This window comes from Magnolia sinica, chromosome 5 (genome assembly GCF_029962835.1).
Source record: "Magnolia sinica isolate HGM2019 chromosome 5, MsV1, whole genome shotgun sequence".
Taxonomy (NCBI): domain Eukaryota; kingdom Viridiplantae; phylum Streptophyta; class Magnoliopsida; order Magnoliales; family Magnoliaceae; genus Magnolia; species Magnolia sinica.
This window is the reverse complement of record NC_080577.1, coordinates 22,455,514-22,586,489: the sequence shown is the minus strand read 5'-3', so window position 1 is coordinate 22,586,489 and position 130,976 is coordinate 22,455,514. Positions and strand designations below refer to the sequence as shown.

General features: G+C 39.8%; 1 protein-coding gene across 1 annotated transcript; it reads left to right on the top strand.

Moving 5' to 3' along the window:
- The first annotated feature begins 35,001 nt into the window (after positions 1-35,001).
- On the top strand, positions 35,002-95,735 carry LOC131245742 (uncharacterized). The gene is made up of 27 exons (XM_058245408.1): positions 35,002-35,478; positions 38,381-38,466; positions 38,570-39,029; positions 42,168-42,501; positions 52,370-52,479; positions 55,185-55,352; positions 55,428-55,469; positions 55,571-55,630; positions 57,047-57,234; positions 62,597-62,675; positions 63,768-63,897; positions 76,385-76,434; positions 76,702-76,812; positions 76,905-76,955; positions 77,049-77,186; positions 78,406-78,504; positions 78,688-78,829; positions 79,664-79,836; positions 87,551-87,769; positions 89,214-89,360; positions 90,144-90,313; positions 91,477-91,529; positions 92,159-92,235; positions 93,174-93,248; positions 93,338-93,454; positions 93,989-94,023; positions 94,889-95,735. The coding sequence occupies exons 1-27, from the start codon at positions 35,128-35,130 to the stop codon at positions 95,037-95,039; spliced, it is 3,816 nt and encodes a 1,271-aa protein (XP_058101391.1). The 5' UTR covers positions 35,002-35,127; the 3' UTR covers positions 95,040-95,735.
- The last annotated feature ends 35,241 nt before the right edge of the window (positions 95,736-130,976 follow it).

Below are 130,976 nucleotides of genomic sequence, written 5' to 3'. Positions count from 1 at the left end.
ATTTCACGTATTACCATGCAAAAATTGTCCAAACCATCATTTATAAAACCTTATTTCAGGTAGCCATCCATTTTCAAAGTAATGGATGAGATGACTATGATTGCCTAACAAAAGTAGCGCTTTAGAATCATATGTAATCCATGATGCTAGCTAACAAATGGATGGATCAGATTGTTAATTTGACCTTACTTTCTGTGTAAAGGATCATGCCGTCCATATAAAGGAGAGTTGAGCAAATCTTAATATTTTCACATTCAATGTTTGGTTCGTAGCCTATAAAATGTAGATCAGTGATGAACAGTCCAGATCAATGGACTGGACTCTCAAGTGTCCGATACAACTAGGGAGTACTGTGAGAGCACTGCAGCATTTATCTTAACATTTTATTTTTGAAATTTTCAATGGCAGTGATTACGACTTCGCAGACAACGGCATTTATTTATTTAGTAATTTGGCATTTAATTCCACCGTTGGATACGTTTTGGAAACGGATTGGCTACTTCCCTCGCCACCAGCGAATGGCTGATGGTCGGTGCTCCGTGTGCCCTAGCATGATGTATGTGTTTCATCCTTGCCATCTATCTATTTTTCTAGATTATTTTAGGATATGAGACCAAAAATGAGGTATATACCAATCTCAAGTGGACCACATTACAAAAAACAGTATTGAATGAACGTCGACCATTAAAAAAAACTTGGGGGCCCTAAAAGTTTTGGATCAAGATGATCTTTGTTGTTTTCCCTTCATCTAGGTCTTAATGATCTAATCAACAGATTGGATGTCAAATAAACAGTACATTGGGCCTTAGAAGGATTTTAATTGTGGAATCCAATCACTATTGTTTTCCTGTGGTGTGATCCACCTGAGATTTATATCCCTCTCATTTTTGGGGTCAAGCCATAAAATGATCTGTAAAAATGGATGAAATACATACATCATGGAGGGGCCCACAGAGCACGGACCATCAGCTCAATCCGTTTACATTAGAAGTAGGTAGCTACTGGACGGTGCTACGTGGCCCATCATGATGTATGTGTTTTATCGATGCAATATATGCATTTTTTCAGATCATTTTAGGGGATGAGCCAAAAAATGATAGATCCAAATCTCATGTGGACCAAAAATTAGGAAACAGTAGTGATTGAACGCCCAGTATTAAAAACTTATTGGGGCCACAAATGTGTGTGGATGAAGATGGTAATTGTATTTTCCCTTCATCCCGGTCTGTGTGACCTTATCAACGGACTGGATGGAAAATAAACATTACAGTGATCTCTACGAAGTTTTTTCTACGAAGTTTTTTAATGGTGGGCGTTCAATCACCACTGTTTTTGTTGTGGTGTGGTGTGGTCCACTCGAAATTTCGATCTATTCCAATTTTTTGATCATGATGCACTAAAATGATCTGAAAAAATAAGTGGACGGTGTGGATAAAACACATGCACCATGCCGGACAAAAAGGCACGGCCTCCATTCATCTCGTGTTAAGGTCCACCTGCCGTACATGCGGATGACAGCGGATTAGGTGAGACCCCGGATCCACCAAGGTGGGTGGGACCGTTGACTGTAGGGCCACTGTGATGTATGTGACTACATCCACGCCGTCCATCTATATTGAAAGCTCATTTTTTGAAGCAGATCCAGTGGACCATTATACTGGAAACAGTGCCAATCGACCGTTAAAAACTTCTCATGGGCCACAAAAGTTCTGGATTAAACTGATATTTGTGTGGTCTCTCCATTCAGATCTTTATGACCTTATCAACTGGTTGGATAGCAAATAAACATTCCGGTGGCCTTCGGAAAGTTTTTAGTGGTGAGGATTCAATCACTACTGCTTACTGCGGTATGGACCACATAAGATTTGTATCTGCTTAATTTTATGGATTATGCCCTAAAATGAGCTTTAAAAGAGGTTGGACGGTGTGGATTTAAGGTATACATACATCACTGGTGCCCCACAGTCAAGGGTCCCAACTACCAAGGTGGATCTGGGTCTCACGTAATCCGTTCCTGTACATAAAGTTAGTTAGGTAGACCACACCAAAAGAAAGTAGTAGGACGATGGGGCGCACCATCGAAACCTTATTAAAGCCTATCTGGATGTTTATTTGACATCCAACCTGTTCGTAAAGTCACATGTAGAGGTGTACATGAGTGGAACCGAGTCAAGCTTGGCACAACTAGACTCGGCTCAGCCACTAGCTGACCCCAGATCGAACTCGGCTCGGTACGGTCCTCAAGCGTAACTGGCTAGCTCAACTCGGTTCCGTCAGCCACTCAGGCTAGTTTGAGCCAAGTTTGAGTTAAGATTGAGTATGTGCGGCATTTTCACAAACACATGTAGTGCACTTTTAATTTCTTACTGTATGTAAAACTGCAGCAGATATTCACAGGTATTTCATCAAACACCTTGTAGGCAAACATCATGATCAAGAAAAAATGGTATTTGTTTCATATACATACCTTCTTTGCCAACACCCGACACTTTGTTGAGTCATTTCATCAAACACTTAGTGAGCAATGTCAATATCAAAATAACCGAGTCACCGAACTGGTTCGATTCGAGTTAGGGTTCGATCCGAGTCAAGTCGAACTTAGGCAAGCTCAAACTCGGTTCGAAATTTTTTCGAGCTTAAAAAATCAGCTCAATTCGCTCAAACTCAGTTTCAAACCGAGTCGAATCGAGCTTTTTCAACTCGAGTCAAGCAAGCTAATCGAGCTAATAAGGTACATGTAAAGCCCAAGTCACATGGACCCATTATTGTGTTTTTTAAAATAAAAATAAAAGTTATTTTTAGAAAGTAAATAAATATATTAATTATTTAAACTTTTCATAAATAGTGTGTATAACCAATCGGTAAGAGAAGAAGTTTTTGCTTATGCAACCAGGGTTCAAATCTCTTCGAGGATGGTGTGAAGCACCGTTTGCGCGCGCGGTGTGGGCCGTAGGGCTGCTTGGGCACTTTTTGGTGCTTTATTAAGCGCACTTAGCGCGCATCCTCGTAAGAAGCAAAAAGAGCATTAGTCTTTTTGACACACGGTTCAAACTTTTTGGGCCATAATACCCTAATGTTTCATTACCTTTTTTTGTTCATTGGAGTAATTGTGACATGATTGTACATGTGGCACCTATGCCATGTGTCACTTATGTGGATACAGTTTTACTTGTTGAATAACTTCTTCTATCTGAATGGGTACAGAAATAACTATCATAGGACAAAAGAGTCATGTCCTTTCATGGAAGGCTATTTTTTGCTGTGAATAAGTATGGAGTTCTAAAGTATCTCTTCAGGAAGAAATCCATATCCTTTCAATTAATATAAATCCCGTATACTATAATCCAGAAGAAGACACTCTCTTCCGCTCAAGATTATATCATCTTCTGTACAATTACTTTCAATCTGATCTCTTGCTAAGTTTTTTCTGAACTTCTTGAGGCATATCAGTGTTAAAACTAGAGATCCGTTCATGTAACACCCTGAAAATCGGGGGTCGTGCATACACTCGACTCCCGTGTCACGGCCCAAACTCAGAAACCGGGCTCACAAAATTTCCGATCGTTGAATCCGGTGCCGACAACCTCCATAGAACCCCATTCTCGACTCCCAGCGCCCATTCGCCAAGTTCCAATCCTGGGATGCTACGAGGAGGATTTTCAACATCAGTTTGATTTGTAATAAGCATAACCAGAAGCATAACCCACAAACAACAACCAAAAACTCCATCACATTTTCACTATGATCAAAAACTTTAAAAGTACAATGAGCATAAAGGGAAATACAATGATAATAAACAAAAAGCTCCAAGATGATCTACAAAGTGCTCCTGCCTCAGCGCTGCTGTACTCCAACGTCACCTGCACGCAACGGTCGTGCATAAGCTTATGGAAAGCTTAGAGGGCGGTGAAAGTGTGTGCACAAGGTAGTAATACAACTATGCAGTATCAGAGTAATGCGGAACATGCTGATGAACCCATGAATACCATTAGCCGTACCAAGGCTATGCAATGTAAGACATGAATGATGTCGGTCATACTAAGGCCATGCGATGTGAAATGCAACTCAAGCATATAAATCCTCATCTGAGTCCATACATCAATACAGTTCAACTTTGGAATATCACCGAGGTCTAGTACACTTCAACCAGATTGCCGCCCCATCGCGTGCAATAAGGGGAGTGGAAGAGACCTCGCTATCCGCCTGCCAATATCGGGCTCGGCTCGTCAATAGCGGCCTCATTCCTTGAGCTGGTCAGATTCAGCCTAGCTTTGCCCCCTCCTCTCGGGTGGGTAAGACCGCACCCCCTTCTAACCGACCACGATACAGTGGAAAGCGCAACCGTCTGGTAATTGACAATCGGTGCTCATACACCCACTCGGTCTAGACGTTGGAGCAACCTCTTGGTACCATAAGGGTTTAGGGACTTTCATCCAGGGATATCTATAGCACCCCATGTAGAACAAGACTTTTGGTATCCAATCTTGCCAACCACGATACGCCTGTGGAGGCTACGGCCCTGATGTCGCTAGGGCGTACAGTACTATATCACACAATGCGAATGCATGAATCACACTATCCAGTCATGCAGCGGTCCTGCGCGTATCGTGTGCTCATGTAGGGCAGCACCGCCTATCCGGGAGCCCATAAACAATCTACCCGAAGGCATATGCTATGATCAGTCACTTCTCATATCAAGCATACATATGATGTGTATGATCGTGAATCATGGAACTATACTAAGCATGTTATATGGTAATGGATTCTGTTTGCAACGAAGATGGGCCTAAACGGCCTACACATTATATGTACGACCCTATCAATGGGTCCTAGGGAGAGTCATAATGCGGACATTTAACCAACACTATACTTGCAATGTGGACGTCAAACCATCATTGCTCCCAAGGCATAGCCCGTCGTAAACCTCATTACATGAACCATGTAGAGATCACACATTGCAATAGACCTTAGGTACATCCCATTGGGCCTTAAATACATCAAATGGGCCATATCATATGGGCCTTATATTCATCAAGTGGGCTACATCAATGGGCCGCACCAATGGGCCTTATATATATATATATATATATATATATATATATATGTAATGCCCTGAAAATCGGGGGTCGTGCATATACTCGACTCCCGAGTTCCCGAGGTCACTTATAGCTAATTTTCATTAATATGCAATCCAGTCTAAATGCGCAGCCTGGAATCTCCTGGAACATGAAGTACATCCACACAAGTCCACTGAATTGAAAGAGATTGAATACAAATATATATATATATATATATATACATGTCCAAAAGAATACATGAGTAGCATAAGATGCTACCCAACAAAATCGCAAAAGAATAACAACACCAAAAGAATAGGACTGAGCCCCCTACTCAGTGATCCAATCCCGCCTCTCAAGCTGGCGGAGAACCCTCCATCAACTGGAAGCAGGACAGCTCGTCCTCCTCGTCGAAGTTCGCCTCACCAGGCTCCTCTACCCCTGAACCACCTGCATCTATAAACGGGTCTGGTTGGTGTTTTAAAACACCATCCCAGAGTGGGAGTGAGTGATCAACTCAGTGAGTGCTATTAGTCTTAAGTTATCACAGGCATCAATTTTGATATGATCTTAATGAAAAGCAAACAATCACATACGTCTAAGTAATCTTATTAATGCGCATGTATGCAGCATGACATGATGCATGCCCTCACCACAACGCTCCCTCGTACGACAACATCTAACTATTGCCAATGCCAACACTCCCTCAGTGTGACCTCGACTGCCGAGTCGCCATTCTAACTAGTGCGATGCAATGATCGTGTTAGTCGTGTGATTAGTTAGGTCCATTCATCCAGCAGATTTGAGAATCTGGTACACCCCACGTATCAATGCCCTAAACGGGTTGCGAGGCCAAGACCCCCCAATGCGTGAGGCCGAGACCCCGCGGTCCGTGATCCCGTCGGGTTCCTCATCTCCGACTTCAAGTACATGAGGAGTGCCATAAGAAAGGGATCGCTCGCGGTCACTACGGGGAGGCGCGATACCCCAGCATAGGCCGACAGCTCGGACACAGTGTCCCATTCCACCATGCCCGGCTCACGAGGCTGTGGACTAAATTTCAAGTGGGTTATTGATGAGCTATAACGGTTGTAGGGTGTTCCAGGTTCCATGCAAGTGTGAACAATCAGGGTTAACAAACAAGGTTGGTCAGACAGTAGGCTAAACCACCCGAGTCAGGCGAGCATGAGGCGAGTGACATCGGGCACAAAGGACCCATGTAGTCGAAATACAGCCACCCGCACACACCCGCCCAACGCATGGGTCTGGCCATAGCATAGTCCAACCGATGGGACTACCATCACTTCTCAAATTCCTGACCAACCCAAGGATAGGAATAGGGACTCATAGCATGCCAACTACCAAAGTAACATCAAGCATATTCAACACCATATTTTCATGTTGCTCAACATACAATTCAAATTTCTCTAACAAGCAAATTATTAATATCATGAATAAAGTATGTGTGTGGTGTGGTTTGGTGAGGAAGTTAACACTTCCTCTAACTTAAGAAATCACATGCACAAGGGTAATGAATCATACATCCTATGAAGCAACAACACATAGGAAAATCAAACATGGCATGAACATATAATAATCCATCCACAAAATCATGTGAGAGATAAGAACAATCATCATAAGAGTCAAACCTACAATTTCATACTATTGCAACAAACACACAATTCCTAGGGTTCCTCTGGTTATCTTAATATGGCATCCAAGCAATCAAAATCATTAATCTCATACTAGAATTGGTGCTAGGCCACCTAAGATCAATAGTTCGCACCTTCGAATTCGTTGGAGGCTTGGGAACGACCTAGGAGCCGGAATTTTTAAGGTTGAACGGCCGGAATCCCTAAAGCAAGCATTTGTATGTTAGAATCCATGCTAATCTCTCCTCAATACATGGATTTCAAGAAAAAGCGGTGATGAATTTTACATAGACGATCAACGGAGCGAATGTATGGTTGTGGTGGAGGGATTTCCTTGGAGAAAGGGTAGAGAGTTGCAAGGTTGAGCTTCCTTGGGCCCCACCATCAACAACACCCTCCTTCACTCTCTTCTTCCTCTCTTTCTCCTCCTTTCTCCTCTTTCTCTTCTCCTCTTTCTCTCTTCTCTCTTTCCTTCTCTAGGGCAAAATCGTATGGGGAGAGAGAGCCCAAATGAGGCCCTTTTATAATGCCAGATTTGATGGAAATGGCCCAAGTGTTGGGTTTTTACTATACTAGACCTATGGGATGGTCTTTTCAAGATCTAGGGCCCACTATAGGGTATACATATTGATGTACACCGTAGGATAATTAGCCCTAATGATGATCTACGTATGAACATGATCGGCCCGCCATTTGGATGCGTCGATCGACAGAAATGATTAGAAATCTCTTCAACGGTCATCGATGGTCGATCGGGGCCACGACTATACGGATATGAGCAGAGAAATATCCTTACTCCAGGTGTGAAGTTTGGTCGCAAACCGACGGTCCGAAATCCTCAACTTTGCATAAGAGTGGACGACTCAATTCACTTAAGTTCCAATTCCTTTCTTTAGGGTATTTGCACTTCTCATGCACTCGTCCTTCGGCTCAAGTTGAGCGGTTCTGGACACTACCCAGGTCCGACTCTTGCGATGGACGTCGAGCCCAGTAAGACGAACATTACTCTATAATTTTGTAACTAGTGGCCCACCAATGAGCGGTCTAGAGCTTGTTCGGGAAATCGGGGTATTTTTGGAATGAATTAGGTATTGTGATTTCTCATGGGCGATGATTAGGGTTTAGATTAACTATGTTCATAGTGTGGCCTATTCATAACTAGTGAAAGTGGAGATTCAGTCATGATTACTCTAAGCCATCGGTTTTAGGCTAAAAGAGTAATAGGGTTGATTTGGTCTATTATTCAAGATCCGGGCCTTATCTGACTCTGCCCCGGTTAGATCTTTAATTTAGTCATGCTTGCCTTGATTAGTTAGCGAAGGGTCGGTTAGATTTGGGCCCTCTGGCCTTAAGTTTCAATGAATTCCCACAATGGCCCTCTAGGATTCCTCATTGGCTTTGGGGCCGACCTAACACCCCCTTGGGCACCAAATTTGGTGTGTAGGTGCCTTATGGCCCAATGAGGGGCCATATAAAATTTAAGAACAAACAGATGAACTGTTATGGGGTTTAAGTAAACGGTTCCGATCTTCAAATGGCCCTGTGGGGTCCATTTTGGTGATTAGAGTGGTTCTGGTGGCCCTCTGGTTATGAAATTTATAGGATAGTTGTTCCATGGCCCGATGAAGGGCCACGTAAAATTTGGAGACGATCGGACCTGGGGTTTGGTCGTACGGGTCCGATTTGTGATCGACGGTCACCATTCCACGATCGGGTCCCAGGGTTGGTGAACGGGCGTAGAAAAATTCATTAGACCTCCACCGTGAATGTGAAAGAGATCCAATGGTTGGATAGCCTGGTATCTCGATTTCATTTGCAAGCGCTAGATTTCGGTCTTGGTATAGGTGGGGTGCATTCAGTCAGTGCCAGATCCCACTTCTGGGTGTCCGCTGGGTACATGGTCCGCGATGGTCCACAAGCCCAGTGAGCTCTATGGTTTCCTAAATTTTTAGATTTTTCTGACCTTCCCGCGTCACGGTACAGCCCGCACGGGCTGTCGCTAGGTGTAAACGGCCATCTGGCTTGGAGGCCCGCACCAGGTTCTATCAGGACCCGTCTGGCCTAATCAATTAGGCAAATCTTGGTCTAATTTATTTGTGATACCTCGCTACGAGTAGCTTAAACGAACGGTCTTGTGGTAAATCCTACGCGGAACGCCCCAGGACACTGTTCTGGTTGGGTGGGACGTTACACTACACTTGATGTTCAAGTGATCGGGCGGATTCATTGGCTTCCTACGGCTGATTAATCGGACTGGTGCGGTTCTTTACTGGTACCACCCCTGTATACACTAACATTGAGTGTTAATGGTTAATAAGTAACATTATAAGTTAATTTTTTTTAAAAAAATTAACGAAATTTTGGAAATTCAAAACAGTGAAATTCAGGATGTTACAATATATATATATATATATATATATATATATATATATATATATCGAAGTGGGCCTCAACCACGGGCCACAAATACATTAAGATGGCCTCAACTAATGGCCTTATACAAATCTCAAAAATGGTTGGACGGTTTGGATGAAACTCATGCATCATGGTAGGTCCCATAGGGATGGAAGGCATATATTAATCACATACTCCATGGTGGAGGTTCATACTGATGAAAGGTGTGGACACAATACATACATAAGTGGGTCCTAAGTAGGACCCACCAAAATGTTTGTTTTCCACCCGACCTAGGCCTAACATAATGTTTATTTTCCATCCAAACTGTTCATAGGGTCACATGGGCCTTGGGCCCACTGTAATATTTATTTGCAATCCAATCTATTCATAAGGTCACGTGGACCTTGGGGGCCCACTGTAATATTTATTTGCCACCCAACCTATTTATAAGGTCACACGGTCAGGGTGGGGGACCCACCGTAATATTTATTTACCATTCAACCTGTTTATAAGGTCACGTGGACCTGGAGGTGGGCCTGGGGCCCACTGTAATGTTTATTTCCCATCCAAACTGTTCATGAGGTCACGTGGACCTGAGTGAAAGGAAAAACACAAATTTCATCTTGATCCAAACTTCTGTGGCCCATACAAGGGGGGTTTCAATGGCAGAGGTTCAATCCCTCTGTTTCCTGCAGTGTGGGCCACCTGATCTGTGGATGGAGCTGAAATTTGGATGGGGCCCACTGCAAGGAGTAGCCCACCTCGTGAACGGTGTGGATGCAAAATATACATCATGGTGGGGCCCACGGCAGGGGCCATGGGTTGCTGCCGTCTGCCCGTCCGCTGGTGCGCAGGCAATGCCTGCTGCCTTCTGACAGCAGCAGCGCAGCTGCTGCGTCTAATTTTTTTTATTTTTTTTGTTTTCCCACGGTTTTTCACATGTGGGGCCCACGTCTGAGAATCCACTACTTCCAATGGCCCTCCATGGCTCAAGCCAAGCAAAACAAGCTCAATATTGGGCATATTTCGGTGTATAGAAACATTGGAGGATGTTTCAACGATAAATACGCTGTTTACTATGTTATGGCCCGCCTGAAAGTCAGATTGGCCCCATTTTTCGGCTCAACGCCTAAAATAATCTGAAGAATGGAATGGACGGCTTGGATTAGAACTATTCATCAAGGTGGGGCCTATAAGAGTGGGCCACCCCATAAGCTTGGAAATAAGCTGATATTTGTGTCTTCCCTTTTGTCCAACGTCCAGAGACGCTGGACGGGTTGGCTTTGCACGGGCAGTGAGGTGGGCCTTGCTCAGGTGGGCCACCAATGCACAGTTGGTGTGGATACAACACATATAAGTGGGCCCCCACCTATGGATCACTTGGATCAAACACATGCCTTATGGCGGGGTCCATCCGGGTGGGCCACACGGCCACATCATCTCATGAAAAGGAATGAAAAAGAAAGGAAGAGAGAGAGAAAGAGAGAGGGGGACACGCGTGATGGAGGGACCCCGACACTATGGGCCCTCCCTTGCAACCAATCATACATCAAGTGGGTCCCATTACACATGGGCCCATTAAATCAAAATCCAACGGTGGAGATCCCTTCTCCACTAAAATAGACGGTCTAGATGACCTTAGGTATACAAGAAAAATAAACATCATAATGGGGTCCATGGAGAATGGCCCCATCATGGAATGATCATGATGATCAAAGTGGGCCATCGGCCACATCTTAGGGTCCCAAGTGAGATCCATACCATCGATCGGTATGCCTCACTTGGCCCATCATGAAAACAAGAGAAACTAGCCTATAGAAGCACCCACCGCTTGATCTTATTGCTCCCTTGGCTTCCTTAGCTCCTTAGCTTCAATTCCAACGGAGGAGATGAGGTTTGGATGGTTGAGATGGGAGATGAGAGGGTGGGAAGGTGGGCCACACCTGTTGCTTTGGAATGCTTGGAAAGGCTTAGACGTATGGTGTTTTCTCTCTTGCTTGGGAATGAGTTTGAAAATGAGAGAGAGACTTGTAAAGGGAGAGAGAGTGATGGGTGATGGAGTGATGGGTGTGTAAGAGATTTTTGACTTTTGGAGTTTTTGGTATAAGAAAGGTATGGGCTTGTAAGAACTTTTTAACTTTTGTGGTTGCTTGGGAATGGGTGAAAGGTGATGTGTACTTGATATGTACTTGACATGTTGAGATTGATGGATTGATTGATTGATGTGACATCTCGTAGAGGTTCTCTCGGAATTCGCACGTGCAGCGTTTTCCTCGCACCAAACGCTGGCCCACATCTCCTAGCCAAAGTATTACATCGGCGCGCGAGTTGTGGCATCGGAACCGCGGCGACGACGCAGTCGCTAAGGTATCAGTCTCAGGTTGAGTCGACTCGGATTGACAGCGTGTGAATCAGGGTCGCGCGCAAATACCGGTTAAGGGTCGAAGGTTGCCGAAATTCGACCAGGAAGACTGCGGAAGTTGACGGAACAGTACGGTCTAGGATACGGGGCTTACACCCGAGTTCCCGGGTATTACTTATAACCAATTTCTTATTAAAGTGTGATTAATCAGGTTTAAATACACAGCCTGGAATTTTCTGGAACATAAAGCACAACCACATATGTCTACTGAAATGAAAGAGATTAAGTATATATATATATACAGGTCTAAAAATATACATGTGTCGCACTAGGCGTTGCCCAACAAAATCACAAAAGAATAGTATGTCCAAAAGAATAAAGCCGAGTCTACTACTCAGTGATCCAACGTCCCATCTACTGAACCGATGAAGACCCGCTCATCAACTGGAAGTAGGAGAACTTGTCATCCTCCTTGAGGCTCACGTCGACGGGCTCCTCATACTCTATATCACTTTCATCTACGGGCGAGTCTGGTTAGTGTTTTAAAACACCGTCCCAGAGTGGGAATGAGTGATCAACTCAGTGGGTGCTATCAATCTTAAGTTGTAACAGGTATCAATTACATTATGAACTTAATGAAAAGCAATCATTTATAAATACTTAACTAATCTTATTGATGTATATGCATGATAGATGATATGATACATGTCATCGTCACAACACTCCTTCAAGCGACTCCATCTAACGATCACGTATGACCAACACTCTCTCAGAGCGACCTTGACTGCCGAATCGCCAACCTAGCTAGTGCGATGCGATGATAATGTTAGTCAAGTTCTTAGTTAAGTCCATTCATCCAGCAGGTTGGGGAAACTAATACACCCCACGTATCAATACCCTGAATTGGTTGCGAGGCTAAGACCCCCCAATGTGTGAGGCCAAGACCCTGCGATCCTTGATCCCGTCGGGTTCCACATCCCCGACTTCAAGCACATGGGGAGTGCTGAAAAGAAGGGATCGCTTGCGGTCACTACGGGGAGGCGCTTCATCCCAATATAGGCCGACAGCTCGGACACAGTGTCCTGTTCCACCATGCCCGGCTCACAAGGCGGTGGATCGGTTTCAATTTGATTGTCGATGGGCTATAACGGTTGTAGGGTGTTTCAGGTTTCATACATATGTGAGCAAACAGGGTTAACAAAATAAGGTTAGTCAGCCAGTAGTCTAGACCGCATGAATTCAGGCGAGTACGTGGCGGAACGACATCGGGTACAAGCGACCCATATAGCCTAACTACTGTCGCCCACACGCACTCGCCTAAATCCATGGGTTTAGCCTCAAGACGGCCCTACCAACGGGGCCACCTTCGCTCTCCTCATGTTCCTAACCAACCCACGGGTTTGGGTGGTGATTCATAACATGTCAACTAACAGGGTTATCAACTAGTATAAACAACATCATGTTCTCATACTCCTCAACATACCATTCAGAATATCCTAGCAAGAGAGGATAACAATATCATGAATAAAGGTGCATGTGTGTTGTGTGGGTTGGTGAGGAAGTTAAACACTTCCTACATCTCGTAGAGCCAATTTGCATAAGGATTAATAAGATATACATGCTATAGGGCAACATCATGTGAAGAAAACCAAACCAAACATAAACATGAGATCATTAATTTGTATCAAATCATGTGAGAGGCAAGAACAACATCATATAAAGAAATCAACATGACATACAATTCCAAACAACCCAACAATTCCTAGGTTTTTCCCCAGATTCTCCAAATGTATCATCTAAATAAACAAAATCATTAGACTCATACTACAATTAGTGCTAGGCCACCTAAGGATAATAGTCCGCACCTATGGATCATTGAACACTTTAGGAAACGATTTAGGGTTGCCAAACTCGCAGGTCGATTCGTAGAGATCCTGAGCCAAATGACTTGCATGTTAGGATTACATGCATATCCTAGTTCAACACAAAAAATTATAAAAAAATGGGTGCTTACCTCCCCAATCGGTTGGAAATGGAGCTTGGAGTTGTGAATGTGGGAGAAAGGAAGGAGATTTGCTAAGGTTCCAAGTTTCCTTGGCTTCTCCACCAACAACACCCTCTTTCACTCTCTTCTTCCTCTCTTCCTTCTCCTTTTTCTCTCCTCTCTCCCTTTGTTCCACCTAGGGCGAATTCGTATGGGGAGAGGGGATGCCCAAATAGGGCCTTATATAGTGTCAGGTTTGGTGCAAATAACCCTAAGGGATGGGTTTTTACTATACTAACCCTATGGGAGGATTTTTCTAGCCTCTATGGCCTACTATGGGGTGTACAAGTTGATATACATCATAGGATGTTAGCCCTAATGATGATTTACGTATGGATATGATCGGCCCGCCATTTGGATGTGTCAATCAACGGATATGATTAGAAGTTTGTTCAATGGTCACCGATGGTCGATCGGGACCGCGGCTATATGGATATGAGTAGGGAAACATCCTTACTTCACATGTGAAGTTTGGTCGTAAACCGACGGTTCGAAATCCTCAACTTTGCATAAGAGTGGACGACCCAATTTACTTAAGTTCAAGTTCCTTTCTTTAGGGTATTTGTACTTCTCATGCACTCGTCCTTCGGCTCAAGTTGAGCGGTTCTGGACACTACCCAGGTTCGACTCCCGCGATGAACGTCGAGCCCAGTAAAACGGACATTACTCTATAATTTTGGAACTAGTGGCCCACCAACGAGCGGTCTAGAGCTTGTTCGAAAAATCGGGGCGTTTCTGAAATGAATTAGGTATTGAGATTTTTCGTGGGCAGTGATTAGGGTTTGAGTTAACTATGTTCATAGTGTGGCCTATTTATAACTAGTGAAAGTGAAGATTTGGTCATGATTACTCTAAGCCGTCGGTTTTAGGCTAAAAGAGTAATGGGGTTGATTTGGTCTATTATTTAAGATCCGGGCCTTATCTGACTCAGCACCAATTAGATCTTTAATTTAGTCATGATTATCTTGATTAGTTAGTGATGGGTCGATTAGAGTTGGGTCCTATGTGAGTAAATCATGAGGCTACACCTGATGTTCAAGTGATCGGGTGGATTCGTTGGCTTCCTATGGTTGATTAATCGGACATGTGCGGTTCTTTACTAGTTCTACCCGTGTATAAACTAATATTGAGTGCTAATGGTCATTAAGTGATATTATAAGTTAATTAATAAAAAAAATTTCAAGGATTTTTGGAAATCCAAAACAGTGAAAATTCAGGATATTACAGTTCAACACTTAAATGTGTAAATTTTTGTGTTGAAAATCGAATTGAGAGTTCATTTTATCCTGAAGACAATTTGCAGATTTCCTTCATTTGCACTTGCTGGAACTTTCAGAAAAATGGCAGCAAATCTGTCTTGAGAAATTAACTATTCAAGTCGAGCCTTGAACCCAATAGCTCTGATCGTTTCGTTATCGTTTTCTTCTATACTCCGTTGTGTCTCACATTTCTAACACCCATATGAAGGAAAACACAAATATCGACATCATCCATTACTTTTGTGGACTGTAAGAAGTTTTCAATGATAAGTGTTCAATCCCCACTCCTTATGTGGTGTGGTCCATTTTTGCTTCAAACTTAATTAATTTATTTTTGTCTCATTTTATAAAACAACCTCCAATGAGAGATGGATGGTGTGAATATAACAAATACATTATTCATCATGGTGGTTGTTGAGGTCGAAATCTGGATCACCCTCCGCTCCGTGTGACGAACCTTCGACGAACCCTGACCCTGCACAAAGGGTGAGCAAAGGAGACCCTGGCTAAGCCGGGGGACCCTCCGATGCCTAAGTTAGGTCAAGGGAATCTGGGTCTAAGTTGAGAGGTAGAGGGAGGGTGCAAAATATTGCGTACTTGTAGCAATGGGGTCCCCCGATATTTATACCTGTGGATTGGGCGAATCGTGTCCGTCAATCTCGACATGATTTACTCAATCAGCGGCATACTAAAATCGTGGAGATATGACCCATAATCCGGAGATCATGTGACACATCGAGAGTATCTGCGGGCGAGACAGTCGATTATATTCTCTTAAGGTAATTTCCTAGTTTACTTTGGCGCATGCTGCACCCACATTCCACCCTAGCCTCGATTTGGGACATCCTTCTTTTGATGGAGATGAGGATGAGGACGAGAAGAGTCTCCGCTCGGATGTCCTTCTTCTGATGAGGATGTGGACGAGGATGAGCCTTGACTCGAATATCCCTCTTCTAATGAGGAGGAGGAGGACAAGCCTCGGCTCGGATATTCCTCTTCTGATGAAGATGAGGACGAGGACGAGCCTCGGCTCAGGTGTCCCTCTTCTGACGAGGATGAGGACGGAGCCCTGGTTTAGGTCGTCGCTTCATCGGTTGAAGCTTATCATGTCTGACCCAGGGTTCAGCTCGAACGCCGTTCTCTTTCGTTATTTAGGGCATTCTTGTGTCTGATCGGACTAAGAAGATGCTGGTCCTCAGAAATATAAGGGGCTCGGATCTTCCCATAACAGTGGTCACAAAAGTTTTGAATTAAGCTTATATTTACTTTTAACTTTTGCACCGGATGATGTGACTTTATTAATAAGTTGGATGGCAAATAAACATTGCCCAAACATTACGGTATGCACTAGGAAGTTTTTAATGATAGCATGTTCAACCACCATTGTTTTCTATAGTATGGTCCACCAGAGATATGGATCTTCTTCATTTTTTAGTTCAACCCTATAATGATATCCAAAATTCCATAACCCCCGCACCGTCTTAGTACAGGCTGGTTTCACACCCAATCCGCTCTGTGATAGAAAAGCTCCATGACCGTATTATGATGCATGTGTTTTATCAATGCCATTCATTCATTTCCCCACCTCATCTTAGGGCATGAGACGAGGCAGGTCCAAACCTCAGGTGGACCACACCACAGGTAGTGGTGATTGAGTGACCACCATTAGAAACTTTTTGGGTGCTACAAAATTTTTGGATCAAGCTGATCTTTCTTCTTCTTCTTTTTTGCCCTTCGTACATAATTTGTGTGACTTAATATAGGTTGGATGACAAATAAACTTTGGGCGATGGAAAGTTCCTAACAGCAGACGATCAATCACCACTCTTTTCTATGGTGTAGTCCACCTTAAATTTAAATCCACATCAGTTCATGCCCTAAAATGATCTTGTAAAATGGATGGACAGAGTGGATAAAATACACACATCATGCTGGGCCCACAACACCATGGAGGTATCCAATCCGTCCTGATTGATTCCCCCGGAATCTTATATACACGCTATGCATATACTCGGATGAAAAACCTTCCAAACTTTTCTAATTTTTTGAATTATTTATAAAACATCACCTAATATAAGAAATTTACGTTTCCAAACCTCTTTTTTTATGTTGTGGACGTCATTAAACTACCTCATTAACGTAAGGCCCTGTTTGGGTACGTGAAATATGGTGGCTCAATCGGTATTATTGAGGGATGGGATACGTTAATTCCTGATGTGACTGCTCCGTAACTGTTTGGGTGGTGGACATCTCTCCGCGTCTTAAGAGGGACCGACGCGGGCAGTAAAGTCGGTGGGACAGCACCGTGAAATCCACTTCAATCCAATGGATAATCCAAGCAAACCGACATAGATAACCCATGGATGATTGCAATCCCATGGAACCCAAACAGGTAACGTGATGCAGATGGGATAAATATGTACAGGCAGTACAGCTGACCATCTACTGCAACTCGTAAATGCAGAGGCAGCCAATTCCATCCCTTTTATTTTTTTCAAATTATTAAAGTCGAATACTTTCATAAATGCTGAAACTGTCCTTCTCTCCCGTAAAAGAAACCAGATGGCCACGATTGATTGGCATTTAGTAAGCATTGCCGTTATTGGCTATCCAACCATATCTTGCAACTGAATATCTGGATGGGCTGCGTAGATAAAACACGTGCATCAATATAGATTTTAAAATCGACTAAAATATTGTAGTACCAATTATATAATGCATGGGTTAATCCAATCTTTTTGTTGCGTTCAAGTGCCGGATATAATTGGATCCTTACTCTTACTTGGGAGGTAGACTCACGGGAGTTTCAACACCGGGTCAAGGGTTTGAGTACTCATATGTGATGAAATTCCACTACGGTGGGTGTGTGCGTGTGTAAAAAAAAAAAGTGCCGGATGTGATTTATATAGGACCAAATGCAATACTATCTAATTCAATCAAACAGGTCCTAAGATTGACCAAATAATGTGACTCTTTTTATAGTTTTTTTCTTTTTTCTGTATTTGTATTTGTATTTGTTTTTTTGTATATATATATATATATATATATATATATATATATATATATATATATATATATATATATATATATATATATATATATATATTTTGTTTTTTACGTCGTTGGATCCAAAGAGATTTTTGTTGCTTAGAGCTCCCCATCTGTAAGAAATAGGTGTGTCAATTGTTGGATAGATACTTGGGAGCAAACCACCTAAGGAAAGATCCAGTACAAACGTCTCCACATTAATCTATGAACTGACGTCTGGGGTCCACCGTGATGTTTTATTTATGAACTGACGTCTGTGGCCTACCGTGATATTTTATTTATGAACTGACGTGTGGGGCTCACCATGATGTTTTTTTTTAATTATTATTTTGAAAGCCGGTTTGTTACACATTAGCCTCGGTGGCGTGTTGACATGACAAAGTTACAGCATTCCCACCATGACGTATGTGTTAAATTCATACTGTTCATCTATTTTATAAGATCATTTTAGGACATGAACCCAAAAATAAGATAAATCTAAGCCTCAAGTGGACCATACCATAGAAAAAATGGGAATTAAACACCTAAAATTAAAATTTTCTTAAGACCATAGTTTTGGATTAAGTTGATATTATGCTTTCCCTTTATCAAGGTTTGTGTGACCGGAAAGATGTTAAACTTCATGGTGGACCCTAAGAAGGTTTCAGCGGTGGATGTCATTGTCATTACTGCTTGCTGTGATGTGGTCCACTTCATGTTTAGATCAGCCTCATTTTTTGGGCTCATGTCCTAAAACAATCTTGCAAAATGGAAGGACCGTAGATATAACACATATATCATGGTAGAGCCCACAAAGCCTTCCAACACACCACCGAGGTCATGGTGTGTGGCACACCATGCAATCCATTTGCTTTTCATGACAACAATCCGTCTATCAGGTATGCCCTCTCCTATTCTCCTTGGACTCCAAAAAATAGGTCATTTCAAAACTTAGGTGGAATCATGCATAAAACCTTTAAATACATATTTCATGGCTCCACCTGAGGTTTAGAAATCATGAATTTTTGGGTGTCCATCATCCTCATAGGGTTCATCTTCTGAATGGATAAGATTTCTCATACAAAACATGAATAGTCCCACACACTATCTGGAAGGTTTTTGACGGTAGGCATCTCCATCAGGAGTGGTCTCTTTGATGTGGCCCACCTGTTATTTTGCTCGACGTGACTTTTGAACACCGAGAAGAACATTACGGTATGTAAATGATGGATGGATTGGATGTTATGGAAACATGATGATGGTTCCACAAATTAATTTGTACTTTAGGCCTACGGTAAAACTGTTTGTAGTGGATTCTGCCTCGAAAGGTTACGGGAGAAATGAGCTGAGAGCGGTGCACGTTGTTGGCGCCTTCATAAGATCCAACCTATTCGTCCAGGACGTTGTCCCTCGCTTGCAGCTCTAAAACTGTCGCCCAGATATTGGATGCTCCTTATCTCTCACAAGTGTGCAACATTGGCACATGCACGTCGCAATTGACCTATTCCACCTCCCCTCTTTATATATCTAAGGGGGCCTTTGGTGCAGGGTATTAGATGTGAGTAGGTAGGATATAATTGCATTAGAACCATGATCCAGCATTTGGAAAGGATGGAAAAGGTTAGGATTAGGTGGGATGGAATGCATTTAGTCTTATGGAATTTCATTTGGTTCCATGCAGGATTTCGATGGATTTTGAAATTCAGTACACGTGGCCCCACATTGATGCACGCATTTATCCATGCCGTCCATCTAGGGCTGAAAGTCGGGCGGGTTGGGTCAAGTTGGTGCTCAAACCTAGCCCAACCCAAGGTTCCTATACCTCAATCCTAACCCAACCCAACCCAACCTCGGGTTGGGAATTCTCAACCCGAGCCCAACTCGAGCGGGCTCGCTCGGGTTGGTCGGTTGGATACATGATAATATTTTCATTATTATATTAGTCTATTGTATTTCAATACACGTCTTAATTTTTGTATCTATAGTTTTATTAATTATATATGTAGTTATTTATAGTAAGGAATTTCATTTTTTTCCTAAACAAACAAGCTAAAATATAGGACAACTATTTCTTTAAAAGTCATGTTGTGTAGCACGCAATCTATTTGGGAGAGAAAAATCCGGCATATCTTATTAGCTTCAGTCATCGGAAATGATGTGGACCAATGAGACCCAACTACACTAGAATTTCCTATGCCTTCAACACAAACGATCCACACTCAATTATAATTTATTTGTAACTTATATATTGAACGGGTTCGGGTCGGGTCGGGCAACCCAAGACCTCAATCCGAGCCCGACCCAAGTTTTATCGAGTTGGTGTTTTAATAGCCCAAGCCCGAGATCGGACTGAATACATCCTACCCGAGCCCAACCAAATGTCGGGTCAGTCATGGGTCGGTCGGGTTGAACCCGCCCAACTTTTAGCCCTACGTCCATCTATATACACCATTTACACGTGATATTCTGGTTATATATGTGTACAAGTGAACAACATTACTTGTGATTTTAATCAGTTGATTACAATTCCATGGTCCTCCAAACAAGATTTTGCTAAATCTAAGATATTTGTGTAGCAAAATTTTTATCCAAACATGAGATTGGATGACTACAATACCATGGTATTTCCATACATGCAATCATTGTACAATAATGATGTTAATCTCATCTAGTACAATTCAATACCATTCAATTCCACATACCAAACATGCCCTAAAGTCACGAAGAGCCAAAACTACTCAGGTACGCAACATCGTATAAAATTGTTGACATGGAACACCCACCGTTAGTTTTGCATGGGGCTGACTGTAATGTAATGTGTATATTTCATCCAATCCATTTAAGTTTCTTCATTAAGATGAAATCATTTTCCAAAAATCACACTATTCCAATCATTCGTGTGTCTTAGGTATGATTCCAAAAATCACACTATTCCAAAAATCACACATGAATTTAGAGGTTTTAGGTATGATTCCAAGTGGTTGATACAACGTTGGCCAAGTAGAAGGGCATGTTGAAAATTTAGTTTTAAAAAAATATCAAAATATTTGAAATTTTTATTTTTCTGTTAAAACGATGTTAAAATTTTCAAATAAAAAAGTGCGTTTTTTTCTTTAGTCTCATATCTAAGAGCATGAAAGAGATTTTGTGGTTTATACATGGAGGTGTGTGTAGTATTCTTACTTAGAGATTTGGAAGTTGAGATGTTCGGGTTGTGTGTTCCATTGCAATGCATGCACACATGCGCGCTTGAGTACCGGCGCGGGCATGGGCAATGTGGTTGTAGTGGGGCTAGATAGATGACGCACTTTGCACTCAACTACAAAGAACGGTCATCTGTTTTGAGAACGACTATCCCCAAGGGCCCTCTACTTAGAGTTGATCCTTGAGCCCGTCTGGTTAGCTTGCCTCGATTCGGTTAGCAACTTAGGCCAATTCAAGCATGTACGATATTTTCTCAAACACAAGATGCATTTTCAATTTCTCACATAATGCAAAATAGTAACAACGCTTTATAGGTATTTCATCCAACACTCAGCAAGCAACATCAAAATCAATATATGAAGGCAGTTTTATAATGTAGAGTTTTTTTGTAGTGATTTGTTTCGTATCCATTCCTTCCTCGCCACCATTTGATCCCACGTAAAATGTACGCATCCGAAACAACAGTTCGCTGAGTCATTTTATCAAACACTCGGCAAGCAACTTCAATATCAAAATAATCGAGTCATTGAGCTGATTTGATCTGATTTGATTCGAGTTAAGGTTCAATCCAAGTTGAGTCGAGCTCGGCTCAAAAAAATTTTGAGCTCTAAAAACCATCTTGACTCTGTCCAGATCCAATTTCGATCCGAGGCGAGTCAAGCTTTTTCAAGTCAAGTTGAGTGAACTGACCGAGCTAACTTGACTCGTGTACAGCTCTACCTCGACTTATGGGCCCCCACCGGCAAAGACCCTGAAGGATACATTGCAAGCGTTTATGAAAGAGTAACTGCAAATTAATTAAAGCATATCGCAGTCCATATAAGAACTAACAAAGTCAGTTGAGAAAATTAAGTCATACTTCATTGGGGAGGAATGGACTTTTCTTGCTCAACCTCAGCCTGACTCAGAAACACAAAGTAAGGTGGGCGATCTCAATTCTCCGAACACCCCTGTTGAGCATATGAAATCTAAGGGTGATGATGAGGTTAGTAATGTTCAACTCAATGATGAGCCTAAGAGTAGGATTGTACACAAACAGAGCTAGCTCGGTTAGCTCGCTCGACTCGACTCAAAAAAGCTCAATTTGACTCAGTTCGAAGCTGAGTTCGAGCCGAGTCGAGCTGATTTTTTGAGCTCGAAAATGAGTTCGAGCCGAGTTTAATATGGCCTCGACTCGACTCAGATCGAACCCAGCTCGAATCAAACTCAGATCGAACCAGTCCAGTGACTCGGTTACTTTGCTATTGATGTTGCTCACCAAGTGTTTGATGAAATGACTCATGGAAGAGTGGTTGGTGGCAGGGAAGGTATGTATATGAAACCAACACCCTTTTTTTCTTGATTTTTATGTTGCTTAGAAGGTGTTTGATAAAATGCATGTAAAACCATTGTTGCTATATCAAATACAGTGAGATTTGGAAGGTGCAGTCCAGGTGTTTGTGAAAATGCCTCAATGGTGAACTTGGCTCGATCTTGGCTCGAACTCAACCTGAGTTGGCCCGAGCTGCTGATCGAACCAAGCCGATCTAGCCAGTCAGGCTCGAGGACCGAGTCAAGCCGAGTTCGAGCTGAGGTCAGCTAGTGGCCGAGCTGAGTCGAGCCGAGGCCAGCTTAACTCGGTTCGACTCGATGTACATCCCTGCCTAAGAGTGTTTATGAGCTTGTGGTTCAATATCCCCAAAGGTGGATCTCAATTAAGCCTCCATCTAATGATCAAGAGATGCAACAAAATTTCAAATATGATGATGTTGACATGATCCTCCAACTTAACATGCTTGATTCCATTGTGGAGAATGAGTCCATTTTAACTGAATGTTTTGATTTTCTAAAAGTTTTCTTGGCCTAATTTGAGGATTCATTAGATGACATTATTAAAGACACAGTGAATGCCTTGTAAAATTCTACCTCGGTAGATTAGGAGTTTATTTCTTTCTTAGGATTAGTTACAGTTTAGTTTAGTTGTTGAAACACCAACTAATATAAAGTTCACACTAACACTTATATATTTATCGCCTCTTAGGTACTTTTCATCTACTCTTTATTTTTGTTGCTCTCATATTGCTCTTATTTGGACATGTTTATACATTAAGGACAATATAGAATTTAGATTGGGGATAGGGTCATTGGAAAATTTTCATTTGTGCTGAATTTTTAAACTTTTAAGCTAAAAATTTGTAAATTTTTTCAAATTTTCCTGTGAATTTAAGTGATTTTTAAAGATAATCCATATATTATAATGATGAGATACTTAATGTCGAGGATTTTTCAAGCATAGATTCTAGTTATTTATTAGATTTCAAAGTTGAGTTCGAAAATATTAATTATGAATTAGAAAGTTTAAACATTGATCGAGACATGTAATTCACGTGTCACATCTAGCTTACACATTAGAGTTTATTTGGATACTGAATTGTTAACTTGATAATTATTTAATGATAAGAACTAAACTTGGAAAAATTGTTATCATGTTCAATGACAATAAGTGAAAAAAAAAAATTAATAATATTAATATCCAACAAAATAAAAATAAAAATAGTTGTCATTGAAAAGAGCTACATATTGAAGTATCCATGAAAAGAAAAACGAGAAAAAGAATATTTGAATGGACAAGAAAATAAGAAAAAGCTTGATGTGGTGTGAAAGTCATCGATGGAAAAATAAAAGATTGGAAGAGTAGATTGTTGAATTGTAAGGTAAGTTTTGGTTTATGCTTTGGTTATCCTAAATATTCTTTTGATTATTAATGTTAACATGAATGTAGATAACTGAACCTTTAGTTGTGTTAAGTATAGATTTCACTACAGACACATGAAACTCAATGTTTAGCATTTTATAATTATAAAATTAATGCTTTGAACTTGATTAGGATATTTATTAAGTGTTGTAGTTTAGGTGAAAGTAGTGCTCTTCATTAATATACTTTTGATTTTTATAATATGTATTGTTTTTAAATTTGCTTGAATTTATAAGAATTTATTTATTTGGTTTCGAAATATCTTTTGCATGTTTTGCTTAGGACTAGCAAAATATTGGTTGGGAGTGTGATAACACGTAAATATTATATATTTATCCTCTCAGTTGCGTAAGCTTTTCTTATATTTAATGATTAATTTATCTAATAAGATATGTTTTTTACATACAATGTGATTTTATATTTAAAGATGAAATAGGAGAGCAGATTAATTAGGTGAGACCGAAGCCTCACCCAAGACGGTGGGGCCCATCTAGATGTATGTATTATTTATAGACGTCGTACAACCATTTTTATTGATTATTTTAGGGAACTACCCTAAAAATGAAGCAGATCCAATTATCATATGGATCATACCACAGGATATAGTGGTGATTGAACACCATACCATTAAAAATTCTTAGGGTGCATCTTAGTGTTTCTATCATGTTTAATTTCCATCCATTCCATTGATAAGGTCACATAAGCCTGGATGAAGGGAGAAAACAAATATCAACTTGATCCAAAACTTTTGTGGCCCATTACTCATCAAGCACCACTCTTTCCTATGGTATGGTCCACCTGATAATTGGATCTACTTCAATTTTGTGATAATACCCTAAACTCATCTGGAAAAACGGATGGACAACATGGATGCAGAATACATATGTCAAGGTGGGCCCCATAGTAAAGGCCTCACTATCTTGGGTTAGTCTGGGGTCTCACCTAATCCGCTCCTTTGAAAAGAGCGGTGCAGTTAATGGATGGATGGAATGGCTCATCCACGTGAAGTTGTACCGTCCACATCAGCAAAAAGTCACACCCAACCGCAGTTTGCCTACAAAAGTCATGCAAACGAGCATCTGAATGTTATAAAATAATATGTTGGATACACCGAAAATAAAAAATAAAACAAAATATGAATTTCATTTCACTAGACTGAATCACGTGAAACGATATGCTGTTATTAAAGCGTGATTCGCTCCCTTATCAATTGCTGATGGGCTACAAGCGAATTGCTTATAGGATAAAACAAGCCTGTCTGGATCCGGCGTGCAACAATTATGATGGGTCCACTTAGGAACAATTTAACGCAGTAGATTTCTTCTGGTAGAATCAGACGGTGGAAATGTTCACAATATTCTTAAAAAGGAGATCTAGAGTATCTGACGAGAGAGATGGTGTTGAGATGATTGATTTTGGACTGGAATGGTCCAGTTTATATTGGCACCAGGCTAGGTAGCTATCAATGGTTCAGAACGTTTGGTAAACGTTTTTGACCGTTGACCATTAATTCCAGCCGTTTCTGGTCGTCGGATCACTAGATCTGACTGTTGGATCATCATGGCCCGTCCGTTTTCAAACCGTTGTGGCTTTCAATGCAGCTAGCCGTTTTCAAAAACGGCTAAACGTTTCAGATTTATGATCCAACCGTTCTCAGTAACTTATAAAAGCCTTGGCTCATTTCAGACTCATCGCACCTAGGCTCCCACTAGACCTCTCGCACCACGATCACACCCGAAGTGCAAAGTGCACTAACTAGTGCCACTATAGCCACACTACCCACGCCCACGCCTGTGCCCAAACATGTGCGTGCGTGCGTGTGCATGGGAATACGCAACCCGAGCATCTCCATCTCCAAAACATCAAAATAAAAATACTACACACATATCTACATATAAACCCCAAAAACTTTTCTACCGTTTCCAATGTGGGACTAAAGGCATACACCACACTTTTTAATTAAAATTTTCAAAAACTGTTTTGGGAGCAAATTCCCAAAATTTTGAAAATTTGAATACATTTCAAGAACCACAAATTTCAACACTTAACACCCCATATGCTACACTTGTACAAACAGATACGGTGCAATCTTCCAGCTCCGGAGTTGTATTATTCTTCGTAAAAGACAGGGAGTTATTTAACACTCGGGCAGCGTAAGACGCTTCATACACTGGCACTTAAAAATGGTACCCGTACCTTACCCCACCGTAGTTCAAACTAAACCAAATAAATAGTGGAACACACAGTTACTAAGTTACAGTTTAAAAATTGGATTAGCTGAATAATCCTATCCATTCATCCATGGACACTTCTTTTTCGAAATAAGGCACCTGGATGTTTTTATTTTTAAATGTCCAAAATCTAACACGTGTTATCACAGCTTGCAGACAACTCAAGTTTCGAAGCTATTACATTTATAATATATTATCTCGTTACATTTACCGAGGTAGTGGCACGTGCGTTTGCACGCACACGAAATAAAGCCTCTCCGGGACCCACATATGATGAGCATTAGCCTAACTTAAACCATCTAATTATTGGGACCGGGCGGTAAGGCAGCATACACAGATCAGATTGATGAAACAATCATAGCCGCTGATTTATAACTGAAATAAGATGGTTGAATATTTTCACCTCAACCGTCCAATGAATGTCTACCAATCTGAAATTTAGATTATCAAATGAGTGTGATTTTTGGATCAGGGTACATCCAAACCGGTTTCCATAATCTAGACGGTACAATCTTAATCTCTACATGTTTGGGCCAGTTTGGCATTTGACTTCTAAATGCACGTGCATCGTTCATCATACTGCGGTGAAGTATCATGATTTTGTGAAGAGTGGGGCATAGATTATTTATTTATTTTTATTTTTATTTTTATTTTTCCTTTTCTTTTTATGTACCATTCCAGGGAAACGGATTGGCTACTTCCCCTGCCACTAGCTGGTGGCTGATTGTCGGTGCTCTGTGTGCCCCATCATGATGTATGTGTTTCATCCATTCCGTTCATCCATTTTTACATATTATTTTAGTGCTTGATCCCAAAAATGAGAGGGATATAAATCTCGGGTAGCCCACACCACAGGAAAACAATAGTGATTGGATATCCATCATTAAAATCCTCCTAGGGTCCACTGTACTGTTTATTTGACATCCAATCTATTGATTAGGTCATACAGACCCAGATGAAGGGGAAAAAAATATCAGGTTGATCCAAAACTTTTATGGCTCCCAAAAAAATTTTAATGGTCGATGTTAATTCAACACCGTTTCCTATAATGTGGTCCACTTGAGATTGGGATACACCTTATTTTTGGTCTCATATTATAAAATGATCTAGAAAAATAGATGGACGGCATGGATGAAACACGTGCACCATGGTGGGGCCCACAGAGCACCAACCACCAGCTTCAACATTAGCCCAGTCAAACCATTAATCTACCATCTGACTGCTTATATTATTCGTCTCTAACTTTAATTAAATTAGACGGTTTATTTTTATATTGGTCCTCTCCAAACTTGCATTTTAGATAGGCCATTCATCTTTAACACCAGCCTAATTGAATTGTTGACTTTTTGGTTATCCTAATTACATCATTCATCTCGAACGTCAACTCAATTAAATTATTGATCTCCTATTTTTCTCTTTGGGTTAGCTTGTTAGTATACACCCATGTCAGCACACACGCTCAATTAAAATATTAATCTTTGATTTTAATTGAAATTGACCATCGGTTTTTTATTTTAGCTTAATTAGATGTTGGGAGAAAAATCTCTTCTCAACCACATAGATAATAATAACATAATCGAAAAATAAAAATAAAAAAGATACAAACAACCATATAAAAATTTACGTGATTCTCTTTTGATACATTCATGGATTAGTATCAATTCATGGATTCATATATATATATATATATATATATATATATATATATATATATATATATATATATATATATGACAATTTTCTCTCTCATGACAAAATATATATTATGAAAAATGAACTAAAATTTACATAAAACTTCATGATAATCAGCCTTTATAGATCCTAACATTAGATCCTTCATCCTTTAAATCATTTTTACCTTACTATTCATCTCCAAGGTTAATTCAAAAAGGTTATTGTTCTCAATTTCCAACCAATTGGACCATTGATCTTCAATGTAAGCTCAATTAGGTCATTTCATCAACAATTTATGTACAATCAAATTGTGAATCTTTAATTTCATTCTAATCAAACTAGTGATCTTCAATTTGAGCTCAATCAAACCTACTAAGATTTAATATCAATTCAATTAAACTACTCATCTCCATTTTAACCATATCAGGTTAATTAATCTTTTGTATTAGTCTAAGAAAGTCATTCATCTTTATTAATACTTGTACAAGACCATTCAACTTCTATATTGGACCAATGATACCGCCAACTTTCCATCAATATTGATCTTCAATATCAATTTGAATGGTATATACACTAATTATAATAAAACTTTAGTAATTGTTTAAATTATATATGATTTAAGTCTATCGTTAATTGCCACTTTTCAGATGAAGGGACCACAGAGATAATAAGGAAAGAGGATGAAATAGGTGGTAAAGCTTGAAATATCTTTTATTAAAATAACTATTATTCAATTACGAAGCATCCAAGTTATAGTCATAATGAGCATTTCAAACCCTTTCATTGCCACTGAATATTTTGCTATAATATTCATAAAGGGTCGTCCAAAGTGGGGCCTCGGACAACAACATAAAATCATTTTTTGGTTCATATACATATAAACTAATATAAATAATTTACACCGTTTAATTTGAATTACTGTACGCCATTTTCCCGCAAGTGGATTGCGTCCTGCCGCCTGGACGGAAAACGGTCAGAGCAGGGGCTTGGATGAACGAGTTTTATCTACGTTGTCCATCTATATTTTAAGATTATTTTATCAGGTGATAGGAAAAATGAGATAGATCTAGGGCTCAAGTGGACCACAAAACGTATATTGAATGCCCACCGTTGAAAATTTCTTGGGAGCTACAGAAGTTTTGGATCAAGCTGATATTTGTGCTTTCACTTCATCCATGTTTGCGCGTGACCTTATGAACAGGTTGGATGGAAAATAAACAACAATGTGGGCCCTGTAAAGGTTTCAACGGTGGACGTCATTATCACCACTGCTTGCTTCCTGTGGTGTGGTCTACTTGAGCATTGGATCTACCTCATGTTTGGTTTCTCTTCCTAAAACGATGTGGATAAATGGATAAACGGCGTGGATAATACCCGTACATCACGGTGGGTCCCACAGAGCCCCTTCATGGACCGATTTCCGTCCAGCGGGGCAGGACGCAATCCGGTTGCCATTTTTCTAGGGTTCCAGTATTTAATTAGTGATGCACGCATATCATCCGCCAAAGTCAGCCAAAGTATTTATTATATTTAATAGAGTGGGTGACGGATGAGGTATTTAAAAACCGACACGTGGAGGAAATGCCAAACGTATCTTTTTCCTTTTCCCGCTTTTGTTTTCAGACGATGTGATTCAGTGTACGGCTCTTAAGTGAGGAGTGGCAATACGTGTCAGCGTACGAAACACGTTTCAGAGATCTGGTCCACTCATCAGGAAAGATGCACCGTGCAGATACGGTGGGCCAAAAACAATGTTGGTCTTCTAATTAGGTAAGTCAAACTTTACCACGAAAAATGAACGGTCAGAAAGAAATGCCAACAACTAAAATTCAATGCACGTGTAAATTAAATGCACATGTGTAGCGCAGTTGAAGAACATACGGGGGAGTTTTTGGGTATATAAGATGACAAAAGTGACATTTATGTGATGAATTGACCTTCTGCGTCGCACGAATGTCTAAAGTACCCATGCATGCCCGTGACTCCGGCTTCGGATTCGGGAGCGGATTAGGTGAGACCCCGGACCCACCCGAGACGGTGCGGCCCTTACCCTGGGGCCCACCTTGATGTATGTATTCTGCATCCACACCGTCCATCCGTTTTTTTTGGATCATTTTAAGCCATTATTCTAAAAATAATAATTTTTTTCACTTCATCTAGCATCGACCGATTGGATGGAAAATGAACATTAAGGTGCACCCTAGGAAGTTTTTAAAGGCAGGGTGTTCAATTACCATTGTTTCCTATGGTATGGTCCACCTGACAATTAAACCAGCTTCATTTTTAGGATATGGCTTAAAATAATTTGGAAAAACGGATGTACAAAGTGGATGTAGAATACATACATCAAGGTGGGCCCCATGGTAAGGGCTGCACCGGGTGAGGTCAGGGTCCCGCCTGAACGGATTGCGTGGTGTGCCATACACCACTGATCTCTGTGATGTGCTGACTTCACCAAGTTCTTTGAGTCTCACAATGTGTGTATATATATATATATATATATATATATATATATATATATGTTATATTTGCACCTTTCATTTATTTTGTGAGATCATTTTAAAACCTGGGCTCCAAATGAGGCGGATCCAAAGCCCGAGTAGGCCACACCACATAAAGCAGCGGAGATAATGATATCCATAATTGAAACCCTTCAAGGGCTCATCATGATATTTGTTTGCCATCCAACTCGTTTATAAGGTCACACTGACCTAGATGAAGGGAAAACAAAAATATCAACTTGATTCAAAACTTATATAGCCCTAAGAAGTTTTCAATCGTAGGTGTTCAATTTTCATTGTAGCCCTTCTATAGTGTGGTTTACTTTTGCTTTGATTTGCCTCATTTTGTTTGTCCATGACCTGAAATGATCTTTTACAATACATGAATAGTATGTATATAACACATACATTATGACGAGGCCTACCAAACTTGGCGACATCGACACACCAGAGAGGTAGAGGTGGGGGGCCACCTCACCCAACACAGTGCAACCCTGACCCAATTTATAAAGTAGATCATTGCGGGATTAAAAAACATTCAAATACATCTAACTTTGTGCATTAGATAAGCGATCATGCATTGATATTGTATAGTGTCTTGAAGTAAAGTCGATTACGAGATTATTCCTATCTAAACTTGCCCACAATTTGAACTGTTTAGATTGCTCTGCATACATACAGCTGTGTCTGGGACATGGGTGTTGCATATGGACAGTTATGACGAGGCAGTGTATGAGTCCTGTTGAACGAGGGGTGCAATTGCATTACCTTGTAGTGCACGTCTGAAAACGACCGTTTCTTTTTTTCCTATTTTTCCGTGTCAGTTCACACACAGTGTTAGCCAAGCCACCGGGGAATCGATGCCACGACCTCAGTGTTGAAACGAGGTATCTTCCCACACTGGAGGTGATGATGATGCAATCCTACTCGTTGGATGCCATGTATCGAAAACTAAAATAGCCCCGTTATCAACTATGTCATACGTATGAAAAAAACGTTTGAATGATTAACATAAATTTCATCGATGGTAGTAATTATATTTGCAAATATAGGCCATTAAATGAGAGAAGCTATCCTGATTTTTGAGATATAGTGTCCGGATGGAGGGAGTCGCTTGATTGAAGGTTTGGATCTTGCATGCTTCTCTTACACGTGTGATGGTGCATCTGTGTGTTTTCTTTCTCTACCTTCACCCGTTTTCATTACTTTTTATACTGTCAAGAAAAGACAGCATCAATGATGAAAAAAGGAGAAGAGTAAAAAGGACCCACTGGCTTGGCATAAAACGTTCATCCGTCTCTTTCATTCTCTCCCTCCAATGGGCTATTTTGTAAAAAAAGCTGTTCTGAAAAACTGTAAGAAGAAAGTGGACAATCGTCTCTCCCATTAATCTTTAGGCTTGATATATAGAGGAAAATATGTTTTATGAGACCAAGACTCGGCTCGAAAACTCTAGCTTGAACTTGGCTCTCGATCTGTTAATCAAATCAGACCAAGCTAGATAGTCAAGCTTGAAGACTAAGTTGAGTTCAGTTTTGACTTGGGGTTAGCTACTGATAGGGTTAAGTTGAGCTGTGACAAACTTAATTCATATCTACTTGTGCATAGCTTTTAAGTTGAGACACAAGAAACAATGGGGATTGAACCGTTATCTACTTTTGAAAGCTTCTTTAGGTTATAGGAGTTTTGGTTTCCTTTGGATATAAAGAAGTTAGATGGCAACTAAACTTCATGGTGGCGCTAGGAAGTTTTCAGCAGTGGTGTTATTGTTACCATTGTTGTCTATGGTGAGGTTTGCTTAAGCCTTCTATCTACCTTTTTTTGGATTCCTGCTCTAAAATAGTCCATTGAAGTGGATGGATGGAATAAAACACGTAGATCATGGTGGGCTCCACACAAGTTGACCGTCCATCTCTAGCTAGGTTCTAATGGGGATAGTACCTGTTGATGTAGTTTTATGGCAGACCCTTTGTAACGCACATTTTTGAACCTGCAGAAGTGAATGTGAGAGACAAAGGAGGCCTTATCTTGTACAGGGGACTCTCCGATGCCTAAGTTAGGCTCGAGGTCTTTAAAATGGGGTGAGATCTCTAAAAAAGATATTAATCGAGTATGAAGATTTTTTTGTGAACATACTTCCAACGGTGGGAGATGTTGATTCATTTATAAGAGAGAGAGAGGATCCCATAGTATAAAGATTCTTTCCTGATATTTTGGAGATCTGATAGGATAAAGGATCTTCTCAAAATTGCAGGTTCTCGAGATCATCGGGATTTGATTTTATCTCTCGAAGATCTTGGGAGGGATCTTCGAGACTTACGAGGATTCTCTAAATCTGTAGTTCAGCTTTAAGTCGATGGATCCCGAAGCGGGCGCGAAGTTGGGAATGAACAATATTGTCCTGATTGATAGATTAACATTCATCATTTTTTACTGTCAGTCGAGTCGGAAGGTTTGCATTCCCTTTATTAAGGTGTCAAAACCTTTTGACCTTATCAAGGGTATTGCCGATCTATGATCGCGTTATGATCGACGTATGGCCGATTTATACTTGATTTGTGATCGACTTGTGGCTGACCTATGGTCAATCTGTGACCGAGCTGTGGCCGACTTGTGATCGATCTATGGCCGGGCTATGGTCGATCTATAGTCGACACGTGACTGATTTATAAGCGATCCATAATCGTCCTTTAGTTGACCTATAAATTAGGTCGTCATTTCAGCCACTTGTGTGAGCTTGTACACTCTGTTGTCCTTACAGTTGTACCGATCTCCTTGGAGATTACTCTGTTTCTGGACGTAAAAGCCTTTCTAAGCTCGGGTTTCTATAAGCCCGTGCTAGCTCAATAGAGTTGGTCCATTTCATATGCTAGACTATAGACTTGTACATTCTGCAGTACCAAATCTTCACCTCACTTGCATCTAATTAGGCATGACCTGATGGAATGTGAATATTTACTGATGTGAATGGATGGTTTTTTATAGAGCAAATCCACCGGTCTGATCGGTGAGGTGCCTCACCTGTATTTAGATTGGATCCTTAAAAATCAGGGTGATTCAAAACTCAAGTAGCCCATAGACAGCACTGGAAACGGTTGACATAGGAAGTTCCACCATTGAAGTCATGTAAATTGTGATGTTTAGATGCAATCCAATCTACCGATCTGATGCGCCATACCAGGATGAATGGAATCCTAAGACATGCCAAGACTCATATGGGCCACACCACTTCGAATTTACAGTCTAGATTTGGGTTGGACTAATTTTATGGTGAAAATGTGGGGCACACCTGATGGAGACTAAGCCCAATAAAATGCATGGCCCTTGATATATTTCGTGACCATAGGGCATACCGTGTATTTATTTTATATCTATGTTGTCTACCTGTTATTATTATTATTATTATTTTAGGGTATGAATTATAAATGAAAAAATAAAAAATAAAAATCTCAGGGGGACCCCACCACACTAAACAGGTGATTAATGGCTCCGTGTTAAGAATTTCTCACAGGCCACAAACGTTTTGGATTAAGCTGAGATTTGTGTTTTCCCTTCATCCACGTCCATGTGATATTAGCATCAGGTTGGATGGCAAATAAACATTGCGGTGGGCTCTACAAAGTTTTTAATGACGTGCGTTAAATCACCACTGTTTCCTACGGTGGGGTCCATCTGAGATCTCGATCTACTTCATTTTTGGGATCCTTCCCTAAAATGATCGGGCAAAATGGATAGACGGCGTGGATATTTAGAAAAAAAACATACTTCAAGGTGGGCCCCACAGTCACTTATCTACCCAGCTCTCCTGGGACGCGGATTAGCTACTGACAGGTTGAGTAGCAAGATCGCTACTGAAGTGACGTCACCAAGTTACGTGGATCCCACCATGATGAATGTGTTATATCCACACGGTCCATCCATTGAGAGATCATTTTAGTACATGAGTCAAATAACGAGGCAGATAAAAATCTGTAATGAACCCCACTACAGAAAATAATGGAGAAAGTGACATCCACCGCTGAAACCTTCCTAAGGTCCACCGTGATGTTTATTTGAGATCCAACCCATCAATAAGTTAAAAAAGACATTATAAAATGGAAAAAAATATATCATCTTGATCGAAAACTTTTGTGGCCCTTGGAAGTTTTTAATGGTGAGCGTCACTCTCTATACTGCTTTCTCTGGTGGGGTCCATTGGAGCTTTGAATCTTAGTTATTCTTTGGCACATTATATAAAATGTTCTCTCCAAATGGATGGACGGTGTGAATGCAAAACATACATCATGGTGGGGCCCACGGAACTTGGTGACGTCACTTCAGTAGCGAGTCTCGCTACTCAACCTGTCAGTAGCTAATCCGCGCCCGCTCTCCTGGAGTCTTGGTAATTGTCGGTGAAGAAGTAATTGGTCAGCGGCTTGCGCCGCTCGAGTATCATATAACTCATGGATTCTCAATTCTGTCAAGCAGGCCCCATTTTCTCTAATCCAAACGTGACAATTTTTATGATGTCCCATCTTGGATGGACTGCGCCTTGAAAATCTCGTCCACCGGATGATCTAACATTTCTATTTGTCAGACGGACGGTTACGAAGAGAGCAAGGAAATGTAACAAATATACATGGATATTTTAGGAAATTCATCCTTACACTTTTCAAAGAAACAGACAAACGGTCCAGATTACCTAGAAGTGGGCCGCATTTGTCAGATCTAAGAAACGCGTGTACACAGTATAATATGCAGGTATAGAGTATTGAATAGAATTCCTCGTCTCAACACTGAGGTCACGGTATCGATTCTGAAATGGAGCATGGCTAAAAGTTTGTGTGTAATAACGTACTAACCGATAAAAATAAAAATAAAAACAAAAATAAGAATTCCTCTTGTTCTCTTCTCCGGATTATTATTTCGACCCTCCCATCAGCTTGCAGTGCAAAAGGACAGTTCCACAGTTTAAAGAAAGAAAGAAAGAAAGAAAGAAAGAAAAAATGCAGGCTGAGAGCAGTTGTTTGAGCTTCCATGTCAATGGAAAGAAGGTCTGTGTAAAGAGCCCGAATCCAAAGATGTTGTTGGGGGACTTCCTGAGGGAAGAGATGGGGCTGATGGGCCTCCAGATGCCATGCAGGCAAGGTGGGTGTGGGTCCTGCACTGTTGTCCTGTCCTCTGATGCAGTCAATGCAGGGGGCATCTGCTCTTGCCTGATGCCGCTTTGTTCTGTGGATGGAATGAATGTAACAACGATTGAAGGTGTTGGGAGCTTGAAAGCTGGACTGTCTTCTCTCCAACAAGCCATTGTTGATCACTGTGGGACCCAGTGTGGGTTCTGCACGCCTGGGATGGTGAGTTTGGAGTTTGATCTTCATCTTCAAGTGGGTGGGCCTTTTGTTTTTTTTTTTTTTTTTGGGGGGGGGGTGGGTGTGTGTTTGTGTGTGTGTGTGTTTCTGTAGAAGTTGATTCCATGGGATTTTTGTATATATATATATTTATTTATTTTTATAAAATGGTTTTGTTCTTGTTTTGGACTTATAATTCTGTTTCCTGAAATGGGTTTTGTTTATTTTTTTTGAATTGGTTTTGTTTTTGTGGAGGTAGCTGTAGATTTTGATCGATATGGGTGAATTTTTGTTCTTGATATGCATTCATGACTCCTTTTTAGATGTTTTTCTTTTTGTTTTTTCCTCTTGAATTGGTTTTGTAGAGATTTTGGTTGTGGTGTTGATGTTCATGGAAGTGTTTGATGATTGATATGGGTGAATTCTTTTCCATTTTCTTTCTTGATTAGTGATACTATCTTTCCTCTTCTTCATGTGTGTGTTTGGAATGGTTCTGTTAATGGAACAGATCATCCAGTACACCACACCATGAATGGCTGATGGTTCGAAAATCATACAGTTCGGATGATCTGATGAATCCCATTGCCCCTGCAAATGAACGGTTAAAACAGGACGGCCTTTCATGCTTTACATGAAGACATCCTTTGATTGCATGGGCAGGATCTTCGAATTGAAATCAATACTTCTTTTGCACTTTCGGCCACCATCTACAGCAGGGATCACCAGATGAACGTTTATGATCACTAAAGGTGGATGCCGTGTATAGTGGTGGAGACTGTATACCACAATTTGGATGGTTCAGATGGCCACTAAAATAGCCCTGTTTTTGTTTTAACGATGTTTACCATTTGTTTGTATTGTATTTGATATGGCTAATTACCATTTTATGGTGATAATAAGAAATGGACTGATATTTTGAGACCCATTGACCTAAGAAAAAAAACCAGATACCATTTTATTGAGTCTGTACAGTGGACGCATGTAAAACAGGCCCATCCTTGTCGTCTATAGTTCTTGGATGGCATGTGATTTTATTTTATTTTGAAAGATGATGATAATGAGATTTTGATTTTTGTTTCTTTGGTCAGATGGCCTAATCATGTCAGTGGCCCACCATCATGACACCCAACACCAACACCACCACCACCACCACTGCTTCTTTATTTTATTTATTTATTGTTAGAGGAATGAATCCATGATCACACATGCACCGAATTATCAATGTGCAGCAAAAAGACCATCATCAGATGATCTGAATGTGATCAGCGATTCGGATCCTCTGTCCATTAGAGTGGTGGTGTCTAGTACATCTTGGGCCCAGCCTTATATCATGATTTGACTGTGATCATTGTGCTGTGATCTAGTGTGTGCACTGTACATGGATCACTCAATCTTGCTCTTTTATTTTTGTTTGAAGTGAATGGTGGTTTGATCTACAATCCTTGAATTTCTAAATTTCAATACATCTCAATCTCTAATTGGAGAGTTTAGATGAATGGGGAATTGTAAAAAGGAAGTCTGTTTATTCAAATAATTGAACCCAGATAATTGCTTGATGATTGCTTTGTTGAGATTGAGAAAAGATCACCTCAATTTATTGATAGGAGGAAAACTCAAACCTTTGATCTGTATAAATTCATCAATTCCTGGTGTTTGGAGCAACTCTATGTGAATTTCTTTGTGACAAGCTTATGAGGAATCCTACTATTGCCACGTGTGACAAGCTGTCATGAGTGCTGAAGACTGTGGCTGTTAATCAGACGGGTCCTACTGCCAATGTTCATGGCCTGAAAATCAGGCTGGTTCAATCAGGTTAGGCATTTGTGAACAAAACAATGAAAAGATGGAGTGGGTTGACCACCTTCCACATTCAACGTACATCTTTGGCCCACCTGATGAACGTCCTGTACGGCTGTACCTTGTAAGCACACACCTGCCACACTTGCACATTGGCTGAGAGTAGGATTCGACATCCAACTCTGATGAGTAGCTGTAGCAGCATCTGTTTGGCAGTCTGGACCATGGATTTAAGTAGCGGTTTCAGACTGCAACTCGCGTGGGGACTGAAATCAGTACGACTTACCCCGAATTGGTCCCATTTATTGGAGTGGCGACTCATTTTGGTTCGGACCAAAACCAATATAACTTGCACAATTTTGGGCCGTATTGGACGATATTTCAAACCATGGCCTCGATCTGTTCAGTGTTCAATGTTAGCATGACTACAACTCCCGAGGGTATTTATAGAAATTTCATGTTGACTTGGTTGTTGGAGGACATCTTTAGACATCTGAACTAACTAACACCACTGCACATTTTGAGTATTTTTGTCATAGGGGAACAGAACACCATCATCATTGAATAGTTGGTATAATTTCATCTGCATGCATCAATTCTCCAGTAACTACCAAGGTAGTAGGCAACTGCATCGTCATTTACGCTTCTCCTGTCATCAGACAGTATGTCCTCCTACATTGCACATTCATGGTCTCAACATTCAGATGTTAGTCTGCTCTCTCTTTGAGATGTAGATATATTCCAATCACTTCTTAGTGTCACCTTTAGGGGATTTTGATGTATATATGTACCATTCTTCTGTTTAGAGTTGAGTGTGGTTATGGGTGTTGCTGTTGTGAATTACACATACATCTCATTAATCACACTAACCAACAGGTGAAACACAATGACATGCACGCACACTATCTTTGTGCGGTTTTGTCTCCCAAGCATGTTCCACCATATGCAAAATCCATCCACATATATTGTACATTTTCTGTGATCTGGTCTTGTTGTGGCGTTACATGAGAGCATGGCAACCAAACAAGAAATTACTTCTAAAACTATAAGCCTTTTCCCCTTTATCTGTTTTAATGCATAATCTTCCATGTTTTGTTTCCATCAACCACAGATAATGAGCTTGCACGGGTTGATATCTGACAAGTCACAGCCAACTGCCCAAGAAATAGAAGATCAGATTGATGGGAATCTTTGCAGGTGAAGCTTAGCTTCCATTTTATGGCATCTTTCTTCCTAGTCGTTTGGACTGCTCATGCAATTCTTTTTGTGTTTACTTACTTGTTTATTCTTGGATCTGCAGATGTACAGGGTATCGGCCCATCTTCGATGCTTTCCATTCCTCTTCTGGTGTGGATACTCAATTTACATGCCCTGTAAGCAGAAACAGCCATTGTAAGAACCACAACATAGATATTGAAGATATCTCCAGGAGCTTGCCAGCAAGGCTGGTTATTTCGGGGGAAGATGTGCTGTGGATTAGAGCATTAGCTTTGCAAGATTTGTATGATATTTTAAGAACAAACAGTGGCAAAAGGAAAGTCAGAATGATCAGAGGAAACACTTCAACGGGCGTTTACCCAAGAGTCGATTTTGATATATTGGTTGATATATCTCATATTCCTTCTTTGACGGGAACTTCTGTCAGTAGCAAAGGAATTTTTATAGGCGGGGCTGTCACTCTTTCTGATCTGATGCTGCTTCTAAAGAAACACAACAACTTGTCTAAAAGTTATATGCCTATCTTTAATCATCTTAAACGCGTAAGTATGCATGCAATTTAGTTAATTTATTTTGTCACGCCTTCTCTACCTTAGTTTTTACCTTTGTATTGTAATGGTGATTACACTTCCACATATTCAGAAAGTCTTTGAATATGTAATCTGAACTTGTTATTACTATTGTCTGCAAGATCCAGAAGTTGTCTTCCTTTCTTACTATTGGAGCGAATTGGATGATCAGGCAGAGGGCTGCCCCCTCTTAACTTTGGTCTCCTTTCCCTAATATTCACCGTCTGACTCGGCCTGGCCTGGTCGCCCTACGCTACTGGAGCTGAAAAAGTCCCGCGTGCCAGCAAGCAACGGCTAGCTGAAAAGCCATTGCGGATTAGGGCATGTCACATTTTTCAGCTGCTGGTTGCTTCAAAAGACGAAATGTATATGCTCTATTATACTACATGCATTTCTTGGAGAAATGTTGCTTGTTTTTTTTTTTTGGTTGGAATATTTATAACTAAAGTTACTAGTTACCCAAAAAAAGGGTACCGAGGTAATTATTATCACTTAAAGGGTATACTTGTGGTTTCTAATTTTTGTGATCTTTTACATGGGGGAGGAGATTTTGTTTTGGGTTAGGGATAGAGTGAGATTTGGAAAGATATGTGGTAGGGAAATGAAGTGATGAGTATTTCCTTCCCGAGGTTGTTTAATCCAGTGTTCAATGTATTGAATGTATAGGCTGATATTTCCAGTGCCAACCCATCGTGGGAATACAAAAATTCCCATTTATTGATGATACTGGCCAGTATATTACAACAGTTGCAATATACTGGCCAGTATAATCAGCAAAGAAAAGTAGTGATTGGAGAGGGATTTCGGGGTATGGTTTTGTTGGAACGCCATGTTTTGTTGGAACACATACATATTTTTATTGTACTGTGTTGTGATCTGTGTAATCATGTGTCTTTTTTACATCTCTTGAAGTTTCACTGAAAAATTCCATTGTTTTCCTACAGTTTCCCAAAAATTTGCCTCAAACTGCAGTACATATTTGATGGTTCCCATATGTTTTCCCACAGTATTTCTGTGTGCAATACACTTTAATATGGATACTTTGAACAGTGGTTTAGGTTAGCACTACGAAAAGGGTGACATTAAGGACTGTCATGAAGTAAGCAGAAAAATGGTCAGGTGACGTGACTTGAATAGGATGAAATTGCCCAACTATCATTTTGAATGGGCTGCCTTGACGAGATAGACACATATTGGAATGATGGATATCAGGCTATGGAAGAGGAGTATTTGGGTGGCATATCCCCTTGATTCTTCAAGGTGTTGACTAAGGAGGGAGTTCTTGTTCCCTTACTGCTATAGCATAGTTGGACACACTAGAGTTGGAGGCGCTTCTGTTGAATTTTAACCATGGATTAAAAATTTGGCTCTCGGACAAATCAGCCAAGTTGGGCAGATACCCTGAAAGTTAAAGAGTACCAATTAAAAAATCAATTTCTTGGAATTAGACCTACTTTTTAGCGAGAGAGATAGTCAGGAGAAGTGGACCTATCCATTTGCTTTCATTGTTTCTACATTTAGAGGAGAGAGAGAGTTTCCTTCTATTATTTTTACCAATCCTTGAGTGAATTTCTATAGAGAAGGTCTTAATTCCAACCGGTTGGATCACAAGTGAAGGTCCACCCAGCAGATTAACTTGCAACCTATTATGTGCATTTGACATCCAACCCGCCTAATAGGTTAGCTCCAATGTTTGAAATATCGGTATCTGGTTATGTGTCACACCCTTGGGATATGGATATGTATCGATTATCTCATGAGTCATGGGACATATAGGTTGTATCGCACAATGTATCGCTGTTGTTGGAAACGTGGGAAAACATTGGGTAATTGGTCGAATTTTTCAATGAAACTTCAGTGATTGTTAAAAAAGACGTCAATACACGCTTATAAATCAAAACATTACAAAACACAAGTGCACATAATAGGTTTTCTTTGTATTGGGTCCTAATTTATGCACTGTCTAACTGAATTGATGCAAGTATATTCAAAGTCTATTCATATAATTTATAAATGTAAGAAGACATATGGAAACACAAGCAATACATTCAAAAGCAAAATAAGAATCACTAAATGAGGTTACATACATGTTTGATTTTATGTTTGGACATAGATTGCAACCGATTTGTGAGAAATTGGATTTTTTTTTTTTTTTTTCATTTTTCCGCAACTTGGCCCATGTCCTCCAAATCTCGAAATGGAAGCTCCCAATCCATGATTTAAAACATGAAAAATCATGGACGTGTAACAATTTGACATTGATTTAACATGATTTACAAAAGAAAAAAAAAAGATCGAAAATTGAAAATGCTCACCAACATAAACATGTGGAATATATCCCACTACTAGTGCGTTTCGTATCACACAAGTGGGATACAAGATATATCGTGGGATATATCGGCCAATATCGTCGATACTTGAAACACTGGCCAATATCGTTGATACTTGAAACACTGGTTAGCCCCACTATGAGTATTACCTTGTGCAAAAAATCATCCATAGACCCATCGTGTGTCACCCACTTGCATTTTTCTATTTATCAATGGCTAGATATTGTTTTGTAAGGTGTAGCCCACCTGATGATTAGATACGGCTGAATTTTTCACCAGGCGATCTTCATGGTGGGGCCAACCTTTTGGAAGGGTTGGATGTCACATGAACTTGACAGGTTGCAAGTTATCTGCTGGGTGGACCTTGTGGTCCAATTGGTTGGACTTGTGACCTTTTCTTTTCTATAACCACAAACATTGCCACCGATGTGGTTTTATTGTGTGAGAATGAGATCTCTTTGTAGTTAGCAATTTTATGTAATATTATCAACAAATCAGACCTTATCATCTCGTTCCTATTTCTTCTTCTTCTTCTTCTTCGTCTTTTTTTTTTTTTTTTGGATATTTAGTGTTCATGAATCAGTCTTTGATCTCCTTGAACATTTGTATTTCTACTTCTTAAATTCACGGGTTTCCATGTGCCAGGATTTGATGTGTTGCAAATGCTTAATTTTGTAGTCTATGTATGATCGTGGTAGGTAGTCTTGATCAGTCATCCAATGCTTCCAGTTTACTTCAAAGCATTGACTTCCAAGTGCTGATTCTTTTCTACAATTTGTAGGTGGCAACGCCCCAAGTACGTGCTGTTGGTTCTGTTGCTGGTAACTTGATGATGGCACACCAACATGCAGATTTCGTTACGGATGTTGGGACTATTCTGATGGCTGCAGAGTCGAGACTCACCATTTGTTCGGCATGCTCAAATGAATCGGAAGAAACTGTTGACTTGGAACGGTTTTTTAAAATGGAAATGGAAGACAAAGTAATTGTACAGATATTCATCCCTGCTTTGCCTGCGAATTCTCATTTTGCAACTAGGAAAGTAGCATTACGAAAAGTAAATTCTCATCCTATCGTCAATGCAGCATTTAAAATTCAAGTGGATGTTGAGACAGGTAAGGTTTTATATGGCTTTCAAAATATTACGAAAGAAATTGAATATGCCTTCTCTTATATATATATATATATATATATATATATATATGGAAATTGTACTATGAGGTCGAGCTGTGTGGGCCCCGCTGTGATGTGTGTCAAACATTTACCCCACCAGTCAAATGCACCATTCCATGGTGGGTCACGGGGTTAAAAATCAAGTCAATCCATGGCTTGGGTGGGCCACACCACATACAACAGTTGAGAGGGGTTACCCTCCCATTAAAACATTCATAATCATTTATCGCGCCCACCGAGATGTGGTTCACAAATCCAGCCCCATCCATTGTGTGTGTCCTACTTGGATGAGGGGTCAGACCAAGTTTCAACCGCATCCAAAACTTAGCTGAGCCCCACCACTGTATACGGCTGATTTTTGGCATATCCAATAACCTGAGGGGGACCCATCAAATGCATGATGTTGATGTTCGACACACATCACAATGGAGCCCACACAGCTCGACCTCATAGTACCGTTTCCCTATATATATTCACTTTATTTTTGCTAGACTATTTATCTTCAACAGAAGTTCAACCCTTGTAGTCTTTGTAAACAAAGCAAAAACAATGAAGGCTTTCAGGAAAATGATTCTCCTTTTCTTTTCTGTATTTGAGACAACCTTGAAGGGTTGAATTTATAGAGTTCTACAATGACTATACAAGGTAAAATGATAAATACAAAATCTTCTATTTATCCGTTGTCTATCTATAGAATCGGCTATACAAGGCAAGGCATGTGGCCTGTCTAACGTTCTCCCTCAAACTAATGCAGGTCATCGACAAGTAATAGTTTGCTAACTAAAAATGAGTGTCGTGCAGAAGTGAGGGACTTCGTGAGAATGTCGGCAATCTAATCATGGGAAGCGACATGTGATAGCGAAATAAGCCGAGACTGAAACTTCTCGCAGATGAAGTGACAGTCAACTTCAATATGCTTTGTCCGTTTATGGAAAACTGGATTAGAGGCAATCTGTATGGCACTTGGATTATCTACATGGAGTGGAGTAGGATCTTTTAGATGAACGCCTAAGTCAGAAAGAAGTCCACGTAACCAGATAATCTCACTACAAGCTGTTGACATGATATACCTTATTTGGAAACAAGTTGACAGCTTCTTACACTTCCAAGAGATGAGAGAAGTGCAAGAAAAACACATGCCACAGTGGTAGATCTGCGGGTGAGAGTACAACCGGCCCAGTTAGCATCTGAATAAGCACGAATATCCAAAGAAACCGTGGAGGAGAAAAACAAAGATCGATCTAGAGTTCCATGTAGGTACCGTAAGATGCACAATATTGCAATCATATGAAGAGTGCGAGGAGCAGAAACAAATTAGCTGACAACTTGGACCGCGTAGGCAATATTAGGACGAGTCATTGTTAAGTAAATCGGACTCCCAACCAAACGGCGGTATAATGTGAGATCTGCAAGGAGTTTACCATCGTCACAACCATATTGAATGTTAAGTTCCAAAGGAATCTGAACTGTCTTCTGATCCGTTAAGGAAGTCAATGCGAGAAGATACTTAGTATATTTATGCTGGCTGACCAGGATTCCACGTATAAAACGCGAAAATTCAAGTCCAAGAAGGTATGTTAGATGACTCAGGTCCATCTTGAAGGATGACTTCAGAACGTCCTTTAATGCCGAGATGCCAGTATCATCGCTACCAGTCAGAAGTAGGTTATCAACATAAACGAGAACAATGACGATTCCATGCTCAGAGGTGCGTAAGAATAAGGATGGATCATGACCACTTTTAGTAAAGCCAGCTCTTATAACATCATGAAAACCTTAGAATCATGCCCGAGGGGCCTGTTTGAGACCGTATAGAGTTTTCTTCAGGCGACAGACTTTATCGGCAGGGATTAAAGAACCAGGAAGAGGTTTCAAATATACTGTTTCTTGGAGGTCTCCATGAAGAAAATCATTTTTCACGTCCATCTAAGTGAGTGGCCAAGAATGAACTGATGATACTGCCAGAAGAGTGCGAATAGTTTTCATCTTGGCCATAAGAGCGAATGTCTCATCATAATCAATTCCGTGTTCCTATTTGTATCCCTAAGCGACAAGCCGAGCTTTGTATTGATCCAATAATCCGTCAGACTTGAGCTTCACGGAATAAATCCATTTACTGTCAATCAATTGGTGGTTAGGAGGTCGAGTAACAATGTCTCACGTATGGTTATCATTCAATGCTGCAAGTTTTTCTGCCATAGCCTTCTTCCAACAATCATGAGTGTTCCTGTTTGTATCCCTGAGCGACAAGCCGAACTTTGTATCGATCCAATGATCCGTCAGACTTGAGCTTCACAGAAAAAATCCATTTACTGCCAATTAATTGGTGGTAAGGAGGTCGAGTAACAATGTCTCACGTATGGTTATCATTCAATGCTGCAAGTTTTTCTGCCATAGCCTTCTTCCAACAATCATGACTGGCTGCCTGATGGTATGAAGTAGGAATGGATACAGAATCCAGGGTAGTATGCATGGCAGACATAGAGTATATCAAGCGATCAGGCTGTCGATGTTCACGAGTGGAACGATGTACCAAGATAGGATCTGGATCGGTTATAGGTACAGTAGGGAGAGTAGTAGGTGATGGATCTGTATGTGGTCGTCGAGAATAAACCTACAATGGACAAGGAGGTGTACTCGACACAACCGGAATGTCAGGAAAAATAGTAAGACCATGAGAGACTGGTGTGGGCGACAGAGGAACAGATGAATGGAAGTCAATATGCTCAAGAAAAACAACATGTCGTGATACCCGTACACGACGAGAGACCGGGTCATAGTAACGAAAACCCTTTTGAGTTTCTCCAAATCCTAAGTACATACATTTTACTGATTTTGAAAAAAGTTTGTTACGTTCACGTGATGCCAGATAAACATAACATATACAACCAAAAACACGAAATGTGGAATATGTAGGAAGAGAACCGATGAGAACAAAGTAGGGAGATTTACTATTCAGGACTGTGGTTGGCAACCGATTAATCAAGTAGACTGAATGCATCATAGTTTCCGCCTAGAAGGAACGAGGAACACTCATAGCGGTCATTAAGGTATTGACAGTTTCAACAATATGGTGATTTTTTTGTTCAGCCATCCTATTCTGTTGTGGAGTATCCGAACAGGTTGTCTGATGAGTAATCCCATGACCCTGAAGATATGTACGAAAATTTGTGGAGAGATATTCTCCCCTTGAGTCAGAGCGGAGAGTTTGAATTTTTACTCGAAATTGAGTGTCCACCATAGAATGAAATATTTTGAATTTTTCAAACACCTGTGACTTAGAGTGTAAAAAATAAATCCAGGTGCAACGGGTGAAATCATCAATGAATATAACATAATATCGTAGTCCAGAGAGAGACATTATTGGGGAAGGACCCCAGACATCTGTATGCACTAGTTTAAATATAGATGATGATTTTGTAGTACTTAGAGGAAAAGGAATACACTTTTTGAAAGGCAACAAGAAGAACAAGAATAATCTAAATCGCTTTTATTAAGATAAATATTCCCTAACATGCCAGAAGAAAAGAGCTGAATCAAACGATTAGAATGTGGATGACTCAGGTGAAAGTGCCAAAGTTTCCACATTTTATTTGCCGAACAAATATCCGAGGAAGAATGAGAGAAGAAACAACGAGCTGGAGTAACGGATGTGTGAAAGTCCAGCACGTACAAATATATCCATGCCGCCTACCCTTCCTAAGTACCTTCCCCGTTGCCAGATCTTGCACAAAACAACAATTTGGAAGAAAGATGACCAAACAGTTATTCGATGTAAGTTGACCAACAAAAATTAAATTTGAGGAGAGTTTAAGGACATGAAACACATCACGAAGGGTAAACTGACGATGGTCAGAAGGAGAAAAAGTTAAGGAACCAACGGACTGTATGGGTAGTTTAGTGCCATCTGCAGTAGAAATAGCCTGATTGTCAGTGTAGGGACGAGTATTGCGGAGATGTGATATATCACCAGTCATATGATTTGAAGCACCGAAATCGAAGAATCATGGAGAAGATGAGGTGATACCTGACATACCGGCCGCAAAAAGGGGCTGCGCGATCTGTTGGAGCATCGCAGGAGTCAAAGGTGAGGAAAGACCTTCACAGAACCAGTGGATGCAGTATCACTAACAGAAGGTTCGGAAGAAGTAGTCGCAGAAGTAGCAGAAAGAGCGCGACCACAGCCATGACCTCGACCACTACGTCCACAGCTGAATAAGGATGCGTACACATGTGAACGACAGTCCTGAATACCATGACCAGTCCTTCGACAATACGCGCACCAATCTTTGCATTGAGCGACGACATGTCCTACTTTGTTACAGCCGTGACAAGTTAAAGTAGTGGAACAACGGTTTGGTGCAGAGGTGGATACAGTAAGTGCCAGGTTAGATGGTCCCTAAGATGTCCCCTGAGAGAGGACCTACAGTCATTGTTCTTCGGCTAATAAATCATTAATAACCGAATTCATTGAAGGAGTTAGGCTACGGTTCAGAAGAGCAGCCCTGTAATGCTCAAATTCTAGACGCAGTTTCATAAGAAACTGTCTAACTTGCGCTCTCTCGCACATTGTGTGGAATATCTTAATTTGGGAATTTTGGATCCATCATAGCCATCTCTGTCCAAATTGTAACCATTGTCGACTAGAAAGTTTGAATACTTTTGTCACCCTGAGTAAGGTGAACCAGATCTTGTTCCAAACGGTATAACTGAGCCGCATTACTCTGTTGATATATTGTCTGGAGATGATCCCACATAGCCTTAGCAGTGCGATGTGGCGTGAGGCCAATAGCTATTAATCAATCGATCGAATCAAGAATCCAGGTAATAATCCGTCCATTTTTCATTACCCAATTAGCCATTTTGTCGGCATCGGTGGAAGCGGGGATAGTAACAGATCCATCAATTAGTCCCCACAAACCTCGACCCTTGAGAAAACTTTGAAAGTGGATGACCCATAGATTGTAGTTGGTGCCATTGAAACTACATCGTGGGGCCTCTGTACGGGAGTCTTTGTCCATAGTTAGGGAATGATATAAACCACGCCAAAGAAGAAGGTACCTTGCAGCAGGAGGTAACAGGGGCGTGCAGCAGACAGTAGGGTCGGACAGACAACAGGAGCGTGCATAGACAGCAGGGGCGTAGGGACGAGCGATATGCACAGGGGACGATCGGACAGAGCTTGGGACGATCGGACGAGCTTCGTGAGGGCCAGATCTAACAGAGGAGCCAGATCTGACAGGGGAGTGCCAGATCTGACAGACGGTGGTGCCAATGATGAAGAAGATGCCGATTTAGGATTGGTATTGCTCTGATACCATGTAAACAAAGCAAAAACAATGAAGGCTTTGAGGAAAATGATTCTCCTTTTCTTTTCTGTATTTGAGACAACCCTGAAGGGTTGAATTTATAGAGTTCTACAACGACTATACAAGGTAAAATGATAAATACAAAATCTTCTATTTCTACATTGTCTATCTATAGAATCGGCTATACAAGGCAAGGCATGTGGCCTGTCTAACAGTCTTGTCTTTGGCTAGCCTCCTTGCTATGAGCTGCATCATCTGTCCAAAACTCAGTGAGGCCTGCCAATCATTCTCTAGCATCTTATGATGGCTCTCTTATCTCTGGTCATTGTGGATATTACCACTATCCCTGTTTTGTTACCATCAGCTGGCATTGGCTGGGATTCTGGCTACTCTTTATGACTCTCTCATTGACTCTCGCAATTGTGCCAATTTATATCCACTCTTGGTTGGTTGTTATGGAGCTCTTATTTACTGTAACGCTATACGCATAATCAGCAGATATTGCATTATAGATTCATATTCTTGGTAAATGATGCCCATCTTGCTGGTTCATGTTACTATTGAACCCAATATGTGGACATCAAATTATAGTTGTTATTAATGTTATACTTTATCACTTCTCAGTAACAATACAAAAATTGATGTCGGTGAAAAAAGTTGCAAATAGTGATATGGACTCCCATTCCTTGAAGGGGGAAAATGACGTCATTGAATGCATGGTTCAAAACCAGATTTTAACATTTCCTCCTAAAAAAGGAAAATTATAAAAGCTCAAGAGAATGGAAAAGCAAGGAAGAGGATGGTATTGTTCAATGGATAGGTATTGTTTGAGGGGTATAGAGTCACTCATGGGGAAGATCGAGGCTACAAAATCAGAGTGCTCGGAGAAATATCCAAGTTCAGGAGAAGGTTTTCATTGCGTCAGTAGAGGGTGATGGACTGGTGGAGGGGAGGTTTGGAGATGGTCTGTAGAAGGGGAAGAAGTCTTAAGGGAAGAGGGGAGGGCGATTGGATTGAGGTGTCAAGAAGGAAGAGAATCTCTAACCTCACACAGCGACAAGCACTGGTGGAATTCCCGACCATCTTCATGAAGGGCTTTAGGCCCGTGTCCGTCCGCATTTGTATGAAGCTACAACGCTCCTCAAAAGGTAGTGGCTTTTGCAATGCTGGTGAGTAGGAAGTAGGAACTGGGTGCTCACCATTGACAATATCCAAAGGAGGGTAAAATACATCCCCAACATGTGCTCCTTGCGCCTTAGTAATGCGGAATCGGTAAACCACCTGTTTATTCATTGCCCGCTTGCAAGGTCCATTAGTGAGGACTTCTTGGGTTTTTCTTTTGGGTGATGTTGAGGACCATCGATGATTTATTTCTTGCTTGTCACAGTGGCGGGTTTGGAAGAGAAGGGAAGAAGCTTTGGAGGCTTTCCTCAATGGCCATTCTGGGGTCCGTTTGGTGAGAAAGAACTAATTGATGTTTTCAGGACGAGTGGATCGTTTTCCTTTTTATTAGGGAGGGCTAATCCAATGTAAAAAGTGGGCTGCTAATATGAATATCCCCGCAAATTGATTCTTTTAGGTGTTTTGGGGATCCTATTGTATTGGCGTTCACTTGTGGTGCCTTTTTAATAAATTATCTTCGAAAGAAAACATATTTATCCTAAGGATCCTATCTAGATATGATCAAGCCTCTATGATGAAAAACAAAGAATTCTACGACTAGAAATTACCTCATTTGATTAATGTCACTAAACAAAATGAAGAATCGATGTCAATCCTTCAAAGTAGAAGGTCTCTCCCCATTCTATCCTAGATGGAGGAGAAGGATGAGAGCGAGCATGCAAATCCCTAGAGCAGGGCTAGGACAGTGCATGAGAGTTGTCGAATGGTGGACCCCCATAGGTGTGGATGTGGGTGTATAGGATGATAGAGTGGATTCTCCTCCTTTTCCTCTCTAGGAGTGACAACCAAGGGAGCTATGGATGTCCAAGGTTGTCTTTCCTTTTTTACTCTCGCAAAGGATCTATTTATAAGGAGTTAGGTTTCAGGAAAATAGATGATTGTGGTGCTCCACCTCCTTACAGTCATTGGTTTGCCCTACTACATCCAAAGCCAACAATCCTACCTATCCACATATCTAAATTGACCCAATCCCTCCATTGACCATGGTCATCCACCTTGTATCCAATACCATGAGATCTTAATTGTGGAAATTACCATCAAGTACAATTAAAACCTTTTAAAAATAAAAATAAAAGATCAATGGTTAAAAACATTTATAAAACCATATAAAATATTTTTAAGGGTTGGGGCCTAGTGAAAATCCAATTGATGGATGGTCTTACCAAATCTAAGCCATGAGAATGTTCCTAGGCAACCAATGGATCCTTCGTTGGATCATATGGACATTAACTGGATCTGAATATAAGAACCTAGTGACGCCGACATGAGTCACTGCAAATTACCCCATTATGCAAGCCAAAGCATATTACATCAGGAACTTGAACTCCCCATTTGTCCTCAATTCTAAGGATTAGTTAAAGTTAGTACATACACAAGTCAATTTGGACCAAGCATGATGGCCTCTTTATACCAAAGACTTGAATTAATCCTCCAATGTAAGTATTCAACAGGTCTAATAACAAGATCCCATATCCATGATTGCTTACACTCCTTATGTAAGTTAGGGCAAAGTTACTAACTTGTTGTCGAGCCCGATGGTGGAGACCTTCCATCCTGACTCGCCATGGTTCCCTCATATAGGATGACCACATGAGAACAACCACTTGTTTGTCCTAAGACTTGCTAAGTGGTCATGGACCAACGGGGTAATGAGAGAAGATAATTCTCCCTTGGTCAACAACCATTGTGCCCAAGCTCAAGTCCCGAAGGGCAACAAAGGAAATCCTCTCCTTTGACTTACATATAAATTTTGGCATTAATAACATGTCCACATAGGACCCATGGTCATCGTGTTGTTTGAACAAGATCATCAATTCAACAGTCACACTAGCTTTTGAGGGCACACGCACTAACACTAAGTGCGTTGCTGGACAAATTTAAATACACAACACCAGGCCTTTTCTGATGATCTTACATAGCAACCTCATATGGGGACGACCAAATCACCTGATTACGAATTCATACTATTCATTAATATCTTAAATTACTCGCAGTTGTACTTTGCGGCTGTAGATTGATGGCTCCATAGGCAGCACCGCTCAGATGGTCAATCCAATGGTTAATAGTACATCAAGAACAACACCACCTTTGACAAACGCCAGACACAGTTTTGAGCATCGGAAGTGTCCCTGAGAACCATATCTCCAGTAGGCTAACAAAATTGCCTCCAAGGTGCAAAATCAGCCCCCAGGTCCATCTTCCACAGTGCCCAAAATCAATCTAGTGGTTTAAAAGTACAGTAACGATGTCCACACATTAAGTGCAAAAGTGAAAGAAGGAAAAAGAATTTAAAAAAATCCCAGCATCTCAACACTTGTGGGGACATAGCCAGGGCTTGCAACATGGGACTTGTTGTGACATGGTGTGTCATCAGTGACCACCAGCCCAAGACACATCCCCGACAAGCATTCCACAACAGGCAGTTACAACCGTTGCCTAAAATGGGGACATGCAAACGTGATCCTTATCACCTCCAATGGCCTTCTCAAGCTTGTAAAGAAAAAGGGTGAAAATAATCATAGAGAGGCAACAACCATCGGGAGTTGCCACTTTTCTGTGTAAACCTCAACAACACTCGCATCCACGTCATCTGTGATACAAGCCTGCTTTAGTCTGCGGCAGAGTAGTGCTGAAAAGTTCAAGTCCTCTTGTTTCTTAACATTGTAATTCAATTTATAGGGTAGGAGAGTCCAAGATATCGACCCATCATCAACCCAGTGATCAGTTGAGGTGAGTTTTGTTTGTATTCAAGCGTTCAAAAACCCACCATTAAAAGGGTTGCATTCATTGTAAACTTCTTTCCTAGTTCAATGAAATATTACAGCGCTTTGAATTTCCAACCTGAAATGTTGTTTTCACAAATCAGAATATATTTTGTATAGTTACTTCATTTTTATATTATAATATATACACAGAGGTACATGAAATTATTATTATCCTACTTCACTTGTCTTGGGAGACTAATAATTCTCATGCTTGTTTTCAAACTTGCATTTTCTTGAATGCATCCCCAGGGAATGATTAAAGTGGGTATTTAAGATACTAGTATGGATTATCTTTCAACCAAAAAAAGAAGAAGGAAAGAATAGAAAAGAAGAGAAAAGAAGAGAAAAGAAAAGGATACTAATGTGTGCTACTTGCATCAAGTTCACACTCGTATAAAAATTGGCACCAGTTAATATCTCTAAGCTCTTCTTTCATGTAGAAAGTTAGTAACGTTAACTCAGTGCTCTTGCTTTTAATGTGCTTGGCATTTACATTATATTATTTGTGGATACTAATGTTTTCAATATGTAATGAGGTTGGTTTTGATTTTCAGGTCTAGTATTGACTGGACCAATAATCGTTTATGGGGGTATCCAGCCATACCCCCAACGTGCTCAGAAGACTGAAAAGGAACTTGTTGGGAAGTCTTTTAAGGATCCAGAGGTGAACCCCATCTCCTTGGTTACTTGTACAAAGCATGATGGGGCATTCAATCATTCATAGCTTCATTGTTAGATATATTTGACTTTCTCTGTATTTGATTTTTTTATTTCTTCTTTGTTAATACAAATTTGTTTGTAAGATAAAGATTAGAAAAAGAAAAAGAAAAAGGAAGAAGATGAACATAAAATGCAATCTTACTGTAAGATTGGGATAGATTTTTCAACACTTAAAGGTTGTCTTAAAAACTCCATCTTTAACCTGGGAGTCTTCTGTCATGTTATTTGCTTCTTGTAAGATGTAATTGGAAGAATGCGTAACTGACATCAGTAAAAAATTCCGATCCATAAGTCAGTTAACCTCAATGGTCACCAATCTGATGACAGTGAATGCTCCTCTTTCCATGATTGCAGGGCTAGAGGAAGACTAACTTTAATTGAGCAAGTGACACAAGACAACTAACCACTTGCTCTAAAAGCTTGAACTAATAGAGCTTGGCGAATCAATCCATTTATCTCATATCCCAAGTCAGGCCCTCGGCCGAACCCCTTTCGTGGGCCCTACTTCACATGAGTCTTGCCTCACATGAGCCACCTACCTCACACGGGCCGCCCACCCCGAGTGTGCCCTCGCTTCACATAGGCCAACCCACTCGAGCCCGGTGTGAAAATGCCCCTGCATTAGCAAGGACCTCTGTTTGTTATGGTCTTTAGTGCCAAGGGACCTCATGAAAGTTGCCTCTCCATTGCCTTCTCTAATCAACTGCTCCAACTCTAGGACCCAGATTACTAATGAATCTGCAGTCTATGTTCAACACTTAACCTTTTTTATTTTTTATTTTTTATTTTTATATTTACACACGCACACACCCCCCCACACACTCACACCGTAGTGGGATTTCACCACCTATAGATACTCGAACCCTTGACCGGGTGTTGAAACTCCTGAGGGTCTACCGCCGGAGCAAGAGTAAGGATCTGTTCAACTCTTAACTAGTTGAGTAGGTCTTGTCATGAATAGCAATAACAAATCATCTGATCTCAGACCATGTCACCTAGCTTTAGTTTCCAAATTTACTCCTGCAGACCTCCACAAAATTACTATGAATTTGGATCTTGCGCCATTTCAATCGGGGCCTTCAATCCTTTGAAGATCATGTTATTTATTCATTCCAACTATGACTTCCAAAAATTAGCCAAAGGCTCCAAATAGTCTTATCTTTTCTTTCTTTCTTTCTTTCTTCTTCTTCTTCTTCTCTCTCTCTCTCTCTCTCTCTCTCTCTCTCTCTCTTTAAAAACATGTGGAGCCCAATCCAAAACAAGACCCTTGACTTTATTAATTATCTCTTTCACTGAGGAGCGCTCATTCTGAAAGCACCAGCCATTCCGCACCCTCCATTTGGACCAAGGCAAAGTCATAATGATGAGCCTCCTGTCAAACAACCATTTACTCCAAAAGCTTAAGCTTTCAGAGTGTGGTGTATCAATGTATATCAAAGGACTTTATCACGAACATACTGAGAAGGGTGGAGGGACACTCACACCATAAATAGGCCGGGCTTGATTTCCCGGTCCCTGGGCTGGACCTGATTTTTTCTGACCCCCCGTGGGAGAATAAAATATTAGCGAGGCATATTTGCTGCTCTTGAGATTCGAACATAGGACCTTTCGCTCTGATACCATGTCAAACAACCATTTACTCCAAAAGCTTAAGCTTTCAGAGTGTGGTGTATCAATGTATATCAAGGGACTTTATCACTTCAACACCTCCACACGGCTTTCCCGAGCTTCCCAACTCCACACAGCCAAGCCGCCCACAACAGGTCTTCAACTGTCTCCAGCATCACCCAGTCAGTATGTCGAACAATGAGAAAAAACTCCCAAACTTTGTGAGCAAAACGGCAGCGAATGAAAAGATGATCAATCGTGTCCACATTCTTCATATATAGATGTCAGACAAATATTTGGGAGGACTAAGGATCTCCCTTGAAGATTATCCAATGTAAGAACTCTCTTTATGCCAAGTAGCTAGACAGACCACAACTCCGGGGGGCTTTGTAAAACCAACGATGAAATGGATGAAGTGGACTAAGGATCTCCTTTTTCCAAGGTCGGTTCATTTCAGTAGCCCGATGTTACTCTATCTACGTCAGTTCTGTCTTTGGAATCCTCCTTGCCATTAGAATATGGCTGATGAAGAGATTGCAAAGTTTGTTGGTTTACTGGATTGCTTAAAGTGTATAGTTCCTTCACCTCATCATGAGGACTTGATGATCTAGACTGTTCATAGTTTGGATAGATTTTCTGTGTGATCTTTGTGTAGTTTGATTAATGTGGTGCCTCGTAACCCCGGTCCTCCAAATAGTCTTATCAAACCCGGGGGGGGGGGGGCATTGTTCCAAATATTCTGCTTTGCATCTGAAAGAGAACAATAATGGCACTGACATAACCCCTAGAACATTCCAAGGAGACCCAACAAATTCCAAAAAAGACCCATGAAAAATTCTGGGATCATAGAAGAGAAATCTCGATTATGATTGACAGGAATGACCAGACTAGACCTTATTTTATTTTATTTTCTCGTCTAGCTTCAGGGGATATTGGAAATTCTGGGTTTTTTTTTTTTTGGGTTTAATTGAATAGCTGCCTGCTATCAATTCATAGTTTAAAGAAACATATTCATAAAACTGATATATATTTTGCTTGCAGGTATTCAAGAAATGTCTCTCAGAATTGCAGAAGGAGCTTGTTGTTGATAGTTCATTTGGGCAATCCAAGTATCGTGCTTTTTTAATGAATTACTTCTTCTACTATTTCTTACTTTCCACCTATCCCAAGGACACAATCCCTCATAACCTTTTGTCAGCAGTTACTCAAGTATGTCTTATTTGAATTCTTTTCTTCCTATCTTTGTGTGTAAATTTTTTTAGTGACTAAGTAAAGTGATTACAGATTGAGCGGCCCATCTCATCTGGGACTATAAGTTATGGCGTGGTAGGAACATGCTGACTATGACTCATTGTCACTTCTATATCTTCCTGATTCCCCATGACTATCTTCATCACTTATTACTTAACTGCTGGGAATGAAAACAGGGAGATCCTTCAGAGTACCCGGTTTCATTGCCGATTCCCAAACTGTCCTCAGCGGCCCAGGTAAGTTTCGTCACATCTGATGAATACATCCATTGTTAGCCTACTCCATATATGGATGATATAGTTAGGTCGAGCTTTGTTAAACGCACACGCGTGTGCAGTAAAGCTCATGTACATGTCCCAGCATGAAACATAGGCGGTATATCCAGTCCATCCATCAGGTTGGTCTGAGCTTCCACATGTTTTCCCAGAAATAAATCAGGTCCACCAAGCATGTGGCCCAATATTGGAAACAGGTGGATGGGTTAGAAACTTGAATCATGAATGTCTCTGACTCTAATCAGTGAGATGCTGATGTTAACTGTGTCAAACATTCAGACACATCATCATGTTTAAGAGATGATTTGAAATATTTATTTCAATGGAATATACGAGTCCTTTTTCTTCTTTTTGAAACATAACTTGAAATTTTAGTGAAGATGGAAAGATCTACAATGGGAGGAACAAAAGAAACTTTAGAGGTACTGATGATAAGGGGTCGTTGATCACAATATGACATTGATTCAGCTCTCCAAATGCTATCAAAATGTGAAGGACATCTGGCAAAGACACTTAGCGACTTATCACATTCAACCACCTCTTTGTAGATTTAAGGAATGTTGCCTCCTATGCAAACCTAATAAACGTTCTGTTACTGTGTTCAGCCCATACCAAATAGACTATAGAGGCCCACGAGGGAAAGTTTCCACAATACCTTTCGTTTTTTTGGCTTCAGCAACCCTCATGTCATGTTGGGAAGAAAGATCCTATTGACTGATGAGGCATCTTTGAATATATCTTGAAGAGATCAAGAAACCTCCACCAGATGGCCCACATGGAGTTACAGTGCACAATTAAATGGCCACTGGCTGAAGCATTCCGAGGACATGTGATAGGGACATCAGGAACGATCATCTGTCTGCTCCTTTAGCCATCAACTGTGAGCACCCTATCCTTCCCAACCAGACTGCCAAAAGCAATCACCATTGGCAGACCAATACCACACCATACCAGTGCTGTCAAAGCCATCTGTTTGCCTGGAATCATCTGAGAGGGAAGGAGTAGAAAGAAAATGGAACGTACAAGTTTTTGTAACAATTCTAACAAAATCAAAAGGATGCTGACCAAAAAAGGAACCAGATGCCTACCAAATGGTGCCATAAAGCAGGGTCCACCCTGCAATAAACCAAAATAGCGGACTTCATGTGGGTGGGCCCCACTGTACAACACTCGTTAAGGAACATCTGTTTCGTTTTGTCTGTCAGATTTACCCAACCATACCACTACTTTAAAACAACTTACCTTCATCCTCATTGCATTTTCGTAACCAGAAGCTTAATGTTAAGAAATTTGTCCAATGCACGAGAGTCCCATTGCACATATTAAATTTATTCAAAAGGTTAGGGTGTGACTCTGAACTTTCTTACTGTTCCACAGGCAACTGGGGAAGTCGAATACTTAGATGACTTGAAATTCAGTAGTCTGCATGCAGCATACGTGCTCTCATCTGTATCCAATGCTGTCATCGAGGCAATCGATCCATCAAAGGCTTTTGCAGTTAGAGGTGTCATGGCTTTTCTTTCAGCAGAGACCATCGCTGCAGATGGATACTCCAACCAAGTGAGGTATGCCATTTAATATGGAATAATTATAGATTTGTTTGATGGTTCATTGCTAAACAATCTCTGTACCATTAGCAATCCATTGATTTTCATCAAATTCTTCATTTAAATAGGAAAAAAGAGCTTCATTGAAAATCCTATATTTAGATTCTTTGAGTGAAGAGAACTTCTATAGGGGGCACACCCTGCTGATATTTGTAATGAGATGATCCTTGTATGTTTTTTCTTGCATGATAGGTGTATTCAGTGTTCGAAATATCGGTATCGCACAATGTATCGCACCCTTGGGATACAGATACGTATCGGTTATCGCACGGGATATATCGTTTGTATCGCATAGTTTATCGCACTTTTTGGGAAACATGGGGAAACATTGGGAAAATGGTTGAATTTTTTAATGAAACTTTGAGGATTGTTAAAAAGGCCCTTAATACACACTTTTAAATCATAATATCTCAAAAAAAAAAAATGCACATAATAAATTTCCTTTGTATAAGTTCCTAAGTTATGCGATGTTTAACTGAACTAACGCAACTATTTTTAAATTGAACGGTGTAGATATTGCTCTAATATGATCTAATATGATCTCTAAAAATAGATAAACGGTGTAGATATAATAAATACATCACTTTGGGCCCATGTAACTTTGATCTCCTTTGAACCGTTCGTGCAACTGGAGCTCGAGGAGCATCAGTGCTCGTCTTTGCACGTCACTGACGCGGATTGCGTCCTACCCTTGCCCGTCTCTAGCCCTGAACCGAACGGGCAGTTGTGTGGGATGGGCCCACCTTGAATGTATGTGATCTATCCACACCATCCATTCGTTTTTCCGTCTAATTTAAGGGGTTGAGCCAAAAATTCAATCATATCCAAAGATCAAGTGGACCATACCAGAGGAAACAGCAGGGATAATGATATCCACTGTTGAAACCTTGTTAGGCCCAACAATGATGTTTATTTGTCATCCAACTTATTCATAAGATCGTACATACATGGATGAAGGGAAAAAATAAATATAAATTTGATCCAAAATTTATGTGGCCCCAAGAAATTTTCAACGGTAGACGTTCAATTCAACTGTTTCCTATGGTGTGGTCCACTTGAACATTGTATATGTTTCATTTTTGGGTTGAAGCCTAGAATTATCTATTAAAATAGATGGACCGAGCAGATAAAATACATAAATCATGGTGGCCCATACAGCGTTTGCTCAGCCCACTAAGCGTAGTGAGTTACTCCGTACGGTAATTGGATTGCGTACTGAGTTACTCAGTATGTTTTTATCGTACCGAGTAAACTCAGTTGGGCCTACTATGAATTTATGTGGTTTATCCACACCGTCCATCCATTTTTACAGATAATTTTAGGGGTTGATCCCAAAATTGAAGTAAATACAAAGCTCAAGTGGACCATTACATAGGAAAGCAGTGTGGAATAATGATTTCCACCGTTGAAACCTTCATAGTGTCTAAAGTAATTTTTATTTGTCATCCAACCTGTTCGTAAGATCACAAAGACATGGATGAAGAGAAACCACAAACTTCAGCTTGATCCAAAACTTCTTTGGCCTCCAAAATTTTTTTAATGGTAGAGGTTCAATCAAAATGTTTCTTGTGGTGTGGTCCACTTGAGATTTTAATTTGCTTCGTTTTTAGGTCAAGCCCTAAAATTATCTTTTAACATAGATTAACGGAGTGGATAAAATAAATAAATAAGTAGCCAATCCGTTTCCGCTATAGATCCTGGCGCGGATTACTGAAGTCACGTCACCAAGTTACATGGGTCCCACCATGATGTATTTTTTCTATCCACACCGTCCATCAATTTGAACAGATCATTTTAGGGGTGAGCCAAAAAATGAGTCAGATTCAGAGCTCGAGTGGACCCCACCACAGAAAACGGTGGAGAGAGTGACGTTCACCATTAAAAATTTCTTGAGGGCCACAAGAGATGGATGATTAAGATGATATTTGTGTTTTCCATTATTCCATATCTTTCTGGACTTATGAACAGATTAGATCACAAATAAACATTATGATGGGACCTCAAGAATGCTACGAGTTTCAATGGTGGGCGTCACTCTCTCCGCTTTTTTCTGTGGCGGGGTCCACTAAAGATTTATATCTACACCATTGTTTGTGTCATGCCCTAAAAAATTATTTCCAAATTAATGAACGGTTTAGATATGACACACACATTACCGTAGGACCCACAGAACATGGACACCACTTTATATGATTGTACATTGAGTTTACACAGTACGCTTAGCGTACTGTGTAAACTCATGTGAGGTCCACCACGATTTATGTATTTTATCTGCTCCGTCCATATATTTTAATAGATAATTTCAGGGCTTTAGCCCAAAAATAAACCATATACAATGTTTAAATGGGCCACACCTTACAAAACAGTTGAATTGAACATGCACCGTTGAAATATCATTTTTGGCCACAAAAGTATTAAATTTAGATGACTAATAAACATCACTGCAGGGCCCATATGATCTTATTAAATTCGTATTTTACTGTAATCCACGTCCATATGATCTTATTAACGGTTTCGATGACTGATAAACATCACTGTAGGGGCCAAAAAGGTTTCAACGGTGGAAATCAGTGTCACCACTGTTTCCTGTGGTATGATCCACTTCCCGTTCTAATTTTTGGGATCAACCCATTAATTTATATGGGAAAATAGATGGACGGTTTGGATAAACCACATACATTAAAAGTGGGCCCCAACTGAGTTTACTGAGTACGATAGGAGCGTGCTCAGTAAATCACACCCGCGCCGATCCCCATTTTCACCCCTCCCGCCCCATCTTCTTCATTTTCCCTCTCTGTCACGAGCGCTCTCCCTCTCCTTCATGCAGCGAGGTACTCTCTCTCTCTCTCTCTCTCTCTCTCTCTCTCTCTCTCCTTCACGCAACGAGGTACTCTTTCTCTCTCTCTCTCTCTTTCTCTCTCTCTTTTCTAATTCAAAATTTTTTGATTTTCCACAACCCACGGCATCGGGGTGGGTTGTATTGGTGATATCGGCGATATCGACGATGTATCGCATGATGTCGACGATATATCGCACGATATCGACGATAATATTGTACGATATCTGAAGTTTTGGATTTTTGGTATCTTCCGGGTGTTATCGGCGGAGTTTCGTCTCGCACTGGTGCGATACCGATAATATCGGCGGATATATCGGCTGATAGTATCGATATTTCGAACACTGGGTGTATTGCATCTGATGATGGCTTCCTGATAGGCATAAGGCATCTCATTTCTATATGCTATCTGAAGCAAGTGGCATATGAAATGTTATTCATTGGACATATTTTTGGTCAATTGGTGGTAAACTAAGGGAAGGTAAGGGAAAGAAAATTTGTGACATAAGCAGATGGTAAACTAACATCAACATTAGGGATGGAAACCCCTTACATTTTTCAGTGTTTGGATTACAATTTTCAAAAGGAAACCTCTGTTTCCTCCAATTTGGCCGTTTAAAACGTCACATCAAGAGGGAAACCTCTTTGTTACTAATCGACTTTTTGAGAAAAAGCTTTTACTCCCTTGCTGAGGGAAGGAATTTCCTTCTCCTTTTATGTTTCTCAAGCAGAGAAAATGTCACGTAAAAGGAAAACTGTCTGCTTTCCTTAGTTTACCCTCATCCAAACACGCCCTTGAGTGTGAAAGGTTGAGTTTTCAGGCATGCCAGCTTTGCTTAATAATTGATGCTGTTGGACACTGGCATGACATCCATTTATGAAGTTGTCTGTGTTGAATAAGTTGAACTATGTATGGCTAATTGCCACACATCCATGCGAGGTTTATAGAGATGAAGAAAACATGTGACTTTATTGGACGCCTGGTTTAGGAACTGCTAAAAGTGATGGTTTCCAGCCATTTTGGGGATGAGGCCTATTTTGGTAGGTGAGTAGAGGTTTTACTTTCAAAACACCTGTTTGTTGGTAATTCTGTTGAGGGAGAAGGTGATCAAGCAGGGAATCAGGATCTTGGTTGGCAATATTCCTTTGTGAAGTCATGAGGCAAATGGCAGTGACTAGAGTGCTCTGTATAGGGCATGTTCCACCCTGACAAAGTAGAGTTACAACTGATTATCTGTGTATAAGGCATGCTTCACTCAAAGGAAGTAGAGTTACAAAAGATTATCCACATTTCTGTGTGATGGAAAATTGAGATTTCTTTGGTAAAATTTTCAGTTCCGAATACTATAAACAAGGTAATTTATAACTTTGCCTGGTGACAATGTGCCAGCCGGTCCTGAGCCCAGGTAAAGGAGGGTGGATGTCAGGTCGGCAGTTGGTGGCCGAACTTCCGCCAAGCAATCATGAAAACTGACCTTAAATAATTTTGATAATGATGACAACGACGTCCATATGCAATTTATGTTACGGTTTTCTGTTTACTCGAGGGGTCGTCACTTTTTGTGAAAGTTTATATGAATGCCCTCTACATGCCTTGTTGCTTGAATCATAGGATACCACAATTACTACAGCGGTACAACCTGACATTCTTTCTTTGAATTTTGAGCTTTCATGCATTTCTTCAGCAAATCTGAACTTCTTTCTGCAAGAATGATGTCATTCTTTTTGGTAAACAAACTTGAGACCTTAATGTTGAAGCAAAGAGTGCCTATGATTGAGCTATGGACTCAAACCTAACGAATATATCGTTTGGTTTGCATGTGAATGAGTGTAGTCAGCACAATGTCTTCTAGTTTCTTTTATAATGGCCAATTATTTTATAATTGTAGAAGCATTACTTCTTTCTAGAGGCTTATTTGTTATGTCTCTACTATATATAATGCAAGTGGGGTTTCACCAATTTTACCCTGCAATTAGTGAGATTAGAGGAAGAAGTGTGTAACCTTTGATTTTAAAGGAAGAGGGCACGTGTCTGGCCCTTCAACTGAGGGCATCTTTGTCATTTCAATCTATTCACCTGCTCTCATGTTCCTCTTTGCATCTAGCCCACACAAACACCATCTTATTAGAGGGCCAGTGCAACAAAGGCTCTGTGGGGCCCACTGCGACGCCTTTGTGACATCCACTCCATAATTCTATTGTCTCCGCTCATGATAGGACATAAGACCAAAAACGAGGCAAATCTAAACCTCGAGTGGCCACACCCTTTCCCTCCATCTCCATCCCCTGCTCTCTTTGTGTGTTACAGGTGCTGCATCCCCTTGGTTTAACTTCTACCGTATCAAGAGGGATGGTTGTTTATCGTCAGCAACTCTGTATGAAATTTAAAGTTTATGCAACTAGATAGACTTTAACTACAGGAGTGCTTAATTTTGTTAATTGTAAACACTATTAATGTTTACTGGTTATTTATGCATGATGCAGTGAATATGAAACTGTTTTTGCTTCTAACAAGGTGCAGTATCATGGCCAAGCTGTAGGCTTAGTTGTGGCAGCAACCAAGGTATTGCATTGAAGTTTCTTTCTATTACCCCATTAGAGTTTCATGGTTTTCAACGAAGGGATTTGAGAATTATTTTCTAAATTTTTTTCCTTTTCCCATTCACTCTGATGGGTTACATTCTCCATAATTCCTAGATGAGTTATTCGATACTATGGCAGAGTATGGTGGATCATGGAAGAACTTGCATCTGTGCACTTGGCATTTATGCAACTCAAATTAACCCCTTCAAATAGTGGAATCCACCATAGAAAGGTTGTTAATGTAAATCAATGTTATTTGAATTGGTATAAGCTCTGATTTTTGAAAGTTCGTTTTTTAAATTTGAACTGTTGATTATTTTTCGTGTTAATCATCCATTATATATCAACTAATCAATCAGATAAGGTATCGTTTCAGTATAATTATTGTTTCATCAATTAAATTTTTTTTTATGAACCATCTAAAGTGGGGCCCACTATCTGTTTAGTTTGAGGTGCACAAATGCGCCTGTGCATTAGCCATCACACTCTGTGAGAATATCAAAGTTTCTCTTCTTAGATGTTAAGAATCAGATGTATTCTGGAATGAGGAATGCTGTTGTGCAGCTCGTGTCATTGACATTCCATCCCATTTTCCCATGCTACACATTGCAAACAATGTGCAGCTGGTAGGCCCCACATGGTATGCTGTATCCCAGAGCGATGGGGGTTGGACTGTGGTGGCCATCTGATCAGTCACCTGCAAAAGGATTGGTAAGCTCATAAAATAGCAAAGGTCCACATTTAACTATCAACACTCACAACTGGATTCAGAGTTGCCAATCAATCAAAATTTGGACAACAGTCCACCTGATCAGAAATCCTAACCATAGCACATGTTTTCCAAATTCTATATGTACCATGAGGGAGCAGCAAAAAGCTTCTAGACATGAGCTGCGTAATCATGTTCTGCCTTCTTGAATTTTTCCTGTTTTTTTTTTGGGCTACCATTCTGAATGTGGGGAATTTCATTATTGTTTTTTGTTTATGTCTGTGTACTCTTATGTCATTATGTGCAGCTAGATGGGATAAATTGTAACATTTAAATAATTAATATGATGATGTTTCCTTCTAGGATATTGCGATTGCTGCTGCTGAGATGGTTGTAATTAAATATAGCGATGTGAAGGAGCCTATCATTACCATTGAAGATGCTATCAGGGCCAACTCATTCTTTGATTCGAGGGATATTGATTTCGCTAAAGGTTGTTTTTAAGCACCATCGGTGAATGTGTTTTTCCTTCCCTTGGACATGATTATGCTTTGAATCGTAATGGTACATCTTTCAGATTTCAGAATTTGATTTCATGCAGAAGTATATGATCCAAAAAAATTAAAAATTCTATAATTTATTAGTTGAAACATCAGAATCATGGAACCCAAGGTGGATGATTTTGTTCCGGTTCCAACTCTTTACAGATGTGGCTAGATGATTTTCATGCAGTCCACACTTTAGACATCTTATGATTGGCTCTTAGCAATCTTTCATGAGTCATGACAACAGTCTGCATTATTATTAAGCATTCTCATCTCGTTCCAAGATTGAGCCTGCTTGTGGCATTTGAAGCTTGAGGCCTTTTCAAACTCAAATTTCAGCCGTTGTGGAAATGCATGGTAATCCACTTTGGGCTATCATCGTTTTCTTGGATTTTCACTCATTTCTTGGAAGACCAAGAATGTGTAAGTAGTTTCTAAATTCACAACTGAAAGTATTCGGCACTTTTATTTTTGTGGGGCGAAAATTGTGTTGTATTAGGATAATCTCAGTGATATTATTTATAAAAAAAAAAGTGATATTATTTATGATTGGATTTCAAATCTCCTTACAGGATTAATCATATGGAGTCTGAAGATATTTTAATTCATGTGAAACTATGATGCAAGACATGAAAATTAAATATGATATGCAAGATCTCAGGCTTTAGATCATACTAATTCAGAAACAATCACATAAAAATTCCATATCTCATACAAAAGTTTAAACATTCAAGCAAGGGGAATGTATGCGGGTCCGGGCCTACACATGTTAGGGTTGGATCTCAAAAAAATTATGGACCAAACAATGCTCAAAGGGAGGTATATTCATCCACACATACACAGAAACATGTCCCCAATCCAAAGGATTCACAAGTTTCAATTCTAGGGAATCCTAGGGTTAGGAAAAAGGGTAAATAAATTGAGATTAATGCAAGTTAGGGTTAGGGTTACGGAAAATAAGGAAGAGAGGAATGAGAGAGGGAGAAAACGGAACCTGGCGACAGTCCACGTGCCCGGACAGCGGGCCAGACTTGACGCACGTGCGTGTGGGCCCCGAACCCGGAAACCGACTTCTAGGGTCTGGTCGGCCAGGGGTGGGCTCCAAAACCTCTAATTTTCAGGCCGATCCAATGTATGGTCTGTGCGTGGTGCTCCGCCGAAGTTTCAACTCTCCTGCAGGGACAGATTTTGGAATTCTATTGTAGAGAGAAAAACTGCTGCAATAGATGAGGGATTTTGAGCGTAGATGATTGTAGGAGGAGATTTATGGATGGTAGAAGGTGGGGGCGAATCGGAATAGATGTAGCTTTGCACCATGGTAGTAAGCCCTTCGAGGAAGGAAGGGTTTCACACCCAATTGGATTTCCACAACTCAGAAGCTCAGAGGACTAGAAAAATGCAGGAATTTTTAAAAATCTTCAATGAATTAAAAAGACTACAAGGGGTGCCTATTTATAATAAAACCCTATACCTCAAAACTCTCGCCATGTGTGCAATCTATTACTTGGCGATGAAGTAATAAAAAATAATAACTAATCAAAGTAATCTAAACCGTCCATGACACTTGTAATAACAATAATAAGCAAAAACCTAAAATACGAGATTAATTAGAATAGTGAGCCACGTTCATGAGAACCCATGGTGGGTTTTACATGACTATCGGGTCCTCTCCAACGAACCAAAACGCAGTCCTCTAACTAGGAGGCCCTCCCTGGACGTCGTCATCGATCCAGATCGATGGTGGGGCCCTCCTCCTTGTGTGCATGATGTCCCCATCAACTCTCCCCAATTGCGAAGATTTCGCCACTGGTGAAACAAAACTCCTGAACCGCTCTAAGATGTCAGGATCAAATCTTTACAGCTCTTCCTCAGTGAGCTACGTACCGTTTGAAGTTGGACGTGACTTCCACTTAACCAGGTACTTCTAAAACCCGCTGTTCGATGTTGATACTATCTAATGGTCCAAAATATCGTCTATTTTCTCTTTGGGTGTGAGAAGGTTAGGTATCAGAGGTAGAGGCTGGGAAGAAAGGTCGGGAAGAGGCCATGGATCAAGGGACAAATCTGCGGAATCAGGATGGGTGGGCGAAGGGCCGGAGAAAGTATCAGTGGTCTCCTGAAAGGAACTAGATCCTCTACATTGAATGTGGAACTAATTCCCATGGAAGGTGGAAGATCTACCATATACGCATTGAGACCGTTTTGTTTTATAATTTTAAAGGGTCCAACGCTATACGTGTCTAATTTACGAACAGCCCCCTGAGGATACCGCTTGGGCCTAATGCGGACCATTACATAGTCCCCTACATTGAATTCTTTGAAACATTTATGCTGATCTGCAGAAAATTTGTAATGTTCATTACTAGTAGTGATCTTTCGCTTGATTTCTTGATAAATGAATGTGATGTGCAAAGGATTCTGCCGACTCTGATGGCCTATGAGACTGATATAGGGACAAGATCAATAGGCTTCCTAGGCTTATAACTAGAGGTGTACACAAACCGTGCTAGCCCGGTTAACTCGCTCGACCCGGCCCGAAAAAACTCGACTCGGCCCGACCCGGAACTCAGTTCAGGTCAGGACGGGCTAGTTTCTGCAGCCCGAAACTGAGTTCGGGCTGAGTTCGGATATGTCCAAGTTCGGCCCGACTCGGCCCGAAACCCGACTCGCCCCGTCCCGACTCGGCCCGACCCGTCCCGACTCGGCATACGTATATATATATACCCCTCTAAAAAAAATCTAGGTCGTTTTCCCTTTCCCTTTCCCTTTTGAGAAAACGCCCGACCCCAGCCGTCCCCACCAAACCCTATCCCCTGCTCGCTCTCTCACTGCCCGACCCCACCAAATCTCTCTCTCTCTCTCTCTCTCTCTCTCTCTCAGCTCTCTCTCTCTCTCTCGTCCGACCAGTAGAGGCCGTCCGCCTCTCTCTGCTCGTCCAGGCCAGCGAGGCCGTCGCATCTCTCTGCTCGTCCAGGACCACCGGAAGTCGTCGCCTCTCTCGATCGTCAGGCCCAGCGAGAGCCGTCCCACATCTCTCTGCTCGTCCGACCACTAGAAGTCGTCGCCTCTTTTTGCGAGGTCGTCCGCCTCTCTCTGCTCGTTCGACCTGCAGAGAGGCCGTTCGCCTCTCTCTGCTCGTCCACCACCGAGGCCGTCGCCTCTCTCGGTCTCTACTCGTCCAGGCCACCGGAGGCCGTCGCCTCTCTCTGCTCATCCGTCCGTCCAACCACCAGAGGACCTCCGCCTCTCTCTCTCGCTCTCTCCGTCAAACCGTCAGAGAACCTCCGCCTCTCTACTCTTCTCGCCATCCGTCCAGAGCTCGCTCATCTTTCCGTCTAACGCAACGAGTATGATTTCTCTCTCTCTCTCTCTCAATGTGAATTCCAAATCTCTCTCTTTTTTGTGTTTATTTCATAATAATAGGAGATTCTGAATCCAAGATTCATGGCATGATCAAATCTTGCTTCTTTTGATATATAGAATAGACATTTCAAGATGATGATTGGAACTATTTCGTTTCTTTACTTGCTAGTTGCTAGTGACTCCATTTTTTCATGACGCTAGGACTATTGTATAGCATGATTTTTACAATCTAACATTTGTCCCAGATGAAAGAATGAATAAACGGTTGAAATTGATGAGTGATGACTGATCATGACACATGTCACATAAAATAAAGAAATTACATCCTCACCTGAACGGCTTATTGCGGTTAAAATGAAACATAACCAATGGTCCTTATTCACTGAACAAATGGTCCATTAATCAGAGTTTAGAACTCTTTGATCAATCTAATTTTGAAATTATGACCAATCTACAGTTGGTAATATTTAACTTGGTATGTAGATTTGGACAGTTTAACTTGAGTTATGCACATGGCAATATTTAAGTTCTTAGTCCATGTATATGAATCATTATACTCTCCAGCAACCAAGAGAGTATCCTGCATAACTCCTTGGCAGTTTTACCTTAAAATCCTATAGTAATTCTTATTTTAACAAAGTAGTAAAATCGAGAATTGTGGGCTATATGATATATGTATGACATCTAATCCGTCCAACAAATACAATCCACCAAGACAATCAGATGAACTGAAAATATGTGTGATTTAATCATAAGGCGGGTCCACAAAAATATGCACCACCCTATCTATTCAAAATTCACATGTAACTCATATGATGAACGGGTTGAAAGTCATATACATAATACATGCCACATGGGCCCTACAAATTTTAATTTTTCCCTATTTAAAATAATAATAATAATAATAATGAAGGCATTTTGGCCGTTTCTCTCCCAAAAAATACTACCCTGATAGCATTATAGAATGAAATGACAACTCCTAAAAAATTTCGTGGTAAAAAATCATTTTTCCTTTAAATTTTCCTCATGGTAAAGGAGAAATTCTACTGATTTTCCTGCCAACTGTTTTGAAGTCACCCTTCTATGGACTGGGAGATCCCTGATGTGTGTCATTGGTGCCGTGTGGCCCATCTAACATTCAAAATGAGCGGTATGGATATTGCCTTGGTACGCACTCAGCTTCTGTATGCATCACACATGTACCTAAATCTTCTTTTGCATTTAAATAGGACTTCATGTATGAGTATATAGTATATACTAGAAAGCTCCACATGAAATCTTTTATCACAAATGTTTTCTGTTTTTGTTAGTTAGTCTTAATCTATGCTTATACCAATTGCCTATTAGATATATTTTTATTTCTTTATTCTTGTTGTTGTAGTATAGGATAATCAATTGCCCATTTGAGGATTTCTATGTTGCTAGACATAGATTGAGTATGTTCATGGATGCATAGAAATTCTCAAATTGTCTCTTTTTGGACAGTTCAATGTTGGATAGATAGTAATGTTTTCATTTATTCTAAATTAAATGCACATGCTTGTTTCGGTTCGTCTCTCCTAATTCTCTATGGATATATTTCTTACATTTACTTCCTCATCAAATATCCACACTTTGTATGGATAGTTAACGTGTGAATCAAATCCAAGATTAATATATTCTGGAGAGATAAGGTGAGATGTTGCCGAAATTTTGGCGTGACATTTAAATTGAATAATGAAAGCATTACTATCTATTCAACATTGAATAAGTAACTGATTTAATTATTTTTTATGTTTTTGTTATAGTATAGGATAATCAGTTACCCATTTGAGGATTTCTATATTGCCAAACATAAATTGAGTGTGTTCATGGATGCATAGAAATTCTTAAATTGTCCCTTTTTGGACAGTTCAATATTGGATAGATATTAATATTTTCATTTATTCTATTTTAAATGCACATGCTTGTTTCTGTTCGTCTCTCCTAATTCTCTTTAGATATATTTCTTCCATTTATTTCCTCATCAAATATCCACACTTTGTGTGGATAGTTGACGTGTGAATCAAATCCAAGATTAATATATTCTAGAGAGATAATGGGAGATGCTACCCAAATTTTGGCGTGGCATTTAAATTGAATAATGAAAGCATTACTATCTATCCAACATTGAATATGTAACTGATTTATCAGCTTAGGAAATTCTTTACTAAGGTATAAGGATAAATGAAATTGTTTCATATCTTTAGATATGGCTAGTGAGGATGAAGTCCAACCTAACCCTAGTGCCGGTGCCTGTGCGTCAGCCACTTCACCACTTGTTGTTGAGGGAGAGGGGTCTTCAGTTGCAAACAAAGGAAAGAAACGGTCAGCTGTCTGGGATGATTTTGAAGAAGTAGTAGTTAACAATGTCCCTAAGATTAGATGTATGCACTGCAAAAGTCTATATACCAAAAGTGTCGGGGTCGACATCTCATTTAAACAGACATGGACAAAGCTGTGCAAGGAGACCTAGACTTCCACGTTCAGGCCAACAATTGCTATCATTTACAAAGTCCGAAGGATCTGGTTCTGAAGGTACGCTTACCACTCATAAGTTTGAAAAAGAGAAACTAAAGGAGTGGTTTGCAAAGCTTATTATCATTGATGAGCAGCCATTTAAGATGGTAGAGAGTGAAATATTTATGGGATTCAGCAAATACCTTAATCCTCAGTTTGAGAAGGTCTCCCGTGTTACTGTGAAGAGGGAGTGCATGAAGATGTATGCCAGTGAGAAAATGAAGCTGAAAGCAGTTTTAGATTCGGTTTCAAGGGTAAGCTTGACGTCTGATATGTGGACGGCGCAAAATCAAAGAAAGGGTTACATTTCATTGACTGCACACTATGTTGATGAAAATTGGAAACTCTGTAAGAGAATATTGAACTTTCGCCACCTTCTACCTCCCCATTCCGGTCTGGTTATTTCAGATTGCATTTACAACTGTCTACGAGATTGGGGCATTGAAAAAAAAGTCAGTTCATTAACTTTAGATAATGCTTCGACAAATGACAGTGTCATACAATTCTTACGTAACCAGTTCAAGGTAACCGATAATTTATTTTTGAGGGAAAAATATTTCATGTTCGGTGTTGTGCATACATTCTCAACTTAATTGTACAAGAAGGGTTGAGATCAATTGACAAAACTATAGAGAATGTGAGGGAGAGTGTGAAGTACATAAGAGGCTCGCCGTCAAGATTGAGTATATGGAATGACATCGTCCAACATTTGAATTTGACGTCTCCAAAAACGTTGAAGCTAGATGTATGCACGCGTTGGAATTCCACTTTTGAGATGTTGGATTCAGCTCTGGAATTGAAACATACCTTTCCAGAATATGCAGCGCGTGATAGAACATATGCTTGGTTGCCTACTGATGATGATTGGAGCAAAGCAAAAGAAGTTCACAAATTTTTGAAGGTTTTTTATGATTGCACGAAAATATTTTCTGGCAATAAGTTTTCTATAGCAAATATGTTTCTTCCATCTGTGTGAAGGATCAAGGATGCCTTGAAGAAAGCTGCTAATGACGGTCCATTTTTTCTCCAAATCATGACAGGTGGTATGCAAATGAAGTTCGATAAGTACTGGGATGATTGTCACCTGATAATGTCTTTAGCTGTTGTTCTTGATCCTCGGCGCAAGATGAGTTATGTTAAGTATATCTTCACGAGGATTTATCCTACTGAAAAGGCAATATCTGAAACCTCGAAGGTTCGTGACGCAATTGAAGCATTGTACAATGCGTACATAACCACAGTGTCCACACCAAGCGTTTCTGAAGTTAGATCGCAAGTTGCTTCAAGCTTTGACGATGATGATTTCATGTCTTTCTTAGAAAAAGAAAATACAGACACAAGCACGAAAGAATCAGAGTTAGACATGTATCTCAAAGAGTCGGTCATACTACGGCAGGATTCAGAGTTTGATGTTTTGGAATGGTGGAAATTGCGAGTTAGTGAAGGAAAATATCTTACACTATCGACGATGGCACGAGATATTTTATCAATTCCTATTTCAACAGTGGCATCGGAATCTGCGTTTAGCACAGGGAGCAGGGTCGTGAGCAAGACTAGAAGTTCCCTTGCACCAGATACAGTAGAAGCATTAATTTGTACACAAGATAGGTTGCGTCCAAGTCTAGGAGGTGTTCTTGATGAAGAAGATGAGGAGAATGTGAATGAAGCCGCAACACATGAAACAACAGCAATATGATGGATGTTTAGGATGGATGTTATGATCTTCTTAGTTTATTTGAATTTGCAAATGTTGTAATGGGTACTCTTTTGACTTTTATTTTTATTTATCTGTTATGTTGAAGGATATTATGCAAGCTGCGCAATGCATTTCTACATCTGTCTGCTGACTTTTATTTTTATTTATCTGTTATGTTGATGGATGTTATGCAAGCTGCGCAATGCATTTTTACATCTGTTTACTGACTTTTATTTTTATTTATCAGTTATGTTGACTTTTATTATTTTTTAATCCATAAATTGCTTTTATCTTATGTCGATATTTCATTATTGTTAAAAAGCCTAAAATACTTTTCCAACACAATATGTAGATATGTCTTCAAGCGAACCATCGATTAACGTTTGGGACTATGGTTCCTTAGTCCATTCTCCAAAGTCTGGAAAGTTCAAGATTTTGTGTAATTTGTGTGGAGCCAAGTTTGTTAATAAAACTAATCGGCTTAGATTACACTTATCCTGTCGGGGTGGAGATGCAAGACCATGTCCTAAAGCCTCAAAAGAAATCCAAGTTATTTTCCAAGCAGTTCTTGATTCGAACAAAAAAGCTTCCACTCCTCAATCCAAACTTTCTGAGGCAGAGAAGGAAGCTAAACTATTAGCATTGGAAGAAGAACAATTTCAACTCGCCTTAAAGCGCAGTATGGAAGAAGCTTCTACACATCAGCGACGTCCTCCAAGACCACATGATGTCGAAGCAGGTTCAAGCTGCACGGGTAAAGAGAAAAATAGTAAGAATTCAGCTAAATTTCTCTCCAGTCTGGGTGCGTTTTACAGGACGTTGGGAACTACGTATAAATCTTCTCACAAACATAGTTTGAAAAATCTAATTCAAACTATACAAGAGGAGGGCGATAAAAAGCTATCTCCACCTTCTGAAGAGGGAGAGGTGAATGAGTACGTATACGAAGATTTATGTAGCAGCTCGGGCTCAGATGAATCTCCTCGACAGTAGTTAGTAGTGTATGACTGTATTCAGTTTGTATGAAATGTTTTATTTTATGCTTTGTCAAATGCATGTAAATATAGTAAAATTATAATATATCCTCTCTCTTATGAACTTGTAAATTATAATGGGACGCGGATTACCTACCAAAGCCCTTCCCATAAACTTGCCATAAGGTTCGAAACTGGCCCGAATTCGAAGGTTCGAAACTGGCCCGAACTCGGCCCGAACTCGCCCGATTGCTGCCGGGCCGGGTTCGGGCTGGTGATGTTGGCCCGGTGACCAGGCCCGGCCGGGTTCGGGCCTGGTGCGGCTGTTGAACGGGCCTGGACGGGCTGAGGCCAGTTCGACTCGGCCCGACCCGTGTACACCCCTACTTATAACTAGTAACGACTTCAAAGGAACTTAGACCTGTGGACCTATTGACAAAACTATTGAACGCAAACTCGGCTATAGGTAGTACGGTGTCCCATGTCCTGGTGTACTCCCCCACTAAACACCTGAGCAAACTCCTTAGGCTCCTATTGACCACCTCAGTTTGACCATCGGTTTGAGGGTAGTAGGCAGAAGAAAATTGGGGCCTAGTATTTATCATGTGCCATAGTATCTTCCAAAAGTAACTCATGAATCGCATGTCACGGTCAGACACTATGGTTTTTGGTAACCCATGCAGTTTGACGACTTCACTAAAGAACAACTTCGCAACATGAGATATGTCAGAGGTCTTAGAACAATGAATGAAGTGGGCCATTTTAGAAAAACGGTTCACGACAACAAATATGGAATCGTGTTTCCGAATAGTCTTGGAGAGTCCAACCACGAAATCCATACTGATGTCTTGCCAAGGGATGAATGGAACTAGCAACAGTGTGTATAATCCTGTATTTTGTTTCTTTTGCTTTGCCAGTTGATAAGTACGACATTGCCCTATAATTTTGGCCACGTCTCGCTTGAGGCTTGGCCAATGAAACCTATCCTCCACTAGGGCAATGGTCTTATCTCGACCGAAATGACTTACGACCCATCTTGAATGCAACTCTCAGACAAGAAAATCATGGAGGGAGGTGCGTGGTATGCACAAGCGGTCACTCCTAAACATATATCCATCTAAAATCAAGTACTCATTGCTAGCTCCTGATGAATTCTCTAACAATGATGCATACATAACTCCAAAATCGGGACACGTAGAATAATATTCTTTGATGCGCTTGAGGCTCGTGACTTCGACACTCATGGAATTGAGTAATGCGACTCGACGACTTAACCTGTCGGCAGATTTATTCTCTACACCGGCCTTGTGCTTAAATACAAAAGTGTACTCTTAAAGGAATTGAACCCACTTGGCGTGCCGAGGGTTTAATTTTTTCTGAGAGTTCAAATATCTCAAGGCCTCGTGATTTGAGAATAAGACGAATTCTTGCGGTAATAGGTAATGACGCCAATGGCGCAGTGATTGCACTACTGCATAGAACTCTGTCATAGGTGAAATATTTTTGTTTCGCCTCATTCAGTTTCTCATTAAAAAAGGCGGCAAGGTGCCCTTCCTGACTAAGTACTCTTATGCTGACTCCTGACACGTCACATGCGACTTTAAAAGCTTTTGAAAAATCTGAAAGTCGCGTGATTGGAGCTTCAGTCATCTTGACCTTCATCTCCTTGAAGGCCTTCGAGGCTGCCTTTGTCCATTGGAACTCTCCCTTTTTTATGCAATTCATGACAGGAGCCATAATGGAACTGAAACCTTGAATGAACTGCCTATAGAAGGTGGCTAAGCTGTGAAAGCTGCACACCTCATGAATATTGTGGAGTTTACGCAAATTGATGATGGCCTTGACCTTCTCGGGATCCGCCCTCAGTTGACACAATAAAACCTAAAAAGATAACACTACTAGACAAAAACGCACACTTCTTTAGATTGGCGTACAATTTTTCAGCTCTAAGGATCCTACAAACCTGCATCAAATTGGTATCAGAGCGGGAGGTCTCGTGTTCGAGACTCCTCACTGGGGGTGATTAATGCAGGGGCATTTTCACACCCGGCTAGAGTGGGGTAGCCCGTGGGATATAGGAACACACTCAAGGTAGGTGACCCATGTGATTTGGGGCCCACGGGAGAGGTCTCGTGTTCGAGACTCCTCACCGGGGGTGATTAATGCGCATTTCACACCAGGCTCAAGTGGGGTAGCCTGTGGGATGCGGGGACACACTCGGGGTAGGTAGCCCATGTGATTTGGGGCCTGCGAGGGGGGTTCGGCCGAGGTCGTAACCCATGAGATGTAGGGCCTGGGCTATGATATAAAGGGTTTAATTCACCATACTCTAACAGTTTGAGCTTTTAGAGCAACTGGTTAATTGTCCTGCATCAAACTACTTTTAGAACAATTGGTTAATTGTCTTGTATCAAACTAAGCAACACTATGTCATGCTTCCCCTCATCTCCACAGATCTATAGGTTCAAGGCTACAGCTTCATCATCTGTTTCCTGTCAGCAAATCCTCATTATTTAAATTCTGTTGGTGGTTGTGGTTGTAGGTAGTAAGAAAAGACCTCATGACCTATGGTCTAACCTAAGGTCTGGCCATTGATAGAGTGGAATGGCAGAATAGGATTCATGTCGCTGACCCCAATTAATTGGGATTAGGCTTAGATGATGATGGTGATGATGATTGCTATCTGAGAAGTACCCCAAAATGACCATTTTTTATATCTTGGGTCAATAATTCAAGAGCATGGAGACATTGAGAAGCATGTTGCTCATAAAGTTAGAGCTGGGTGGATAAAGTGGAGATGTGCATTTGGAATTTTATGTGATCGCCACATACCAATCAAACTAAAGGGGGAAAAGAGCATGCTTCATGGGACAAAGTGTTCGGCAGTCAAGGACATGATCATAGGATGTCCATTAGATGAAATGAGGATGTTCAGATAGATGATTAGCAGGACGAGGAAGGATAAAATTAGAAATATGAATGCATTCGAGGGGACGTAGGAGTAGCACCAATAGTTAATAAGATGGGAAATAGTAGACTTGGATGGTTTGGCCATGTGCAACAAAGACCAAGAATTGCACTGGTTAGGGGCGAGTTGGTAGTAAGAAAAGACTTTATTTGCCCAAGTAGTTGGGATATGGCTTAGACGATGATGATGACAATCATTGCTTACATACATACACATGTCATTTGACCCTTAATTACCGCAATATTTTTATATTAAAGGGTATTCAACTTTTATTATAAACCAAGACTGAGAGTGATTTTGCTTCTCTCAGCATTGCACTATCTCAAAGCTAAAAATATCTTGTTTTGACATCAGTCTACCAGATTTTTTTTCGTGACAATGAATGTGCTCTAAGATGTTGTATATAGAAAATGGTAATTGTTGATTTTCAGTTTGGTGCAGCTGCTCGCTGTTTGAGGATGTAATCCTGTCCTTTATTCATGTCTTTTTCTTTCATCTATTAAAGTTCTCATTCATTTAAAAAAAAAGTTGAAGAAATCATCCGACTACGTGTTGAAATAGAATATTAGAGTGCAGTGTTATGGCCAAAAGACTCAATGAAGAAACATAACAACTCAACACCTTCACGCAGTTACATCTTAATTCAAGGGATGGCTCTTATCATTTCTTCAAGTAACTCATCAACAAGCTTTTGATTTCCCTGGTCAGATCCTTGTTTCATGCAGAGTATCAGACATAAATGGTCTCCATGCACTCTCTTGATTCAGTTCATTAGTTAGAATGGCATGCTATTAACTATCAAACCCTAGTTTAGGGTACAATGCTAAGGTGTGTTCGGTTGCACCAAATATCATGATTAATTAGTCTAAACATATAAAACTGGACTTCGTATGCAGGAAATGTTGAAAGTTCTTTTGGAGTTGCTGATGTTATCGTTGAAGGGGAGGTAATAAACAAACTATTATTGGTTGTCGGCTTGTAGCAATAGCTCTTAAATTATCAAGCCATTGCAAACTTGAGAACTTTGTCTGACATGATGTATCTGGAGATTCTTCTACTGTAAAATGGCATATTTCTCAACTATTCCATTTCTACATGAAAAGGATCTCTTTTTCTTCCCTTTTTTTTTTTTTTCCATTTCCCCCCTCTTTTAATGTGAAGACCATGCAACTTGTTACTGGAAATTTCTTGCATTCAAATCTTCTACTTCCAGGTTTATGTTGGGCATCAGTACCATTTTCACTTGGAATCACAAAGGGCTTTGTGCATTCCTGGTGAAGAAGGATGCATGGTTGTCTATTCCTCGACACAAAATCCTTCACAGGTAAGTTCCTTGGTAAAACTTTTGTTGAATTTCTTCTAGATTGATAATGCTTAAAGCCATTGCCTTTCTTAAACATAGTTCTCTGGTTTCAGGTTCAACAATGCGTATCTGTGGCATTGAACCGTCCACAACACAAGATCACTGTAAGTCTCAGTTAACCCCTAAAATATTTCTTTTTTTCCATAAAATTTGAATGTGAGAGGTTTCTGATGAACTCTTTTCATGTTCCACTAAAGGTAAATGTCAAGCGCGTTGGAGGTGCATATGGTGCGAAATTGAACAGAACACCACCAGTGGCCATGGCTTGTGCTATGGCCGCTGATATATTACAAAAACCTGTTCGTCTTGTGCTGGACCTCCATACAAACATGAAGGTATAGTTCCCCAATAACTGAAGGTAGGATGCTTTTATAGAACAGCACCCAGTAAGTATTCCTTAAAATGTAAATTGTCTTGGTCTCTGAGGGTTACCGATTGATGTCCTTATGTTGAACATTTCGTTTAGTCACTGTTTTACAGTCCTAATTGTGCATGCTAGCACATCTCGTGGCAATGATCTTTACATAAACCTTTTCATTGGACAAATGTTATTGGCAATTTATATTTTATTTAAGAAAGTTCATCATATAAAGGAAAATCAAGTGAGTGACTGTTACCCTGACCCTTTCCTTTTCCGTCTATTCCTTGCTAAGAATATTTTGTGAGTTCATTTTACTTGTAGTTGTTTTTAAAGATAAACTGCCAATTTATTAAAACAGAAAGCTGATAAGAAGAGAATACGGAGGGGAGAAAACACAAGAGAAGCCATACAAAGTGAGTGACCCTCTTGTCACTAAGAGCTTCCTTGAGAACTTCCCCGTAGAAACCAAAAACAACAACGGTACAACAAAGGAAAAACACAAGGGCAGAGGTCAAATCTAGACACTCTAAACCCCCTTAGCAACTGTGCTTCTCCGTTTGTGAAAAATCTTTGCTCTCAAGATGCAATGAAATTCTAGCCTCACTGAAGCATAATCCACTGCCGAGGAAGCAATTCTTCTTTTGTTTATCTCAATAGACAAAGATTTAATCCCGAAATCCTCCCTTTCCTTTCTTTCCACCCAAGAATGATGTTGGTAATTATTTGATGTTTTGCTATTATATTATATTATTTCATCAGGCATTTGGGTTTAGGCCCTCAATGGTTAGGCAAATCCCATTCATAATGATGTAGCTGTTGTTTCTGGTTAGTCTGTTCATGCATGTTTAACTGCAGTTTTCATGGTCCCAAAGTAGTCAAAATTCAAAAACATGTTATACTCATGAAAAGCCATGATGATTCTTTGGAATATGTGCCTATTGAAAGACCTTACCATTTCTTGTGGGAATTCCTTGCTTTTTTCTCATTTTACGTCAACTTTTTTGTTAGTAATTATCATTTTATATTAGCCATTGCTAATTTCTAAATATCAACGATCATTCGTGTGACTTTGAAGATTGGAGAGGTATAGGATACATAATGTGATGAGATGGGTTTACCATATGTATCAGTGTCTTGTAAAACTTAATAACCTGTTTCAATTGTCTTTCTTATTTTTTACTGTCTGTTTACAGCTTGTTGGTGGACGTAGTCCTTACTTATGCCAGTACAAGGCTGGGGCAAACAGGAATGGTCGAATAACAGCAATTCAAATGAATATTTTGAATAACCAGGTTGCTTCCCTTCTATTTTTAGCTTCTATCATGGCTTAAAAGTGCTACAAGGAGAAAGCCAAGTTGGTTTTGAGTATGTTTACAACCTATTAGAAAATATTCCTGTATATTTGGAACTCATAATAACATTGAATTTCAAATTTCATGTGCCTAAAGAACGAATTGATTTCCTATTTCACGCAGGGTGCACACTTTGATTTTGAATATCCAGATCTGAGTAACCTTCCCGTTTTTATCGATGGGGTGTATAATGTCGAAAACTGGAACATTAAAGGACGGATAGCTAGGACCAACCTACCAGCATGTACTTATATGAGGGGCCCAGGTATGCATTCTCTATTAGTACTCACTGCCCATAGATCTCCCCGTGTATGAAATATACTGTGGGTGTAATCTTCGAAGGGCTCTCAATGGGTACCCAGATCCATCGATACCCGAAGTATCTTACTGGATTTATCCAATCTGGATTCTATTGAATCCATATTTCATGCTGATTAATAATCGGGCAGGATTCGGCCTTCATGTCCATGGACTCGGATCAATTAGAAATTTGGTTGTGTTGGGGCCCAATTCGAATACCTATTAGGAGATTGGATATAGGCACATTATCCTTATGTTAGATCATCATCATCATCATCATCTAAGCCTTATCCCAACTAATTAGGGCAGCTACATGAGTCCTGTTCTGTCATTCCACTCTATCAAGGGCCATAACTTTCAGTTACACCATAGGTAATCAAGTCTTTTCCTACAACCTCCATCCAAGTCCTTTTGGGCCCTCCCCTTGCCCATTTAGAGCTTTCAGTTAGTTATATCTAGTGTTTAAAAAACCATATGCACGACATGTTTTTGTATATATCTGAATCTGAATCTGAATCTGGACCCAAGCTTGAGTATGACCCAATTCTGGACTTGGAATTAGACCCTACGGGACTAGATGGGCTAACAGAATCCAAGTGGATTCAGATCCAGCACCTCATATTTGGGGCATGTATCTGAACCCGACAAGACCCAGGTCTTCCCTTAGTCACGTCCTGTTACAGGCACAACAATATCCAACTTGAATCCAACCCATTGATAACCCTATGTTATAAAAACGCAATATCCTAGTTGTGTATTTGACATTATTAGTGATTGCTTGCACATGAATGTGAAACAGTATTCGTGGAGACCGCGGTTATGATTGAAACAGTTTTGGAGCACATATCCCATGAAGTTCATGTAGAACCTAGCATTGTCCGAGATCTCAACATGTATGATAAGGGGGATGTAACACTTTATAGCCAACATCTTGCTGATTGTAATGCTAAACTTGTCCTTCATCATCTTCAGGTACTTATTCAGTTTATGCTATTTTTATTTCATGTTTTGCCTGTACATATCTTAACAGTAATACTGTTAGTTTATTTCTCATCTATGTTTTACATGTTTCCTTTCCTTTCTTCAAGTGTTGTCTTCTTTTGCTGAGAACTGTTTTAAGTATTGTTCATCATCGCAAGAAAACAGCAGAATTATAATTGTAGCTCATGCAATTTGAGAGAAATGTGTCCCTACGTCTTCTTATTTCCTGGACTTCATTGAATAGTCTGTATTTTTACTCTTTTTTTTCTCATACAGAATATACTAACAATTTGTGTTTTATGCCTGCATGTATATATGTCTGTTTATTGTCGGAAAACTCGAATGTGTGTGTTTATGCCTGTCTAATTCTTGGAAGACTTGGCTAGTTGGCTACAGAATTAGCTAACTTGGGCACATATATATATATATATATATATATATATATATATATATATATATATATATATATATTAAAGCAACGCTGGAATTATATATATATTCAAGCAACGCTGGAATTCATTGAAAAGGAAAGCAGAAAACAAAGAAAAAAGGACTGCTGAGATAGCAGACCACACCTAACTAGCAAAAAAGAAAAGATCAGCCCTATTCAAATTCTTTACATTGACTACCCAATCTAGGACCAACGATTTAACCCTAGCTCCCACCCTCTTCGCAGAAGAGGAATGATTGTTAAAACATCTGTCGTTTCTTTCCTCCCAAACAGCCCACCAAATGGCAAGAATAGTCATGCACCAAATGATCGATTTGGATTTGCCAAGCTTGGACCCATTCCACGCAATCAACAGATTAGCAGCCGACTCCGGCATGCACCAGGACATAGAGAAAATATGACAGAACTCCGTCAAAATGGCTCAAGTGAAGGAGCAGTGAACCAACAGATGGTTCACAGATTCTGCCTGATGCATACAACAAAGGCACCTGTTGACAATCTGCATTCCACGCTTAGCTAGGTTATCTATAGTAAGAATTCTGTTGCGAACCGCAAGCCATCCAAAACATTTGATCTTTGGCGGCACTTGATATTTCCAGATAAAAGGGGCCACTTCAAAATGGGGTTGAGCCGCAGGATAGATAGCTGCATATAAGGATCGAACTGAGAAGACTGCACATTTTTCAAGCAGCCATTCAATGTTGTCCTGAAGCAAGGGGATAGGCTTGGATTTGGAGATGAAGTCGAGGAGGGCTGTGTATTCATCAGCCTCGTTATCATCGAGATTCCTGAAGCACTTGATGTCCCACACGAACTGATTAGAAGAGAAGAGGCCGCAGTTTTTGATGAAAATCCCTCTGTCAGGGGAAAGACGATAGATCTGCGGGAAAAGGAAATTGAGAGGCTTGTCTCAAATCCAAACATCTTCCCAAAAACAGGTCGCTGAACCATTGCCCAACACATACCTGCCGTTAGCTATCACGGGAGTTTTGGCTTTGAGAATTCCTTTCCATATGTGAGAGGCTTTGTATTAAGACTTATCTGAAGGCCACCAGTTACCCTTGGAAGCACCATACTTTCCTCTAGCAATCGAAGACCAGAGGGAATGTTGATCAGAGGCAAATCGCCAAGCTCATTTCCCTAACAGCGTCGAGTTCATAATCTTCAAACTTTTAACATTCACTCCACCCTCTCTGAAAACCTTGCACACCTGATTCCATTCAAGGAGATGAATCTTTCTCTAATTTTCCTTACCAGACCATAAGAAATCTCTTCGAATTTTGTCCATAGTGCTAAGAACCAACCCCGGGCATCTGTATAGAGACATGAAATAAAGAGGAAGACTAGAAAGAGTAGATTTGATTAGAGTCAGACGACCACCCAGAGAGAGATAACTGCATTTCCATGAAGTAAGATATTTCTAGAATCTATTGATAACCCTATCCCACATGCGAATCGGCAGAAAACCCACTGAGAGGGGAAGGCCAACAAAGTAAGTAGGGAAGGAATCAATACGGCATCCAAGTGTGGAAGCAAATTTCCGGAGAGAAGTCTGAGCTACGTTGATACCAAGGATCTTTGATTTGTTCAGATTGATCCTTAGGCCTGAAACTGCTTCGAAACAACAAAGGGCAGTGAGGAGATGCTGTATTTTCTCCTTCGATGCTTCCGAAAATATAAGGGTATCGTCTGCAAACTGAGTATGAGTTAGGGGGGCAGACAAACCAGGCATCACGATTCCACAAGGAAGACCATGCTCCTGGCCTCTCTTTAGCATTTGGGAGAGAGCCTCGCCTACGATTAGAATTAACAACGGGGAGAGAGGGTCCCCCTGCCTTAAACCTCTCGAACTCCTGAAGAAGCCCTTTGGCGAACCATTTAGAATGATAGAGAAGTGGGCCGATCCAATACAAGCGGCAATTCATTGTTTCCACTTGGTGCCAAAACCCATCCGCGACAGCATATATAACAGAAAATCTCAATCCACGTGGTTGTAGGCCTTGGCAATATCCAACTTACAGAAGACAGCTTCGTATCTGGACTTGATGCAGGTATGAAGAACTTCATTGGCAATGAGAGCACCATCGATGATTTGTCTGCCTCTTATGAAGGCATTCTGGTTACTTGAGATGAGACTCCCGATTACTTTCGACAGCCGAGTGGACAAGACTTTCGCCAATATTTTGTAGGAACTCCCTATAAGACTAATCAGCCTAAATTCAGCAAAAGAGGAGGCCCCCACCACCTTGGGGATCAGAGAAATAAAGGTGGCACCTAGACCTTTCGACAATCTTCCTCGATTATAGAATTCGTAAAGAAACTGGAGGACGTCCTGTTGCACTAAGTCCCAAAAAGTTTGGAAGAAAGCAATTGGAAATGCGTCTGGACCTGGAAACTTGTCCCCTCCTAGAGCATCCACCGCAGCCTTGACCTCTGCTTCCGTAAATTGGGATTCCAAAAAAGCCGCGTCATCTGGATGGAGCCTGTTGAAGGAAATCGAATCGAGAGTCGGTCTGGGCCAGTTCTCGGAAGAAAGGAGCTCCTGAAAGTGGGAAAGGGCGAGATCTTCTATCTCCTTTCTATCCTCAATTATGCTGCCTTTGTCGTCAATGCTGAGAACAGACTTCGCCCGAGAGTGCATATTGGCCATTTGATGAAAGAGCTTGGTATTGTTATCTCCTTCCGCAATCCATTTAGCTCTGGACTTAATCCTCCAGGACGCTTCTTCTTGTAAAGCTTTATTCGAGAGGTCCTGGATGATGGAAATGCGCCTGAGTAAGACTTCTTTGGGCAGCAGAGCTTGTTCAGAGTCTCGGTCAATACTCTGTAACTCGGATAGAAGAGATTCGGTCTCAGCTTCATGTTTCTGAATTTCCTCCCTATGCCAGTCCTTTAGATTAACCTTGAGAAGATAAAGTTTATGGATCAACTTCTGACCGGCAAAACCTTTCACGGAGAACGACTTCCACCAATCGATAATTTTCTGGTGAAGACCCTCCGAATGAAGCCAAGAAGAATTAAACTTGAAAGGTTTTGGGCCCCAATTGACGTCTTCCACAGTCAACAGGATCGGGTAATGATCGGATGTGGTGCGCAGCAAGGCGATTTGCTTAATAGATGAGAAAGTCTCGAGCCATTGTGGGGAGACAAGGAATCTATCCAGGCGAGATTGGATAGGGGAAGCCCGGCCGTCGGTCCAAGTGAATCTTGCGCCTAAGAGAGGCAAGTCAATGAGTTCCTCTTGCTGGATCCAATCGGAAAAGCGAGTCATGGCGGTGGAGGTTCTTTTGCGTCTGGAGTGGTCCTTCGGATAGCACGTAACATTAAAATCGCCAACCACACACCACGGACCAGAAAAAGTCCGTCTAACCTACGGCAGTTCATCCCAGAAAGTGGCCCTGAGAGACTGACCGGTAGGCCCGTAAATAACTAAAATTAGGTAATGAGTGGAAGAAGACTTATCTTGGAGAGACACAGACACCGAGAAAGTGCCTGAAGAGGAGGAGAGAAGGTCCCATTTAGAGGATTTTCAGGCAACGAGAATCCCACCCGAGCTGCCAACCGCATCAACAGCTAACCATTTAGCATCTGTAGCTTTCCACAAAGAAGCCAAAAGGGAGTCTTTGAAATGGGAGACCTTAGTCTCCTGCGGACAAAGAGCGTCAGGATTTTTAGAACTGATGGTCGCCTTAATGAGACTCCTTTTATGTTTGGAGCCTACCCCCCTAACATTCCATGAGATCATCTTCATGGGGTCACTATGCTTCCCCGTTTACCCTGGCGTCTAGACTTAGACGCAGAAGAAGATATGAACCCTGGGCTGGCCTCGAGACGTAGCAGCTCGCGAGAGGTAGAGATCTTGAGAGAGTGTTTTACAGGAGTCTATTTCTTTGTAATGGGTCTGCCTCTGTTTTTAATACATTAAAATAGGGCCATATCGTCTTCCACCCTGTCCCCAAAGGATAAGCCTAGGTATCTTCCAACTTTGCCAATTGCATCACGTATCCATTGTTTCTGTTGGATCTTGGTCAGTAGATCAGCTCTATCCGTGCCCGATGTCGAATTATCGACATGAGGATCAGCTATCATCTGCAATGGCTCTGCCATCAGACATTCCGAAGATTCTTGAAATATAGTGATTGGCCCCATGTCCAGAACGTCGGTAGACGGGAAGGAAGAAGCCGATGGAGAGCAGGGCGAGGACGGCCGTGATAGGGTCAATGAAGAGCTTCGGTCAGACATAGATCGTGGGTCGGAAGGGTCATCCAATACAAGACTTAGGTTGAAAGGGGCTAAGTCAGTGAAGCCTGAAGAGGAAGCAAGGGCTAGAGAGAGAGGTGGAGGAATGACTGCAGTTCGGCAGGACTCGGATCTCAGGTCCGGGTCCGCCGGGAATCCGCCCGAAGAAGGAACCGAAAAAGAAGGGATGGCCTGCACGTCTGCCACATGTCGAGGACTGCTTTCACCACCCTCCACGTGTCATTCACATAGACCATCGCGCTGAAGAAGCGTACACCCTACAATCGGCTCGAGCTCCACACCTCCGTTGAAACTTCTTTCTAAGTGTGCCACGTGTCTTAGGTAACGTGTCGCGATAGGAGCTACATAATAGCCCCTGACAGCGGCTGCAGATTTTCCTGGATAAAGCCCTGGCTATTCAAATCTTTCTCCGAGAATTCCGTTGGGTAATCAGTAGAAAGGTGGATATTGGGAACATTCATCTCACGGGCAGCGGCACGTGTCACCATCACGGAATCCATCGACCGGTCGCACGCTAGGCGCTGAGGGGTAGGAACTGGAGAGGGCGGCTGAAGGGAGTGACAGACTCCACATGTTACTGTGGTGGGTATGGAACGGTCATTGCGACTATAGACAACAGGAGAAATGGCAGGCGTCAGAACCGGTGGTCCGCTGGCGCAGGGAGTTTGAACACCTTCATTCCGCCATGGATGGGGGAACGATTGCTTCGACGAGGATCCTTGATTCACCATAGATCACCCCAGCGAGGTAGAGGATCATCGAACGCTTCTCTGATGACCCTGAAGTTGAGGCAACGATACTCCACGATCACCTTCACCAACAAAGGCGGAACCCCTTCTTTCTTCTTACTCTAAGTCTGATGACTCCGATCTCCTCCCCCAGTTTCGTCTTCTCGTCCAACTCCAGAAACGAACCCAAATAAGCAACAACCACGATAAGGAACTCGTCGAACCATAATTCTAGAGGAACTCCCCATACTTGGAACCAAACATTTTCCATACCGAAACTGAAGAATTCTTCCCACCTTTTCACCGCCCTCACCGGTCCACCGAAATGAAGATGACCCGCCATGATCAGCATTTCTGGGTTGATCCCGGGACATACCTTCAACCAAAGTTCATTATAACCCAACGGTTTGATCTTATAGTTCCCAGGGTTAAAACCCGTAGTCTCTGTTATCCAGTCTTTCACCTGCGAAAGCGAAGCACCTTCCTTACATATGATCACCACCGACTCCTTGAGGTCTTCCTTCGCCTTAAGAAAGAGGTCAGCTTGACCTTAACTGGGACGCCCATAGAAGAACAAGGCGGGGGTGAGACCGCAGGAGAGGGGACGACAGGGTTCGGAGGGTGAGAGGGTGAGGACGTGAGGGTGAAGGATGTGCGGGTAGGATAAGGTTGAGGTTGCTGCTAGAGGAGGACCTCCTTAAAGGAAGGGGCCGCCAACTCGGGGGGGAGGGAGGTGGGTAGGACAGGCTTAGGTCTGTATATTTTTGGAGGTAAGGGAGCAGGAGGGCGGGAAGAGTGAAGGCGATCTAAAGGCGGTCCGAACCAAGCTCGCTGAACCAACAAACTTCACCCCCTGAAGCATGGTGACGGCTCTTGCTATTTCAGCCTCAGAGGACATACGAACAAGAGAAAATCCTCTGTATTCTCCGCTGTTCCGATCTCTGGGCATAACAACATCCATGACCGCACCCGCCTGTCCAAAAATCCTTTCTACATTGAGAGGAAACCAGCCTGCTGGAAAACCCTTCACAAATAGAGTAGGGTAGCCAGTTCAATTTCTTGCTGCTGACCTGACGGATGCATTTTTCCCACGATGAACTACCTTCCAGTCTGCATCCCGGTGAGGAACATATTCACCCTCTTCTGGAGAAGCTTCAGTATCATCTACATTTCGGCAATCCCTATGTCTCCCCATATCTCGGTCAGGAAGGGAATGATCACTATCATGCAAGGATGAATCTCCCCAGTGACGCGTGGGTGGCCCTCGAGCTTTTCCACGATCTTGACGTTGATCTTCCGTTCGCGAGATCCCACGAGTTTTTCCACGCTCTTGACGTTGATCTTCCGTTCGCGAGATCCCACAATCTTGCGTTCTCATTTTTCAACACTTTCAACTTGGGCATCTTTTTTACTTACTCTATAAATCAATCAAGTGGCAAAGGATTGGCTCCCCTCATCAGGAAGGCTAAAAATCATAAAAATTGTTCTAAAGGAATGCATAAGCATATCAGTCATTTTGTGAAATGATTGCAGGCAGTACCAATAGTTAGAGACATGATACGTCACAACTGATATTTCAATATGTACTTCATCAACACCTGTATTGGTTAACTATGATTTTGTGATCAGTGAGCTGTTTCACATGCTGTGGACCTTAATTACTGGAAAATTCCCCTTTTCAGGTAATATACAATTGTTTGGGTTCCTGAGTTTATTACTTGAGAGGAACTCCAAATGCCTGTGAGTCTTGGGTGTCTGTGTTTGTCACCTGATATGAGGGAACTCCATGTCTGTGTGGCAACTACCCCTCCATGATCATCCTTTGCTTGTTTTCCCTTTAGTGTGGCTGGGGGCTGATACTATTACTAGGTGAGATCATATTGGCATGTGAGCATTGTCGATATGAGCCTCTGCCATGCCTGTTCTGGAGCCCAGGTAAAAGAGGAAGGTTGATTTTGGTGGTCAGCCAATCATAAAAACTTGTAGCAAGCTACCATTTAAAAGCCAACCTCAAAACTGTTGGGAGAAGTCTATGATGAAGTAGATGATGATAACACCACTTAGGGTGAGTAATATCTCATGGAACTTTCTTGGATGTTGTGTTTAACCAGAAAAAAAAAAAGGATGAAAAGAGCTCTCTTGGGTGTTTTGGCCTCTTTTTCTATTGATCAATCTATGTAATTTTCTTTAGATATTGGATAAGTTCCATCTAAGCCACGTGGGTTGACACACTGTTTGTTGTTGTTTACTTTTTTCCTTGTTGCAGGAATCCAGTGACTACATCAAGCGGTGTGCAGAAGTCAAAGCATTCAACAGACAAAACAAGTGGGTAAAGCGTGGAATAAGTTTGATACCCGTGAAATTCTCAGCAGCCTGGGAAGGGTTGCAGATGATATCCCTTGTCAACATACACACAGATGCTAGTATTAGCATTTATCAATCTGGTTGTGAAATCGGGCAAGGATTGGACATAAAAGTTGCTCAAGTAAGACATCTCCATTCCAATGATGAATATCTTTAGTTATTTTAAGAAGAGAATGAAATTATAATCTTGTTGATTTCTAGACTTCAGTTCTTGCATACTTGTACATTTCATTTTGTTTACAACTGTCCAAGTTGATCTGACATAAGTGATAAACATGTATATCTATAGATTTCCCTTCCATGTATATCGGTAAATTTTCATTATTATCTTTCCATGTATACACATTGTACTCTTTATAAACCCCATTTGGGTAAAGCATTGATATATAGAAAACTCAAGGAGAATTCTCCAAAATCTCTTGTATTATCAGTAAGTTTCTTTGTTCATGGGAATGAATTGCAGTCTAAACTTATTATGTTCCAGTTCTTCTAAAAATTGCAATATCTTTCATATTTTTTTCATTTCTGACTGGTGGTCTTAAAATACTAAGGTCTGGATTTTGTGCAGCACTAAATCTACTTAAAAGTATTCAGTATCATTACCTATGAAACAGCGTAAAATTCCCCAATTTTCCGAAATCCTCACTCAGAGAAAACCAACAGACCCAAATTCCCCCCGTTTGTGCAACACATGCCCACATGTACAAGATTCCAAAACAGAAAAAAAATATATAAATAAATAAATAAATTTGAAATCTCCGACCGCACATTCTTTGCTTGAGAACCTTAATCACAATTCCTTGTCCCTGCAATCACCCAACTTAAGCATGCAAGTTTCTGGGGTTCTTGACCTTTAGATTTCCTTTTTTTTTTTTTTTTTCAGATCCTTTCTTTGAATGGTCTTGGCCTTCCTCACCTGTCTTTCATGTAAAAGCTTTCAACTTCACTTTTGAAGCCCCTTAGAAAGAATTGCCAAGGGTTTTTTCTTTTTTTTTTGATTGGTCGTTATAGTATCTACCCAAGCTTCTGCGGGGAGCTACATATTGATTTAACAAGTTTTCAATGATATCTTAATTATAACACCCATTCTTTTCCTAGAAATCTCACATTATTCAACTTGGGGAAATTTAGGACTTGGTAGTTCAATAATGGTATGTTATAGACCTCATCACTGACTGTGTGATATCATCGTGACTAGACTGTGTCCACCATGTCTATCTAAATAAGTTACCATAATTTGGGCTGAATGAGTATGCCAGTTCACAAAGAGAAGCCGCTTTGTCCCCACATGAAAACTTCAGTTATCATCATCAAACTTATCATAAGAAGATCCTAACTAAACTAACCCTAACCCTAAACCATTGGATGGATGTTTTCTTATTTCCCTTTTTTTGATGGATAAGAAAAACAAATTATTGAGAAAGGAGGGAGTATTACAGGAGGGCACCCAACAAATTTATTGATGGATTTTTTCTTACTGAAATTAACATTTGTCTTTGTCTTCAAGCAACACTAAACTACCATTTTGCAAGATCAAATTATATTTGATTTCCGTGTTGCAACAGGTTGCTGCAATGGTATTAGGGACAATAATTAGGGATCAGATTCTCTTGGATGAAATTTATGTCCACACAACCACAACTATTGTGGCAAATAATGTAGGAGAAAGTGGCGGCTCTGTCACTTCGGAGCTTTGTGCGAGATCTGTTCAGGTGAGCTGTTAATACTTCCATCTCTAAATTGCCTGCGTATTTTCTTTGAATAAATCATTTGTTCCATTCCCACTTTCTTAACAAAATAGCTTTCTTTTCCTTGACATCAGTAAACCGATTTAATAGTCAAACGCCAGTGACCTCGTACTTAAAAGAATCTACTTTAATTTTTTTAACAAAAAGAACACATCCTTGATACTCATCATAATCGCCAAACACATCCTTGATACTCTTCACAATCACCATTTCATTTGCCTGTAATCTTTCTCAAGAACATAGAGATTCTTATCTTAGCAAGTAATACTCAAACAATAATGTGCTATAAAGGAAGAAAACAGATTATGTATTGACTGTTAGCCTAGAGTCAATTGCATGTATTCACACGCCAGCATGTCATGTGTGAATGACATCGAAGCCATCTGTTGAGAATACAGACTCAATCGTTGTTGCGTTGTGTTTTATGGTAATTCTCCTTATTTTGTCCCCCATAGGATAGTTTTAGGAATGTGGATTATGACTCCTATATATATAGAGGGGGAGGGAGGGAGGGAGGGAGGGAGGGAGGTAACATTCCTCTCATGTATTAAGTTGAGAAAATTAAGCACATGTCGCACATGTTTTGTCCCAAGAGATTGATCTTTTATTACATCCTAAGATTTTGTTTTGTGCCCAAGATCTTTTTGCTGGAAAATTTCTTTATTCTCTATTTTTTTGTTAAATTTCTGATTATCCTATTCTTATACAATTTAGAAATTCCATGTTCATTGGCCCATGAACCTGCAGAATGCTTGTGAAACGTTAGTGAGCCGCCTTGAAGACATCGCAAATCTCATTGCAACATCGGAAGGGAAACCAACGTGGCATGAGCTTATTGCTAAAGCTCTTGATGCTGGAGTGGACCTTCAAGCAAGAGGGCGTGTGTATCCAAGAGCCAGCCCTCTTGGTCCTTTCCAGTATGTTTTACTTTCTTTTTTTGCTGTTGTAGAGGATAATTTTATATAGTTTCCTTTTATGTAACTTATTAGACTGAATAGTTCTGGTTTGGCAACTGGTAGCTGGACTTTTGCCAAGCAATCATGAAAAGCTGACCCCAAATAGCTGGGACAAGGCTTTGGTGGTAATAAATTCTGAATTGGCACCATACATTTTACCTGAAAACTGCAAAAATCCATGAATCTTGTTCCGCCACGCCACCTTGCCAAGGACCACATGGCCCACATCCTCAATTGAACTATCAATCATCAAATCTTTTCTTGCTACCCCCACCAATGTCCTTTTGGGCATATCCCTTGCCCTTTTAGAGCCTTCAACTTGAACAAACTCACTCCTAACCGGTGCGGTTTTTGGTATCTATTGCACATGTCCAAACCGTGGGAGTTTTGCGCTTTCATTGCCAGTCCCATGCCCGGATAAAGGAGGGTTGCGTCAGGTTGGCAGCCAGTGTCACACTTCAGCCACAACTTTTTCTCATGAATCCTGACAATCTGAAAAATGAAAAAATGGAGTTAAAAATTAGGCATTATGTTGATGATCTTGGTCAGCTTACATTATTATGATGCATTTGAACATTCTCAATCAACTCATGGAATATCACCCGGCTTTGCAATGGGAGTTACAATAATCTTCTTGATAATGAACATGATACAAGTAGCCATTTAGTTGTGGAGGAACTATAGGGTGCTAAGTCTCAAGGCCCTCAACAAACATGTAGTTTGCTGTGGCACAGGATCTTGTACATGTTTGGCCCATGGTTTGCTGATCCATACTGTTGATCTGATCGACCCACCATGGCTGGGGTTGCGCCGAAAGCATCTCAGATTTGAAGATGGCAACCCCTCGATCTGTAGCTTATTTTCCGTCACATGTGGACATATTGCTATGGATCTTCCTGTCTTGGGAATTGTTGGTGCATGGTTCATCCATGGTTGGCCGCCCATCACATGATGTTTGGGGAACCAAGCCATGAGACTCGCATAGAGAATCTCGTGCCTCACCAAGCTATGTCTTTTCTGAGGCTCATCACCCTATACTTGCTCCTAATATGAAGCAAATCTAATTAAGTTGAACATCAATACACAGCTATCAAGTTGGAATTTTTTTTCCCCGGGTGTTTCAGGTACATCTCATTTGCAGCTGCTGTTTCTGAAGCAGAGGTCAACATTTTGAGTGGTAACAAAAGTTCTGACTGCACCCTTTCTAAGTCCACCAGGATGTATTATTCTTCAGTTTTGACAAATGGTTCCTTCTTTTGCTGAAGTGGATGGTTCTCCTTTTTGTCCCTCATCTGTTATATTTCAGTCCTGTGTTTTAAATATGCTATATTTCAACCCTGTGACTCAAGGAGAGACTTTCCATTGGAGGAAACAGAAAACATCTATTCCTACCTATATTTTGGTATAGGATTTTATTACTTGGCAGTTTTGATTTATGACTATTCTGTTTCTTATGTAATGGGCTATGACTCATAGGTGAAGAAATTGTGGAGCTAAGATAGATTCATTGGGTCTGATATCTTCTTCGCTAGATCTTCAACCCCATACTTTGAAGAAATTCATGTTGAAAAAGCTGTATTACCAAATCCTTTGGCAAAATTGACTCTGGTTTGTCTGTTTACATTTTTAAGGAAATCTCCTTTTCTAAGAACAATTTAAGTAGCATTTATGACCCTTTTTCCCTCTCCACTAGATAGGATGCATGTTAACCAAGTATTATGCTTTCTATTAAGAAATAAATGTTGAGTTTACATTGTTTTGCATTTTATGATTCAGTGCAGTTTGATGCTACCATGTTATATTCAGGTGAAACAACTATTTTGAGGGCGGATATTTTACTGGATTGCGGGAAGAGTTTAAATCCAGCTGTTGATATTGGGCAAGTAAGATATGGTGCTCTATCTTGTTTAGAGGAAGCGGACCATGGTTTTCCCAGTTCAGCCTGTAGCGTCCTTAGTTGCATGACTGAAAATTCTCCATAGCAATTGATAGCAATGGAATCTTGTGTGACCCATCTCACATTCTGTTTCTTACTGACTTGCCAGCTTTTTCTCATCATGCTACAAGACTGTAATTTGGTTTGCATGTCTCATTAGAAAGCCTTTCATTTCAGTTGGCATGTCAAAAAAGAGAATTGATCACCTACTACCAGGCATTAGTGAACTTAACCTACAACCCAATTTTACAAGCATTTTCCTTGAAAAATATTTGATATTTCCAAATGAAAAAAAAGTAATAATAAAAATATGTGGAAATAAAAAATCAGAAGGCATAAAAAAATTGAAGGGGTCAGCCTATAGGTGATCAGTTCTCTTTGAGGCATACACTATTTTCGTCATGTTGCTTTACCTAAACAAAAAGGGAAAAAATCTAAATGGCACACATAATATTTTCATAATTTTACTTTTTCCCCCATAGATGTTTGGGTTCGAGTATGCGTGTATGTAAGGAAACACAAAATAATGAAACACGTACAAGTTGAAGTGACGTAATAATTGTTAGAATGGTTATAAGCATTTGCTGACAATGGTATTAAATTATTTTTCAAGTTTGATAGGATTTTGGAAATGCTAGATAAATCCACATATGGGGAATTGGGATCATCCTAAATATTGGAATTTTGGTAAGCTGACAAAATTAAAATCCTAAAATGTATTTTGTCCAATGCTGTACATTTACTCAATCCACAAACGGAAAGATACTGAAATGAGTGTAGATGAAGTCATGTGAAGTAGAAGAGGGAGTTGATATTAACTTTCTTCAATAGATTGATTGTAATATGTTACGTTATCCGCTTAGAGAACTACATTGTTTATGACAGCTCCAAGGGGCATTTGTTCAAGGCTTGGGTTACCACCTGACTGAAAAGTACATTTATGACCAGAAGACAGGAAGGGTAATGGTTGCATGCTTGTTATTTTTCTCTGGCCATTTCCATTGTTGCTCCATTTCGCGCCAAAACTGATTTGCTTCCTTGTATTGAAGTTGACGACTGATGGAACTTGGACTTACAAACCTCCTTCCTCAAAGGACATTCCTATTGTTCTCAATGCCTCCCTTCTACCCAACAGCTCAAACCCATATGGAGTGCTGAGATCTAAGGTAAGCTTTTTGGTTGTGGTTATTTTTCTTGTGGCTGCTTCTCATGCAGAGAGAATCAGCAAAATCTTGTTCTTCTCTTAGGCTGCTTTTGGATATACAAGTAAATTTAATTGCAAGCATTCAGTTTAGTCAGGAGGTTATAGGAAAAAGAAGTAAAGATGTCTCCTATTCATAGTGATGACGTACCTTCAAAATGCTGTTGTGTTTGTTTCTAGTCCAACTTGAAAGTAATTGGAATTTAGAGCTTGGCCCGCAATGTGGATGCTAAATGAATTACAAATAGGCTATTTCCACTTTGTCAGACGAGTATTTGCAATATAACTCAATGGTGCACCCAAACTCACCCTTAATGAGCCGAGGTATCTGTGTGTGTGCTTGTTCCAATCAGCAAATGAGTGTCTCAGTCTCTTCTCATAAATTAGGTTGCATTTGATAACATCCTTTTCTATTATATTTTTATTTAGTTTATGTCCAAATTCTTAAAAGAGGCATATTTTTCCTTTGTTTTTCTTAAATCTTATTTCTGGACTGTAGTTCTCTGGAGAGCCGCCATATGCCACGGCTTGCAGGTGAGTTAGATTTTATATCTCTTTCTCATTTAAACTACGACTCCTTATATTGAAGATTTTAGGACAAGCATGTTTTCTTTTCCTTTCTTGGACAGCAGACGTGTCCTGTACTAATCACAAGTACTTTAGTAACAAATCAAGCAGTCAATCGCCATACACCAGGCACATGATTGAGATCACGGCCGTTCATCTATTTGCCTATTGTGGATCGGGGTTACACCAAGACTAACAGAAAATTGGTTATGATCATAATTGAACAGCTGGAATAGACTCCGACCAGTGCTGAACATCCCAATGGGCAAGAGTCTTCCACTCAGCAGCTGGGATCATCTGACGACTGTGATTTTTGGCATATAGTGCATCTGCTGTAGGGCACAATAGATGAATGGTCCTAATCTCATACATATGTCGGCATGTACCATGATTTTTGCATGATAACTAATTTCTAGATATCAGCATTTGGCATCGGATCCTTTCTCACAGCATAAATCAAAACAGAGGTTTCAGAATGCACTTCACGTCTTTTTTTTTCCCACATGCACTTCACTTCAAATGCCTGAACATATGTTAAAAACTCGGGATCACCGGTCTGCTTGTTGCATGGAAAAACTCAGTCGACATGCCAGTTTAAGATACCATGGCCAGCCTTTCAGTTAAAAGAAAAGGAACAAAGTGGGACTGGATGGGAATCCCAACACATTTCTAATTTGGGTTTTCAAAATTCGATTCTGAAATATGTTAAGATTCTTGCCCACCATCCCTAGACGGTATCCATTGTTAGTTTAAACTGCACACCCAAGTACGGCCTGTAATTGTCCTTTTATTTTTATTTCTTTTCCTGAATTCACCCCTTTTTTTTTTCCAGTGCTTTGTTTGCGGTGCGGCAAGCAATAGCTGCAGGCAAATCAGAATGGGGAGATAGTAAGTGGTTTGGATTGAATTCCCCCGCAACGGTTGAAGAAGTGGCCCGTGCTGCAGATGTTCCCTCTCACATGCTCAACATTCCTGGAATCTAGTGATATTTCTCATATCTTACAAATGTATCACAGGTGGAGTACTACAAGCCCCTCCAAATACAGAGAAATTAAAGTCCTGATGCATTGGAACAAAGAATTCCCTGATGAATCCATTTTCTTATAAATGCAGATCATGGTTTGCCGATCCAGACCGTTTATATACAGTTTGGCTTTGTTGATGCCAAAAAAATATAAAAATTAAAAATAAAAAATAAAAAAATCTATTAGATTGGATGATTCTATCCATATGGGTTATGAATGCCTTCTACCTAATGGCTCATTTGTTGGCCATTGATGGAAGGTTTAGAATTGCCTGATCTGCGGGGAGTTTTTATGCACCTCCCATCCATTGTGGGTTGTTTCGAAATCAACTGATGGGATCCGCGACCGTGGGCCTTGCTTGCACAACGTGACTCATCAGGACAGTGTTCGGTTCTAATGCATCTAGACCCCCATGAATGAAATGAAAAGATGAAATATGGAGAAGAGAATCATGTTTCTATGTATATTGGTGTTTAGTGGTATCATTCAGCATTCATTTAGATGGGGCCCATAAAAACAATGATTGGTGCCTCCAGAAGTTTTATTTCTAATTTTTCTCTCAAACGAGTATTTTCAAGAGCAATATCATTTTATAAACAGTTTGCAGGTTAAACTGCAACCTATTGTAGGGGATCAGCCCTCGAGATTTAGTAAGAGCCGTAGAGTGTGGTCTGGTCCTCGTCCTGTTGTGACCGTACATCCAAATATCCGATGTGACCGTACACCCAAATATCCGGGGGGATGCGAGCCTAAGCCTATTCGGATTAAATTACATGCAGATAATGGTATGGCTTCAGTTATTCATGGACCATTAAAGGTAAATGAATAACACCTTTAATGCAAATGAGTACAACAATACCTAATCCGGTATTAATATATTATATATGTGACAAAGGGCACATGCCCAATGCATGGGGTTTGGACATGTGTTTGGTATCATATCAGTACAAAATGCATGCCAAATTCGGATTGTATCCAACTGCAATACATCTTCATAAGACAATAAAATTTTTTTTCCCATTGAGTAAATGGCACTAAAGAATTGGAAAATGAGTTTTTGTGTTCGGATCTATGATTGTTGATACTGCAACTAATGTGTTGAAAACAATGGTATGGGAAATATTCGAACAAGAATAAATCAATGAAATATAAAAATGGCATACCTGTTTGGATGATTGCTAAACAACAGCATGGGAAACATTCAAATTAGAATAGATTAGTGAAATATAAAAATGGCATGCTTGTTTAGGCGATTATAAAATCAGACTAGTGGACGAACAAGTTGGCTTCTTGTTGGACTAGGCGTGATCTCAGTCGCCCAATTTGAGATAGTTTATGCCCCTCGATGGAATTTCTCCAGTGTGGTAGCTTTTCGCACGATAATTTCAAAAAGAAGATTTCTAACAATGTGTATAACCCAAGAATCGGTTTTTTATTTTTTATTTTATATATATATATATATATATAGAGGCCTAATATCACTACAACATGCCTACACACCACGTATAAAAAGACGGTTCATGTGTTGGAGACATGTCAAAAGGTAGGCCACATTCTAAAACCAACCTATCTTGACTCAAAGAAAGGGACCACACAAGCCTAGCTGGGCCAATTTCCCACTGTGATGTATATGTTTTATCCATGTCATCCATCCAAATTTCCAGCTCATCTTAATGCATGAACCCAAAATTGAAGCATTCAAAGGTAAGTGGACTACACAGCAAGAAACAATGATGATAATGACGTCCACTATTGAAACCTTCCTAGGGCCCATGGTGAGGTTATTTTGTCATCTAACCTGTTCACAAGGTCACACAAGAGGGGAAAATGCAAATATCAGCTTGATACAAAACTTATGTACCCCCAAGAAGTTTTCAATGGTATAGGTGTTCAATACCCACTGTTTCCTATGGTGTGATCCACTTGAGCTTTGCATATGCGTTGATTACGGGCTCATGCCATAAAATGAGTTGGCAAATCAGATGAATAGTGTGTATAAACACATACATCATCATGGTAGGTGCCATGGAGTCTAGACACCACGTAGCTAAGTGTGTTGGGGTCACCATTGCCTAACAAGGAGGTAGGCCACTTGAATACATTTTATTTTGTTGAAGAGAGAGTTGACTACTTTGCCGATGATGTGGAAAGATGTGGAACTTTCTCATATTTCTCTCTTATTTTATTAGAATGTTTTATCATAAGAAAATGACAAAAATACTATCAGTTTTAAGGATATTCTTCTCATACAAATGTATGCATATTAACTTAACCAAATACACCCAAAATACCTTGTTATAGCTCATCACTCCCCCCCTTGAGTTGGTTCAAAAGAGAGTCTCCAAACATAAATGAATAATAAAAAAAGGTGTCATGCTTTTATTAGAATTTAATGGATAAGAATTACAACAATAAATGAGAACCAGAACTATATGGTTTAGGAAACAATTTTTCAAATAGAAAAAAGGATAAATATTCCAAACAAAATTGCCAACAAAACATCTAGTCTTTATTGGTATTACTAGAACTACTACTAGCAATGCATGATTGATGTGCCATGCTTTGAGTGGATGGGATCTTGAGAAGGTATATATCATTAGATTTCTAGCCACTCCCAATTGTTCTCTTTGAATATAGATTCTGAGGTGGGGGACTACAAGGATACTCACCTTACACACCTTACACACATGTACATCTATTAACTTTACCTTACAGGTCAACAGTGTTAAGACACAGAATGGAATAGAAACCATATGGCAGGGTTGTCTTTCACCAAGGATTGTCCATCTATTGTCAACATTAAGGGCTGGAATTTAAAGATAAATGATGGCCATGATCTTCTTATAAGTATGATTTTCTAAACATTGTCCAACCATAGTGAGGCACCTTAATTGGACCGTTCAGATTGATGGATAATTCAGCCACTTGTGATTAGAGCTAGGCATTAAGTCGAGTCAAACCGAGTTATGGTTAACCCGACTCGATACGATTTTGAAATAGGCCTGGCCCAAACTCGACCCGACTCGGTACCAAGTCCAGCATGCCTGACCCAATCCGAGTCTGGCTTGGACTAATCCGGACCGAGTCCAACCCGGTCAAAAGTACCGAGTCGGGTCAAGTTGCCACTAAATCGGAGAGAGAAAGAGGGCTTGGACTACTCCGGACCGAGTCCAACCCGGTCAAAAGTACCGAGTCGGGTCAAGTTGCCACTGAATCGGAGAGAGAGAGAGAGAGAGAGAGAGAGAGAGAGAGAGGAGGGTGGTGATGGTGATGGGTGACTGCTGGGTTTGGAAGAGGAAGGAGGGAGGGCGTAGAGGGGAGAGAGAGAGAGAGAGAGAGAGAGAGGAGGAGGAGGAGGAGGAGGAGGAGGGTGGTGATGGTAGTGGGTGGTTGTCGGGCTTGGAAGAGGATGATGAGGGAGGGAGGGAGAGAGAGTTTGGATTGGGTTAGGGTCGGGGTCAGGTGCGGCGGGTAGGGTTACATATACTTAGAAATTAGGATTTTTTTTATTATATATATATACACACGCACACACACACATACATATATACTTAAATCGGAGTCGAGTTTGGTTTCAGATCGAGTCTAGTCTAACCAGATCGAGTTTCAGGTCAAGTTACTAGGTAACTCGGACTCGACTCGGTTTGAGTTTGGATTAGGCGAAGCCTACTCGATTCGGACTAATTCGCCCATTCAGTTTAAATCAAGTCGAGTCTAAACGAGTTGGACGAGTCAAGTTAGGCAAATGACGAGTCGAGTCCTCCCGTGCCCAGCTCTACTTGTGATGTAGAGAGATGAATCTACCAGTTTATAGTTCCTGTGGCTCTTCCCTATCATCTATCGTTTCAGAGACAAGATGGGTATCATTGATTGGACATACTATCAACTCAATCAAGTGGGCCGTTATGATGAGTTCAAATATTAATGCTAAATACAGACGGTGCGCATACCACTGTGAGTGGTGTCTGCGAGATGTGGGTAGTTCATAAGGTAGGTTACACTATGAGCGAGCCCCGGCAAAAGATCAGGCCAATATGCTCATCAGATATTCACACATGTACATTGACTATGGGTTGCTTGTCAATTTACTAATCGTCCATTTTTTCTCATACACAATGGATGGACCATGCCTTGAAAATGCTTCGATTGGAAGATCTTAGCCTCTTTTCTTTCTTTTTTTTCACACACTCACACCATAGTGGAATTTCACCACAATGGGTACTCAGAACCCATGACCTCGCATTGAAACTCTTGTGAGTCTACCCATGATCTTAGTCATTCCACATTTGGCGTTTCATCTGTTGAATAGCATTAGTTTTTACATAATAATGTAGACCACAAAAAGTGGACCCCACTAATGTAGATTTAAGGCCTAACCTCGATATTTATATTTTGGGCCATGATAATATTATTGGTGTACAAACCCAAAGAACCCACCGAAATATTCATTTACGAAGGTTACGATTGTTAGATGAACTGATTGATTTGAAGGAAGTGGATTGTGTCCTACCATTGCCATTGATCAAGATAAATCCTAATTATAAGGCTGCGATGTAGTAATAACTCGGTGAAATTGACATCGAACCCACAATGACTTATGATTGTGCGATTTCTAAAACACCTTAGAATTAGAAGTAGATCTAAAATTACTTATAGAATCTTATTTAAGAAATAATGGTGTAATTGAGAAAAAAATCAATAGAGATAAATCACTGGAGTGCTAAAGATCCACTTATAGCTATGCCTAATGTTTACTTTACTTGATTTAATTATATAACTTAACTGGAATTAAAGTCCTATCTTATCCAACTGGGTAATAAAGTAGTCAAATCATCATTTATAAACTCAAAACAGATTTGAACTTTAATTGAATTGGTTCTCACATAAAGCACCAAAATATTGATTGCAAGGAATTCAAAGCATCTATCGTGCTCTTAGTATACAATAGATTAATGAATTTTATAAATCAATCCCTTACAAAATAGATAAGCAATTAACTTTAGCTTTCCTAAGCATCTCATGTGTCCGGAGTCGACAATATATTAAAGTAAACTAGAAATAAAACTTTATTCAAACCAAATATCAATGAATTGTTAAACAATCAGACCAATTACTTAAATTAAATAAACTAAATCATTAAGAATAACTACAAGCTTCTTAGCCTTATTTAATATATTAGTTAATTAAAGACATGGTTAAAGTAAAAACTCAAAAGAAAAACACAAAAACTAAAGAAGAACTAACTAATTGGAGAAAAAGGACTCCGTAAAATCTCCACAACTCATTGTTCCAACTCTTCTACCCTAATTCGTGTTTAGAAATACTAGATTAACTCCTTTAAATAGGAAAAAATCCATACTGACTTAAAATTGACTTCAAATTTACACATTTTTATTACGCTTCAGTCACACCCTTCCTTCTCCATATGTGTAGTTGATTTCAAAATCCACAAAAACCTTACACCAGGCTAAATGCAATTCACCCCACTTAATCCTAGCCTTTTCCATCCTCTCCAAATGCCGGAATTTGCATGAGACCAAAATCAATTCATCCTACTTAATACCATCAACCAAAGGCCTACTAATGCACACAACATTGAATGCAAGTGCATTAAATGAAGAGTCATCTTGGTGCGGTCCACTTACGCGCTTGATCTATCTCATTATCTATCTCATTTTTTTGGCTCATTTCTCGAAATGATATGAGAAAATGGATGGTCGGTAAAACATATACATCACGGTGGCCTCACACAGATCGGCCAGTTCCTTGTTAGAGGTAGGGTCCACCATGGTGTTTATGAGAAATCTAAACTGTTCATCCATTTTTCAAGCTCATTTTATGATATATGACCAAAAATGGGGAGGATCCAAGACTCGGATGGGCCATACGAGATTAAACAGTGGAAAAGAAATGCATACCATTGAAACCTTCCTGGCTCCACCTTGATGTTTATATCCCATCCAAACCGTTTACAAGGTCATTTTCACTCAGATGAAATGAAAATACCAAAAAATTAGACCGAGACAAAACCTTTGTGGCCATATAAATGTTTCAACACCGGTCTCTAAATTCCCACTGTTTCCTCTCGTGTGGCCCATTTAAGTTTTGGATACACCTTATTTTTAGCTTAATGTCCTAAAATGAGCTCTAAAAATGGATGGACGGACTCGCTTTCTCAAAAACATCGCAGTATGCCCCACCTAGATTCCTTGTGCAGTAACTGCCCGCGAAAGCCTTTCGCAGGAAATCGCCTCCAAGGCCGGTGGGGGTAGGACGCAATCCGCTTCCTGATTTTAAGTGTGGATTAGGGTCCATAGTCAAGCAGAGCATGATGACTGAGAAGGGACCCTCAGAAATTGTACGAGTGGCATATAGCAGCTTAAATTAAAGCGTCCAGCTAGTGGGACCCAATGCAGATATGTCATTAGATCGATACCAGACTGACTGAACTATCCAGACTTTCGATCGACGGACGCTGAATTAAGACCATTTGCTATTTTTTATTTCCTCCATCTAAATATGCACTGATAGTAGAGTTAGATAACCAAATCAGAGTAAACATTAGTTTACGATTCATTTAAGGTCAAAATTTGGATGATTCAAATTAATTCACGTAAGTGCTACGTCTGCAATTATCAGTCATATCATATATTGCCTCACGCGGATGGCGTCCGAAACGGACGGGCTACTGCCCCTCCACGAGCCCGGTGGCTGATGGTCGGAGCTGCTTTATGGGCCCCACCAAGATGTAAGTGTTTCATCCATTCCGTTCATCCAATTTTACCGATAATTTTAGGGCTTGATCCCAACAATTAGATGGACCTAAATCTTAGGTGACCACACCACAGGAAAACAATAGTGATTGGATATCCACCATTAAAATCTTCCTAAGGCCCACTGTACTGTTTATCTGAAATCCAATCTGTTGATTAGGTCATACAGACCCAGATGAAGGGGGAAAACAAAGATGAGCTTGATCCAAAACTTTTATGTCCTTCAAAAAGTTTTTAATAATCGACGTTCATTCAACACTGTTTCCTGCAATGTGGTCGACTTGAGATTGGGATATACCTCATTTTTAGCCTCATACCATAAAATGATCTAGAAAAATAGATGGACGGCATGGATGAAACACATACATCATGGTGGGACTCATAAAGCACCGACAACCAGCCATGGTGGGTGGCAGGGGAGTAGCCCATCCGTTTCCGATCGCGTCCTACCCCTGCCCGTCTCTAGCCACGAACGGGCAGTTCTCTGGCAGGCCCACTGTGATGTATAGGTTTATCCAAGCCGTTCATTCCTACTCAGAGATCATTTTAAGATATAAACACATAAATGAGACAGATACAACGCTCAAGTGGACCACGCCACAGATGACTCTTGCATTTAATGCAACTGGCATTTAATGCTTTGTCATTTCATGCAACCCAAGCTTATTATTTGTTGTGGTCCACTTGAGCGTTGGATCTGCCTCAATTTTGTATTTATTCTTTAAAATGATACGAGAGGAGGGATGAACGGCTTGGATAAACCGATACCTCACAGTGGGCCCGCCCGTAGAACTGCCGGTTCATGGCTAGAAACGGGCGGGGTAGGACGTGGCTGCTCGGAATTTCATTTGCTTATGAGAGAGCCCGCTCCCGTTCGAGGACCACTGAAGTGAAATCGTAGCATGCTTTTGGGGTCACACGTATAATTCGCGAAAGCGGATTGCGTAATGAGTCTGTGGGGTACACTCCTTCCGTCCATTTTACCAGATAATTTTAGGGCTTGATCCCAAAAATTAAATATATAAAAATTTTAAATGGACCACACCACGGAAACTGGGTGAATTAAACTTTTACCGTTGAAAATTTCTTGAGGCCCAATAAAGTTTTGGATCAAGCTTATATTTGTGTTTTCCCTTCATCCATGTTTTTATGATCTTACGAACAGGTTGGATGACAAATAAACATCACTGTGGGGCCTAGCAAGGTTTCAATGGTGGAAATCATTATTCCCACTGTTTCCTGTGGTATGGTCTACTTGAGCTTTGTATATTCTTCAATTTTTTTCTCAACGCCTTAAATGAGTTAGAAAAACCGATGGATGGTGTGGATTAACCAAATACATTCACTGTGGGCCCAACAGAGTTTACTCAGTACGATAAGAGTGCACTGAGTAATTCAGCACGCAATCCCATTTCATAATTAGCAAACATTCAAGAGAAAGACTCCAGTCACTCCACCAGTAATGAGCCAAGGCAAAGGTTAATTTCCAGGAATGATTGTACCATTAATAGTCTATAATACATGTTCTGTTTCACCGAGTACATACAACACTCAAGCTCTTTGGGGCTCACCATGTTAAATATGTTAAATCCACTCTATCCATTAAGTGAGAATCATTATCTTAATCATTCATACAAAATATTATCCTGAAATAGTAACCTAATTGCATAGTGAGGGTGAAGAGAGTAAATTCTGTGGGGCTCACTGTGATTTATGTGTCTTATATATCCTATTCATTTGTTTTTCCAAATTATTTTAAGGCACGATACTGTAGACATCCACCCTGAGTTGATAAGCTGATTAAGTTTGAACTAATAGATAATCAATCAAATTCCTAATCCTAAAATGTAAACTTGACCCAACTTTACCCAGTTGACCCAACCAATCTAAGTCTTAAACCCCAAACTCTAGAATCTTGAGTCAACTTGATGAGTCGACTCACCGAGTCAGCTCATCCAGTCAGTCTAGCAACTCAGTCAACTCACCTAGTTAAACCCAACTGAAAACCAAGCCCAAACCAAAGCGAAAAAATCAAGTCCAATCAGAGTATAATGCACAATAGTAATATGACATCCTTCACAACAGAGCCTCCACACGAGTGGGGGAGATAGCCTGTCGAAAGAGGATGTCAATATGTGGACCGGTGGTATCCTAGGTACCGCCGGCCACGTGGCATGCCTCCTCTCCGGGCGGGTACCCCTCAAGCATGTGGAATACCTCTTTTATAGTCCTTAAGTGTGTGACTAATGTGTATTTACTTCGATGCCTTTCTCTAAATCCAAATTTACTCTTATACCACCTCATTCAACCCATGAGATATTGCTATATAGCAATCTCAAATTCAAACCATCCAGCCATACTTTGCCCCCTAGACTTTACAAGAATTATAGAAAAATTGGGTTTGAAGGCTATAAATAGCCTCCTACCATTCCCATTTCAATCATCCACTAATCCTCGATAAAAAAGTGAAGTATTTAGTAAAGAACCAAAAATCCTAAGAATCCTCACTCATTCAGGAGCCTCTAGACCCTTAGTCATCTAGTCGTCCCATCCCTCCACCAAGGAGAGTGAGAGTGAGAGAGAGTCCAACCTTGGTCTAGTTTACTCTAATTAGAGCCCAAGCTTCCTAAGCCTCTTAATCCTAATCCAAGCCACTAGATCTAGCCTTGCGATATTATCATTCATTCAACCCTTAAGTCTTCAATTAGCTTCGCCTAATTTCAAGCATTAGCATTGTACAACACTCACTCTCTTCTCAACCCACTTGCTCCTCGAACACACCATCACTGCATTGCATTACGTCATTTTTCTGTATCTAATTAACTCGGGTGTATGCTCCATGGCTTGCCGATATAATCGAAGCCTGCCCATGAGAAATACAGCCCGTTAGGATCCATTTTGTCATAAGCATCAATACAATATCAAACATTCATAACACTCAGTACTCGGTCAATCCGAATGTATGTTATGTGGCTTGCTAGTATAGTTGGATCTTGCCAATCAAAATTTCAGACTAATTAGCAATAATCATCCTAGCATTTATTACATTTCATTTTTTGTTTGTGAAAACTAATCATATTCTTAAAAAATTAGTCAAATCTTGTGAAGTATAAACCAAACGTTTGTATGGGTAGAGTGGGTGCTAACCCCTTCCCTCTTTGGAATCACGATCCCTTAATTAGAATCGCTGAACGCAACCTCAACAGTCATCTTAGACCTAAAGATCATTGGATTCTCAATTCTAAGAACTTCTATAGGGTCTAACCAATTATCGATTCGAAAAAAATGGTTAGTGGCAACTGTGGTCAAATGTAACATTCTCTTTATCACAGGCTCAAAATCCCTTGAGAGAGACAATACTTCGGAAGCGAGTGAATTCCATTCAGAATCCAACGTCCACAGATACTAAAATTGAAGCATATTGGACTACACCACAAGAAATTGTTGGAATTGAACACCTACCATTGAAAACTTCTTGGGGGCCACAGAAGTTTTGGGTCAAGCTGATATTTGTGTTTTCTCCTAATCCATGTTTATGTGACCTTATGAACAAGTTGGATGACATATAAACATCACTGTGGACCTTAAGGAAGGTTTCAACGGTGGACACCATAATCCCCACTATTTCCAATGGTAAGGTCCACCTGAGCCTTTGATATGTTTCAATTATAAGACACATAGATCATGTGCGGGCCCCACTTCAATGAATTTTATCTTGTTGAAGAGAGAGTTAATTGTAAGTGTTATGTTTTAGATCTAGCACCCTGTGTTGTTAAATTTTATAGTGACAAACCACTTAAGGGTAATTAACTTGTTTGATAGATGGAAAGTTCACCTTCAAGTTCAATAGATGGAAAGTTCACCTTCATTCGAAGATGAGTTTTTGTGTTATCTACATCAACAATCTAAAGCTTCTACATCTTCAAGTTGAAGAGCATGTTCAACTGCCAAATATCATACATTAGTCAAAGTGCAAGTACAACTTCATACACAAGCTCAAGTCCAATCTCAAGTACAAGTACACAAGCTCAAGCCTAATCTCAAGCTCAAGTGCTCAAGCTTAAGTTCAAGCTTCAAAGTGTACAAGTTTCAAGCTTCAAAGTACTTCAAGTATTTTATCTACCGAAGCGACCAAGTCGACAAGTTCAATGCTCACTTTTCAGGTATACATGACCATAGAAAGACCTTAGGAATAGGTCATACTTATTGTATATAGAATTTGGGTCATGGTACTTAATTTGGACCTTGCTTCAACTAGTCCTGGTCTTGGTTCGACTAATCCATCAACTAGTCCTGGTCTTGGTTCGACTAGTCCAGGCACTGGCTCGACCAGTCCATGGTTTTTCTCAACTAGTCCAGGAATTATTTGAAAATTGTTGAATTTTCTGTTGAGGACTCGAACAATTAAGCACCATGCTCGACCGGTCATGGAGTCTAGCTCGACCAGTCGAGCAGGACTCAACTCGAAGTCCAGCAAGCTATTTTGAGCCCACTCGATCGGTCGAGTGCTATGCATGATCAGTCGAGTGACGGGTTTATCCGATCGCGCCAGAATTTTTGAAAATTGGTTGCTGCTTGGACTAGTTGAGGCAGACCTTAGACCAATCGAGGAAACCGAATTTCACCCTATAAATAGAGGACATTTCTCAGCTTTATTCATTCATTCCAGGCTATATCAAGCCTCCTTTATGAGAATTAAGTCTCCGCTATTGTGAAGCTATTGCTCGGTAATTTTAGATTCTTTTATAGCTTTTTTTATTTTGATTTTATTGATCTCTTGTTATTCAATTCTACTTATTAAAAGGAGAATTTTGCTTTACCCTTTTAAGATCTAAGAAATCAAATCAAGCTAGCCCAAGGTCGATTTTAAATTAAAATTCATTTAGACCTAGAACCCTTTCATTTGTGAGATTGAACATTGAACATCTACGTCTACAAAGAATTGGTTTTACTGGGCTACATCGAAGAAGAATCTTCAGATAAGTATATTTCATTTATTATATTGTGGTTTGTAAGATTGCCAGAAAATATTTCATTTTAATTTTGACTGAGATTGTCAGAAAATCTCAATGTGTGGGGTTTTTTTTATTGTGGTAGCCCATTGAAAATACAATTGTAAAGGTTTTAAGGTGAACCTTAGAAAACCTTCTTTCTTAGTGAAAGCCGATATTCCGTGAGTTGTGGATATTGGGAGTGGAGTAGGGTGGCTATTTGAGAACAGTTGGTGTACACCTGAACCACTATAATTCTCAGAGTTTGGATGATGATATTGATGATGGTGATGTATGTGATGTGCTGAATGTTGTATTTATTTTCATGTACATGTGGTGAATGTTGTAATAGCTAGATTTATTTTATTTGCCTTTGGTATTAGTTTGAGTTTTTGATCCTTACTAAGTTCAAGACATCATGTTGTCCTACCATAAACCTTGGTTTTTGGTGTAAGGTTGTCCTTTGAACAAAGTTTGTATCAACCTCTTAAGACTAGTGCATTAAAGGTTACAATTTATTTATGCTATCTACCTTTATATTCCACATTTAATTTTTATTTGGCATAGTCCTATCCCCCCCCCCCCCCCCCCCCCAATCTAGGACTAAGAGTTCACCCTTTTCAAGTGGTATCAAAGCTTAATAGCTTATTCCATTGGATTTATTTCCTGAGCTAATCAATCTCGAGCTTTCGATATGTCAAATTTTGATAGCCTTTCTATTACTAGGTCACCACCATTTGATAGCTCCAACTATGCTTATTGGAAAGCCAAGATGAGGATCTTTTTGAGGTCCATTGATGAAAGCGTGTGGCAAGCAACAATTACCAAATGGAAACCACCAATGACTGAAGTTCTAGGCAGTGATGGAACCAAGTCCAGCAAGTATCGCCTTATTATTTATAGACCACACCTCAGAAAAATGAGAGCAGTGCCAATGCCAAAGCTTTAAATGCAATCACTTGTGCACTATCACCTGATGAGTTTAAAAGAATTATATCTTGTGATACTGCAAAACAAGCTTGGGATATCCTAGAATTGACATACGAGGATACGACTATTGTAAAAAAGTCAAAACTTTAGATCATCACCACTAGATTTGAGGAAATACGTATGGAAGAAAATGAATCATTCATGGACTTCTATATAAAACTGAATGACATAGTCAACTCAATGTGGGTTCTTAGAGATAGCATCTCAGAAAGCAAAGTTTGTGCAAAAATACTGCGATCACTTCCAGAGAGATTCAATTCCAAGATGATTGTTATTTAGGAACTTAGAGACACTGATAATATGAGGGTGGAAGAACTTATTGGTTCACTTCAAACCTATGAGTTTAATTTCAAAGCTCCAAAAGGTAAGTCTATCGCTCTTAAATCATCCAAATCTCATTCTCAAGATAATAATTCTGATTGTGAAAACTCAGAGGATGATATGGATTTACTTGTGAAAAAGTTTTCAAAATTTTTAAGAGTAAGAAAATAGTTGATTTTCAAAAACCCTCTGAGAAGAAAAAGGGAAAAACTAAAACTTGAAAATCTCTAAAGATAGTTAATGTTTCAACTACCATGAATACGGGCATTTGGCAAACAAGCGTCCAAAGAGGGACAAGCCAAAGCGAAAAGGTATGTTAGCCATATGGGATGAATCATTTAGCTCTGAAGCCACTTCTGAGTCGGATGAATCAGAACCCGAAACTTCAAATGAAGTCAAGGCTTTAATGATTCTAGCCAGAGTTACTTCCCCAGATAGTTGTGATTCAACCGATGATGAAAATCTGAGTGACCCTGAAAACGATAATGAAGATGATCTTAAAGATACCTATAATGCCCTATACAGGGAGAGTTGTAAGATTGCTGTCAAACTTAAGCTTCAAAAAGAAAAAAATTCTGAAGTTAAAAGAGGATTTTGAAAATGTTATTTTAGAAAAGTCTCATATTTCTGATTGTTTAGAAAAAAACAAAATGTGATTTGAATTTCAAAGCATCAGAACTTGAAAAATTAAGATTAGAGAATGAGAAATTAAAAAATGAAGTATCTTCCCTCTTAAGTTCAAAGGATACATGGAGATATGCCCAAGGAAACCCTAAACTTGAAAAGTTATTAACCGCATCTAGAATATGTAAAGATAGATCGGGTATCGGCTATGATAAATTCATGCCTCTTAAAAATAAGAGCACTTTTCCAATGTTTGTCAAAGGAGAATCCTCTAACTTAAAAGGAAAGGACTTGAAACAAAATAATCACAACAACTCTAGAAATTCAAAGACTTTTAAAGCACCTAAAGTCAATTCTAATAATATCAGCTTTAGAAAACAATCTTATTATCTTTTAGCTGAACAAATTATGAATTTACTTAAAGAGCTTCTCAAATCTAACTCTAATGTTAGGGTTAATAGTAATTATAAGCGAAGAAAAACCGACAGTGCTACAAAATCCAAAACAACTATGAAATGGGTTCCTAAGGTTACTTGCTTGGTTGCGCACACTGCCTTCAAGGCTTCGAGTAAATAAAAGTAGTACAGTGGTTGCTCAAGGCACATGACAAGCGACTGAGATTTGTTTACCAACTTCAAAGATATGACTGATGGTTTAGTCACATTTGGTGTGGAAGCAACTGCAAAATTATTGGCCAAGGTACGGTTCATATCTCTAACCTTCCTCCTTTTGAGAATGTTTTATTTGTAGAAGGTCTTAAGTACAATCTTTTAAGCATATCTCAAATCTGCAATAACAAGCATAGTGTTAAATTTACTAATCAAGGATGCGAGATATCAAATGAGAAAGGTTGTGTGATATTAAATAGCTATAGAACGTCTTAGAATTACTATATCGTAAATGAATCTTACTCATCTAAATTATCTTATTACATGGTCCAAACCAATGATAGTGAGTTATGGCACAAACGCCTTGGATATGTAAACTACTGGAATCTGTGTAGATTGAGCAAAGATGATCTAATTACAGGTCTACCCAAATTGAAGAAAATGGATAAAATATGTGGGGCATGTCAAATTGGAAAAAAAACACGGAGTAGTCACAAGAAAGTGAACTCCATTGTCACATCCAAACCTCTTGAACTCCTCCACATGGATTTAGTAGAACCAACCAGAACGGAGAGTAAAAGAGGTAAAAAGTACTTCTTTGTAATTGTCAATGACTTTAGCAGATTCACATGGGTAGCTTTTATGAGAGAAAAGTCTGAAAATTCTTAAGCGTATCCAAACTGAAAAAGAAACGAATATCTCTAAAATTCAAAGTGACCATGGATCAGAGTTTGAAAATAACAATTTTGAGAAGTTCTATAGCGATCACGGAATATCGCATTAGTTTTCTGCACCTAAGACACCTCAACAAAATGGGGTTGTTGAAAGAAAAAATTGAATGCTTCAAGAAATAGCTAATGTTATGTTGAATAGTATGAAGTTACCTAAAAATCTATGGGCCGAAGTTGTTAATACTGCATGCTATATAATAAACCGTGTTTATATTAGAAAATCAAAAGATAAAACGGCTTATGAATTTTGGTTTAATAAGAAACCCACTATAAAATTCTTTTGAAATTTTGGCAGTAAGTGTATATTTTATGAGATGAGAAAATTTTAGGGAAGTTCAACACTAAGAGTGACGAAGGAATTTTCCTAAGTTATGCCTTGAATAATTGGGCATATCGTGTTCTAAACAAGAGAAGGGGTGTTATTCAGGAATATATAAATGTGGTTATTGATGATCACTTGAACACACCAATATCTAGTTCAGAAGATGATGAAGTCACTGTATTTGATAAACCTAACTCCTTAGCTTATCAAACCAACTCTGAACTACGATCAGTCAAAGATCATCATACTGATCAAATCCTAGGCAACCCTCTCACTGGTGTACGTACTCGTAGATAATTGGAAAACATATGCACTTATGCATGTTTTACTTCCCAAATTAAACCAGCCAATGTAAAAGAGGAACTTACTGATGAAAACTGGATAGTTGCCATGCAAGATAAACTGAATCAATTTGTTAGAAATGATGTATGGTATTTGGTTCCAAGACCGTTTGATAAACATATTATAGGAACCAAGTGGATTTTCAAAAATAAATTTGATAAATTAGGAAACATTATAAGGAACAAGGCTATACTGGTTGTATAAGGATATACTCAGATAGAAAGAATCAACTATAATGAAACCTTTGCCCCAGTAGCTCGTCTTGAATCTATCAGATTGTTCATATCCATTGCTTGATTTAAAAATATTAAAATCTATCAAATGGATGTAAAAAGTACGTTCTTGCATGGTGATCTACATAAAGAAGTATACATTGAACAACCTAAGAGTTTTGAAGACCCTAAATATTTTGATCATGTGTATCACCTTAAAAAGGCACTCTATGGTTTGAAACAAGCTCCCAAGGCATGGTATGAAAAATTGACAAAGTTTTTGCTAAGTCATGATTTTGTTATAGGGAGTGTTGATAAAACTCTTTTTGTTAACAAGCATAATGAACACATACTTATAGTACATATATACGTTGATGACATTATCTATGGTTCTACATATTCTAACATGTCTATTGAGTTTGCAGAGTTGATGAAATCCAAGTTCGAAATGAGCATGGTGGGAGAATTGAATTACTTTCTAGGTTTACAAGTTAAACAACTTGATAATAGTATTTTCATTTCTCAAACTAAGTATGTTCTAAATCTAGTGAAGAAATTTAGATTTAAAAATAGCAAAAACTTCGATACTCCTATGAGTACAACTCTTAAGCTTTCTAAGGATACAACAGATAAAAGTGTAGATCCTCGATTATATCGCAGTATGATTGGTAGCTTATTATATTTAACTACGAGCTGACCTGATATAGCATTTAGTGTAGGCATCTGTGTTAGATATCAATCAGATCATAAGGAATCACACCTTATTGTTGTCAAGCGAATTATTAGACATGTCGCAAGTTCGGCCAATCTAGGCCTATGGTATCCATATGATACTAATGTTCAATTAGCTGGTTATATGGATGCTGACTGGGCTAGAAATATAGATGATAGAAAGTCTACTAGCAGTGGATGTTTTTATGTAGGGAACTATTTAGTTTCATGGCATAGAAAGAAACAAAGTTCCGTATCGCTATCCACATCTGAGGCTGAATATATATTGCAGCTGGAAATGCATGTACTCAGCTTGTGTGGATGAAAAAAATGTTAAATGACTATGGGTTTGCGCAAAATACTAGGATTCTGTATTGTGATAATTCTAGCTTAATTAATATTTTAAGAATCTCATCCAGCATTCCCAAACCAAACATATCGACATTAGATATCATTACATTCGGAAATTGGTGGAAGATAAAATTATTTCATTAGATTATGTTCAAACTGAAAATCAACTTGTGGACATATTCACTAAACCACTTGACAAAAATAGGTTCTCTAAATTAAAAATAGATATTGGTATGTGTAATTCGATTTTAGTTTATCATGTTTGCATGTTCTATTTTTATATATTTTTTATGCAAACTTTTAGATTTTAAAAATTAATAAAATTGTGCATTTTTGTGCTAGCACGACTAGTTGAGTATGTACTCGACCAGTCGTGGTGCGCGTTTAGAGGGCTTTTTAATGTGTAAAAATCACTTTTTCTTCATTTCTTTCTTCTTCTTCACCAAGTTGGAGAGGAAGATGCGCTGCCAACTGACACCGATATGGATGATATTTTTAATGAATTTGAATATGATGACGTTGAGGCTGGTCATGATTTTCAGCGTTCTGATTTTGATTAGCGCCTTAGAATCTTAGAAGAGATGGTGGATGGATTGAGAATATCTTAAGAAAATCAAATGAAATATATGCGTAAGTATTTTAAACGCATTATTAAAGGATTTCATCAGATAGAACCGTCCATCCCACCTCCATCTTCTTCTGGCTCTGATTAGTATGTGTTACTTGATATTTTGCTTTTGGACTTGTATTAAAGATTACTTTCACTCTGTGATAGTTGAACATGTATAACTCTTATAAGTTGATACTTTCATACTTTATGGTTTAATCTTTTACACTTTTATTCTCTTTCTATTTATCCTTTTTATCTATCCTATCATGTTTATGCTTGATTTTATATGTCTTCCTTTGTCATATTGTGACAAAAGGGGAGAGAAATTTGTGTAGATGATGGATATATTTGGTGAATGTTGAGATGCATAAGATGCATGTATGTAGATTTTTTTTGAAAATGTATTTATTAATACAGGTCTCTACAAGTCACCAAGCTCATAGTGAAGGGGAGTAGATTGAGGGGGAGTTTTGAAGAATTTTGTAAGATTGATTTGATTGTGAATCTGTATATTGAATAGGTTGATTCTCTAAATTAGTTTTGTCACAAATTTGACAAAGGGGGAGATTATAAGTGCTATGTTTTAGATCTAGCATCCCGTGTTGTCAAATTTTGTAGTGACAAACCAGTTGAGAGTAATTGACTTATTTGATAGATGGAAAGTTCACCTTCAAGTTCAATAGATGGAAAGTTTACCTTCATTTGAAGATGAGTTTTTGTGTCATCTACATCAACAATCTAAAGCTTTTACATCTTCAAGTTGAAGAGCATGTTCAACTGCTAAATATCATACACAAGTCAGAGTGCAAGTACAACTTTATACACAAGCTCAAGTCCAATCTCAAGTTCAAGTACACAAGCTCAAGCCTAAGCTCAAGCTTAAGTTCAAGCTTCAAAGTGTACAAGTTTCAAGCTTCAAAGTGCTTCAAGTATTTTATCTATCGAAGTGACCAAGTTGACAAGTTCAATGCTCATATTTCAGGTATACATGACCATAGAAAGACCTTAGGAATAGGTCATACTGATTGCATATAGAATTTGGGTCATGGTACTTAATTTGGACCTTGCTTCGACTAGTCCTAGTTTTGGTTCGACTAGTCCAGACACTGACTCGACCAGTTCAGGGTTTTTCTCGACTAGTCTAGGAATTATTTGAAAATTTTTGAATTTTCTGTTGAGGACTTGACCAGTCGAGCACCATGCTCAACCAGTCGTGGAGTTTGGCTCAACCAATCGAGAAGGACTCGACTTGAAGTCCAGCAAGCTATTTTGAGCCCACTCGACCAGTCGAGTGACAGGTTTATCTGATCGCGCCAGAATTTTTGAAAATTAGTTGCTGCTTGGACCAGTCGAGGCAGACCTTAGACCAGTCGAGGGAACCGAATTTCACCGTATAAATAGATGACATTTCTCAGCTTTATTCATTCATTCCATGCTATATCAAGCCTCCTCTCTGAGAATTAAGTCCCCGCTATTGTAAAGCTATTGCTCGGTAATTTTAGATTATTTTATAGCACTTTTAAATTTAATTTTATTTATCTCTTGTTATTCAATTCTGCTTATTAAAAATGGAATTTTGTTTTACCATTTTGAGATCTAAGAAATCAAATCAAGCTAGCCCAAGGTTGATTTTAATTAAAATTCATTTAGACCTAGAGCCCTTTCAATTGTGAGATTCAACATTGAACATCTACGTCTACAAAAAATTGGTTCTACCAGGCTACATCGAAGAAGAATCTTCGAATAAATATATTTCATTTATTATATTATGGTTTGTAAGATTGCCAAAAAAATCTTTCATTTTGATTTTGATTGAAATAGCTTGAAAATCTCAGTGAGTGAGGTTTTTAATTGTGGTAGCCCATTGAAAACACAATTGTAAAGGTTTTAAGGTGAACCTTGGAAAACCTTCTTTCTTAGTAAAAGTCGATATTCCGTGAGTTGTGGATATTAGGAGTGGAGTAGGGTGGCTATTTAAGAACAGTTGGTGTACACTCGAACCACTATAATTCTTGGAGTTTGGATGATGATATTGATGATGGTGATGTATGTAATGTGCTGAATGTTGTATTTATTTTCATGTACATGTGGTGAATGTTGTAATAACTAGATTTATTTTATTTGTCTTTGGTATTAGTTTAAGTTTTTGATCCTTACTAAGTTCAAGACATCATGTTGTCCTACCATAAACCTTGGTTTTTGGTGTAAGGTTGTCCTTTGAACAAAGTTTGTATCAACTTCTCAAGACTAGCGCATTAGAGGTTGCAATTTATTTATGTTATCTGCCTTTATATTCCTTTATATTCCGTATTTAATTTTTATTTGGCATAGTCCTATTCATCCCCCCCAATGACTGAGAGCTCACCCTTTTCATTAATTACTTTGTCGATGATGTGGAAGATGTGGAAAAATTAAAGAATCTTTTAAAGAATTAGTGACAAGATGAGAAGAAAAAAAAGTGAAGAAAATTGGGAAATGAAAAATGTCAATTCTTTCTCACATTTCTCGCTTATTTTATTAGAATGTGTTATTATAAGAAAATGACAGAAATACTACCAATTATAAGGATATTTTCCTCACACAAATGTAGACATATTAACTTAACCAAATACACCCAAAATACCTTGTTATAACTCATCACTCCCCCCTTAAGTTGGTTCAAAAGAGTCTCCAAACATTAGAATGAATAATAGAAAAATGTGACGGTGTCTTGAGAAGGTGTAAACCATTAGATTTTCAGTTACTCCCAATTGTTCTCTTCGAATATAGATTTTAAAACATACAATGAGTAGGGGAAAAAAAAAGTTTAACTACAATTTAAGAAATTCATGATACTATTAATAAACAACAAGTTATTGACCAACAACAATGGCTTAAGTTCTTGTTTATCCTCCTCTGTTAGACTCCTGTGATGAACTTGATGCTCTGATACTAAGATGAAAGATTAAAACCTTTGAAAGAATGAATGAAAATATAAGAAAAAAAATAAGAAGAAGAAAAAGTAAAAATAATAGGAAAATTAAAAATATAAATACTCTATTACATATCTCCTTATTTTATTAAAAAGTTTTATTATAAGAATATGATAAAAATACCCCCAATTATAAGGATATTCATCTTACACACGGAAGGGAATAGATACCATGTGGCAGGGTTGTCTTTCACCGAGAATTGTCTATTTATTGTCAACATTAAGGGATGGAAAGTAAAGATAAATTATGGTTAAGATCTTCTTATAAATATGATTTTCTAAACATTGTCCATCCATAATAAGGCACCTTAATTGGACAATTCATATTTATGGATAATTCAGCCACTTGTGATGTAGAGGGATGAATCTACCATATTCTGGTTGTTGTGGTTCTCCACTATCATCTGCCATTTCAGAGACAAGATGGATATCATTGATTGGACATACTATCCACTCAATCAAGGCGAGCTATTATGATGAGTTCAAAGATTAGTGCTAAATATAGACAATGCGCATACCACTATGAGTGGTGTATGTGAGATGTGGGTCGTTCATAAGGTAGGTTACACTGAGCGAGCCCCGGCCAAAGATCAGGCCAGTATGCTCATCGAATATTCACGAGAATATGTTGACTATGGGTCGCTTGTCAATTTACTGACCATCCATTTTTTCTCGTACATGATGGATGGGCCACGCCTTGAAAATGTCTAGATTGGAAGTTCTTAGCCTCTTTTTTTTTACACACACTCACACTATAATGAAATTTCACCACGATGGGTACTCAGAACCCATGACCTCGTGTTGAAACTCTTATGAGTCTACCCATAATCTTAGCCATTCTACATTTGGTGTTTCATCTGTTAAATGTGGACATTGTTGTACTTTCTTTCTTAAGTATATCTTTTTACATAATAATGTGGACCACAAAAGGTGGACCCCAGTAATGCAGACTTAAGGCCCAACCTCGATATTTATATTCTAAGCCACGATAATATTATTGACGTACAAACCCAAAGAGCCCACCAAAATATTCATTGACGAAGGTTATGATTGTTAGATGAACCGTTTGATTTGAAGGAAGTGGATTGCATCCTACCCCGCCTATTGATCAAGATAAACTCTGTGCAGGATGCGAAGTAGTAATAACTCAGTGATACCGAGGTCGAATCCATAGAGACTTATGATTGTGTGATTTCTGGAACACTTTAGAACTAGAACCAGATTCAAAACTACTTATAGAATTTGATTTAAGAAATAATGGTGTAATTGAGAAGGAAATCAATAAAGATAACGCACTAAATCACTAAGTATCCACTTATAGCTATCCTTAATATTTAATTCACTTGATTCAATCATATAACTCAATTAGAATCGAAGTCATATCTTATTTAGCCAGATAATAGAATGGTTAAATCATCATTCATAAACCTAAAATATATTTGAACTTCAATTGAATTAGTTTCCACATAATGCACCAAAATATTGATCGCAAGGAATTCAAAGCATCTATCATGCCCTTAGTCTACGATATATCAATGAATTTTATAGATCAATCCCTTACAAAATAAATAAGCAATTACTCTTATCTTTCCTAAGCATCCAATGTGCTCGGAGTTGATAATAGATCAAAGTAAACTATAAATAAAGTTTTATTCAAAACAAATATCATGAATTGTTCAACAATCAAACCATTACTTGAATAAAAGTAAACTAAGACATTAAGAATAACTACAAGCTTCACTTCTTAACCCAATTAAGAGATTAGTCAATTAAAGAAGTGGTTAAACTAAAGACTCAAAAGAAAAACATAAAAAGTGAAGAAGAAATAAATGATTGGAGAAGAATGGAGACTTCGTAGAAGCTTCACAACTACTTGCTCTATCTCTTTTACCCTAATTTGTGTTTAAAAAGACTAGACTCACTCATTTAAATGGAAAAATTCATACCAACTTGGAACCGACTTCAAATTTATACACTTTTATTATGCTTCAGTCATACCGACTGTATGCTTCGGTTACACTGAATATTACTTTGGTCTCACCGAATTAGTATCTTGGTTACAGCCAAATTTCTTCAATATTTTGAAGTCTCTGTCTCCCTCAGGTCGCACCGAACCTCCCTTCAGTGGCACCGAACATGACTTTAGTCATGCCTAAGTGTCGAAACCAATTATCTCTAAAAATCACAATTTCTTACTAGATTGTTCTATGTACATTCGGTCGAACTGAACCAACTTCAGGTGGGACAGAACAATTTGTTATTTCTATTGATGTACTTTGTAATTTTTTCAGTCTTTTCTCTCTTTTACACTTGATTTTCTTGGATATATAGCATTTGAAATCCTCCTTAATCATCTCAAAATCTTCATTTGGTCATTCTTTGAGCATTAAATCTTCTTTTTAATCGTTATTTTCATCTTACCTCTCCAAATTACCTCGCGTAAAAAATCATACATAATTAGATCAACTAAGCACATTAATTCTATAAAACCAATGCATAATAAGGGAGAAAAATATAATATTTCACACTCAATACCTATCTCTAGCAAGGAACAGGCAGATTTGTGTAGAGACCCACTATGATGTATCTGTTTATCTACACATCCATCCCTTTTCTCAATCGTTTTAAGGTATGAGCCCTAAAATGAGGTAGATCCAACAATGAGGTAGATCTAACGCTAAGCGAACCACACCAAATAGTAAGCTTGGAATTGGTATGGAATTGTATCGTATTAGATGGGATTGACACCATTATTGCACAATTATTGCATGTCTGGAGATACCATGGTATTTTGGCCATTATTAGATGGAATTGTTTTGTATGGGATAAAATTTATGCTACTGAAAAAACATTGGATTAAGCAAAACTCCATTTGGTAGACTATGAAATTGTAATAAAAACAAAACAAAACAAAACAAATTCACAACATATGTCAGTCACTTGTACATGTATATAACTAGAATGTCACGTGTAAACAGCATATATGGATGGACGACATAGATAAAACACATGCATCCCCACATGTATAGTTGATTTCAAAATCCATAAAAAATTGGTATGAGGCTAAATGCAATTCACCCCACCTAATCCCGACCCTTTCCATCCTCTCCAAATGCCAAAATTTGCATAAGATCAAAAGCAATTCATCCTACTTAATACCATCTAATACCATTAACCAAAGGCCCCCTGATACACACAACATTGAATGCAATTTTTATTAAATGCAAGAGTCATCTTGGTGTGGTCCACTGAAGCGTTAGATCTATCTCATTTTTTGGCTCATTTCTTGAAATGATATGAGAAAAGGGATGGACGGTGAAACAAATACATCACGGTGGGCCCCACACAGATCTGTCAATTCCTTGCTAGAGGTGGGCGGGGGTAAGATGCAATCCACTTCGTAATTTGCAGTATGGATTAGGATTGATAGTCTAGCGGAGCATGATGATTGATAAGTGGCACTCAAAAATTGTACAGGTGGCATATAGTAGCTCAAATTAAACTATCCAGTTTGTCGGACCCAATGCAGATAGGTCATAATCTCGATATCAGACTGACTGAACTATCCAGACCTTCGATTGGCAGACACTAAATTAGGACCGTTGGCTATTTTTTATTTCATCCATCTAAATGTGCATTGATAGTAGAGTTAGATAACCAAAATAGAGTAAACACTAGTTTATGATTCATTTAAAGTTGAAATTTGGACGATTCAAATTGATTCATGTAAGTGCCACATCTATAATTATCAGGCATATCATCTATTTGCCTTATGCCAAAGTATCCAAGACTTGCGCTTTAAATAAACATTAGAGAGTCAAAACTTCGTAAATCTCATAAGCACTTCGTAACTCTCATAAGGACAAGGGCCATGAGCACCGTCGCACTTCAGCGTTTCTCTAAATGCCCCTTGTCTTGTAAAATTACTAAATCGGACATTCACGATAGTGACTGCTCGAAATTTCATTTTCAAATGAGAGAGCCTAGTCCCATAGTTCGAGGACTACTTAAGTGAAATTGTAGTCTGATCTTGGGGTCATACGGATAATTTGCAAATGCTCAAGAGAAAGACTCCACCAAGAATGAGCCAAGGCAAAGGTTGATTTCCAGGAATGATTAGACCATAATTGTCTACAATACCTGTTATGTTTTACCGAGTGCATAAAACACCCAAGCTCTGTGGGGCTCACCATGTTGAATATATTAAATCCACTCTATCCATTAAGTGAGAATCATTATCTTAATCATCCATACAAAATATCATCCCAAAATAGTAGCCTAATTGCATACTGAGGGTGAAATGAGTAAATTTTGTGGGGCTCACTATGATATATGTGTCTTATCTATCCTATTCATCTGTTTTTCCAAATCATTTTAAGGCATGATACTGTAGACATCCACCCTGAGTTGATAAGCTGATTAAGTTTGAACCAATGGATGATCAATCAAAATCCTAATCCTAAAACCTAAACTTGACGCAACTTAACCCAGTTGACCCAGCTAAGCTAAGTCTTAAACCCCAAACTATAGAATCTTGAGTCAACTTGATAAGTCAAATCACCGAGTCAGCTCATCCAGTCAGTCTGCCCAGTCTAGCAACTCAATCAACTCACCTAGTTAAACCCAACTCAAAATCAAGCCCAAACCAAAGCCCAAAATCAAGTCCAATCGAAGTACAATGCACAATAGCAACACGACATCCTTCACAACAGAGCCCCCACACGAGTGGGGGAGGTAGCCTGTTGAGGGAGGATGTCAATATGTAGACCGGTGGTATCTTGGGTACCGCCAGCCACGTGGCATGCCTCCTCTTCGGGCGGGTACCCCTCCAGCATGTGAAATACCTCTTTTATAGCCCCAAGTGTGTGGCTGATGTGTATTTACTTCGATGCCCTTCTCTAAACTAAAATTTACTCTTTTATCACCCCATCCAACCCATGAGATAATGCTATGTGAAAATCTCAAATCCAAACCATCCAACCATACTTTGCCCCCTGGACTTTACAAGAATTATGGAAAAAATAGGCTTTGAGGCTATAAATAGCCTCCTACCATTCCCATTTCAATCATCCACTAATCCTAAAAAAAAAAGGTGAAGCATTTAGTAAGGAACCAAAAATCCTATGAATCCTCACTCATTCAGAAGCCTCTAGCCCCTTAGTCATCTCGCCGTCACATCCCTCCACCAAGGAGAGTGAGAGTGAGAGAGAGTCTAACCTTGGTCTAGTTTACCCTAACTGGAGCCCAAGCTTCCTAAGCCTCTTAATCCTGATCCAAGTCACTAGATCTAGCCTTGCGATATTATCGTCCATTCAACCCTTCAGTCTTCAATTAGCTTCGTCTAATTTCAAGTATTAGCATTGTGCAACACTTACTCTCTTCTCAACCCACTTGCTCCTCGGACACACCATCACTACATTACATTACGTCATTTTTTCCGTATCTAATTAGCTCGGGTGTATGCTCCATGGCTTGTCAATATAATCGAAGCCTGCCCACGAGAAACATAGCCCGTTAGCATCCATTTTGTCATAAGCATCAATACAATTTCAAACATTCATAACACTTAGTACTCGGTCAATTCGAATGTTGCTATGCGGCTTGTTAGCATAGTTGGATCTTGCCAATCAAAAATTCAAACTGATTAGCAATTGCCATCCTTGCATTTATTACATTTCATCTTTTATGTGTGAAAATTAATCATATTCCTCAAAAAGTAGTCAGATCTTGTGAAGTATAGGCGAAACGTTCATACAAATAGAGTGGGTGCTTCCCTCTTTGGAATCGTGGTCCCTTAGTCAGAATGTCTGAACGTAACCTCAACACTCATCTTAGAGCTAAATATCATTGGATTCTTAGTTCTAAGCACCTCTATAGGGTCTAACCGATTATCGATTCGAAAAAATTGGTTAGTAGCAACTGTGGTTAGACATAATATTCTCTTAATCACAACCCCAAAATCCCTTGAGAGAGAATCCTTCGGAAGCGAGTGGATTCCATCCGGAATCCAACATCCACATATACTAGAATTGAAGCATATCAAACCACACCACAAGAAATTGTTGGAATTGAACACCGAACACCTACCATTGAAAACTTCTTGAGGGCCACAGAAGTTTTGGGTCAAGCTGATATTTGTGTTTTCTCCCAATCCATGTTTATGTGACCTTATAAATAGGTTGGATGATATATAAACATCATTGTGGACCTTAAGGAAGGTTTCAACGGTGGACACTGTTATCCCCACTGTTTCCATTCTAATGGTATGGTCCACTTGAGCCTTTGATATGGTTCAATTATAAGACACATATATCATGTGTGGGCCTGTAACACCCTGAAAATCGATACCCAAGTACATAGACTTTAATTCCGAGTTTCTGGGTGTTAACTTAATAAAATTCACATGTGTCCTGATTCAAAATCACATTTATTTCACACATAAATAATCAGAATAACATATTTCAATTTAGCGGAAACAAAAAGAGGTAGAGATAGCAAGATTCAACAATATGGGGCTAACACGTAGAAGTTACAGTTACAAAAGTGACAACCACTCATGTGAGAATTATACAAATCACAACAATTACAATAGGAACAAAAGAACAACTACCAAATGGGAAGAAGCTAGGGATCTACTCGCCCCGAGCACACCACCGACTGGTCTTATTCCTGGGTTATCTACATATGTCAAATAAGAGGCATTAAACGCCAACATAGTGAAGAAACATCCCCAAGATTGTTACTTGGTACATTTTAGGTAATAAAAGGTTAATAAAAAATACATATTTATACATGTAATGCACTTAAGCATGTTACATTTAACGCACAGATACTATGTAATCACACATGTTATCAACACAACTAGTGAAAGTAATGATGGCATAGAAACAAATAGTTTCCTAATCTAGTTAGTAAGTATATTAATGTTATGATGCAACGATACATGCTCCTCACAAGAGACTTCCTTGCCTATTTCGCAAATGTCAATACTCCCTCACAAGTGACTCCAACGCCAAAATCGCAACTTATCCTAGGATATGCATGATTAGCCAAGTGATTATTAGTCCCAGTTCATAAAGCAGGTTGGCGAAGCTAGGATACCGTCATTATATCACGAGTCATTATCCAGATCACTTGGTTTATTGTAATATGTGGCGGCTCCTCACCAGTGTCCCTTGATACAAATTAAGGCATCAACAAGGTACAGGTCATCACCCAATACCGAGTATGAATCATGAATTCAAAAGTGTGGGCTTGTCACTCAAAACTAAATCAATACAAATGAGAGGGCCCGTCACCCAATTTTATTCACGCCCGGTCGTTCGAACGGTACTCTGTCACAAAACCATCGGCCAGGTAATTTGATGGGGGCCATTCGAACAACATTCTATCACCTCTATCAGTACTCAATGGTCACTATGGCGAGGCTCATCACCCCAGTATAGGCCGACAGCTCGAACACGGTGTCCTATACCACCATGCCCTGCTTATGAGTCTTTGGAGATCGTAACGCACTAATGGTTATGAGTAGACTAAATCAATGATAATGGTGGTATCCAAGATTCTATTGAATGTCATACAATCACCAAGCACAAAAATGATCGAGTTTGCATTAGACTGATGCGATCGACTATAGAGGACCCCGAGAAAACCGACATTGGGTGCAAAGCATCCCGTGTAGATCCAACTATTGTCGATCATCCGTCTTCAACTCTGGTCAGCCTTATAAGCCTGGGATAGCCTCCCTAAAGCGGGTCATCTACATATTTAGATAATTTGCAAAGCTCAATCCACCGCAACAATACAATTCAATCAAATTAACATTTGTAAGCATTCAACATCGAAATATTCTAATATTAAGAGTTTCATATTGTTCAAACATTTCATCGAACATTTTATCAATCAAATAGCAAATAAATACATTTAATTATTCTAAAATATCAAGTAGAAGCTTGGGGTAGATTTTCACCTTATAGTCAAAATCCTCGACTTTGATGTGGCCATAGCGTCGGGAATTTGGGGAAAACGCTCCAAACCTAAATTAAAGTATACGAATATCGTTAATGACATAAATTTAGTCTTAGTTGAATATTAAACAATGAATTATGGCTTAACTAACTCGATTGGATGATCTCGCTATTCGGTTTGACGAAATGGGACTTGGAATCGGAGCATAACCGAAATCCTAACGGAGTCAAGCTCGATTATGACTCCCACAAGAGTATGGACCGCTCTGATCAATAAACGTGACTTAAAACCCTAATATCAGGGTTTGTTAGAATCGACGAAAACAAAAAGAGGTTTCTAACCTTAATGGCTCAAAATATAAGAAATGAAATAAAAATATGGAAAGACATGTAGGAAACCTCTTACCTAATAAGGGAGTAGAGAATCCAACCCGAAATCTTTGGATTTCATCCCTAGAAGACATGAGACCGGGCATAGAGACGAGATCTTCCAAGATTCGACGAGCATGGGGATTGGACGGTGAGACTTTCTCTCTCTCCTTGGCTTTGCAAAATTTCTTATGGGGAGAGGGAGAGTGTAAATGAGGTTCTTTTATAGAGCCAAATTGATGAAAATGACTCCAATGGCCCTTTATTCATTATATTAACCCTGGAAGGTGTTGTTTTCAATCAATGGGACCCACTGGGAGGTGTACGGGTCAATCTAAGCCACGAAATAGGTGTCCTACTAGGCAATCTATGTTTGGACATAAACATCTGATGATCGGACATGTCGATCAACCGAAAAGGCCCTAACCCAGATTGACGGTCACCGAGTGTCAATCGGGTTTACGATTATACGGATTTGTGTAGGACATTAATATAAGTTGTTGCCCTAAATTTGGTCACAATCTAACGGTCCAAAAGCCACAACTTTGTGAAAGAGTGGAGAGCCCAATTCACTTAAATTTCAGGTTTCTGCGTAGGGCATTTGCACATCCCATGCACCCAGCCTTCGGCCCAAGTTGAGCAGTTCTAGACACTATCCCGGCTCAACATCCGTGATGGACGTCAAGCCCGATAAGACGATTGTTATTATATAGTTTCGAGTCTAGCAAGCTACTAACGTACAATCTGTATCTAATCCGGTGAATCTAGGCATTTTCAGAATGAATTGGGTAGCGAAATTTCTCATGCACAATGATTGGGTTTAGATTAGCTAAATTCATAGTGTGGTCTATTTGCAATTAGCGGAAACGGTGATTCGACTCTAATCATCATAATCGAGAACCCTAATTCAACTATACTAGGAACTATCCAAATTTGTAAAATGTACGAAAAATATAAAATATTAATTTAATCATATGGGATGATTCATAGTATGATTAGAAGCAATTCCTAAGAAGATACTGAATATAAAAACTCTAAGATGGAAAAGATATGGGCCAACCATCGGCTACATGAAGTTGAAGAAATTTTTCAGTTTCAATAAGTCTATTGCTTATAAAAAAATTTTATAAAGTAGGAAAATTATTTTTAAAATTTTTATATTAGTTTATCATTAAGTCTAATTTATCTATATCAAATTTCATCTCATTTCGAGTTCTATAAAAATTCTAAAAATTATGGGAGTACCAGCTGTCTGAAATCAATGATTTTGGTACAATTTCCAAAACATCCTAAACATAACAGACTTCAAGTTATTTATTTATTATTTATTTATTTTTTTTCATGAAATTAGACTCATCAAACTTCAATCTCGCTTTTGAATCACTTCAATCGAAGTTGTAAAAAAATAGATATGAATTTTTAAAATCAGTATACTGAAATTATCAAAATCCGAATGTGCAAAATATTGCTGAACAAAGTTACTCTGGAACCGAACCATACTGTCCAAATTTGCTCAGTTGCTCGATGTTTACTTGGTGCAACCGAGCATTGCTACCTCAGTTAGCCGAGTTTGCTCGGTGCAACCGAGTTCCACTCAGTTCAATCGAACTAACCTGTCTATGTCCTTCAAAATTTTCAAATTTCACTTGGTTAGGCAGTTTTAATGAATCCAAAGTCACTTCTTTTAGTCCCAAACAGGTGTGAATACACACCTGGACATATACTCAAGTCCATAAATAAATAAAAATGGCCGAGGACATCTGGTTTTCAAGTTAGACAAAAATTCCGGGCGTTACAGGCCCCACAGGGTTTACTGCGTACACCATACCCTACTAAGTAACTCAGTAGGCAATCCCCGTCACCCTAAAGAGTACTCTGAAGGGCCATGACAAACTTCTCGCCGCGTGACCGACCAGAGTTTTTGGATCGGGCTAATTTTTATGTCTTAATTCATCCTGGTGGGTTACACCTAACAGGTTTGATTAAGGATAAACCATGTAGCTCCGTACACAAACCTAGAGTTGGCATCCCATCCCTCTGTTCCCTGTGTTGTGTGTTGTGGCTCAACTAACTTATGGATCTGGCTGATATTTTTCCCCATGGCCTACGATGGAGGATAGAACCAGATGGACGGAATGGATGCTACGGATACAACATGTTGGGACCCACAGAGCTTGGGTGTTTTAACCCTGGCATGAAATAGGTGTCACAAGAGGATTCCGGCTCTACAGGATTCCCACTTCTTAGATCATGTCTGAAGTAGAAGAGACGGCCGTACATGGCCAAACTGCGGTGGGCCTGTCCCCTAGAGCATTTTTAAACTGATCCATGCCAGAGCTGCCTGACAGCGATTTGAGTTCACTAGTTCCGAGACGGGACGCGGATTTCCTGCTAAAGCCTTCGCCAGTAAGACCCTGCGCGTGGCGCCTACCTTTATGTTTGTAAGAAATACACACCGTACATCCGTTCTGGGAGATCATTTTAGGTCATGCAACAGAAAATGAGATGAATCCAAAACTCAAGTGGCCCATATGACAGGTAAAACCGTGGAAAGAGTTTTCTGTCATTGAAACCTCCCCCTTATGTTTATATGTCATCTAAACCGTTTATATGGTCATTTCCACTGAGATGAAGTGAAAAAACCTAAAACTTTGCCTGATATGAAACTGTATGGGGATATGAATGTTTCAAACGGTAGTCATTGAATAAACATTGTTTCCTCCCATATGCCCACCTGAGTTTTGGATCCACCTCATTTTTGGTAGCATTTCCTAAAATGATCTCTTCAAACGGATGCACGGTGTGGATTTATCATAAACATCACGGTGGCCCCAGTTAGCATCGAGTGCAGTAACTTGTCCATAGCCTTACCCATAAAGTTCCTGCACTCCTAACCTTAGTGGCATGTTTGTTAGATTGATGTTTGTTAGAAACCCACCCATCCATCCGTTTTTTGAGCTCATTTTAGAACTTACATTAAAGGTAAGCATAATCCAAGACTCAAGTGGGCTGCACTAAAAGGAAAAGATGGGTAAGCAAATTCCTACAGATGAAACATCCCTGATGTTTAGAACTTTAAATACTTGATTCAAAACATGTGGCCCCATAAATATTTCAACCGCAGACTTTCAATCCCCCCGTTTTCAACCCACTTGATTATTGGATTGCAATCACCTTTGTTCTCAAGTCTGAAAATGAGCTAAAAAACTGAGAACAGGGTGGATTTCTCAATAACTCCTGTTCAATCCCCACGTTTTCAACCCACTTGATTATTGGATCGCAGTCTCCTTTGGTCAAGTCTTAAAATGAACTATAAAAAAAACGGATGAGAACAGGGTGGATTTCTCAATTACTCCTTGCAAAAAGGCTTTAGTAGGAAATCCGGGCCCCTTCGAAGACCACCAAACGAGAAATGTGTTCAGACCACTTGTTTGCTAGTCGACACGCATTCACTCCTCGAGCACATCTGGGGACCGTAAGGAATATCTTAGCTATCAAAAGATGGGCCCCACGGTGCTCTTGTCCTGACACATAAATAACAGCGGTACACTCGCCACCTGACCTTCTACGGAAAAGATGGACGGTTTAAAAAACACTTTATCTTTCGTCCACGTTCAGTTCACATTGTGTGGATGGCCTTCGTCCTGGACATGTTCGTGGTGGACCCCATCGGATGAATGTCCAAGATTTGTACTAGTATTCCACGAGCGTGCCGCGAATCACCTCGGCAACGCTTCTAGAATAAGGGCCTGTTTGGGTCCGCTGGATTCGGAATCCCTTGAAATCCTCCCATCATGTTTGGCACCTTTGATTCAAAATCAACTTTAATCCAAAAGTAGTTGTGCATAAGGGGTCTTTGGGACCGTGGATTGGAGGAGATTTGATGGGGGTTTCAAATCCCCTAGTTGTTTGGGCATAAAATAATTGTAGGTTTTGAATCCATGGAGCGATTTGTAATCAAAGGTGAGAGCTTGGATTACACTTAAAATCATTTCAACGGTTGTAGGTGTAACATGTGTGTCACTATACACTATCATTCTATTAAGCACGTGGCCCACTAATGATGATCAACACTGTCCAAACATTGTCCATGTAAATCAACAATTAAAAATCGTTGGTCAATCATTCAAACCTGATCTTCTGCTTGTGGCCCATCCAAGACTTAGAATTTCATTATTTTCAAGCAAAGCATATATTTCAGTGGACTTTTCACAACCATTGTGTCAAAAATTACATATCTCACTAATTAGAGATATTAAAATTAATTTAGTAATTAAATTCAAGCCCTTGTAAATATACCATGGATAGGTACTTTTGAATTAAAGTTAATTCACACTCCAGGGTGCCAAACACATTAGGAGGATTGCAAATCTAGGGGGTTTCTAATCCTGGGGGTTCCGAATCCAGTGCTTCCAAATCCACGCTCCCAAACATGCTCCAAGTACATTTATAGGGGTTTATTTCTAATTAGTGAATGTATGTAATATTTGACACAATGCTTATAATAAGCCTGCTGAAATATATATTTTGTCCAAAAATGATGAATTTACAAGTCTAAATGAGCCACAAGTTCAAAATCACATGGTCAATGATTTTCTTTTACCGTATATTTATATGGACAATGTTTGGATGGTGCTGATCATCACATGAAAATAATTATAGTGATGCAATGGATAATCTAATTATTTTGGGTATCATTAGTAGATCATGTGTCCAATAAATTAATAGTCTAGTGACACACATATTACACATATAACTAGAAATTTTATATATAATCCAAGCTTTTATGGTAATTTGAAACTCCCTCGGTTAAAAGCCCCAACCAAACGACATGGGATTTGAGATCCCGAATCCATGGTGCCAACCGACCCCAAGGTCGTTCTAACAGTGCATGTGCTCCACAGTGGTGTGTGAACGACATCCACTCCATCCATCATGTGCGTCCCCACGTTTTCTCCCTGTTTAACAAAAATCAGACTGATTTAAAACAAAAGTGGGCCACACTGTATATAAACATGCCTAAAATTGTGGCCCACCCGAGTTTTGTCATGGCTGATTTTCGGATGCCTATTCATCTTGATGGGATCATCTCACCTTACGAGCGGAGTAGATTTGGCCCTACATCACGGTGGCTTCACACTCAACGGTGAAGATGGGACGAACGGGGCTTGTACACCGGGTGGAACGAGCAACGGTATTTTCATAATTTCAGACAAGTCAGAGCTTATGATAGTATACTGGTGTGTTAGTTTTACATGGCTTAAAAAAATGCAGTTAATCTATGACGTAAACAGGGCATGGTTGAACGAAAATCCAGACTGTCCAAATCAATGACCCAAATATGGATGGATCATAATCTCAAAAAGGTATTATGAAGATAATATTAACTATCTGATTTTTCCTTTCCAATCCCGACCACTAACTGCTTTACTCTTAACCGGCCATTTCATACCCATTAATCGGATATTAGGATTCTTTGATTTGAGATACATGCTTCATTAGACCCACAATTTGTATGGTCTAGATTGCTTTACATCAGCGCCGTATGTAAGGTGGATTAGCCTCCACCATTTTCAAATTGTGTAGGACAAAATAGGAGCATGTCCACGTCATGATCCATCGAACCCTGCAGGTTATTAACCATCGAACGCGCGCGGATTAGGTACTACCCCCGGCTGTTGGGAGCTCGGGACAGGCGGAGCCTCCTAGGGTCATTGAGGGGCCAATGTGATTTATGAATTATATCCACACTGACCATCCATTTTTCCATATCATTTTAGAGTAATGAACAAAAAATAACATAGATGGTACTCTCAAGTGGACCACACCACATGAAGTAGCAGTGCTAAGGATGCACACCATTGAAACCTTTTTAGGGTCTACCATGTTGTTTATTTGCAATCCAACCAGTTGATATGGTCGTATGCAGCTGGATGAAGTGAAAAAACAACTATAATCTTGATACAAAATTTCCATGGCCCTAAGAGTTTTTCAACGGTATTAATCTAATCACAACCTTGCGGTCCATTTGAGTCTTGGATATTTTTCTATTTTTAGATTAATGATATAAAATAATATTTAAAAATGGACGGAGGGTGTGAGTAAAATTTATACATGACGTTGGCCCTTCAGTGTCCCTCGGAGCCTCCGCCTTAAAAGTGGACGCGTATTTCCTGCGAAAGCAAAAGCCTTCCCTGCGAAGTCACTGCACGGAAACTTAGGTGGCCCCGCCGTAATGTTTTTGATAAATCTATTTTATCCATTTATTTTTTAAGCTAATTTTAGGACATGGGCCAAAAATGATCCAGGACTTAAGGGCCTATTTGTTTTTCAAAGAAATGAAAAATACCTGAGTAAATGGTAATAATTATTTCCCTCTGTAGTTGCCCCACACTTTCCTGTAACTGATTTGACGGCCTACTTTTTGGAGGTAAAAGTGGCAAATATTGTAAAACATTCGTGGGTCCCACCATGATGCATATCATATATCTACACCGTTCATCCATTATGTCAGATAAAGTCATGATATAAGCCAAAAAATGAGGCATATCCAATGCTCAAGTGGATCACGCCATAGAAAAATGTGAATTAAATACTTACCGTTAAAAACTTCTTAGGGCCATTATTTCTTTTGGTATGAGCCACTTGAGTGTTAGATTTAACTCATTTTTCTCCTCATATCTCAAAATGTTGTGATTAAATGGATAGATGGAACAGATGTATCATATACATCGAGATGGGGTCCTAAAATGGCCACTACTACTTTTGAACCGGTTTCCAAGAATTGAAATCCCCCTGAATATTCAAACAGGCAAAACGATAATAATCACCGATTTCCAGGGTATTTACCTTTTCCCGGTGAAATGATGAAAATCAAACAAGCCCTAAGTGATCTGAAAACTAAAATATTAAAGTCCAAGGTTGAAATATTTGTAGCAAAATAAGTTTTGAATTAAGATAATATTTGTTTTCTCGGTTCATCCTAAGTAGGAATGACGTCAT

Bases quoted from the DNA above. Each gene is read 5' to 3' on its own strand.
- LOC131245742 (XM_058245408.1), top strand. From the start codon at position 35,128: ATGCAGGCTGAGAGCAGTTGTTTGAGCTTCCATGTCAATGGAAAGAAG. The intron at 38,467-38,569 runs GTGAAGCTTAGC...TTGGATCTGCAG, and splicing joins ATTGATGGGAATCTTTGCAG to ATGTACAGGGTATCGGCCCA. The intron at 87,770-89,213 runs GTAAGACATCTC...GTGTTGCAACAG, and splicing joins TGGACATAAAAGTTGCTCAA to GTTGCTGCAATGGTATTAGG.